The 122,256-nt window shown below is 38.3% G+C and overlaps 1 protein-coding gene across 9 annotated transcripts; it reads left to right on the forward strand.

Annotated features, from left to right (window-relative positions):
- Positions 1 to 4,952: 4,952 nt before the first annotated feature.
- On the forward strand, positions 4,953 to 117,766 carry ATXN7L1 (ataxin 7 like 1). Of its 9 annotated transcripts, none has more exons than XR_004239779.1 (12): positions 4,953 to 5,220; positions 5,709 to 5,777; positions 43,273 to 43,377; positions 85,355 to 85,577; positions 93,225 to 93,508; positions 98,228 to 98,310; positions 99,163 to 99,419; positions 102,010 to 102,202; positions 104,455 to 104,576; positions 107,166 to 108,117; positions 109,083 to 109,241; positions 112,000 to 112,071. XR_004239779.1 is itself a non-coding variant. In XM_032107207.1 (12 exons), exons 1-12 carry the CDS (start codon positions 5,106 to 5,108, stop codon positions 114,669 to 114,671), a joined length of 2,487 nt encoding a protein of 828 aa, XP_031963098.1. In that variant the 5' UTR covers positions 4,954 to 5,105; the 3' UTR covers positions 114,672 to 117,766. The 9 variants fall into 9 exon arrangements, 8 of the variants coding, with proteins under 8 accessions (XP_031963097.1, XP_031963098.1, XP_031963096.1 ...); XM_032107207.1 differs by lacking the exon at positions 109,083 to 109,241 and adding an exon at positions 114,663 to 117,766 and having other exon boundaries at positions 4,954 to 5,220; positions 112,000 to 112,074; XM_032107205.1 differs by lacking the exon at positions 109,083 to 109,241 and adding an exon at positions 115,112 to 117,766 and having other exon boundaries at positions 4,954 to 5,220; positions 112,000 to 112,074.
- Positions 117,767 to 122,256: the final 4,490 nt, after the last annotated feature.

The raw sequence follows: 122,256 nt of genomic DNA on the forward strand, positions 1-122,256 counted from the left end.
TAGCTCAAGTCATCTATTATGGTATTCACATAGTGTTTGAGACACCTTCTGAAATTACAAAGAGGTCAGAAATAGTACAGGGACTGCACTTTTTGCCAGAGAGGCTCTAGGGAGACTGGCTCATAGTGGCTTCTACATTTGGCTTGCTTGCTAACTGCTGAATACATCTTTTTGCAGAAACTTAGACACAGACTTTTTAAAAAGTATACAGTTTATTTACCGAATTCAGCAACTCTAATTATCACATAGCACAGTAGAATGTTACATTGTATTAAAAAAGTTTCAGAATCAGTTTGGATGGAGAAATGCAGGACTACCCATTTGGTGTATTTTGCACCGTCTCAAGACAAACTTTTCTGGTAACCTGAGGTGTTGCTGTAGTATTAAGTAGAAACTTCATTTATCCAGTGTGGAAAGAGAGACTGCAGATAGATAATCTACAGGTTTAAAATTAGCAAGGGTGTAAAAATCCACTATAAAAATCGTTTGCACACAAATCAACATACAAGTTAGTTCTGCACTCCTCAAAATGCTGAAGGAGGATTGAAATTTCCGTACCCCTGTGACTGACAGCCAGCTACTTTGCTGGTGCTTTTCTTATGCAATCTCCATCACTGACTATCTGTAAGAAAATCTTGTGATTCATTTACTGCTCCATTCCCACCAAAGTAGATACCTGGGTTCATAAAACTGTCTGCTAAGTAATAATTTCTGCTATATAAAACAAAACCACTACTGTGGTAAATCCATTGCAAAACAGGATCCTGGGAAGTACTAATGAATCTCCTGCCAAACTGCTTAAATCATGACTTTGTCACAAGCATCATATGTTTATAATCTTGTTATGATAGTGAAGCCTTATACAGCAGTTTCTCTATAATACTTTTGTAGCCAGTTTAAAGCCATGTGGTGCATGTATTTCCAGGTATACATTATTATGCTGTTGTTGTGGCTACACATGCACCCTCAGCACTCTCATGGTATTTTCTCAGTGTACAACAGTATACTTGAAGTTAAATCATGTCATAATTTATTTGTACATGGTGACTACATATGATGCTCCTGATAGCCACATGTGAGAATTCCGTTTTAGCTTGTTATGTCTTCACATTCAGATTCTGAGAATTATATAAAAATGGTGGATTGATCTCCAAATAAGCCAAAGATTGATATGCAGCTTTGGATCTCTGCTAATGTCATCATTTTTACTGTGCTTTTACAAAGCCCAAGTCTTTAACTATAATTCTAATAAGTAGGTATAGGAACACATGATTTTTATCTTCTGGTTACTTAGCAAAAAGCTTGCATTTGGAGATCATTTTATTAAAAGACCAATGATATATGTACTAAAAAGATTAGAGTTGAGGTTTTATCTGTATTTTGCCATTTATTAATTAAAGGCCATAATTTGCTTATGGTTTACCTTTTTAATACCATGTTATGATTGGATCACTGTAGTATTTAGAAGCTGCAAACAAAATCAAGGCTGCATTACCTTGAATTCTGAAAAACCACATAGTAAAAGGAAGCTTCTGTGTGGCAATTGAAATAAAAAATCCTCAGGGACCAGGGAGGGAAAGAAGGACCTTTCCTGACTGACTTAATTATTTTTCTGTGGCAGAGTGACTTGTTCAAGGTCATAGAAGAATTACATTTCTGTATTGGTGAGCAGGTGGGAAAAAAAACAGCGGATGTTTATTCTGCACTTTTATATGTAGGTTTTTTTACTTATTTCCTAAGGAAGTAAGTCTTCTGTGACCATGTTTGTGCCTTTCCCTCATTTTTTTTCCTCTCCACCCATAAGTTTTGTCCCAACTGATTAATAAAAACTAATTTGAAAGAGGAGTGAAAGTCTTAAATAGAATTGTCTTTCAATGAATTTTGTGGAAGCAGATGCCAGGAGGGAAGAAGAAATCATCTGAATGTTCTTGCTACAGTAAAGCGGCAGTTCAAGTTCACATTCACAAGACAGAACTACATATATTCCCAACAATGGGAAAACTTCTAAGATGTCAGATCAGTTCTCTTCCTATTTTGCTGTAAGGATCTGGAGCACAATGCACAGCTGTCCATGTAACATACACTAGTTTATTTGGCACCAATCTGGAGTGAAATAACAGGTGTTCCTGGTGCCGAAGTGAGGATACTTTTCTACAGCTTCAGGACTTGCACCCTACAAGCCAATGGAGACAAACCAATGGCTGGTTTGCTCAGGGATGGGGTTATTTCTTGGTGCAGATCATAGAGGCAGCACAGATGTAATCAAAGCTGAACTCACACTCTTTAAACAAAAGATGCTGCTCACAGGTAAGTCAGGCATATGTGTAGATGTGTCACTTAGGGACATGATTTAGTGATGGAATTAGGGTTAATGGTTGGACTCAATCTTAAAGGTCTTTTCCAACCTAAATGATCATATGATTCTGATTGTGGAACCATTTGTTTAACGGTAATGTTGTTCTTGAATACATATGGTAGGGAGGAGAAATTCCCTGGGGAGGGCTTTGGAAACCTTCCTCTTTAAGTCACTGGATTGTTTCTTTTTAGGAAGGAATTGGTACATCTTGAATCTTTGATTTTATATTAATTTTCCTTCATATGGTCTGATTCTGTTAAGAACCTAGACAGTAGCTCTGCAGTGTGTCATGGTAAACAGCATGTAGGTCGGTGCCATGTGTTAAAGCTGGAAAGTTTCTTCACTTTTTTTTTGCTTGTTTAGAGGCAGCTTGTATTAAACACTTTCCCCCTCCCCTTTTTTCTCAGTTGTATGGTTAGGAATTGCTTTACTACTTGTATATCCTGTGGTAGTGTTTAATACTAGTTAGACCTTTGGCCATCCATACTTCCCTGAAATCTAATGTTGGTTTTCATTGCTGGGGATTTCCTGGGTGCTCACATGCCTTTCTTTCATATCTTGTCTCCAGATTCACATCTTGGGCAATCACACCAGTGTTATGGTATAAGCTGTGCAGTTTAACTTCTCTAATTATGAGACTATTTGGCCACTGTCAAGACATTTGCTCAACTATCTTGCAGTGAATTCGAACACAAGTGCCAAACATGGTTAACTATTAACTTCATGTCATTATCGTTCCATCTAAGGAATTCCATCTTGCTATTCCTGACCAGAGTTTTTCAGTATAGTGGGCAGAGTTTTCAACCTCAACATAAGCAGTTTATGTCTATTCTTTATTTTTCTTCCTCATTATGATCATGTCCTTATAATTAAAAACAACAAAACATACTCACTACCAGCTGAATTTTGTTAGACTAAGTAAAACTCTTCTCATATGATAGAATCTTAATTCTTCTATCTTTCTGGTAACCCTTTCCACACTTTTATTTTGTAGGAAGAATAATTTAAACTGGTAGATAGAACTGTACTTAATATTCCTGAATAGATCTTGCCAGGGCTTTGTATTACACCACAACTACACTTCCTGCTTCTGGAAATTCCACATGCAGTGTATCTAAGGTCGTGCATCTTATATCTGCTTCATGATGGCTGCTAACAACCCTGTTGTGGTTGCCTGGTTTTATTTGAGGGGTATTTTGGTGAGCTTTCTGCTTCTTTGATAATGTTACTGAAGTTTCTTGTAGCTAACGTTAACTTGACTGGAGGCACTCCGGCTAGGCCATACAGAATGAAAGCTATTAGGCTCACCTCCGGGTATTAAGGATGGGACCTGTATACTGCAGCTACTTTTTGAAGAGGTGGAGCATGTTGACAGCATACATAAGGCAAAAAGTGTCCGTCCTTTGCCCTACACCTTTATCCATTTTAGCACTGTAAAGAGCCTAGTCTTAATGAAGCTGTGGGAAATTTACTTAAATCCATTCTAGACTGCAGCACCATACACCTTTCAATAGGCAGCAGTGCTTCAGCAACTCCTGTCCTTCCCCTCTGGCCACAGCTCCAACTCCTGAGCAGGCCTGAAATGTTGGTTTTTGAGTCCACATTAATTCCATGCTCTACTTCAGTATTGCCTCACAATGGTTTGAACTAGCAAAAAGTGAACGAGTGTCTGGGAAAAGATGCAGGACAGGAATGGGACCATGCAAAACTGATATCACCACTCTGAGACGTGTCTGTTGAACCATAAACTTCAGTCACCACCACCCCTAACGAGACTGCAGAGCTGTATGAAAGATGCTACATGTGGGATCTGTGAAGCTGCTTACATGAAACCAAGTCCTTCACCAGGAGTGTTTATGTTTGGCTTAAGAGGTGTGAGCTGAAGCAACAGGCTTATGCTGAAACTCCTAACCTAGATCAGGTATACTAAGCATAAAAATTTTCACAGTTATTTTCTATTTTTACCTCAATGGAGAAATAAGCAAAAATGACACTGTCCTAAACTAAAAGCTTGTACGTTCCCTAGGCTATGTAGAGCGAGATGAAAACCTCAGTATTGTTTAACAGTAGCAGGACCTGCGAGTTCAGAGCTGCTGTATCGTAGCCTAGAACACCAAAACGAGAAAAATCTCATTTGCAAACAGACGAAGCCTACTACAGATTAGGCGGTATTTGGACAACAAAATGGCTGTGGTTGTGGCTATAGGTGATCCACAGGAGCGCAGCTGGAAGTCGGGGAGCGGGGGAGCCCCAACCCAGCACTCCGGGTCCGATCCGCGGCCGCGCTGGGGCGCGGAGGGGCCGTGCCGCAGTTACCGAGAGCCCGTCCCAGGGACTTACTGCGGGGCGCTGCGAGACGCGGGGCGCGCAGCCCCGAGGCGCGCACGGCCGGCGGCTGCGCCTTCCCGGCGGGGCTCCTCGGCCGCCGGCCCCGCTCCGCCGGGCCGGGCCCGGCCGGTGCCGGAGGGGCAGCGCGGGATCTGCGCGGGTCCGGCGCCCCTCGGGGCGGGCGCGGGCCCGGTGCCGGCGGCGCGGGGCGCAGGCGCGGGGGGCGCGGGCATGCGCGCTGTGCGGCGGGGAGCCCGATCTGATAGGGAGCAGGGGCTGACACTACCCCCGTGTGGGCGGCGGAACGTCCCGAGGATGACGTGCGGCGTTCTCGAATCCCGTGTCTCGCTCGCTCGCTCGCCGCCGCCGCCGCCGAAGGAAACGGGAAAAGCAACAAGGAGGCAGGAGCAGGCGCGGCGCCATGGCGGCCCTGGAGCGGCCCGTGCCCAGTCCCGAGGCGTTCCTGGGCCAGCCCTGGGCCGCCTGGGTGCGGGAGGCCGCCCCCCCGCACACGCACGGCGCCGCCCCCCCGCACAGTAAGGGCAGGGACCGGCCGCGGTCCGGCTCCGCGCGCCGCTCCCCCCGGAGCGGGGCCGGGGTCCGGCCGGGCCGCCCCCCCTCCCCTCCCCTCCCTCCTCCCGCCGGGGCCGGGAGGTGCCGCCCCCCCGGGCGCTCAGCTGACGCTCGGCCGAGCCCCCGTGCCATGTGTGCGGGAGGCGCACGCCGCGCCGCGCCTGCCGTGCCGCTGCCCCGCGGCGCTGGGCCGGCGCCGCGGTGGGGGAAGGGGGCGAGGGGGAGGATGCGCGGAGGGGCCGGAGGATGCCGCGGGCGGGGAGGGGGGGGCGAGGGTGCTGCCGCGGGGGGCCCGGCGGTTCCGGTCCCTGGCAGATGCTCCGACCATTGTGCTTTTGCTGTTGCAAATAGAAACACTGCTCACCTCCTCACCTCTCCTCCTCCCCTCTCCAAACAATAAATGCACACCTCAGGGCCCTCGGCGCTTCCTGACTCTGCTTCTCTTCTGCAGGTGTAGATCTGGAAGAGACTGGAAAGGAGGGTGGAAAAAGCAGGGAGGTTATGAGGCTTAATAAAGAAGGTAAGTGGATAGTGCTGGCACACCTCTCTACCTGTCTGTCTCTTAGTGGTTGTGGATGACTGTGGTTTGGCCTTGACAGGGTGGTCTGAGAGCATATGGATCTCTCTGCCTTGAAGAACGTTTCAGGGCTGGATACACGCAAATGACTGTCACTGTGTCAACTTCTTTTGAAGTATGGGTATAGCAGGTGTATACATGCAACTGACAGACATGGTAGAAGATAAGACAGTTCTGAGTCAAAAGACAACTACACATCAGTGGCCATATTGGATTTTTTTGTGGACCCTGTCCCTTGGTGCAACGTTCCAGTTGCTCCAGTGTGAAGTAAGCATATCAACCTTAAACATTATATTATTATTAGCAACTTAGTGGAAACATTTTCACTTGCAGTGAGAAAGGGTTCGTTACAGTCTTCACTTTAGCTCAAATCGCATTTTATTCTTCGTTCTCACTGCTGAGTGTGACCTATAGTCAACTGAGCAGCTAGCATCAAATATTATCTTAGGTTACACTAACCCATGCATATTATGCAAAAACAAATAAAATGAGTCGTTTGGGTCATAAGTTCTTCTAGTACCATCAGTGTGAACAGGCAAATTCCAGGTTAGTGGCATTTGTTAATATGCCAGGCCTGACACAGTTCTGTCACCTGCAAGAGGAGAAACTTTAGTGGTGAGCATAGGCAAATCAAATTTACACATTTTGTTTGTGATGTGTGTCATTAACATCATGCTGAGGTAACACCTAATGCAACTAGTGAAATGGTTCAGGACGTTTTTTCAAGTAGCTTTGTGTTTGTTTCTGTTTCGTTAGGAAAGCACTTTATGTACACAACCTCTCTGTCTTGAGAGATGCTTCTTGGGAAGTCAGTTCGTGATGAACGATCCTATCATAGTGAAACTTTGGTGTGACTTACTTGTGCTGAGAGAAATCCTGCTATTACCTGTAATGTCATAATGTATCTTCTGAAATGATGTTAAGTTTCTCATTATATTATAGTTGTCATTGCACGTGCGTTCGATTTTGAGCATCTTGGCAGCTCAGAGGAATCTTATGTTTTCTAAACAAGCTCTTGATGAAAGAATTAATTAATCAGTAATGTCGATTTGTATGATAAACTATAAAATTGCATGGAGTACACATTAAAGTTATTTAAAATACCATAAAACTTCCTTTTTGAAAGACCTTTACAGAGATGCCAAGCTCGATTGTGTTCCTATCTTGATTCTTATGTGCCTGAACCTCTCTATTTTGTCAGCCCAAAGATAAGTTAGCAGCAGAACTGGGATTTTCATGTAGTTTATTTATAGGTAAAAGGTTCAAGGCTCTGTACATCTGTCAGTAATGTTGATTCAAAAATAATTGAACAAAAATTTTGCTACTTCAGCTGTGCCTTCATAAAGAGCTTAATTTGTTGAGATAAAATGTTTTATGCACAGAAGTCCTTGAACACAAATTCTTATTATAAGCTTGAGACATAAAGATTGAAGCATGTCTCTACTCCTTAGTCATACATAATATGCAAATTTTTTCCTAGAACGATTCAGTTTAAATTATCAGTTCTAATCTCGTTTGGTTTTTTGGGGGGTCAGAGACTCCATCAAAGGAGCTCTATTTAAACTCACTATCCAGAAAAATTACTTCCAAACAAAGTGTAATGTCGTTGCTGACATTATGATCGTGACAGGTGTGAAGCACTTACTGGCTTTTATAGTACTTATGTCATAATACTGTGTAAAAAAACCCCAAAATTGACTGTTATATTTAGAAAATAAAAAGCCTTTAGGGATGTTATTGCTTCCAAGTAGTAACTTGTATTAGATCACTTAGAAAGAACTTCCATGAAGTTTGAATAAATTAGTATGTGTTGAAGTATTTCTACTATATTCACTTAGGCAGTCTGTTAAGACAGGTGTTTTCATCACACCCATCTGTATGTCTAAACACCCACTGTAAATCTTCCTTGGATCTCACGATCTTTATTAATAAAGGTGGGGAAAAATATGAAGAGTTAGATTGGTCTGCAGGAAACATTTCTCATGTATTTGCAGAAATGCTTGTACTTTTACTCTGACCTTGCTCACATGTTGTGTGACATGTTGAATTTTTTTACCTGCTTTGTTCATAGGTAAGGGTTGTGGTTATGATAGGTCTGAATACAAAACACAACTCCTTTTTTTTACAATCTTACCAACTTGAGCACACCTTTTTTATGGCATCTGTGGTGCCAGGAGATTGCAAGTGGTGTCTTAGAAAAATCAAATGTTACTTGTAACTTATTTGTATCAAGTAACTGGGGGCAACAGACGGTCAGGATTTTAAGTATCAAAAATTACTTACCTGTTTGATAAAGATAGTGTAAAACCTGATCTCTCTGCACTTACTTCTTGACATATTTGTCTGCATTTCATCATCTTTAGTTGATATGACAGGTTTATATGGCCATTCCTTTGTAAGCAGTTAAGCAAGAAGGCTTTTTAGAGGAGTGAAACTGTGTGCGGAGCATGGTGGGAGCTAAGAAATGTGAAGACGTTGGTCTCCAGACCATGACAAGGTGTTTCACTTTGGTTTTGTAGAAAAACAATGGTGTTAGGTGGCAAAAAGTGCATCAAGTTAGCTTGATCCCTGCTTTGCTGCCTCCTTTCTGGTTGTGTACCATGCATGTTTAGAGCGGTGAGCTGCTCTTCCTCCTCACTTTGGCCTAGAAGGGGATGTGGGAGGCAGCATTTCCTGGAGATGGGGGGTAGGAACACTCCCTGCCTAATCCCTGCCTGCCCAAGGGGTTGATATTTGCATCCCTGGGCAGAGGGGTCACAGTCTGACTGCACTGTTCATTTCTGTAACGCAAAAGATGCACCGAGGCCATGTGCCCCCTGTGCCCCATCTTAAGGGTAAAAATAAAGACACAGAAGTAGTGCTCACTGCTTTCCTTTATTCTGCAGTGTATATGTAGGCAGCATAGAGGGAGAGAAATTTCCTGAATGTTTGTTCAGTTTTCTAGACAGAATTGCTTTTTGCATGCTGATACTTAGAGTAAGTTTTCCTATAGCAAGTGCAGTCTGTCCATGGTTGACTTTTACTGGTATGTGGGTTTGTAGAGAGGGGATTACAAGGTTCCAAGTGTTCACAGAAAATGAGAAATTTTATACATAAATGTTTGTGCCAGAAAAAAGAAACTTATCTGCTTATCTAATCAGGAAACAGAAACAGTATTGTGTAACTTATCTGACAAATCACTACCAAGCAACTGGCTTAGCTAAAAGACGGGTTATCAGAATTAGAGCAGCATTTAGAATTTATGTTGAATTTTAAAAGGTTGAATGGCATATTTGAAGAATTGAAGATTTTCTTGCAGATAGCAGGCATAGTAAAAGAAGTCTTTGAGAAATTGTGTTCTGTAAAACATCACAGTAACTGTGTGCCTGAGGCAGGTACAGTGTTCAGTTATTATCAGCCATAACCTGTAAATGATTATAGATTAATTTTGGAGGCACGTGTTCTACTTTATACAATATTTGAGAAAGTAATGGAAGAATGGGATTTTTTTGGTTTTGCATACAGAACTTGTATTATAATTGTTTTAGTAATTTGCAAGTATTGAGTGTTGTGAGTGTTTGTAGGTAGACACAGGCTGTAAAGGACTAAAAGATATCCTGTGTATCTTCGTGAATTACAGCAGAGTTAAATATGACCTGTGGGATTTAGGTCTGTGTCTGGGTACTTGGTGTCATAGTCAACTTCAGTTTCCCAGTTCAGTGGGTTTGTATTATTGAAGTTTCAATCTGATGATGTATGTGTTTTGTCATAGAGAATCTTTTCACTAACCATACTGATTCGTTATTGTTTGATGTTAAGAATGTTACGTAAAAAATTCTAATTGTTTTTCTGATTTTGTGTTAAAAGCAGAGATTTTTTTATCTTTATTCTTCCGCCTCAAACTTGACCATTTTACTTTATGATTACACATGCAAACTGGAGTTTTAATTCTATTGGATAATTGTTTACAATGTATTTTTTTCCTATTTTGACTTCCCACACAAATAGCTGATGGAAAGTTTTTTGATAAGTCCTTTGGCAACGTAAGAACAAAATTAAAGGGAGACTGATTAGTTTTGCTTTCAGTGTATTTTTAATTCTTCAGAAAAATATCTTGATGATTTTATTATTCTTCTTGGAAAAATAAGAAGTTAAGGAGGTTAGGTGGTGGTAGGAAACACTTCTATGGGGGTAAAAAGGATGTGACATACAGCGTTCTATTTTATGAAAAGCAAGAGGAAGAGAACTAAAATTATTTATGGGGAGATTGTGAAAGAAGAGAAGACAAAACCAGACGGTTAATGTAAGCATAGAGGTTGGAGTTGACTTTTATTTCATTTTTTTTTGTTGTTGTTGTTGTTTACTAGTGGTTTGCCCATGGTGCTATTTGTCTCCTTTAAAAACATACTAAACAAAAAAGAATAAAAACGTTCTTGTTTTTCTTACCTCCTTCCTCTTCCACCTTTTTGTGGTAGTAGGGAATGTTAGAAAGGGCTGCGAGGGAAAGACAATTACAACAAGGTTTTAAACACATACTCCGAAAGAAAGAAGTGAGGTTATTGAATTTAGACCACCATAGTTGGGGATTTGGGGTTGGTTTTGGTCTTGGTTTTGCAGTGGGCAAAAGAGAGGGTTGAATGTTGTCTAATTTTCTGTCTCTTCTCTGTAAGCCAATACAGTCTTCCAGAGATATTGATTCTTAAAGAGATGTAATATTCTGTGGTGCTCGATGAGTGAAAGAACTGAGGATTGGCAGGGCAGAATGTGGCTGTTTTCAAGAGAAACTTTTTCTTACCATTCTTATCTTTATGCTGGGAATAAGAACAGTAAGCAGAGGTCCCCATGGGGTCTTTGTTTAGGATAAGAAATGACAGTGGGATTGAATTCTGGTGTGCATTCTGGTGTGTTAAGTGACTTCTCAGTTCTGTATATGATATCTGGCTCTGATTTTTTTTTTTTCATATGGACAGCTTCTGCAGGGGGGTGGCATGTCTCCTGGTTATGGCTGTCACCTCATTTAATGTGTTTCAAGGAATGATGACAAAGGAAGAATGAAACATTTTGTATGATAGCGCCCAGAAAACTTAGTCAGGATTGTAGTTTATCTTCATAGTTACAGAGTTATTTTCTGAAACCTGTCCTTTAGTTCTTCATCCCACACACTGGATAAAAGGAGTGGAGTAAGGCTCTCTGATCAGACATTCTCTGTTTTAAGTCAAGATTTTGATGGTTTTGAACGTGTATCTAAAACTGTTCTGCTGTAAATGACTTCATTAAAAAATCTGGTTTTGTTAGGTGCCACATATCTTGATGAAGTTCAGTATTTGTGCAACAGTTGTTCTGAAGAGGTTAGATCTCCTGTAGTTTAAGGTACCTTTTTTGATTGTGTGTGGGGAAGCCATGTGTGATTCCCTGTCAACTGCCAGCAGTGTCTCTAAGGATCTGTCTCTGACATTCCTTCTACATGTTGTAATTTATAACCAGACTTGAGGAAGAGGGAAATTTATGTGTTTACTAGAGGGTACCCCAAGCCCTGCTGTCACTACAGAAGGTAAAAGACTTTGTCTACCTAATTTTGATTGAGGTATAAAAACGTGTGTGTTTTCTTCTTGATCTGCCTCTGTATGTAGTTAATAGTTTATTGATGGAATATAGATTTCAGTGTATAAAAAAAAGACTACACAAGAGCTGAACCATTTCCACTGTGAAATGGAGTAATTTCTTTGAAATAGGCCTTTTTTTCTAGTTAATTAAAAATTAGGACATTATCAGGTTTTGCTTTACCTTTGGGGCAAAAAAATACTAGCCATTTAAGCAAGGCTGATGTGTATGAATGAGATTAAAGCACTGGAAAATCCTATAGAAAACATTTCAAATTACATTTTATTTAAGCTGTGAATCACAGGAGTCCTGTAGGCAGAAAGCATAAGTTTCTGATAGTCAAAGTGAAAGTTTCTGGTAGTCACTGCATGCATTACTAAGATCACCTTCAGTAAAAATAGTATTGGTCCTATGGGTGTTTCTTAAAGAGTTAACTCCAATATAAGTTTACATGAATGCCATGATTATTTATTATTAAGAGTGATTTTGGAGTAACTAGCAAGAAAAATTTTTGCTTTATATGGGCATAGATTAAGTTACTGGATCCTTCTGTCTTCCAAGTTCAACTCAATGCAGAAGTTCTTCAGCTTGTCTTTGAAAAAGCTGGTTCAGGAGTTAATGGTGCAGGATGCCAGGTGAAACTGGTGTCTTTAGGTAATTAATATGCAAAAAAACCCCTTGGTAAATGCTGTCAGTAACTGCAAACAGTAAGGGTGTTTGACAGAGGTCTGTTAGCAAGTCTATAGCAAGAAATCTTTGATGGTTCTTTTGCTGGATGAGAAGGGTAGATGCTGTGAGAGTAAAAATGGCCCAGTTTTTTATCACAGTGCTATGCAGCTGACTAAGCTGACTCAAATTGAAGAACGAATGCAGCACAGTTACTTGCAACTGATACGGAACAGAGGAAAACCAACTATTGCATGCATAATTTCTCTTTTTCTTTTCTGTGTCCCTTTCTACGGTTGATTTTAAAGGACTAGTTTTGTCATAACTTTTTGTATGGCTTATTAAAAGTTATGCCTGAAAGCCACTGATGTTGCTGGAGAAGTGAGCTTTCTGATTTCTCTTGGTCTTGTACTCATAGAAATGTCTTCCTTATTTCTGAAATGTTTTGCTTATTATTCAGCAATTTCCTTTCATATTTTACTAAGCTCTGTTAATAATACAATGCTTAAGCCCAACACATATTCCTATCTGTCTGTTTTCTTGGCAGTAATTAGAATTTACAATTATTTGGTCTTCCAGCTTTTTGGTTTCTGCATTCATGTATTTACGAAGTGTGTGCTGTTTGGCAAAAGAGAAGGGGAGTTTTCCGAGATCAGAAAGAGCATCAGCCAGAAGTAGCAACGAACTTGGCAACAGAAGTTCTAGGTTCTACACAGTTCCGGTATCTGTCTAGTGCAGTTTCACTTAGTCCGTGGGCCCCTCCTGAATCATCTGTGAAACGGAAGCTGTTGTATTGTGACAGAGCTGTGCGTGGTACACAGGGGTAAGGCTGGCTTCCCTTTCCGTTCCCTGGGAGCAGGTGTTCAGCAGAAGAGACAGAAGGGTGACTGATGAAGTAGCATCAAGACATAAGAATGACTGGCAAAGGGCAAGAGTTCATGCGGTTTGGTTCTGTGTGATCTTCTATCTTCTCTATGTTCTTTATTTTGTTTATATTTTTTTCTCTTATACAGTGTTTTATGTTTTCTGTCCAGTCATTCTTTCTCTTCCTTTTCTTCCTGCAGGGGGCTATACATACAGGGCAGGCAGAGTCTGGGAATTTGAAATTATATTTGGATTAAACACTGCTAATGTCATATAAATAGTAGTTGTTGAGAAGTTTGCTGGATCAAAATTCTCTTCTCTAGCAAGACAAAAGAGGATGGGACTGGACCTTTCCAGTGACAGAATAAGGTGTTTGAGCTTGTCATCATTTTGAGCTGAAATGGTCAGAATGGAAGCTAAGATTTAAAGAAATGTAAATCATTATGTGTGTTCATTTTTTAATCTCTGATAGGTATCCTGTCCTCAGGTGGCCACTTGTGATTGTCTAGATGAGATAGATTATCAGGTGATAGCATATTCCGTTGTTTTTTAAGCTGCTCTTAGTTATGTCATATTGAGACAGGATGATACGATGACTTAAACCTGAAAAGTTTGTTGGACCCATGCCACCACAAGAAACACTGACAGAACCAAAACCTTGTTTGTTTGGGTCTGATAATGGAGATAGAGGATAATGCTCTGGAAGAATATAAGTAATTGGTCTCTTACTGCAGTGACTAGGGAGGCAGTATTATTATTTGCATGATCCTAATGCCTAGCAGCCCCATCAGACACTAGATGCTACTGTGCAGGGTACCAGCACAGGGAGGAAGGGTGTGTGCTTGTGTGTGTTGTGAAATTGTGCTGCAGAGAACTAATTTTTTAGTGTATGACAAAGCAGGAGTTTTAATATTGACGAACAAAAGGACTTAATTGCTCAATGTGATAGATAGTTGACTTTAGGCTAAACTGAAGTGGCTTTCTTAGAACTGTAGCAAGGAAAGCTTTAAGGTGATATTTGGAGGGCAGTGAAGTTATTTTGCAAGAGCTTGGAAGGTGTCCTTACTCAGGTGTAGAAATTTGCCTGAATGAAGATACAGACTGGTTGTTGAAAGCTTCGTAAATGGATACTGACATCATGAGCCAACTAGAAATGTGAGCAAATGGTGTGACAGCAAGTAGGATGTGGAGAGTATACTGTACACATGACAGAGGAACCTGGAAAGCAAAGATGAGTTGTTCCCAATATTTAAATTTGGACTGGAGGATTGTGCATAGAAGGATGCAGAGAGTAAAGCAGTATTACAATATAGAATAAGGAACTTTTGGAACAGTGTGAACAAGCAGGATAATGTTTGTCAGCATGAAAAAGAAGAAAATATAACTAATGTGAGGTGAAGGCCCAGACAAATCCTTAGCTTTTGAAGATGTTTAGAGCAGACTTTGTCCTAGGGATGCAAGACAGGAAAAATCATTTAGATATAGATGTAACCTGAATGAATGGATCAAGAGAGAAGTTACTGGCGAAGGTGACATAGTAGTTTATCATAGTATTTTATATCTGAATGATGGACAAGTTGATTATGCTGTCCAGGGTGATCAAGAGAGGAGGTGGAGAAGAGAGGGTAGGAGTGGTGAGATCTAAATTCTGTTCTATCTGTATCGAGCTGAAGCTAACAGCTACTCAGTGGCAAGAAGTGTCAGAAAGATAGAATGCAATTTTTTGTTTAGACATAAATCCACTGTATTTGAGACCTATTCTCAGGAACAGAATGTAAAATTCTCAGACATGAGAGTAGGAGCAAAAGATACAGCTCAATGGAGACCTGCTAAAAGACAAAGGAGGAATAAGGAGCTTGCCAGTGCTCTGTGAAGGGATTGGTACAGGAAGGATGGGCAGTAGGAGAGGGTACAGCCATGGAAGTCAGAAACAGAGAGTGAATGTTTCAAAAGGAGAAAGGCATTTAATTTTTATGAAGAATGCACAAGGGTTATGGGTGGTGGAAATAATTAATTTGTGATGTTGCAATAGTAAAAGGTTTTTAGACATTTTAGTGAGAATAGTTTCACTGTAGTGCAAGGGATAGATGAAGGAAACTCAGGCTGAAGTTAGAGACAAAAGTGTAATTTGTTATCAAGCAGAGCATAATAATGTTAAAGGTGAAAGAAAGAAAGAGTAGTGTAGTTAGAGAATGAAGAGGTCAGAAGTAGATTTCCAAACACAGAAAAGACTACCTGTCCTGCTGTTCTGTCAGAGCAGAAGAAAGGGGATGGGAGGTATGGGCTGATGTGAGTGAGGCAAGTGGAGAGTGGGACAGATGTGTTTTATATCTATTGTACAAGGAAGAAGGGAGAGCTATAAGGGAGAGAAAGAGAGTGGGAAGAGAGAATGTGAAATGGTTATTATGTTTTCCCTCTTTCTCTTGGAATAAATATTTGCATTCTATTGCAGAGAAAGAAATAGATACAAAAGAGAAGGTCTGAGGAGTGAGTCAAAAGTAGGAAGAAAAAAGGCTGAAATTGCAGGTGTGGGTTCAGCTCAACTGGAGGAATGGCACAGATTAGTAAGCAGCAGGAGAGAGAGAGAGAGAAAATGTACGATAACCTCATTTTCAGACCGGTTCTCTTTTCCGCTGCAAATTCTAGGACAGGCAGAATACAGTGAAGAAAATGGATGTTTAAGACGAGCATGAGTTCAGGATTGGTGGAGTTGGACCTAGTACTGGCAAGCAGAAGCAAAAACCATCACAAAAAAAAAAAGCCCTTCAAGGAGAGGGAAGAGTGTCTGGTCATATCTATAAGATCGCGTGATTGACATGAAAGTAGTAGTTCTGTTCCTTGCAGTGCATCATAAGTAGATAATATGTCTACATGGTCTGTCACATACTGATACTGACTTGTACTTCCTGCTTCCAGAGCTGAGACAAGGCCGTGGAATTGCATTGTCATGGACTGGGCCCGGGTAATGTCATATGCTCAGGGTGTATCGTGAGAGCTTGGGCGTGGTGCTGCAGTAACCATGGTTGTATGGCTTTTGCTTGTCTTGCAGGGCAAAGCAGCTTGTTCCTGTCTACACGCTACAGGCAGACATGCTTTATGATACAGCATTTTTTTTTTTTTCTCTGAGAAAGCAGGACATAATAATTTAGAGGGGTTACATGGAATGGCTGTCATTCATGTCATTCAGTGTTTAAGAAGTTAATCTCACGTTTTCACATCTTTTTAGTAGATCTAAACAACTGTTTAAAGAAGAGGAGAATACTGTGGGAGAGATTTGTTCCCTCATGCACAGAGCATTGAGCCGACCCTTTGACTTGGAAGGCTTTATTCATTACCTTGCCTGCCTTTCCCAAGCAACTTTCTGCATGTCCCTGTATGTTATCAATGTTCAGTCATCCCAGCAGCTTATACACGTCACCATGCAGAACTGCTGAGAAAAAAGGGAAAGCAAAAAAGTATTCAGATTTTCTCTTCAGGGTCTCTCAGGGTTTTTTTTGTGCACTATAATGAAGTTTTGTGGTTCTGATCTGTATTCATGCTTTTGCTGTATTTTTGGCTTTTTAGAAGACTTGGAGAACCTTGGGCAAATATACTAAGAAACTGAATGCATGGCAATGGAAAAACATGAGGAGAAATGGGAGGAAAAATGTTTCAGCTCTTGAAATTATGGTGAGCTGTGTGTATAGTGCTTTTAATAGAGTCTTCGAACATTCTGTGCTTGGTGTAAGTTTTCTTCAGTTTCTCTCATAACTCACAACACACTGGGTGTGAACATTACCAAGCCTTGTAGGTATTTAAATTTTGAAAGAGGTAATGCAGCTTTACATATTTTTGAGTTTCTTGCTCATCAGGAAAAATTATTCTTGAATGCATTGCTCAGGGAGAGAATGCTACGAGTTTTATTTTGTGGCATTTATTATTCTTTCCAGCTTTTCAAGATACCTGTCACTATTCTGACTGTTTGTTTTTCAAGCTCCTTGGCAAATCAAAGATATTGTAAACTTTTATCCCTTTCCTGGAAGGTAAGAGTTTATCCTCTGTGGGAGTTCTTGTAGGCTTTCCATTTGTTTTGAGTTTTTTTAACTTCCTTGTAATTAAGTATGTATTTGGAAAAGTTCTAAAGAGATGTGTCACATATGTGTTCAAATGATGTAATGTATGTAAGTGTTAGCTTTAAAACAGCAAGATATGGTCTATATTTCTGAGAGCTTCCAATACATTTCAGACAAAACCATAAGTAGTGTATGTTGTGAAGACAAAAATCAGTCTATGAATGTTGAAAAATTTCGTGCAGTAAGCTATTTTAAGGAGGAATTTGAAGGAGGTAGAGAATAATTAGTTGATGTGGAGGAAGGAGGCATCAAAGCTGATAGTATAGCACACAGGAAAGTAGCATACAGAACAGATTTCTAGTGAAAGCAGTTAATTTGTAAAAATAAACTCACCCTGTTCTGTTAATACTGTCTTACTGTCTTGGAGCTGGAAAGCAAAACCAATTGTAATTGCCAAACTGCAAAAATAACATAAATATTGAAAGATAAATCTTAATATTTCTTAACTCTGTTCCCTAAACATGCCCTCTGTTCTCCAAATACTTAAACATTCCCTTTTTTATTAGGCATCATCCGTTCTCTTTAATAGTGCCCTAGTTTTGCTACTAGGTAAAAAGTGAAGACAAACTAACGCATTGAGTATGCAACAACATTTGTCATTCTTTTACACTCTTTCTTCTGTATTAGTGCTTTTATTCCTATTTGTTTGTATATTACAGGATTGGAGGGTAAAGTGACATACAAAATTCTAAAGAGTTTTGACTCTTGTTCTAGAACATCAATCTTAAAATGAGCCTGTTGTGTCCAAATTCCTCTGAAGTTTAAATTTTTTTTTTCAAGAGAACCCCTTGAATGTGGGCTTTCCGTGGCAGATTTCAGACATGCCATGTGCAAGCATATTGTGCCATGAAAACAATACACAGAACAAGTGCTTTTAAAAGCCTGCTCATTTTAATACTGTGAGGTTGTGAGAGAGACTTTCCCTGTGTTCAAAATCATTACATTGAAGCTGCCTTGAGTAATAATCAGGACAGTGTGTATATATCCAGAGGAAGGGTATGACATATAATTCAAGTCAGTGTGAGGAGAGGCAGAGGGAATGAGTGGATGGGAAGAAGTCAGGAGAAGTAGGAAGTTGACTACTGATGTTTTTAGATCACCTCTCTTCATAAAGAGGCCCAAGGTGTCCTACCAGCTGTAGTGTGTAGAAATTAATCCTTTGTCACTGAAAGAGGACAGGCAAACATGGCTGCTGCTGCTGAAAGACCAATCATACCTGCACTGGAATTAACTGAAAGAACACCGAAAGCCTACTGTGTACTGATGGGGTGTAATCCAGTCCTCACTGAAGTATGTTACTGCATAACAATATTGAAAGGAAAGGAACAATGCCTTATTTCTAGATTACAAAGAGAATACAGTACATGGAATGTATATATTTACAGGGGGAAAGAGAAAAAGCAAAATACTAGAGCATATTACCTTTTCCTATGACAGGTTGTGGTAGGCTTTACTGACTAGCACTCTGTTTACTGTTTTTCAAAAGTTGATGCTGCCATTGACACCAAATTTTACTCATTAAAGTAAGGACTGACATATTTCAAAATACATTGCTGGGGTTTATCTTTCTTCCAAAGAACAGTTACCCAAACCACACTTATGACAATAGGTCAGTTCTTATTATGGCAAAAACCTGCAGTACTTCACTATATTTTAGCAAGTCACCACATATTCTAGTATGGTGCTTTTCAGTAATTTTTAAATTACTTAAAAGCAGAATTTGATGTTACTGGTCCAAAAGCTAGCTAGCTTGCTCCTTTTCTGTGCGAACATTACAGTCATTTTCTTTTGTGCACCTGCTCTACCAGTGAGAACCGTGTACACTTTACCAGATATGATAGGATATGATTTTATAATCTCTAATTGGATTTTTTGGGCAGTTTTCTTTTTGTTGTGTTGTGAAAATGGTCATCCTGGATACTTCATGATTTTATTCAGGTTTCTTTTTCATCCAGAATAGGAAGGGGAACTAGCTGATGATACAGTAATAATTGAAGATTGTAACTGGCAATTAATTTTCACTACATGGGTAGATTTATAACATTAGCAAATCCTCCATGACTAGCCTGCAGCTCTGCCTTTTGTCTGGATGAACACTGGCTTTAGCCTGAAGCAATTTTTCGTTGTGCCCACCGGATTTTGCTGAGAATAAAACCTGCTGTGACCACCCAGCACCTCAAGAGGTGAATATATAAGTAAGCATCAGAACACCATAGTGCAAAATAGGCTGGGAATGTTGCATTTATTGAATGAAATAGTGGTTTAAAGAGGGAGCTTTAAATTGGGTAACTATTGCATGATTGCAGTGTAATCTTTCTCTCTGCAGTTTTTCTCTTGTAAAATACAGACACCGAATTTATGTATTTCATCATACTTGGAGCTTATGCAATTGGGGTTAAAAATACATTATGTTTTTCTTTACAACAAACAGAAGTAAACTTGGTCATGGTCCATTCTGAATATTTTGTATTAGAAAGAACTTCTAGATACAATAAAAGTAGAGATGAAGGAATTGCTTTTGAGGGTTGGTTAATTTAAGTGTTGCTCCTTTTGCAAAGCACTCTTGAAGGAGGCTGAAAGTGCATGACTGGGAGAGTAGGGGGAGGTGAATACTGCTGCATTTTATACAGCTTTACTGAAATGTTGTATCCCAGTTCTCATGTCCACATCTGGTGTTGGAAAAACTGGAAGGAGTTCAGAAAAAATCTACATTAATTTGAGGCCTGGATAATCAGCTTTGGAATGGAAGATTTAAGAAGCTCAATCTATTTAGTTTATCAACAGACAGTAGAGGCTACCTGATAAGTCTATAAGTACTTAGACAGGGCAAAGGTATCTGACAGTTAGATGGTTCTTTCTCAGGTAGATTAAGGGGATTCTCATGGCTGAAAGCTGAAGCTAGATCAGTTCAGACTAGAAATAAGATGCAGTTTTCTAATGATACAACTAAATAGGAACAGCTTATCAAGGGATGTAGTAGACTTTCTGTTGCACAAAGTCCTTGCATAAGGCCCTGGTGCTTTCCCTGGAAGCACACAGTGCTTTAGCCATCCAGAAATCTTGGGTTCAAGGCTAAAATAATATGATGGAATTCTGTGGCCTCTTTTAGCATAGAAAGTCAGTACAGATCACAAGGAAGATTTTTGTTCTAACTCCCTAAAATTTCATACATAGTCGCTGCTTCTTTTGTTAAAAGAATAAGCTCATGTGAAAGATGAGGTGACAAAAGCAAAAAGAAGCTTTCTGATGTGGTGAGTGAGAAGGGACCATCCTTTAGTAGAAGGTAAAAGAGAAAGTAAAACTTTCCAATCTCGCTTTGTATTTTTCTGGTAAGCACTGGTAAAACCACTAATATCCCTCCAGTCATTAATTCTAAGGATAACATAATCATTTACCAGTGTAGCTGTTAGCCTTTTCAGAAGCATTCAGATCGTTTGTGCCTTCTCATTGTAAGGTCAGGTAATTGACAGCTGGACCCAAATGCCTTCTTCGACTTTGTTTGCAAAGCAAAGCAATCTTTGTCAGCATGTTTTCCCTGGTGCTGCCTTCTTGGCCATGGATTTATGAGGACATAGCAGGTCAATCTTTGTAAAGAGTAAAAGGCTCTGTAATTTCTAATGAATTGTGTGCGAACTGATTTTATCCTAGTTTTGCAAAAGAGACAGTAGGAGTTGTTTGAAGGATGTTACTACTTGCATCATTTAGTTTGCCTCTTTCTTGTAAAATCATCACCAGTATGACTGAAAGTGTCACGTTTTTTCTTGGTTATGCCAACAGCAAGACCAATCAGTGCTGATTTAAGGTAGATTCAACTTAGATGGGAAATATTGTGTATGTGGGGTTAGAAGAATCACGTAACTTGCTTTTAGAGGTTTTCTCAGCACCAATGGTCCTCTAACTCTTGTAAGCACTGTCTACAAAATAAGTGGAGAGCAAATGTGCTGCATCTCAAGTTAATAAATTCTTCACCCTCATCCCCTTACCAGTACTGCTGCCTCCAAAAACTTCTAAAAGAAGACAGCATGAATTGGTGTTATAAAAAAGAAAATAGTCAATATTGAACTTCTTTGTATTACATATTAGGGTTTGGGGCTTACAGATCCAACAAAAACTAAAGAATTTCAGTACTGCAGAATAGACTTTGTTGGTGGTGGTTTTGCTGCAGTTGGAAGGGCTAAAACAAATTGTGAATTGGACAATGAGGTTTGCTCCAAGTATGTGTTAGTGTGTGTTCTGTTGTAGAGCCATGTGAACTTTGAGCTTGGGCTTTTTCTGGTTGGGAGTATACAAGGTCACACGTATCCTGTGCTAGCTTGTAGTAGTACCATGAGGAGATTCTAAAGGCTCAGGAAATCTGAGTCTTCCTCAGTTCCTTGTTGTTGCCTGTGACAATGTTGCACAGCTTGGTAGGCATCTGATCCATCAGGTTTTGGCTGAGTAATTACAAAATATTTAGAAGTTTACATTTGGAGTCACCTTTAATGCTGCTTGTATAGTGAGCTGGACTGAATGTTTGGACTGTGTCCTTGTCATGGTCTCCTCAGTAGGTATATGCTGCTATCTAACAAATGTTGGATTAGGTCAGGATTTGCTGTAAGGCCTATATTCTCTGCAGAATACTAACAGCCATGCTAAGATCAATCAGATGATTGGTCTACTTAGCCTTCCCAGCATCATTTAATCCATACCTGCATTCAGGTAAATTGTGTTTGAGACTGTGGGAAATATGACAACAAAAGATGATATTTGCTTTGACATAAGGCGCTAAAAAGGGTAATTTCTAATATGATAGCAGGAGTTCAAGAAGGAGATGGAAACCCTGCAGGAGGGAAAGATTCATTAAAAATTGGAGGAAATAGTCAGATAAAGTTACTCTACTGGTGCAGCGTGCCTGGCCAAGGCAGTGGTTTGCTGGGGTGTGTATTAGGCAGATCTGTGTCACTATTGCTGTTGGATAAGGATCTCTAAAATGTATGGAAACTCTGTGGTACTGTAGAAAGCTCAAGGCTTCACCATCCTGTGAGGTACTGTTCCTCATGGCTGTCACTCAAGCTGGAGGTTAAGAGCACCAAAGTTCTTATATCTCATTTGCTTTCTACAGGAACAAAGTACATGTTGAAAAAATCATGCTCTACATTGTCATGCAACAGTCTCAAAGTTTAAATGGATTAGGATCATCATCTTACAAAAGTTGTGCTTGCTTCAGAAGAAATAAGATGCAGAGCTTCAGAACCTCATGTAGCACATGACTGCACCAAACCATTCAGGGTATTTTCTTGGCTTTTTGTCAGTGTCCTGCCTACCAAAAGGCAAGGCATCTTGAGCCGTGTGTTTCCATCTTATGCCAATTGATTACAAAAAACCCGTTCCTCTCTTCCCCACTCCACTTGCCAAAATGTAACCGCGTGCTTCTGCAAGAGACAAATGACAGCAGTCATACCAGAAGAGTTCCTGTCCTGAAATGTGCAGAAGCCTGCTAACTTTCTAAACACTATATTCTTGATATGGCACATAGGTCAAATGCTGGCTCCAGAAGAGAAGTATGTCTATCTCTGTGTGTCTGATGGAGCTGAAACTGTGCTTTCTTACTGCCAGTCACCTACTGAGAGAGAGCCACACTGACCTGTCAGGAGGAAAAAATGTTATTTTTACCATAGTGACTCCTCAGGATGCAACAGACAGGATAGGTTCTGCAGTGTGGACATGGAAATGTGGGATTGAAATACTTTGAGCTGATACAGGAGCTTAAGGACTCAGAGAGCTAGCACACAATCCTGACAGTTGCATCAGGCCATCTTTTAAATTGTGTGCTGGATACACTAGCAGCAAAGTGCAGCACAAATATACATTTGCAGTCTGAAAAAGATATAAAGCACATAACAAGGTTAGCTGGATTAAGATGAGGGATGGCACCGGAGCATTGCTATGTTTATATGCTGAAAATCTGCAGGCAGATTTCCTAAAAACGTATGCATATGTGTACACATATATTCATATATCTAGAAAATTGTCTGTAATCATGTTTGCTCTTGGGTTTCAAGATTTTTGTTAAGTATCTGTTGATTCAAAATGACCCTCTTTCAAGGTATCACTTATGTTCTTTGATCTAATGTTGCAGCCTTTATACAGTGTGCTGGGGCTCTTTTGCGTAAATGAAAACTGGTTTTAATCCATGATACATTTGAGATTGCTTGTCTTATTTGGCTATTCATATTTTAATAATTTAAAAAATTACAAGAAATCATACTGTTATTTGTTTCTCTTTTGAGTTTCTTATTTTGCTCCAGCTGCCCCTTTTAGCTGAGTTTAGCTATAAAAAGCATGTATTATATACTGTTAAGTGGAACTAATATTTGGGAGTTGGTCAATGTGTCTGTACCTTATATAGCTGGTATTTTAAGACAGTCCTTGTCCATTGTCAATATTTTAGGTGAACTGTTTTGCTTGCCAGAAATTGCTTCCTGAGAATTCTTTCAGTGATGTTGCAGTAAAAACAGCAACTGAAAAAGAGCAGAAGCCTATACCTTGAGTTTATATAGATACAAAACTTCCACAGGACATACTGGTTTGAAAGACGTCTAGGGCTTAAATATGTTTACTATCAGTATTTAGTATATTGTCTTGCAGGTGTTTGGAACAGTTTGCCCTTGTCTTTATTAGCATCCAAACTGTTTCCTGCCCTGATCAGGTGACCTTTAGTTGACATCTGCTGTCAGTTAAACATTGTTGGTTCCTTAGTAGAGGAACTCACTGTGGCCTGGGGGCAGTGAGTCTGGCTGGGCACGTGTCACTTTGATTTGGCATTACTGGTTTGTTTCTCTCTGCTTATCACCTCCTTTGGGAGTGTAACAGTAAATGGATGGAAAGGGGGGTCAGAAGAAAATCAGATGTCCCGATCTCCGAATGTAATAAAATACCTAAAGTCTGAAGGCTTTTTTTTCTACAAAGGCAAATACCGTAAACGTGATACTTCTGCATTTAAAAAGTGCAGCCACCTCTTAAGGATATTGTTGGTTTCATTTTGGTTTGGTTAATGATTTACCCTTTCGGAATCAACAAACAGTTTTAATGCTTTAGTAACACACTTCTCTAAAGCACTTGGCAGGCTGCTTAATAAATTAAGCCTCTCAAGCTTTCTGTGAAGCATCACAGATGGAGAAACGGAGAAACATGGAGAGGCCAAGTGACTAGCTCCAGACATAAAATAGATCTCTTGTTGTGTTGCTGGAGTGCTTTGGTTAAATGCACCTACCTTTGGAGATTGTGTGAGGCTGAGGTGAATAAAAATAAATAAATTGCTGCATATAATTGGAACACATGACATGTTTTAACAATATTCACCTTAGACATATATCTTGTTATCTACACAGCATAGCTTGTTGTATCTGCATAGAAGCTACATCCTCCTTACCGCTGATATTTTTATGAAAGGTAATGGAGGACCAGGTATATGTGTGGGAACTGGGAGACTGACCAGCCACAGCTTTACAATGCTGCTGTCAAGTTAAGTTTTAATTTTCCTTTATTTGAGGAGAGAAAAACTGCCTTTTGGTCTCTCCACAAAGTGCCTGTCTTAAGGGCTGTCTCATGGAAGAGATTTTGTCATCAGAATAAGTGTACTTTATTTCTTACTGTTCTTGTTTAATTGTTTTCAAAATTTGCTGTACTTGCAATCAACCAGATGTAGGTACTTAGCAAAATCCAGGTCTGTGAGACAGCACTGACAAAGCTTGCCTTGGAGTATAGAATGTGTACAGGAATATCTGTGGACTGCACTTCAGTAACCTGTGTACTGAAACCTTGGACAGCTTTGAAATGTGGGGTTCTTTTTCTTCAGAATTTGTGTTTAAATCAAAGGAGTTGGCAGAGTAGCAATTTGATGCTGCTGTGTATGTTCCGTAGCTTGAAGGAGGCTTTCCTTCTCTTTAGCAGGTATGAGTTAATTATTTTCAAGAGACCAAATTGGCTCAGAGTGTTCCTGTGGAGTTGGTTCATTCAGAGAGACGTGTTTCAGCAAGGAACTTATGTTGTATGTGTTAACTTCTTTTACATGGTTTTGAGTTGCTCCTGGCTTTTTTTTTTTTTTTGCCATAACTTTGTTTTTAATTAGAGAGGTTTGAGCAAGTAAAAGGATGGAGGGGGTTAGAGGTGAGAGGAAATTACCCTGGAGTAGGATAGGCAAGAGGAGCCGGGGGGAATTCATACCGTGGCAGGAACTGGGAATGTATCATCTGAAGTTTCAGGGGATGTGTCCTGCCTAGTAGTGTGACCTCTTGCCTAATTTGCTTTGTGCAAGTGCTTCAGATATGCCTAATGTGAAGACGATGGGAGCTTGCAAATCATCAGAATCTGTTTGAAGGAGTCAAGAAGTGTGGTAAATGATTAAGGTTTTGTTTGCTTAGAGTGTCCTGAGTTTTGATGTGTCTGGGCTACTGACTGCTTACAGTTCCTTTGGTATTGTGTGTTCAGCACTCTGCACAGGAAGATATAGGGCAAAGTTTTCATTAACAGCAGCACAACTCCCATTATGAATGATCTCACTCACCTTACATGTCCAAAATCTTTCTTAAAAGTTCAGAATATTGACTGTTTTGAAAATGAGAACATTTCTTCATGTAAGTCTGGAGGCTGTAAAATCTAGAAGTCTTCTGAATGTGACTGAGAGCCATGCAGTCAAATCCATGCATGTTGCCTAAGGAGATCTTTATATTCTCCTATGCAGATGTCGTGGTGGTATCAGTAATCCAGTCATTGAACGGTACTTTCGTTCTGTAACTTAATAAAGTGAAATGCAATTTCCAGTGTGTGAAATAGCAGTTGACAATAGAACTGGAAAAAATAGTGCTGTATTATTTGCATAATTATTAGTTTCTGGGGTTTTTTTGCAAAGAAAAATATTCACCTGGGAGGAATGCTTCCGATTTTGGAGGGGTTTTTTGTATAGCATATCCTTTTAGTGGAATTTTAGTAGAGATGATTTTATTCACAATTTCATCAGCAGTTTTGCAACAAGTTTGACATTTTGTAATGCTCTGTTTCCACAGAGGAGTAAGTCCTTGTAAAGTTATTGAAACATGCAGTTATAAAGCACTTGGAATGTAAACAGTGATTGTGAGCTAGCTGTGAGTATGTTATTTTAATAAGATTTGGGGCATGTTTTGATAATTAACTGGGCATGAATGATTACTAGTGATTTTTATGGTAGTATAATTTCTTTTTCATTATTGCTCTCTTTTTATTTTTTTTCTCCTTTCTTTGACAAGGGGAGTGGTCATCTGTTAATTTTTGGTAGCTATCCTGTTGATACTAAACCAAAATAAATTAATTGTGAATGGCCAAGTGGTCAGCTTCTGAACTGTAAGTGGTAAATAGTTGCAGTATTCTCCTTGCTGTAAAATATAACTCTGAGATGAAACTCAATTTTCCCACTTGATGTATGTGGAGACACAGACAAAAATTTTGAATCCAGCATTAAAACTTAGTTATGCCTGTGTTTTCTCTTGAAAATGTTAGTGTATTGCTATTGAGTTTAATAGCCATTGACTTTGCTAGTGTTAGCTGTAAAATTCAGCTGGTGCATGAAACAGAAAATGCTTTCACTCAAATGATAAAAGAATAGCAAAGTAGTAATTACCAAGTTCTAATTTGTGTTTATGAAGAGTTTAGGATGATACAGTCAGGGAGAAAAAAAACCTCTCTTTTTCACTAACATGAAGCTATGTTGAAAAAATGTAATATTATAAGATTTTTAGTAGTTAAAATGCTGATCCAAGTATCCTTCAGGTATTGCAAATATAGGTAGAGTGATAAAGTTATAAAACAATTTTTCAGATAGTAAAGAAACTTATTAAATTGGTAAAGAAATTTATGGGTAAGGTGTCCAAACTGCCTTAACTGTATTGTATCATCATGTAACTATGCAGTAACTAAGTACCCTAGTAACTTAAGAGGGTGTGCTTCTCTGTAGGTAGTGCTTTCTTTTTCACAGTTCTTGCAGGCTTTTTGCATTGCAGAAACATGTTGTTAAAATAAAAATTTTTTAAAAGAGTCCAGTTTTGTTAACTGGACTCTTTACTCTTAAATGCTTGTGATTGAGAGACAAGTTTTAAACAGAGTCAAAGAACCACATTTTAGGTACTGAATAATGTACTGCACTTGAACATGGAGACTTAAAATAACACATGTGGTATGAAACTAGTTTAGGAAGCTTTGAAGGTGCTTTGTATTTTAACACTCTGGAAGAAAGTGTATTTGGGACTTAAGAGTTTTCCTTAGGCGGAGGATTTCTATGATGAATGCTTGAAAAAAAATGGACTGTTCAACCTTTCTGCTCTGATGACTACAGAATATCCTTTCTGTTGGAAAGTTGTTGGAAAAAATAGTTGTTATCATCTTGGAAACAAGATGGTATTTAATTGCAGAGTAGTTGGACAGATCATTTACAGAAGCTTCATTAACAGGGAGTTTGCATTAACAAGTTGTGTCTGCCACTCAGATGCACAGTTCAACAAAACTCACGTCTGTCAAAGAGGAGATTGGGAAGAAGTGCACATCACTAACTTTGGAGGTTTTGTGAATGATACTCCAAAAATGCACTTTACAGATGTGTATGGTCATTCTTTGTGCTGTGCTGAGTGGTGTGTTAGTGCTAGTTGGTGTTAGTATTATTTTTTTCTATACTCAGGTATTTAGACTCCTTAACAGAGTTTCACAGACTCTTTTGATTAGACTAACAATTCTGTCTGGTGTTATACTACCCTTCATTACCTTTCATTAAATCCATGCACCGCATTAATCTCTCACCAACCGGCTGGCAAGATTCCTGAGGCTGGTGCCTTCCGCAGCTCTGGTGCTGCAACAGCATACACAGTGCAGTCCTGCGCTGAGATGTGTTGCATCCCTCAAAATGTGCATGTACCTGTTCACACTGAAGCAGTTCCAGAGTTTGCTTCTGATCTGCAAGTTGGAGAACATGCAAACAATTTTTAGTGGACAGATGTTCACTTGCATGGCTGCTGTACCATATTCAGGCTATTTTCTGTTGAGGTTTTTTTTCAGAAGCTGAATTTTGTTGAATTCAGTCTTTTGGAAAAGTAGTAATACCAGTGGGTTTTTTCCAGATGAAATGCTGTGATAGGAATTAGCTGTCACTTATGCCTTTGCAATTATCACATAAAGTTGCCGATGAGTTGTTAGCATTTATTCAAATGTGCATAAGAATGGATGTGCTTCTTTTCTTGTGTGATGCTTTTCGATAGTAAATTTGGAAGTGTTTAGTTATAAGTTACAAATGTACTTAACGCCTCTTGATATACAGGGAAAGACACTAAGAATTCAAGAAATTTGTCTAAAAGCTTTCCCCGTAGGGGATGAAGGAATGCAGGGTTTGACTACTTCTTTGTCCACTGTCCTGTCTGTTGGATTAAGCAGTAATTAGTAACAGCCCTCCAAGGATCTGTACTGTTAATGTAAATGGGGGTAAGGTTTGTTCCTAGTGATAATGTGGAGGATATTTTTGTTAAATGGAATTGGTGAAAAAATCTCTTAAGTGGTCTCTGTCCATGAATCTTGATGAATTTTTGTTGCTTTATGATGCTGGAGTGTACTTTAAATGCATGAGACAAGGCAGTGTATTTTTACTCCTCTATCTCCTTTTTCTTCTGTCAATTCAAGGCACTATCACTGCTGAAGCCAGATATGTGCCAGAGAGCTGTGTGTCTCTGAAAAGCTGTGTCGTGAACTTTATCTAGGAAACCTCTTGTTCCAATGAACCTACAATTAGATAAATCACGGAGTACTAGGGGGCACAGCAGACTTGAAGAAAAAAACGTGGACTCTAAACACATGAAGAATCAGTCTTTAAACAGAACTGATTTGTTGAATTTTTTTTTTTAGCTGTTGAAGAGCTAGCACAACACTCTTAATACTGGATGAAATAAATTAGCAACTGCTTCCCTACACCCCAATCCTCAGAAATAAATGAACAATTGCTTTGCACGCCCAAATCCTCAGAATAGTATAATGCTGGAAGGGAGATTGCTTCTAAGCAAAGTTGACAGGCATCAGACTGCAGCATAAGAAGTGTTAAGTGGTCTGTAGTCATGTATTTAAGATTAAAATTAGGAAAAACTGTTATCTTCCTATATTTCGAGTAGTTCATTTCACAAAAGCCGCCTTTTTCTCCTTTCCGGGAAGCAAAAAAACAGCTCCAGAGACATCTGAAGCTTTCCCAAGTCTCTGAGAACAAGAAAACAAAATCATTGCATTTTTTTTGTTTGTTAGGTAGTGAGTATTACATATGTGCAGGTGAGAATATGACTTGTGCAGTATTCAGTGTGGCAGAAATCGAAGCACAACAATAATGTGATTGAGCTGACAAACTGCTTCTTTCTTTTATTAAAAGCTTCCATTAATAGCATTTATTATATTAGTGTGTATGCCTTTGAGTGACAGTATTAAACCAATGATTTGTCTCAGGAGTAGGTGCTGTGCAACATAACAAGTTGATGACAGATACAAGTAATAAGTGTGTATTCCATTGCTTTTCATTTCTTTCTTTTGCTTCTTCCATACTACTAGATGGGCAGGTTACTTTAGGCTTGCCCTGTAAATTTTTTTAAAGTCTTCAGAACTGAAATATCTTGATATTTCTGAGGGAAAATACTTACAGTTTCTTCTGCTCATTCTTTAGTTGATAAAATCTCCTCAAGATTCTTAAGGCCTTTTTTTGCTTGACGTAGGAACAAAAAACTTAATTATTTTTACTCTCATTTAATGGCAGCAAATTTCATGCGCGTATCTTGCTAGTGGAGTTTGCTCCTTTATAAAGTGGTCACTTTAACTGCAAAGGTTTATTTTTTGATTGATCCTGTATGTTTGAGAAACTGTTAGTAGCACTTCTGGAGGAAGGAGGGAGGTGGAAGGAACAGAATACCTCTGAGTGGAGTGTGTATATATTCTTTAATATGTTCATTTAGTTCACTTTAGTGGCATACAGACTTGTATTGACCTGAGCCCTTCATCATCATGTTCTTTAAGGGTTGTGTCTGTTAGAGGTAAGAACACTCCCTGAGGTGTGCAGCAGGCTCTCGTCATGGACTCGGTTAGTCTAGCAAAACTGTGCTCTTGCCTCCTGGAATAAGGAAGAGACTACCGTACCAGCACAGAATGCTGCATTGCCTGACTTGTTTGTCTGTAGGCAACATGTTGAACCAGTAGGAGCATATTCCTATCCTGGGAAATGTTTGTGGTGTGAATGTAAGTGTACTATATAAATCTCAGTGTAAGAGCTGATGCAGTATATATGCTTTTTCAGACAGTACAAGTATTTGACTGATTGCACTTGCAAAGATAATTATTCCCTTGAGAGCAGAATTCTTAAAATGAGAGCTTTTTTCTGGAGTTGTATGTTAGTGGAACTATAGGCTGCTCTTCAATTTGTAGAAATTTTTTAACTGTTTTGTCTAAGTGTCCTTGGGGTAGACATTTTGAATGTTTGGACTTTGGTTAGAAAGTTTCTCATTCGTCTTTCTACATCTTGTTATCCATTAATATTTTTTCTCATATATTTTTCTTTGACATAAAGTCCTCTAACTGAAAAAACCCCACAGTTAAACACTTTGAGCAGTACCTTGATCTGTATGCCAACAAGAAAGAGAACTTAATCTATTTCATTTGGAGCTGTGTGAAGGAAAAAGATGATGTTATTGAAAGTCTATCTGAAAGTAACTTTCCAGAGAGTTGAGTGACATGAGAGGCAATATTCCTGAAAAGAGGTGCTGTTATAGGTAGGAGGCAATACAGAAAAAGCTCAGAGAATTGGCATAAGAATTATTTGTGTCCTTTTAGACAGTACATTTAGACAATACATTTCCATTTAATATCCAGCTGTTGATTAAAAATGAGCAGACACTCTCCATCTTGGGTGAGAAGAGAGTTATATTAAAATACTTGGCCTTGGATCTTGTTGTAGGGAGAAGGGAAAATCAAGGAAATACCTAGCATTTTGTAAAATTACATAGGTGAGATTAAAGATCTCATTTTTCTCAATGTTTATTTGCTTGTTTACTAATTGTTTTCCTTACTACAAAAATTAGTCATTGTCTGAGAAGTATTATTTTGATAATGCTATTTTCATTGTTAATTTTTAATAATAATAATAATAATGTTATTAAAGAGCTGGCCTAGAAAGCTGTGAACATTTCATTTTTATAAGGCTTTCTTTAACCCTTAATAACTCTGTTCTTAATCAAAAAAAACAGGATTTCTGTAAAGATTGTCACACACTGCTTCTAAAACATGCTGCAAGTTATCTTATTCGTTGCTTGTTCTATTGTCATAGTGAGGTCCCAGCCAAAATGAAGGGCCCCATTGTGGTCCCAGTGTATGGACAAATAGTAAGAGAATACTGAAAGGCTGCAATCTAAACAGGCAAGGCAGACAAAGAGCATATTATCCTGATTTTAGAGATGGGATACTGAGGCACAGAAAAATCTAATCAGGGTCATGCAAGAATGTTGTTTGGGAGCCAGGAATTAAGCCAGCTCTCTCCTTCAGTCCAGTTGTACTGCCTTAAACCAGAGTCGCTCTTCTGCAGAAGATAATGCAGCTTTGCAGGCGAATGCGTGAGTGCCAGTTGTGTCTTGCTGAGTGTTTATGAAGGAAACACCAGTTGGAGGATTAAAGTCTGTTTCATGGCAGTCTGCACAGAAGAAACAGGAATGAATGGGGTTTTTGCCCATGGGATTTTTCTCCATAGGACCATTTTACTGCATAGATAACTTTTTCTTAGTGTGCATTGACAAGAAAATGAAAGAAGAGAACCTGCTATCCTTGTAGTATTTCATTACTAGCACTCCAAATGTTGGAATTACTAAAAGTATTGCAAACTAATTGTATTTAAAACACTTCTGTCTTTTTGCTGCAAATTCGGTAGTCCCTAATATGACTATTAGTAGTCCTTAATATGACATATTCAACATTTCCTTAAAAAAAAAAAAAAACTAAAAGAAAATGTCAGTAAATATCAGAGAAGTTATTTTCCTTTCAGACTTTATTTTTCGGATCACTAATATTTGTTCACTCAATATAAGATCATTGAAGCCATGAGGGAAATGGGGAGAAATAAAGAAAAACCACTTTAGTACTCACTCTGACTCGCTCTAAAGATGATGTGTAGTAGAGGTACTGTTGTGAAGTTACAGATGGGTTATTAAATTATTTTGGTTCTTTTTCAACCAGCATTTGATATCTCCAAATCTTCATCACACTGCTTCTGCAGGACCAGTATGTTCATGATGTTTCCATACCTGTTTAGTTTATTTGGCTGTGTGTCAGAAAGCTTAATCATCTTCATGCAGAAAAATCAAAAGTTGAAGCATCGTGTATTTCTAAGTTATTGTAGTTAACTTGCAGATGACATCTCTTCCTGTGTCAAGGTGTGTTTTCCCAGCATAGAAGCTGTCAGAGTCTACCTGCTGCAGAAAGTATGGATGTGGTGCAACCCTCTAACTGTTGCTAAAGGTCAAACGTCTGATTCTGGAGAGCTATACATCAATCTGAGCTGAAATTTAGTGCCATCATCCATGAAGGGTACTACTTGTGTGACAAGTCTCATTTGCAGTGAGACTTCTCGATACATATTTGAGAAAGAAAGAATTGTTCTGTTGCTATATGGTGGTTTGTGGAGACTGCCTGGTCAAGGTGCATGACATTTGCTTTGAATAATGAGAGAAATGATTTCCAGCCATTCCTCTCGTTATGTTCCTCTCCATGCCTGTGGGATGTTAAGAAATCGGAATTCTAATGTAGAGACTGATGATTTTCCTGCACATTCCCTATCCTTTGTATGCACTCCTGTGTGCAGCCATGCTCACTCTCCCAGGTTTTTGATAGTGATATGCGGGATATGCCCAGCCCCTGCCCTGGAGAGAGGCCTGCTGAGATAAGGCGATTGCATAACCTCCCAGCAAGATCCCCTTGAAAAAGGCAGCACTTCGTGGTGAGGGTGAGAGAAAACAAGAACCATGATCCTCCGGGAGACCCTATGTAGATTCTTTGTAACCCATTGGCTTCTACCCTCTCACACCCACCCTTGTATCCCTGTAAGATTTACCCTTCTGCCCGTTTGAGTTTGGAGAGCTTGTCCCTAGCCTTGCCTTCACAGGGTGCGGACTAATAAAGCTGCTTCACACAGAATTGCTAAACAAGCCTCTCGTCTCTCTCCTCGTGGTCCAGCCTGGGGTTTGCCTCACAGAACAAAAGCTGGAGTCACTAAAGAGCTGACAGCCTGCTGAGACAGGCACCTTTCTGCGAAGGCATCCCCAGCGGCCGAGGGATTGCCGCAGACCTCTGGAAGACTGTCCCTTGCAGGACACTCTGTCTGGATCAGTCACGGCTTCCTGGCTCTGAGCCACAGACCCCAACCCGGCTGCGACTGCGATATATGTGAGATCTAAGAGAAATCCACTGTATCTGCAGGGTTAGAAAGTCCCGATCAGGTCTTTGCTGTGCTTTCCATACTCAGGAGTCTGGGGTCAGTTATGCTGTATTTTCTACAGATGGAACATCACCTCTTCTTCAGAATATGGAGTACATAGTCTGGATACTTATAAATAATGTGTCTTTTTTCCTTGCCCTCAGTTATTTAATTTTTGCTGTCATTGGATAATATTATTGCTGTCCTGAAGATTTCCAGATATAAGCAAGATGAAATTTGTAGCTGGAGGTGATATCTTTAATTAGACTGAGTATATCTGGTTGGGAAAATAGAGATATTTGGTGGCACACATCTTAAATCCCAAAAGCCAGATCTAAATGCTAACCTGTTGGTCTGTTTGAAGATACTGTTTACATTTACGTGACTCTGGTAGCTTGCTTTTGAACACATTAAAAGCCTGTTTCTTCCTTGTATTTTGCTCACCTAGATTTTTGAGGCATATTTGTGAAAAATTTTTTGTGATTTGTGGAAAATTTTTTTTTGTTTGAGGCTTTTTGTTTGGGTGTTGGGTTTGTTTTTTTTCATTTGTTTATATCTTTGGATCTTAATATACTTAACTGGGATCTATTTTACAATGTAGCAGGATTTTCTTCTGGGTATTGACTTTGTACAGTTTTATAATACTAACTTCATAAGCAATGGCTCTAGTTCCTGAAATATGTTGTTATATGTAAAATAGAAGGCAATTCAAAATCAAAGTTCCTGAGGAAAGAGCTCCTTTAGATAATTTCCCTTAAGTGCAATCTAATAATTAAAGAAAAGTGTAAAAACAGTTGACGATTTTGTAGATATTACTGGAGTTGTTAGAGTTGTCTGTTTTTCATATGTTACAATTACACTTAACCTTACTGAAAACTAGATCCTGTGTAATTGAGTGATGTCCATTTCAATTACAAACATGGGTTTTACTGACTTTCACCCTGCTAAATTGTATTTTGTCTTGCTTTGCAGCCTTGTTCCACTTTCCAAATTCTTCCACACAGACTTGCAAGAGAAGGGCCAGTGCAGAGCATTGCCAAGTTGGTGAATGGGCTGTCTTTACTCTAGCTGACCCTTTCCAGTGCCATCCTCTGTCACTCCGGCCCTGGAATGCAGTGTCCAATGCAAATGTTCACTACTATTTATAAATATATTTTAGCAACTTTTAATGTTATATTTGCCCTTAGTTTAAACTCTGATGGTAAAAAAAGTAAAATGAAAGTGTTAACCAAATTTCTCATAGTCATCCAAACAGACCTCAGTGGTTTATAACCTGCTCTCTTAAATGTACATTGGTCTCTGAGTACCTGCACCCTTTGTGTCTGCAAAGGGGAGGTTCCTTAACTGAAGGGCAGGCAGGAAAGTCACTGTGTGCAGAAACTGATAAGGTGAAAGTTACCCTTTCCGATTACTTTGCACAAAATAACTGAAAAGTTAAATGGCAAAATGGGAATCTGGTTTTAAAGATTAGTTCAGTAGTAGGAAGTGTTAGAAACAGATGGAATTACGTGAAGGTTGACTATATGCTTGTGGTGGTTGGACCCTAGTTGGACGCAGGTACCCACCAAAGCCACTCTATCACTACCCTCCTCAGCTGGACAGGGGAGAGAAAATATAGCCAAAGGCTCATGGGCTGAGATAAGGGCACAGAGAGGTCACTCACCAATTACTGTCACAGTCCAAGCAGACTTGACTTAGGGAAATTAGTTGAATTTATTACCAGTGAAAATCAGAGCAAGATAGTGAGAAGTAAAACAAATCCTAAAAACACCTTCCCCTGACTCCTCCCTACTTCCCAGGCTTTATTCCCGATTCTCTACCTCCTGTCCACCCAGCAGCACAGGGAGACAAGGAGGGGGGATTGTGATCAGTTCATTACATGTTGCTTCTGCCACTGCTCCAGTGTAGGGAGGGTCCCTCCCATTGGAGGCAGTCCTCTACAACCTTCTCCAACCTGAGTCCTTCCATTCTTCATGAGCTGCTCCAATGCGGGTCCCTTTCCACGGGGTGCAGTTCTTCAAGAACAGGATGCTCTAGTGTGGGTCCCCCAGGGGGTCACAAGTCCAGCCAGCGAACCTGGTCTAGCGTAGGCTCCTCTTTCTGTGGGGCCACAGATCCTGCCAGGAGCCTGCTGCAGCACAGGCTTTCCATGGGGTCACAGCCTCCTTTTGGGCATCTACCTGCTCCAGTGTGGGGTCCCCCATGAACCTCCGTGGTGAGACAGGCTGGTCTTCAACATGGGCTGCAGGGGAATCTCAACTCCAGTGCCTGGAGCACCTCCTCTCCCTCCTTCACTGACCCTGATGTCTGCAGGGCTATGTCTCTCACATATTCTCTACATCTCTATTCTCTGTCCACAATTATTTCTGCACAGAAACTTTTTTTCTTCTTGAATATGTTGTTATAGAGGCGTTAATATGCTGATGGTCTCAGCCTTGACCAGTGGCAGGTCTGTCTTGGAGCTGGCTGGCACTGGCTCTGTTGGACATGGAGGAAGATTTTGGCAGCTTCTCAGAGAAGTCACCTCTGTAGCTCCCCCCACTACCAAAACCTTGCCACACAAGCACAGTGAAATGTTTCTGAATCTTTTTATATGTTACAAATTAATAAATACATTTACTGCTGTTTTTAACTGATAGGCAAGTAGTTTTATAAAGCTTCTTTTGGAGCCAAGTGTCTTCCTTTAATATTGCACAGATAGCTGTGTGACGGATTTCAGAGTAATCTAGAGAGGCACCACTGCTCCACTGCAGTTTGAACTGATCTTGGTCCTGTTGGCCCTCCTGCTGTCCAGTTCTGGGCTCTGCATTTCATTCTCCTCATGCTGATGGTAGCAGTCATGAGGTTCTGCAGCAAGGCAGCTTATGGAATGAAAATGTCAGAAAACCTTTTCCTGTTTTGTTCTGTCCTTCATATTGCTTTCCTGCTGATTCAGAGTTGGCTTGAATTTGACTCCTTGTGTAATCAGTTAATTGATGGTACAAGCACAAGGGAGGGGCAGGAATATGAAGCTTGGAGTCCAGAAGGACCATACCAGAGCCGGACTTTGATCAGTTTAAATTCTGAGTTGTACAGGGAGTGAAATAAAGGTTCCATAAGCAGACAAGCTATATTCTGCCTACCCCAGGAGCTAAGGGGCCCTGTGCCTCCATATAGGGAAGTTTTAAAAAGTATGTTTTTCAAGGAGGAAAAACTTACATTAGGTGCTGTCTTATTCTCTAGATGGCTTAAGACATGAAAAACTGAGATTTCTTGGTGTCATAGGTATGCTGTATACTTTTTGACATGTGAGTTTTGGGTTTTCCAGTATTCTTGTGATATGTTAATTTGGTAGTCCAGGCAATTCTGGTTCTATATTGCCAAATTACCTTAGACTAGGATGGCAAATAGCCTACATAAATTACATAAAAGCCTTCAGAATTGTAGAACAACAGCATTGTTGCATTTTCCCATGCTTATTTCATTTTTCTCTTTATTGACATGTGGTGTCTCATGCAAAATAGTACTGTCAGTGTTGCATAGCTTACTTTATAATCCCTTCCAAACAAAGGTTGTTACAAAAGATATGCAGATATGGTTAATCCACAATATTTGTTTAGATCACTAGTTTCCAATTATGAACTTCTGTTTTTTCTTTTATTATGGGTCTTTGGGAATGGAAAGCACCACTTCTATCTTCAGTACCAATGCCTACCTAGATAAGGCAGTGGAGTACAAAGTCTTTCTGCGTCATTGGGGGTGGTATTTATTGTGTACACTATAATTAATGAACTATTCCCAGCATTCTTTAGGATTGCCACTGTCCTCGTGATTGCTCTAACCTGGGAGGCTGCATACCATCTGACCGTACTGGACTGGTTTAGAGGTGTCATGACCTTGACTCTTTACCACACTGACGCTTAAGTCTATTTGCTGCCTTTTCCCTGCATTTTTTTTTTCTTCCTCACAGTCATGTTTCATTTATTTTTGCTTTTGCTGAGAAGGCCAGTATTTTTGTTTTCTTCTCATTGATTTTCTTTCTCACTTGGCTTTTTAGCATGCAGAATCTTAAGTGTCTTGTATTAGCACCTGAAGGGCATCAGTCAGGACTTATGACAGTTGTGTTTGGTCCTACATTAGTTCTGTCATGAATATTTTAATTTTATTTTTTCCTCAACTTTATGATTACTTTAACCATGACTGCATTTTTCGATCAGAAAAGAAATGATCTTGAGGATTACTTCGTGGTGCTGACCCTGAAGTTAGCCACGATTTCAGCAGGATCTTGGAGTAAATGACATCCAGCAATCTCTTTCAGCTTAAATCATTCTGTGATTAATTTGCAACTGTGACTGACATTTTCAGCGGTAAAATGCAATTTATACTGGAGAACTAATTACTGAAGTGACTTACTGGTTTTTGTGTAAGAAAGGAAAACTGCACTCAGGGGAGAATAGACTCATGTTAAATGGAAAGGTGTGACATTTATTTCTGTGATAAGACCAGCCTGTCTATGCAAGCGTATTTAACTGCTTTCTGAATAATGCCCTGAAGATTGTCTTTTTATTGTTTCAGTTTCAAGTTTCAATTCATCATTCGAATGACTTAGTTTTTTAAGTAATCTTAAATGTAGAAGTAATCTACTGCACTGAAAGATTTTGTACGTTACTCCAGTTCTTGAATGATGTACAGATTTGTCACTTCTGTGGAACAAGAGGGAAATATTGGGCACATTTCTAGACACAGAGTTTAAAAATGTGTAACTCCAGGAGCCAGAAGAACCACATGTATTTGGTTTTGTCCATTGCCATTTTTGCCATTGCTTTTTTTTTTAGCTTTTCTTTGTTAATTTTAAACCAGTGTGCAGTGTGTCTTGAATAGTCTTTCTCTTCCTCTCCTCCCGCCCCTTCTCTCTCAGCACGTAAACATCACTAATGTTTTTCAAAGCAGGCTTTGTGGGTATATTTAGTGGAGCAACAGATATATAAGTGAATGCTTAGAGTGTATATAATTTATAGCAAAAGATCATCATTAAAAACTTGATTTCCCACGCAATACTGTGAGGTCTTACTGTTTGACAGCCTTAATTCTGCAGTGAAAGAATGTTTTAGATTATTTCTAGCTTGTGTTTTATTATACAGTGGGATGTAAATGATTATGAATTATATAATAATAGAGAAGGAACTTCATATAAGTCATCTGTCTTTGATTGTTACTAAAAATAATTCCTTTCTGTGTGTTATTGGAGAAGATAAAAAGTGGGATCTGACACCTGCCTTTTTATGTTTGTGCCACAATTTGCAGAAGCAACATTTTCTGTTGTTTCTATGGTATTTGTGTTTTTAATGCACATTTCACCAAATTTTCTTACAAAACTAAGTCATATGGCTACAGCTCTTTTTATTTGCAAATGTTAGTAATATAGAACCTACAGGCAGAAGTTGTATTCACTTTTCAAGTACCATAGCAAAGTATAGACAAAGTAATATTTTAAGATTTTAATCTATGAAAGTAATTTCAAACAGTCAGCATTTTCTGTCTCAGATTTCCACCTATACAGAATATCTTTCCCATGATATGGGCCACTTTTGCATCCTGTAAGTTCAGTAGCTCATTTTCAAGAAGGCTTTTGTCATTGATAGTATCAACGGGCACGGCTGTGTCAGCTGTGTTTCATTTTGAGTGGATGACGATTCAGAAGTGTAAGGAGAGAGGTATGTGTGGATGGACCTTCTGGAAAGTGTGTGGGTACTGAAAAATAAGTTACCACTTCTTTTTACCATCGACAGTCTACTTTGAATCTGCTGGAAGTATCTTCCAGTAAAATGAGGGGACTGTGATGGGGGCTGTGGAGTGCTTGTACCTTGCAGAAGGGCTGGGCAGCCCTTTGTGTCTCACATTTGTGTCTGTACTGACACACAGGGAACAAGCAGGTCACCATGCCAGTGTGCAGGGAGACATGCACACCGTGGTCACTTTGTTTCACTTTCAGGGGCTTGGCAGTTTTTGGTAGAAAATAAATACTCTTTGCAGTTGCTTTTCTGTCCCTCCTTGTTCTTTTTGTGCCTTGATAATTATTTCAGTACCATTTGATAGTCACTCACCTTATTCAATAATTACTGCCTGTCTTTTTCAGTGGTCTTTCCTCTTTCCATGAAGAAGTCTTTCCTGCGCTAGCTTTAGAGACATATTTTCTTCCCCAAAAGTAATCTTTTCTGAAAAGCTTATCACCATTGCTTCTGACTAAGCAGGCAGGGAGATGGGATTATTGCCTTTAGAAGAGTTTTTTGTTTGGAGAAGCTACTGTCTTTTTTTGTTGCACACAGAAGGTCCAAACAGTCAAATGGCTGCAATCTGATCTAAGAATGGTACCAGTGTCCAAAATAACCTTTCAGTCTTGGTTGCTTTGAGTAGGACATGGCAGCATTGAACTGTTCTTATTAAAAACAGAAAAACCTGTATGAAAATATGTATAGCTGTTTATATTTTCTACTTTCTTTTAAATTTCAAATGTTCCTTCCTTTATTCATTGTAAATTCTCTGATCTGGATTGCATTTTGTAATGTTATTACATCTAATAAAGTGTATCCCCAGTTGGAATTTGTAGCGAGCCAATATTAATATCTTGTGCAATTTCTGTTGAAAAGTAATTTATATATAATGTGTGTATGCTTACAAATCATGAGTTTAATCATGAAAAAAGATTTGTGCCAATTTTATTAACATGAATACACTAAGAGAGGTAGTTGAACCTGCTTGGACTTGATGAATTTTCCTCTTTTAAAAACTCTTGCATAGTGAGAGTTTTAAGGAATCTTAAAAGTCTGAAAGATAGTTTTTAATTTAAGTTTTTTATCTATTCTGATTCAATAATAACAGTATAGTTCTGTGCTGCGATTCTTATTTTCAACCTTCAGTCTTGTATCCTTGAGATTCTTGGATTATTTTAAGTGGACTTTTGAGAGGGGGCTAATAACTTCAGTTCATACAGAAAACTCACCTTTACAATGGACATTGGCCCCTCCACTGGGCTATTTCTAGGCATCTGCAAAATGAAAAAACTTCCAAAGTGCTGCTTCAGAATGTGACTTACTCTGCACCTGTGCATCCTTTTGATGCTGGTGTGTCTCTCAGCAGCATTTTGGTGTGTTCTCCTACGTGTCTGTGCAGTTTCTTTATGTATCAACCCATATGGAGTATGAAAAAAACCCTCAAATGGTGGTATTTACCTGTTAGGTGCAGTGGTGTTTGCCAGGGTAGTGGAGCAAGCTTGCGGGTACCAGGACTTTGCCTTCACTGCTCTCTCTCCTTGACAGTGCCTGGTGAAAAGGTAGATGGTTTTGTGATCCTGTGAACTAACCTGATTCCTTTTCCCACCTATGTCCTTGAATGGTTTTCACCAGTACTAATACCTTATGTTTTTTGTAATTTACTTCCTGTAGCAAGAAATCATAAAAATTCAGACTCAAACCCAGCCAAGCTTTAGATGCCTCAGAGCTGGACATGTTTTAAAGGTTAGGATACAGTCCTGTGAAGGTTAAATCAACTTAAAGAATTTCAACTGGAAAACAGTTGTAACTTTTGTGTTTGTGAAGGGCGAAGTCTATATGTTTTCATAAGAAGATTGTCACCGTACCTTTCAAACAACAGAAAAAGATATTTTGAAATGTTTTAACCATTTTTAAAATATTTAGTAACTGTACTTAAATGCATGTTTTTGAGCTGAGACTTTGTGTCAAATCATACCTAGAAGAAATACTCCTTTCTGTGGAACTCACAGTGCTGCTGTTGGAAATCCGTAGGTTCTGATCAAAACTATCCAGCTAAGAATTGCCAATGTAAAATAAATTTTAAGATTGCTGACTTACCATATTAAAACAATAAATAAAATAAAAAGCCCTGTTTTAGTGGCTGCTTAGGGTTTTGTTTATTTGTTTTACCAGTAAGGAAGATTTGATTTAACCAAACTTTGCACTTTTGGCTTTGCCACTACTAATACTAATTACACCAAGGGAGTTTATACCTCACCACTGGAGTTCTTTTAAATTTAGGCTGAATGTGTTGATTGCATTCATCTGGCTGTACTGCATTTAAAGGCTTGGTTAGTGCAAGACGAGCAGTGCAAAGGTGTCATGTCTGGTTAACCTTTCAACTGGATTTCATAGCCTTGTACAAGCAGTAAGAGAAAGGGGTTTGGTTTTCAGTGGATAAAGGAACAATTCACATCATATCATACTATGAAATGCCTGCAGGTTGATGAGGCTGGTTTGTGCCCAAGAATTCTTGAGTGAGCCTCTTTGGATCTATTTGTGGTACTGCCTGTATTCCCATGAGTGTGGTGTCCCGTTCCTCTGGGCTTTTTGGGAACTGAAGACATTATACACTTCATTGTGCCAAGTATTGGCATCATAAGCAGTGATGTTACCTACAGTGCCAGAGACCAGGGCAGAATTACTTGTGAAAGTAGTTCTAGGGCCAAAATAATTGCTTTGGTTAAGAACTAGTGAAATAAGGTACCTGCTTCAGTCAGTTTTTGAAAGAAATCGCTATTTTTTAGAAATGCGTGACTTACTGCAGAAGTAGGATTTAGTTTTTGATGTTTATCAATCACAGCTGCTGTTGTACGTTTGTCCTCTCAGTTTTCCTCCTGTTTAAAAGGCACCAGGTTAATATTTCAGTCTGCATTTGCAAGTTCTGTAATAGATTTCAGATGCTTCTGAATACCTCTGAAATTTACGACATCTTTATTTTTATAATCGGAGAGGTAGTGTGATCTGTGGGGCCAGTACTTGGCATGGGGTTACTAATGCAGCAGCACATTCATTAACAACACTGAGTATGGTGACATGATCCCACTGAAATGCATAAAAGCGACTGGAGTTTTGTCCTCTTAAGCTGAGCTGTGGTAGATGAGTATGTGTGCTTGTTCTTAAGTTATAGCAATGAAGAGTAGAACAGGTTACCTCACTTGTAATGTTGGAGTTCTGAGGTCTTCAGTTAGTAATTTAAGCCCATTTTACTCTGTCTGTAATGGCTTAAGAATTCATGTATTGCATTATGTGTTTCAGCTGAGAGGGACAAGTGCCTGTCATCATCTGACTGTACCTGTCTGTGGATTTCATTAAATTCCTCATACCATCCCCAAGAAATACCTCATTAACCAACTTTGTCTTTTCCCACAGTATTTGTTGGGGACAAACAGCAGGGTGTTGGAACTAGGGAAGGGCATTTGCACAGAATCAGAAATTTCATATGGCATGGCATCCTGGCTGTATTTTAAGCTGTAGGGTCTTTGACCTTGGTTACTATAACTAGCTTTTAAACAGGAGCCTTTCTCAAGCAACTTATAGTCAAGCTTGGAATATTATAACTTGGAGCATAACCTATGCAATGTGTTTTCTATAAGGATCTTTAGGCAGAGATTTTTAAAACAATATTCCTTTGTACAGTATTCTGTACAGACCAGTACAGAAATCCTTATTCCACTTCTTGGCAGTGAGTGTTAAGAAAAGGTGTTGCAGTCTGTGTTCTGACTCAGACTGAGGGATAAGACTGCAGCATTAGTACAGGACCTTGAAATCCAAAAGAGGGAAAAAACATCTCTTTAACATAGTAAGAAGCTCTTATGGAGCAATGCATACATTTGCTTTGTATAAATTAATATAACAGTAACGGCCCTACAGTATTTTCAATTTTTTTTCTTAATATATATTTAAAGCATAATTTCTAATTCTTGTATATATTTTTAACTTTCCCACAGATATGCACTTATTTGGCCATTATCCAGCTCATGATGATTTCTATCTTGTAGTGTGCAATATCTGCAATCAGGTAGTCAAGCCACAGGTTTTCCAGTCACACTGCGGTAAGTGAATGTTTTATTTCCTGAATTACAGTGCCAAACTGGCGTATGGCTCTCTTAAGAATCATTGCATACAATCATAACAGAGGCGTTGCAAATAGACTTTTCTGGTTATCTTGTGTTCTTTCCACAGAAAATACCAGCAGTGCCTTCAAATGAGCGTATTTCCTGTAGAGGAAGTTAAAGTAGTTGTTCTAGAAGCTGAGCTTTTCAAGTTGAACTTGTCATCATAAATTAACCTGTTACAATAGATAAATCCTGTTAGTTAGGGACTAGCTAGGCTAAAACTATTATGATCTAACACTGGATTGTCTTTTCTCAAAGCTCCAAAGTGAGGTCTATGATACTGATCTACATTAACTAGAAGTTGGATGTTATGGATTGTTTTCTGGTGGGATTCATGCATAACTATATATAGGGTATATTTTTATATTTATCATAATGTTTAATTTTTTACAAAATTGGCATTTTGAGACACATTTCTTAAATTAACATTTTTCAAGAGAATCTTGAGAAGCAGCAGACATATGCAGGTATTCATTTCTCAATTTAGTATGACAACAACGAGATGACGATTTTAATGTTGGCTCTTTGAAAGCAGAGTTACTCCAGTTAGAAATTTTTGGTATTGATTAACAAACTACTTTCAATTATTTCTGAAAAACTTAATCCCAAGGTCTGGTTTATTTATTACTTGTCTAGTTGTTTATTTGTTATTTGTTCAGTGATTTGTTTCTGTGGTGATTTTTTTTTTGTTCTTTTGTTTGGTTTTTTTAAGATGTACAAAGAGTGACTGGCATAGCTAGCTTTGTAGGAGGTTTAATAAAATTTAGTTAAATCAAAATAATTTGAAGGCGATTGCATAATAATGAAAGGCGGCTACTACTGATGATGGAATCAATTAAATACATTAAGAAAAAGAATAGCCCAGATTTTACTTGTCTAAATACAAGTAAACTTCACAAATCCTGTACCTCTTTTAGTCTTTTTGACAACAAAGCAACTCAATAATGGAAAAATGTAAGTGGGATGGACAGAAAAGTAGTTTATTTTCTTGAAAGATATTATTACCAGATTACTGGCTTGTGTTTGTATGGACGGGCTGCTAACAACCAACCAGGAGCAACTGCATTCATGTTGGGAGGCAGTTTTAAGACTTGCCCCAGCTTTGACCTAGATTGAAATAATTGTGAAAAAACGGTAATAGTGAAATACAGCTTTTCTATCCAGTGAATAAGAAAAGATCTGAAAGTATTTTCTAGGGTGAAAAGGGCTTATTAATTTAATGGTGGGGGCAGGTGTCGATTTTAGTGTGTTAACGAGCCATCCTGCTATTTCTTTTCAAAATTTGTTTCTTGCCCTTAGTCTTACATGGTTCATTTCTGCCGAGCTTCAGGTATCTTAGGATTCTTTCAGTGAGTAACAGAAAAGCTTCTCTGCATATGGTTGTAGGTACAGTGGGTACATAAACATTGAACTCGTGCATCAATAGAATGTGCTTCAGGACAGAGGAACCTGTGGGAGGCCTTGCTGTAGCCTTCCATAGCTGTGCTCTTTCCTGGGCATGAACCTGCTTTGGTGAGCAGTGTGAATGTTGGTCCTGTTTTCATGTAGCACGCATATAGAATGATGTTACTTCTAGGTGAGAGTAAATTACTCTGTGTTAGAAAGGATTTTTGAGCTCTTTGTAAGTAGTATGTTGCCATCAGTGTTAGTGTAGTGCATGTAAACTACAAAGATCCTGTCTGTTACTGTCTGGTTTTCTCTTTTCTCCATTACTCCATTATTTTTGCTATTCCATTTACTTCATCTTCATTATACCAATCCTTTTACACTGGTTGATTGAATGTTAAGTTCTGAATTGCTTGATTTAAGAGCCTAAGGCCAATAAAGACTTGGAAAAAAACTAGGTTGTGTTAAAAAACCCCCAGAGAATAGTTGACCAAAGGTCTTGAAGATTGTACTTAATCTAGTCAGACTTGTTTCAGGAAAGGTATACTGCAATATTGCTGAAAGGGGTGTGAAAGAGCTTTAAATATATAAATTATTTTGTTTTAAAGAAGAAACAGTAAAGGTATTATACTAAAACCATACAAAAGAAGTTTTAGAAGATAGAAGGTTTCTTCAGGGTCTCAAGAATTGTTGTAAAATAACTAATAATTTTCAAAAAATTAATCTGTTAAAAGTACACCATCTTGAGTATATGAAATGAATCTACTAATTTATAGTTGTTTTCATAAGAAATGAATAAGATTTAAAGAAGAGCTACACAGAGATGTTATTAATTGTTCTGAAGTTGCATTGTCTTCTTAGAAAATGATAAAAATCTCCCATTAGAAAACACATCAACTATTAACTGCTTGTGATTGAATAATTTTTTGCTGGATGTGTTATGGTTCCAGTAGTCCATTGAGAAGGTCTGGACAAGGCCTCATTTGCGACATAGATTCTGGCTGCACAGAACTTTTCTGTAAAGCAGGAATATTTGATTTTCTATTCTATTTAGAGTTTTGTCACCTTCAGACACATTCATTTTGGTGGATCAGTGTTTCTTTAATTAGAGGATGCAGCAGAATGCTTGTAAATTCAGTGATGCTGGGCATGTCTGTCAGTATACTTTGAGGTATTTTAGACTATCATATTTACCACAAAATGCATTATTATACATGTCTTGAATTGCAGCTTCAAAGTTATAACATGGACAATGGAATGAGAAAGCATTAGAAGGCACTACTGGTTTTTTGGCTCTTGTAGGTTGTATCATGGGGAGTCTTTATTGCTACTGACAAGGACTTGTAGAAATCTATTCCAGAATCTCCCACAAAGTGTGGTTTGTTGCTAATATCCCTGGTAAGATCCAATCCATATCCTCTCAGTAAGAAATTAGGTCCATGCCAGGCACATGCTTTATGTTTCTAGGTTCCCTGCATTGTAACTTGAAGGTCTTGGCTTCGGAGCAGCAATGGAATGTTTTAGTTTAGCAAAGGTTTTTGTAACACTTCTCTTGAGCCCTTGCTGGCATCTGCCTTTCTCCAGAGCATAAGAAGACCCACTGTTTCATTTGCCTCTCTTTTCAGACATGTGGCAGCCATCCTTGTTGATGGCTCTGGAAAGTTGTGAAAATTATAGAGGCAGATGTTGTTTAACTTTTAAGGGTTTGATTCCAGGAATATCAAGCAGAAAAAAAGAAAAATCTGGTTATGGTTCAAGCTATTTTTAATGGCAGGCAGTGCATCATAGAACCTTAGGCAGTAGAAATCAGGAAGGTAAAAGAAGAGATCTGGCTAATTAGAGGACTGACTTGCTGGGCTTGAGAGCATATATAGTGAACACAACATGAAGTTTGCTGTTTCAAGGTAACATATCTGTTCTAGCTCCTAAGTCAGAGAAATACTGAGCTATTTTTAAGAGCAGTTTCATATCCTTGCATCTGCAGGATAAACATATCCATTTGTAAGGATTAAACCATTCATTTATATATGATTTAAGCCCACCTGAAAGAGACTTGCTGTTATAGGCTGCTGGATAAACCATGTAAATCAAATAATTTCTTGAGGTTGTTCAGTATTATTGTGCTCTTAAAAAATAGTATGTCGTAATGTCATCAACAATAGGGTTGAAATAGTGGTGTTTACTTCTGAAGTAATTTTTTTTTGAGTAACATAGTGGTAGAGTATCTTTGATTTGCTTTTTTTTTTTTAATGTGCAAACATGTAGTTGTATTTATCCCTCCACAAAGTAGTTTGAAATGAGAAGTCAGTCTCAATATGCAGCTTGTAGCATTCCTAAGTGTACTTGGCATGTGAGGAACTGTAGTTTTGATTTTCAGAAAATTTTAATTCTTTCTCAAATGCCAACCTCAATGAAGATCACTTATTGGAACATCAGAATATTGTACCATAGTACAATACTGAAATAGGATAATGTTCTTGCTGTTTGTTTAGGAGACTTCTAGGCTGGCAATCTATGCTTAACTCTGTCCCTATGACTTCTGTTAACTCCAGTTCTGTGTCATTGTGAAATACTGGTGAAGATGGCACCCTGTGCCATTTCCCAGGAGACATTTTCATTTTTCTTAGTCCTCAGAAAGATTAAAGCTTCATATTCTTATACTGCATTGTCCTTTACTAGACTGAAGAGCATCAGATACAGTTCTGGTTATTTTTTTAAATGTTTTGTACAGTAATAGTCTCATTTCTTTAGTCTTTCCCATTTAAAAGGAAAATCTCTCATAAAAGGTAGCTGTGGCACAGTGAGGTTCAAGCAGTGTACACTTTTAGAGACCTTGTCAAGACATCTTGACTTTTGTTGGAGGAAACAAATTAATGATGGGAAAGTGTTAAAAAAAAAAAGTTGGGAGGAGGGAGGGAAGAGGTGAATTAGCCAAGCTAAATAGTGCTGCTTGGTAAAACAATAGGAGCAGTATAACCATCAAAGAACTCTTCCACACATGCTCTGGAGCAGTTTCCAAAGCTGTGGATGGTATCTTAATTAATTGAATAGTTAAGATCCCCATTTGATGAAGTTGTATCATACAACTCAGAGGAAACCAATTTTGCTTCATCAAGGAGAAATGACCACAAAGACCTCTATTTTGTGCTGATTTCTTTACTGGAGGCTCATTGATCCTGCCTGTCTGTAACGTTCTTCTAACAGGCTTCAAATTAAGAAGTAGAAATTCTTATTCCTTAAAAAAGTAAAAAAAACTATACTTGGTTTTCATTACTTGTGAGTTAGAAATCCTTGGATTAGTATCTTCATGTCATCCTGTAAGTTGCAAAGGGATATTTCTGTTTTATCCTTTCATTTGGCTGTGTGTCATTTAAAAGAAAAACAAACTAGAAAGTAATGGAGCACTGAAGAATATAAATAAATTATTTTCCCTTCTGTATCATAATTATTTTCCTGAGAGAGGTTATATATTTTGAATTACTCAGACTAGCTATTTTACATTGTGCTAGTTGTGTGTTACAATTTAATGAACCATGGTTAAAGACAAGAAGGGTGAACTTCAGTATGAATAAGAATTATTTGCTTTCTTAACACTAGCTTGAACATTACTAGTTAGCACCTTTCTTGCGTAGGGATTTTGGTAGAGGTGTCAGTGTCACATTTGACAGATTATTCTGGTTTTATATTCTCAATTATTCAATACCTTGTTTTTTATTAAATACAAATGTTTGGGGGTTTGTAATTGTTAATATTTTATTCACGGCACTTGACCTTTTGTCAGAGGCACTTTTGTGCCCTTAAAGGGCAATGACATTTTGAGTGATTCTCCTTCTGTTACTGCAATTTTCTTTTTTCATAGCCTTGTCAAAACTTGTTCTATGATATCATTATTGATTAAATAACTTTATACTTGTCACATGTTTAGGTTTCACTGCGTAAAAGAATTAAAATAATAAAAATTGGTCTTGTCCCTACAGCTTTTTTTTCCAAAATGGAAACAGTAGCAGCTAAACAGACAAGATTCCAAGTTTTTCTTTTGGTAGGGGTGGAGACAGAGGGAAGATGGAATTGAATGTTTTTTTGTATCTTATATGTACATTTTTATTTATGTGATGGCCTAGGATACTCTGATTTTGTCTGACACACTAATTTCCATTGCTCTAAATTGGAAATCCCTTGTTTCTGAAAAAAGTTTCAGTAGCTTTACAGTCTTTCTATCAGAAATCTTGTTCTCAAGACAAAAGCCAGCAGCATAAACCTCTGTCTTCTGCCAGTGATGAAAATCTAAGCTGTAGTTCCTGCAATGGTGCCTGTGCGTCTGTCATGTTCACATCCTTGTAAGATTTCCAAGTCCAGCATAATGGCAGACACTGTGAAACTGGGGTCACCAGCTATCTTTTGCACCATTCTTGGAGTAGTCCAATAGTACATTCCTGTATGGACCATCCAGGCTGAGTGACTATTACCCATTAAGAAGCAAAACTAAACCAGCACTCCTTTGAATTATCTTTTTCCTTACATATTCTTGTAGTGACATATTTTTAGGCGGTCAGCAATTCTTGAGACTCTGAATAGGTACAAAAACGCAAATTCTGCCTTTGTTTATTCTGTTACAAAATCTTGCTTTCTTTATATGCTAACTGCTAATAGAGTCTGGCCAGATGCAGAAAAGCACTTAGCTGCACAAAAGGCAATCAGCTGACATTTCAATACTTGATTCAAATGATACAATGAAGAAAAATCCCTCATAGATGCTTGTATGTGTGAGAGTGTTGGTCACCTCTGTATTGGCTACTGTGCTCATTCAGGACTGGAAACGGTCCTGGGCTTTTTTATATTTTCACTGAAAGATAGATTGACAAGATGATGTTCATTCAAGAAAAATAATGACAACAAAATCCTGTCTTCTCTGTACTTACTTGTCCAGGAAGCAAGAGATTTTTATTTAGTAACCTTACTACCTAGGAGCTATTCTCTCACCTTCCACCTCCTAAGAGAGGAAAACAGGCCCTCCATAACCCAGGCTAAAGCAAGACAGCATATGCTTTTTTGCAGCAGAGACGTATCAGACAAAGCGAACCTGAATGTAGAAAGTAACACCAAGATCAAAGGGACGGACTGTGATGGGACTGAAAAATGTGCATCTGATGTTCAGAACAACAGCAATGTAATATGTCTTCACCTTGCAGGTTGCTGAGACCTGCTCAAGGCTCGAAGGAGTTTGTTGTGCTTTCTTTACTTAGTCTAGCATGTGAATTAAAAGTGGAGCTGTGTTCAGACCTGCTGACCTGCTTCCTTAGAAGCAAGTAGCACAATATTGAACAGGGTTGGCTTTTTTTGGTATTTTCTGCTTTTTGGTATCATCCTGCTGCTTCAATTGCTTTCTTTCTTGTTACTAATTCATCGTCAGTGACAGAACCCAGAACAGCTAAGTTCAGATATGATACATGAAGAGTTACAAGGTCAAGAAGTGGTGTAAGTAGGAAGCTGACAACTTCCCACAGATAACTTGGCCTTGGGTTGATGTGTCAATAATTGAAAATTTCTTAATTCAAAAGATTCTTTGAATGACAAAGCAGGAACTCTTCAGCACTTTGAATTTCAAAGGGTTTTGCATTGGAGAGCAGTAAGTATTTAACGAGAGAATACATTCAGCAGTTAACAGAATGCCACTCGTATGCAGTTGCTATTCCGCATAATAACCTGCACACCCTCCCCCTGTTTCTGGTCCTGTGCATGAAATTGAAGTCTGGAAGTGAAACATCAATTAATTGTCTTTTCCCTTGATGTTTTCTATTAAGTTCTTTACAGTGCCTTGACTGTGCTGTAATTTTACAATGCTGATCTTAAATAAACCCACATAGGAAGGAGATTGAAAGAGTAATAATGACACTGGGCTTTTCAGTGCACTGGAAGTCTTATTATTCCAGTTTACATGTAATCCCTATCATTATAAATTAACTTATCTCTTTCACATTGTGTATTCATTGATAGTATTTGATTAGTGAACCTTTTTGTACTTTTTTACTTCGGATAAATTGTGGTAAAGGATGCAGTACAAACTTGAACTGGGTGTTGTCATGGCAGTGATGGGCGATATGTATCACATGTAATTTCTTTCAGTCAAGATTTTAATAGAGTTGTAGTTTTAAATAGTAACCAATAAGGATTTCTTTTAAGGAGTGTCCATTAATAGAACTCAGCTGTTGAAGGTTGACTGTAGCATTAGGCTTAAGTTTAATTTCCTACATACTATAATTTACAGGGCTGTGTTTAGTGCATCAGTCTTTCGGCTGCTTCATTGGTGGAGGGATGGGGGTTGTGATAGTGGGAGAGAGGAGAGAAGTGTAGTGAAAATTTTCTGTCATAATCTGTAAAAATCTGACAAAATTAAAATTTGGAGTATTCAGCTTGAAGTCTTCCATAATGTGTCTTACTGAGTAAGGTGGATGCTTTCTATCTTAGAGAAGGAGTGTTTTTAAAAATAATTTTTAAAAGACTTTATGGTCCTATTCCCAGACAAAGTCCAAAACAGAATTAAGAGCTTCTTGAAGTCACTGTTGGGAAGTGTTTTGGTGAGTAAAGGATAAGCAAGATGAAAATCCTTCTTATATCAAATTGTGGTGTACTCTAAAGAGAGAAAATTTGAAATGGAACCTAAATTTGCAAAAGACCCAAATAACAAGTCATTGCTTCTTCACTGCATTCAAAAGTATAGGAGTGTTAAGAGCCCGTCTTGTCTCTCTGTTATCTCTTTGTACTTCCTGCATGTGATTAGACAAAGAAGATGTGGTAGAGTTTTTTTGTGTGGGATGTAGGATTTTTTGGTAATAGTGTTTCACTTTGCATGTGTTACAGAAGGTAATTAACATTTGAATTAGCCACTACCAAATATTGTAAGCTCCATTTCAAGTCTGTAGAAGTCATGTCTGCATATAGCCCTCCCCACTTACCATGACTTTTAGTAGTTGTCTAAGTATTTTGGGTTTAGTTAATTTTCTGAACGTAGCAATTTCTACTGTGTTATCATTTAGCATTTTCTTTTAAAGCATATCACAAGTCTAGGAATTTCTTACTGTCCTTGTATTAAAATTTTTCTGTAAGCTGGCTCATAAAGTTGATTCCTATCTATTAACTATTGGGCTTTTCCTTGCATAAGGAGTAGCACTTTTTTGGGGTAGTGTCTCCTCTGGCAGCTGAACATCTCCTGTGCCATGAGTTGTGGTTGCTGAGCCTGCAAGTGAGGTGGCAGGTGGGGCTGGAGTTGCAACTCCTCTTGGGCGTACTTCAGAGCTGGAGAACTGGGCCTGGGAGGAGGTTGGATGACCCCAGAACACAGCTGTGGCACTCACAGCTGTCTTGTTATGCACACTGCTGAGTGGAAAGAAAACTGGAATGGCAGTTTATTAGGTTCTGGAAGTACTGCTTCTGAGAGGCTGAAGTGCTTCTTTCCAGCAATGTTTGTGTTGCCTTTCCTAACATCTGCGGGCCACTTAGGGTGTAGTGGGTAATACAAAAGTCCATTGGCACACAGGCAGATGGCAAGGTAGTCTTATGTCCTTGTTAATAGATGTGCAATGGACAGCAACTAAATTAAATACTGGGATGTATTTCAAGAACTTTTTTTTTTTTTTCAAGCTGGAATTAGTTACATTAAATACCTTTCATGAAGAAATTATTTTTTTATTCGGTGTTTAAAAAAATCTCTTATTTTTAGTACAGGGAAATCTCACCTGTGAGAAACTCACTAGTACAAGGTTTGCAAATTACTTTTCCCACAGTTTTCAGTAGTAATATTTATCCTAGACTTTGTATACCTGTTTAATTTTTAAAAATATTTATTCTTGCTTATTTTAATGGTTTTTTTTTCATCTAGTATGCAAACATGTTTGTCACAGCCCCATGTTTAAAATCTATTGAGTTCTGTTTATTTCATTGTAATAATAGTACACAGCCTCTTGGTACCTGACTAGTGCCAAATCTATTCAAAACATTTTATTTGTGGGCATACAATACTGTACTTAAAGTTCTCATCATTTCAAATATATCTGAAGCTCCTTGTGTTTCCCATTTCATACTGCTGTAGTGATTCATATAATTATCTTAATGGCTTATTGCTATTATCTTTAACTGGTGATATTAATGTAATAATTGTCACATTAAAATGTAAAATACTGAATTAGGCCTTATTCTAAAATGTGTTTTATTATTACAGGTAGGTTAGACACACTGTAGGCTTCAGTTTTCAAAATATTTTTTTTTTTGCATTCATTTAGATAGATTAAAAAATCATATTATTCATGATTCAGTGAGAGAACTGTTTAAAGTGTTATGCAAATAATGATGGACTACTGGTTCACCTTATTGAGTGTGTATTTTCATTATGGTTAATTTTCAAATACTTGATTTAGCTTCCTGCACCAAAACCTACCTATTGTTAAGATGTCTGAATAAAATTTAGAAGAGTTGCCTCACCAACTATTTGTGTTTGTGAGGTTAGTGATGCTGTTAACTAGGAACATTTTCTTTGACTAGTGTTCTGGGAAATAACATACTTTTCCACCCACTTTTTTTTTGGGCAGACTTCTTGTTTCTGTGAAATACTCTTTTATCATGCCTAGCATCTGCTCTGCAACCAGGGAAGTATAATGAATAGCATACTTACATAAAATATCAAGCATTACATGTGAGAAATGTGTTTAAGGCAAGCAATAATGTATCATTATTTCATACACTTGCTTTCAGTTCATTCCATCTGTCTTATAAGGTATTCTTTTCATGAGTATGTAATCAATGTTGTGCTTTATTAATTGGGTAACTAGAGAATTTTGATTTTTTAAAATTTTTTAAAAATTAAATGTAGTTTCAGGTTTTAAGTTTGAGATTGGTGATTGAAAATCTATTTCACTTTTTAATTCAGTTGGTTAGGATTGACAGGGAAGAGTCTCTTTTCAGTGCCACTTCTACCTTAAAATATTGAAGCAGGAATACATCTGTGCAAGCTGAAATTTGGACCAGTAATTGGCCAACAATACTATAAAGGTCTACACTGATTATAGGTGACTCAGACATATTTAGTTTGTGTGTCATGTTGACAGGACTGCAGGAACTGTGGAGACCAGTGCATCCTTGTGTGTTCTTTAAGCTTTCTCAATCTTGTGGAAGTACTGTGCATGTCCTAATGAGTCTGAAGACAAGTGTTTCTCATTCTGTGATTCTACATAGATGAAAACTGTAAGATATGAGTGGAAGTAATGCTTTTAAATCTGGCTAGGACAACAAAGGATTAGTTTGCAGTTTAAATAAATCTTTGTGTCACTGTCTAATACCGGATGTATGTAGCAAGAATGCTGAAGGAGCAGTAAAAGTTTCAGCATTTCTGCATGGGCAGGAAAGGCATAGTCAGGACCAGACAGATAAAGCTGTGAAGAAGAGCACAGTGCAGAACTGCACATTTAGTTAGATGAGTATCGAAATGGTGCAGCAAAAAAGGAAACCTTGAAAAGAAAAATCTGGTATTTGTCACTGTGCTGCTAAACAATTCTGTTGACACAGTGTGGGCTTTTTGAACCTAATGGAAACTTGAGAGCTATGGAGTCCCTTGGAAAGGATTCTTAAAACTTTAAAACTTAGCTGTACACTGTGTGAAGAAATACCTCATTTTTTGGTTTGTTTTTGAACCAGCAACAATCAATCATTTCCTGTCCATGTTCATAATAAATGTACACCATAACCCTCCTCTGTCATCACTCATCCAGTTTGACAAGTCTAAATTGGTCTAATTGTCACTTGTGGAAACTCCCGATGTCTTTCCTATGTGTTTTTATATCTTGCCTAACTCATCTAAACCATTTTGAAGGGAGGGAAGCAGTGGCATGATGTGCTGTATTCCTTGCCTAACGTTTGGTTTGCCTTTGTGACCACCACAGATCATTAAGATGATAGTGTCATAGAACTGTAACAAGACCAGTGTTTCATTACTGTGTAATAATAATTGAAAGACCATAATTTTATATATAAAGTGAAGATCATTTTCTTCTTCCATGTCTGTCACTTTACATTTCCCTACATTGATTTCATTTACTATTTTATTACACTGGTCAGTATTAGGTCTTTTTGCAATCTGTTGATTTTAGTCTTTAGTACTCTGAATAATTATATACCAAAAATCTTGTTCTCTCACTAACCACCACCTTTTTTCAATCATTTCTGGATATGTTGAATAGTTCAGGCACTAATACAGGCTCTTGCTGCATGCCATTGCTAAATTCTTTCTTTGAGGACCATTTTTGCCTTCTTTTCCTTGGCCTGTCAGTAGTTCTATAGCCTTTGGGTGAGGGTTGCAACCTTCTGTTCTGTCTCAACATCAGGTATCTTTACTTTAAGAGATGTGTATACACGGCCTCGTTTCACTTGGATGTTTAAGTAGACTGTGTCAGTTGGATTTCCCTTGTCCAAGCCACTAGTTCAGTTGGAAATGGGTTTTCCAAGTCCTTTGGGGCATCTGGACCATAAAGATAATTTTTGTCATGACTATAAACAAAGCAAAGTTTTATTTGTGCACAAGTTTCTATGTTTGTTTATGCATTTCTGTAGGTATTCACATATATTGCCTGACCTGTCCATTGCACCCCAAATGCAGTTGTAGCCTTAATTCTGAAATAACTACTAGGGAGTGGTTTATTGCCACTTCCTGGGTAGATGCAATTGGTAAAAGAACAGGATTTTTTTTCCTATAGCTTGCTGAAGAAGAAAACACAGAGGTTTTTCACATTAAAAAATGGCTTGAGCGTAACTGATTTTTCTCTCATTTTCTTACCAAAATAATTTCCATGCCCATAGAGGTGAACTGTTGCACTTGGCCTGAGGTAAAATCTCTTTTGAGAGAATGGAAAAAAAAAACCCAGAGGAAATGAAATTTTAAGTCTGCAAAATTATTTCTGTTCCTTTAGCCACTAGTGTGGTGATTAGAACAGTAAATGTGCAGTGTGGGACATTCTCTTTACACTTTTCTTCCCAAATCTGAGGGGAGTTGAATCAGGGCACCTTTAAGCAGGCTACCTGGTGTTGATAGGTGTTTTTTCTCCTTTCCGTAAAGAAATGCTAATGAAAATTGGGTATCTCATCTGCCAGGGAGTGGTGGAACAATTCTGCTTTCGAGGCTTTGCCTGCTTCTCCAGTTGCATGTTTTATATGGAAAAGGAATGCAAAGGATTGAGAGGAACAGAATCACCTGCAGACTGAGGGCTTCTGCTACTGGAAAACACAAGTTCCAGTCCACACTGATTTCTTCTTTCCTTTTGGTGATTTATTTTGCATAAAATTACAGCTGTTGAACAGAGTAACAGGGCAAATTCGTCCCTAACTTTGACGAGTAAGATACTTGGCATCCCTTGGCAGGGTAAGGTTAGAAATAAAGGCAGTTACAGAATTGTCAGAGAATCGTATATTGATATTTGACGGGGAAAAGCCGTATTATATCAGCTGCTTTGTTTGCTGGTCCAGTGATAACTACTGATGTGTTGTGCATATGAAGTAATTTTGAGGACAGTCCGAATGCTCAGGTAGCAGTTACTAGCAGTGAGTTGGTTGGCAAAGCCTGAGCATTCCCTTATAATTCCATTACATCATTCATGTCTAGGTGGTCCAGTAGAGAGCTATGGGCCATACATACACTGAGTTAAATATTCCCTAACATATGGCATCATAATAGTACAGGGTAAAAAACACAATAGTACAGGGTAAAAAAACAAACCACAATGAAAAATGAAGTACCCTTTATATTGTCTCCCAAAAGCAGCAGAAGGAGGTGCATACAGCTGTTACACATAATCCTAGTACCAGAGTTCACATGCTCTGGCTTGGAATCCTGGGAGTCATGAAAACTTCAAGTAGTGTTTGTAAGACAGACTGGGAAGTACTGGAGTATTTTGGCCTTTCTTCTCTTCCATGTCTCAGATCCCTACAGCTCCATAAGCATTATCTGGCAGACTGGAAATAAATTAGCTCAAAATTAGCCTGTCTTTGCGTTTGAAAAGGGACAAGAATGAAAGGTCAATGGCAATCCTGCAGCAAGGAACGAACTTAGCAGGGTTTGGGCGTTTTTTGTGGGAGCTAGGAAGAGAGGCAGATCAGGATATTTGCATATCCAGTCCATGTTACATTCACAGCTTTCACTCTAGTGTATTTTCATAAATTAGAGAAACGAAACCACATAGACTGGACTACCATGTCTCACAGACAATAGTAGTTTTGAGATCACTATAATATTTATTCAGCCATCCTCCAATTTAGGATTTCTTAGAAACAGACAGTTGAAAAGATTTTATCTTATGGTTAGCATGGGTCAAGGGAAGATACTTGCCTATGCATGCTCTTAGGTTGTTCCTCTTCAACACTTCGTGCCAGTATTTATCCCCATGCTTTCCTGCCTTCCCATGGTGATTCTGTTAGCGCTCAGAGCGAATAGCTGGAGGGAGGCGTAAGGGAACAAAGCTGAATTGTTGCTTCTGCCCTAATTTGAGGATCCCCAGTCATCTTGAACTTGTGAGTGGCCTGTTCTCGCTCTGTGTGATGAAAAGTCAAAGTACAAAGGCAGATTTTGGGAATGCAGGCAGGAAGGAGTGAATTGTCTTTCTTCTTTGCATGTTCAGATCTATGTCAGTGAAACCTGGCAAAGCTGACTTCAGCCTTTTGTGCTTTGCTTTCATCTGCAGAGGGATCCAAGTTACTCAGTATCCCCTGTGCTAGCACAGTTTTATTTCCAGGTGCTTATCATGTGATGCAGTTATATGAAGGAATTACAAAGTTGTTGTCAGCATTTGTACCAGAAGCACTCCCTAAGAAGATAACTCATGTTTAATTTTGTATTTTAACTCACGGGTTTAAAAGTGACAATTCTATCAAGATAGTATCACTGAGATGAAACAAAGTTCAAATAAAGGATACATAGAGCTTCAAGTACCACATTTTAAAAAGAGAGCTATAGAAACAAATTCATTCCACTGAGCACTTAAATCCAGCTAGTTTAATGGAAGACTTTAACTATTGTTCATTGACATTTTGCTCCATAGTTGCATTTTATAAAACAGAAATATTTTCAGTTTTTAAACTTAGTTTAATGTCATTTTATTAGAATTGCCTAATGTCTTGCTTTTGTTGTTTTAAACTTTGATGTTTAATGTAGGGTTAGACTGACCATTTTTTTCTTCCCTAAAACATACATATAACACAAAAAAGAAAATACAATGTTATTATTTTCTTTAACACTTAGAGAATTATCTCTCTGAAAATTCTGATTAATGGGAAGAGAATGTATGAATGCCAGTTGACTCTTGGCAGTCAGAGTTGCATAATATCAACTGCTAAACAGGTAAAGCAGGTGGTGTTTTTACGTGTGTATGATCTAACAGAACTACCTCCTCTGTTGCGGCAGCACATCGTACCTTCCCTTTGCAGCCTTTCCTTCTTTAGCTCTGGCAAATTGCAAACTATGCTCCACTCGGATCTATCCAGACAGGATTTTGAGGGGTCCACTCCTACTTTCATTTTTTGAAAAACTATTACAACCTTCATAGCTTCAATTAACATAATCATCTGAAACTTGTGTGTGTCTGTGTAAGAGTCAGCTAGCTGCAGATCTAACCTGGATATTTTACATCTATGAAGGAAATTAATGCATAAAGTGTAGCTTAACTCAGCATTATAAGGCGTACTTTGGAGTTGTATGAGATGCTAAGGTACCATTTGCTCCATGATCTTGTGTTTTTCTTGTAAATTTTATGGCAGTCATTTTGTTTTCTTAGGTTATTACAGGATCTGCGTAAAAAACTGAAGTTAATGTTTATTTATGAAGTCTAAGTTATGAGCTATTTCATCACAAGTAATGTTATGGAGCAGTTCAAGCAACAAACATCTGAAGATGCTCATTCAAATACATCTTTATCTCTTCTAGAACTGGATGTCATACAATATGGTGTCTTTTTTGATACATATGTGTCTGTGAAGCTGATAGAATTGATGTTTGTTTTACTGCCAGTAGAAAACATTAAGTAAGTGCGGAGAGTTGTGACACAGGAAGGGGTCAGACCCTTGCTTCATTCAAAGAGGAAGCTGCTTGCTCCTCAGTATTTGTGTTGCAAATTGTTCCAGGCTTTTAAAGGCTCTATTTCACCCTGCCTGACCCTTCTTTTTTTTTTTTCCTTTCTTTCCCTTTCAAGTAGGATTCTTTTTTTAGTGCAATTCACATAAGACATTTGCACTGGATGAAACAGCATCATTGTTGACCTAAGCTGGTTTTACTTGTTATGCTTTGCCTTTCCCATTTTCTGATATGTTTCACTTTAAAGCTCAGCTTCAGCTGACCCACACAGATCCATCCCAATTGGTTTTTTAAATATTCCATTTAACAGTTAGTTTTAGGAATGTCAGTTTGTTCTTAAATAATTGAACCCTCTAAGTGGAAGCAGAACCATGGTTATAGCACAAGCATGTTACATTGTGCAGGTAGTAGCTGACTTCTTTGAGATCACCTTGGTTAGCAGGATTTATACTGATCTTATGTGGGAGAAATGGCTTGGGGATTCTAAGTCTGCAAAGTTTCTGCCAAGAACCTCCATGTAACTTTTCTAAAATTTGAGAGGATAAAGTGTGGTCAATGTAACATTAGCTAATTCTACTTTTTATGCAATTAGAAACTGCAGTTGGGTATCTTAACTGTCTCATTCAGATCACCTGAAGATATTCCTGGGAATTTTGAAACATTGTCTGTTTTTATTGTTATTAAAAGAAAAAAGTATACATATTTAAAAGAATTTAAATTCTGCTTTTTAAACTAAGAACAAGAAGTTTCTTTAGATCATCTAGAAATATGCATGAGAGGTTTTGCTGGGTAAAGCTGTAATAATTAATAACTTGTTTAAATTGAAGAATGACAGCCACAGTAACTATAGGAAGCTGTACTATGGCTTAAAATATTTGATTTTCATGTAAAAAGGAAGAATGATGGAAGTTTGAGAATCAGTATTATTATAAAATTTAAGATTTTATCATGTGGGCTTTGCACATATTGTCATGTGGAATGGACATGGAGACCTGGGCTTAATATTCTTTAGATGAATACAGCATAGACATCTATGTGTAAGAAACTCATTCAGTATTAGCTTTACAAAAGGAAAGTAAAGGGAATTTTCATGAGATTACACTGACGTTTAGCAGTTTTTTTTAATTATATTAAAAAAATACTACAGGAGGAAAAGCTGAGCAACGTTATTTGTTTTACTGCCCTATTTCTTTCCCTGCAATACAAGAGTATCTGTTTCACGTTCCCTGCAAGTGTTCCCTGGTATGCAGTGCCTCCCCCACACTGTGGGACTGAGCTGGCCGAGCAGCGCCTCTCCCCATTAGTCATCACTGCCTTCCCTGGTGCTCTGTGCAAGAAAGTAATTCTTTAAAGCAGTTGCTCCTAGTTCATTTTTTTAAAGATTATTTCATAATGCATCATTGCTGTAGTACCTTCTTGTATGGACCAAATCTCTGTCACTAAGCACAGGCATTTTTATATGGAATGAAAAGATACACTGCAAATAAATCACTACTTATTTCCTTTAATCTAGTTTCCAAATTGTTTGACTTTTGCCATTCAAACACAGCTTCCATTCATGTGTTTGGGAAGCTTTTGAAAGCATATGAATGGTAATTTTCCCAGTTTTTCTGGAACTTTATGTAGTTCCAGCAATGTCTGCAGCTGGCTGCCTAATAAAAATGACTTGCATTCCTAGAAACATGGGGTTGTGCTGATGGATAAAATGACTAAACAGTTTTAAAATGTAACCCATTGCTGTTACATTAAAATATATTTTGGCTTAGTTGATATAAATCTAAAGTAAATTGTTACCTGCAGTGATGTTTAATAGTGGTTTTATTAATGTGGATTAGCCATTTACAGAAAAGGTCTCATCTTGTAGCAGTTTGCTTTTTTAACATTGATTGTAATCCATCTATTCTTACATTATTGAAAGGCTTCCACATGTCTCTTGCTTTAGTGATTTTTCTTTTCCTGATGTGTGGAATATTCATATAGTGTTGTACGAAATGCAGTAATCACTTTGCTTGTGCTGCAAATGAACATTACTAACAGTTTCACACTGTCTTTCACACTTTTTTTTCTTCTGATGGGCAACCTATGTTTTATTTATTCCATGTTGACTATTTTGGTATAGTGAAACTTTGTTTTAATGTAGAACTTCATTTTAATGTAGTGAGATTATTTTTCTTAATTCCTTTATTTTTATAATTATTTTAATGGAAAAATGAGGTTTGAGTAACTAAGTTGGTTTAAAACAGGTTTGGGAAAAAAATGGAAGTTTAAAACTAAGTTTTACTAAGTAAATACTGCAACTGTTGTATTTCTAGTTCATATTTTATTTGAAAACTTTGGGGCCAATTAAATGTGCAAAATGCTTTTATTTTTAAGTTTAGGATATAGAGAATTTTCATTGTCAGGATTAGATTTTTTTTTAATGAACTGTATTAGTCTCTCAAGGAAGATACTAATATTATAATAGTGTCAAGTCCCAAGTCGTGGAGAACCATTATGACAAATTCCTCATACTCTGTATTACTTCTCTAATAGTCTTTTCTTAGATATGCAGAAGTAAGTGATGAAGTAAGTCTGCAGTGTCCAGTAGGCTCAGCAACTCTAAGTGTTTTTGTGTTTTGTTCTTGAAAATGAAGTGTGCTTTTCCTTGGTGATGCACAAAGATAGTGAGTGAAGTTTTCTCTCGTTTTTTTATCCAGTTCTTTACAAACTCCTAATCACATTTCTCAAAATACTAGAGTTAGTTACTTATTCTTACTATATTTGTCACATCCTCTCTGCTGTCATAGCTGAAGGCAGATAGGTTAACTAAGACCAGTCAGTGTGGTACAAGTATCACGTGATTGGTGCCAGATTATCACACTTGCCATTGTTTTCCAGAATAACACTGTTTGAAGTAGCACAGTGGTCAGTGATGTTTTGTGAGAATAAACTTTTGAGCCTTGATTGATAAAGATTGGAAGAGGACAATATGGGTTGGAGAGTCAGCTATGAGAGCAGCCACAGGTCATGAGGTACAGCGGTGCTGTTTTACAGCAAGGACTGATAACCAAGTGGCAATCATGGTCCTTGTAAAATAAGCAAGAACCTGTTTCAACAGCAGCAAAACCTTCAGTAGCTTTAACACATTATCATCTCTCTGGGATGTTGGTGACATCTCACTCTGTTGGTGATATCAGTGCCCTTTCTACAGCTCTGTTGACTATCACTGTGGCAGGGTGTCCCAAATGGATCTGAAGGCATGCTGCTGTAGAGGGCAGAGCATGCTCTTCACACCTCACCCTTTCTACCCAGTCCAGGGATCCTCTTCCCCGCTGCTATTCAGTTTATTATCAAATAATAGAGGAAAGCTATTCACTGTTTGTGATTTAGCAACTTTTCACCCTTTCTTTGGTTAGTTTCCTGCTGGTTTAGCAAGCTAAGCTCATCCATCAGGGCAGCAGAGACAGTGCAAGGCAAAAGCAGGGAGAATACATGGTTCAGAGTAGCACTTGCACAGGGAACAGCAGCCACAATTAATTATTAATTCAGCTCTGCCTGTCTTCTCTAAACTACGCTCTTAAAAGCATCTTTTGAAAAGGACACCTGACCTTGAAGATGAAAGATTTACCATTTGAATTTATCTTAAAGTGGTCTTTTTCTGGGCTGTGCCTGTTCAGATTTGAGTTGGGTTTTTTTTTAAAGTTGGTACCTACGGACTGTTGACATCACTATATTGATATATTGGCAACCATATCCTCAGCTGCATCAATAGGAGTGTGGGCAGCAGTTTGAGGAAGGTGATTCTCCCCATCTACTCTGCTCTCAGAAGAACCCACCGAGAGTACTGCGTCTAGATCTGAGGCCCTCAATATAATGTGGACATAGACCTGTTGGGGCAAATCCAGAGGAGGGCCACAAAGAATGATCAGAAGGCTGAGGCACCTCTGCTGTGTAGACAGACTGAGAAAGCTGGGTTTGTTCAGCCTGGAGAAGAAAAGGTTCTGGCAACACCTTGGAGCATCTTCCAGTACAGAGGGGCTACAGGAAAGCTTTAGAGAGACTTTTTACAAGATCATGTAGTGACAGAACCGGGGGCAATGGCTTCAAACTGAAAGAGGGCAGGTTAAGAGTAGCTATTAAAAGAAATTCTTTAATGTAAGACACTGGCACAGGTTGCCCAGAGAAGCTGTGGCTGCCCCATTCCTGGAAATGTTCAAGGCCAGGTTGGATGGGGCTTTGAGCAACCTTATCTAGTGAAAGGTGTCACTGCCCATGGCAAGGGGGCTGGAACTGGATGACTTTAAGGGCGTCTCCATGCCAACCCAAACCATTCTGTGATTCTATGATCTAAGAATTGGTGGCAACATGATATTTTTTTTTGCCCAAAAGGGCTCTTCTCTAACAGAAATTCACAGCCCTAAGGAGGGATGTGGTGAAGAGTAGGTTTTAATGTGTGAAGTAAGCCTGTTAAAATTACCAGAAGACATAGAAAGTCTAGAAGACAACTCTAAAACTTCACACATTCTGACTGATTAGGATTAAAGTAAAAATTGTAAATTACAGAAAATGAGATTTAAGTGGGGAAAAAGTGGTGAGGACTGCTGGACTGCATGTCCGGAATATTGCCTTCTGCAGCGCTGAATTCAGGAGAGGAGGAACAGATTGAATACAAGTTTCTGCAAAAACTTTGTGAACTTTACAGATTGCTTACGGATTGCTTTTCTTGTATGTTATCTGAGCAAATGTATTTAATGAGTCTGCACAGATGTTACAGTTTTTCAAAGGCTGGGGATCAGAACAAAATAAGTAAGGAAATCTTTAATGTTTAAAACTTTTTACAATTATTTTTTAATTTTAGAAGTATTATTTTATAATATCCATTATACAGAGAAAAGAATTCTCTAAGTCTGAGGTGATACATGTGGTCATAGAGTAAATGATGGGCAAAAGCTGCAGTGTTTGATTCAGGAATTAAAAATGTAGCAATAAAACCTGTGTTTCTTCAATGCATGGAGATGACTAAAATGTGTTTTCTGCATGTACTTTTGTATGTTCAGATAAATCCACTCTGGACTATTTTTGAGGTACATGTCAGCAAGCAATTAAATACTGGTTTGACGGTTTCAATCAATTTCTGTGCAACTTGCAGCACATTCTTGCAGTACTGTCAAAACATGCATACCCACAGGACATGAAAATTATGTGAATTTAATTTAAATCTAAATCAGTGATTCTAATGTGAGACTAATTGAAATAAACCCTTTATTATCAGTTGAATTAAGTCAGTAAGATATACCAACTAGTACCTGTCATTGTGGAATTTCACAGCTAAGAAATACGATGTCGGGGTGCTTGTGAAGGTGTATGCAGCATTGCACACATCAAGCAACAGATTTGCTCTTGTTTGCTGTTAAGTAGTTAAAAGATACATCTGAGGCCCTGTAACACCTTAAGGAAGCAGCATGTATATGAAGACAAAAGCAATAAACTTCAGAAACCACTTCAATGTACAGCAGCATTGCTCCTGTAAGAAATGCTATTTTTGCATCATTTACTTGTGAATTCATTAACTCCTTGTGTATCATTTAGCATTATTAATTTACTAAATATCACACTAAATTATATTAGTAAATATTATTTTTAAATACTCAAAAACTTCTAGAGCCATAGAGCAGTGGAAAACGTTGTATGACAGAAGTACTAAAAGATCTGTTGTCTCCATGAGCTCACTTGAAGAATTGCAGGTTTTAAGTGTTGGAGGATGTTGCTGGGTTAGTTTCATTGGTTATCTTGGAAGTGCCTAAGCACGATGTGTACCTAAGTGAAGTACCTGAGCCACCTGCAGTGGTACTGCTGAACTCATGGTACTGGTGAGGTGCCCAAGTGTTTGAAATCATCATTTATAAGCAATTGAGAACAAAGACTGGGTTTTACATGGTTGTACAATATTAACTCTAGCTATTTTGGAAGGACTGTGGGATCACTTCTTGGTACTTCAACTTGCCTAGATAGTTTAGGTTAGAAGGTTTGCAGCAGGAAAGCTGTGTCCAACTCAAAATGGAAACAGAACTTTTTTCTTAATTTTGTTGTTATGATAGTCCAACTTTAATAAGACAAACTGGTCTTACCCCTAGGGAGCCTGACCAAGAAACAAGAAATCCTGTGCTAGACATTAAATAAACACTTTCTGAAAAGATGATGTTTTCCTAAGAAAGCAGAGGGTAGGTTGTCTTTTCTTATGCTGCTAGAAGCTGGTTTTAAAATGTGATTCGCTTACATTTTGACACCTAAATGGACAACACCTTCTTGGCCTGGATAGAGAATGCAAAGGGAGAGAACCCTGTTTGTCATAAATCTCTGTATGAGTAGGATGGAGCAAACTTCATGCAAGGACTGACTGAAATCAAGTGAAACAGACTGGAAGAGCTGTTCATTGCCTCAAATATGGACAAATTCTGATACATGGAGAGGATAAGCAGGGAAAAAAGGGACTATCTCAGGGTATGGATATACCTCAGTTCTTCTAGGATTTCCCAAAAATAATAGTCTAATTTATGGATTTAAGAGTGGATTGTGCAGTACTAAGGCACTCCTCAAGTAAACCAGCATTCCTAATTTTTCCAAGAGATTAAATATGAATCCAGAATCCCATGGGGTTTCTGGAGGAGCTGCTGTGAAAAGTTGGGATTGCTGAGGCATTAGTCTCATCTGTACAGTAACGTAAGCATAACTGAGTGTCTGTCAAGCACCACTTGTTAGTCAGAGCTTCCTCAGTACAACAGTTTGATTTGTTTATGAAGGTCTGTAATGCTTCAAGAGTAAAAGGATTGTCTTATAGGCCATAAACACAGCTTTGTAGAGTGTGTTTTGATCAGATGCTTGATCTGTTGGAGGAGTTGAGTCAGGATATTCGGAATTCATAGAAATCTGGGTCCCCTCTCTTCTGCTGCAGGTAAGATGTCTGCAGAAATGATCAGTTAGAGCTTCAGAGATTCTTCTGAAATAATCTCTACAGGCAAAATCAGTACAATTTTGGCTGTCCCAAGCACTCTGACTCGCATTTCTCTAACACCTCTCTTCTGTCCTTTGCTGCTGAAATATCCATGGTACTGAAACAAAAGAAACCTGATTTGGGGTTCAGAGTGAGATTAATGTACAGATACAGAAAAAGCCAAAACACTTCATACAGCTGCCACTCAAATATACATGCTGGTATTTTATTGGGTTAAAGTTTTTTGCCTGAAGTCTCTTCTGGTTTTGCTGGTGCTGAATTGCCGAAGCTGTAGCCTTGTTTCTAGGTGGGGAAAAAACCCTGCATGTTGACCTACCTAGCAGTACAACGAAACAAAATTAATTTTAGCACTATTTTAGGCCCGCACAGCTTTAGCAAGAAACATGTATACTCTCAACAGATTGGACTCTCGTTTCTGCATTTTAAAGTTTTAGTCCCAAAACACATTCCAGACTAGGTGGTTTCTGCGTGCCGGGTACTAAGAAATGTTGCTGGCTCAGGTAGCTTAAATGTGCAAGCTTGCCTGATAATGCCAGTGTCCATCAGGAAAGCACTTAATATTTAAATTTGGGGCCTCCTGTTGAAAATTCTATGGAAGTATTCTGATGCACAGCATAAGAGTCTCCATAAAGTGCTGCTTGCATATCACTTTTTTTTCTTCAATAGAGACAAACCCAATTTTGTCAGTCCAAAACTTACTTACAGAGATCAGATATTTTCTTTTCAAGATAGGCTTAAAAACACCCTGATATCCTAACTTCTTGCTGACATCAGGCAAGTTAATGTCTGTATCTAGGCTTTGCTAAGTAGGCAGTCTCATTAATGTTTTTTTATGTATTATTACTATAACTAGAAACACATTGATAGCCTGAAAACATCAGGTTACAAAAGAATCATTCTTAGCTACTCCTTATTTCATAGCCACTTAATTAAAGTTTGCAAGATGAGCAAAGAAAGTGATCCTTTACCAAAAAAAATCCTTTCCCCCATATCACCTGCAGTGAATAGTTCTTTTAACTATTGACTAGTTTTGTTCTTAGCCTTTTTGCAGATTGTAGGTTCTGTGCAAAAATTTCTGTATTAAGATTCTGGAGTTAGAAAATAATTATTTACTGTGCAGTTTTCTCAATATGATTGAATGTAGAACTTGTCTGTGAATTAGCACAAACTGTTAGTATCACACTGTATAAAGAAAACTGTTTACAGAAGTTAGTCTATAAAGTAACTGTGGTCTTCAGCTCAACTGTGGAAGGCCTTTCCTATTTAAATAAATGTCTTGATATTGTTGATAATTTCCCTTTTTAGATTGAAAACTAAAGTACTGGTTATCACTTCCTGAAATATTTGGTTTAGGTGATTTATTGATGGATCACTTGAGATGCCCAATATTAAGGTACAGAAACTGTCAATGTCCTGATTGTGCCTTAAACAAAAGCTAATATCATCCTTGGTTTTCAGATGAATTTTTATTTTCAGATAGTGAAAGCATCACTTTCAATTTACTTCTGCTAGATTGTTTGCATGATTACTATGCATATTCCCCACCCCCCCTCAAATACTGATGTGTTGTTTTGTTTCTTTGTAGAAGTTAACCTTTCCTTAACGTAACCATGGTATATTCTAAATATTCATGACCACTCAATGCTTTATGGCCATTCAAGACCTGTGATATGACCTTTATCACATGCTGACGTGAGGCAGCAATCAGCATTCACTTTGCAGCAGCCTTGCAGCCTTGTGGATCCCCAGGATTATGTGTTACAACATGCTTTGACAGCTGCTCCACAGGCATGAATCTGAGATGTACAAATAGGTATTAGTAGTGTGTAATGTCCTCGCCATAAAGTGATGGAGTTATACAACACTACCAGTAGTTTCTTTCAGCCTTCTGTTTCTCAGCTTAGCTGGAGCTTTTTACATATGTACATTTTTGCTGGGGTTTTTCTTCCAGTCAGCTTTAAACTTTTTACCTATTTGTCTTATTTATTTGCATGTTGATATTACTTGCCTATTATTTTTATACCTACTATTGTTTCTCTTCTGCTTATTTATACTTCCGTATTTTATTGTGTCTCATTATTCCTTGGCTTCAGTGGTTGCCTCTTCTGTGAGGCATTTATACCTGCAGTGAATGATTTCCTACACAGGAATCCCAGAAGCATTCAGGGCTATTTTATTTAGGTAGACTTATGTCTCAAACATACAGTGTTTTATTTTTTACTTCACCTCCCATGTTCAAGTTAAATTTAAAACAAAGCAAACAAACAAACAAAGCCACAAACCAACTTGTTATGCACCTTCAAAGATCTGTTGACTAAATTTCTGGGCTCCATTTTTGAGTCCAGTGGGTCAGGATGTCTTGAATCCAGTTCTCTTTCCTGTCCAATTGAAATCACTGCCAGAAGGACCCATACTGCCCTCTGAAGAGCTTACTTACTCTAACTAATCTTTGAGAATTTGGTTCTGTTTTCACATTCCCTGTTTTCTTCCAAGGCCTCAGGCAGAAGATTCTGTGATTAAGATAGAAACTTTAATAAATTGGGGCCATCCCTACTGCTGCCCCACTGGGATCCCTGCATAGTCAGGAGGGTGTGCAGCCAGGGAATGCAGCACTCCAGAGGACATCTTCCAGCTTAATTTCCTGAGGAACACCACTCCATGTATGTGTTCAAATATATGGAATTTAATCCTAAAACATTGTAAAATATCTTGCAGTGTGAGCTTGCATTTGTTGGTGTGTTTTGTGTTGGACACAGCTGCGAGAATAAATTTGCATTTAAACTGAGGTCCCATGCTGGTCTGCTGCAAATTGCTGGGTTTGGCTGGGTTCAGTGGACAATCCAACAACTACTTGGCTGCAAGAGGAGTTGCATGTATGTGAGAAGAGCTGAGTGGCTGCCCTTTTAAATATAATTGAAAAAAATTACTTGTAATGGTATCAGGTAAACATTAAACACACTGTCATTGCAAATCTTGAGAGTTATGCCAATGGAAGTATTTTTGGTAACGTGGAACCCACCATTTCCAGCAGCAGTCAGCTGGCTGAGGGTTTAGCACGGAGATGCTTTAACACGTAGAGCTGTGCCGCAGCAAAGCTCAGCTTGTTGATTGAACCTCTTATTTTGGGTGGTGGCACCATAGCTGTGATATCTGCATACTTGTGAGTATGAAGTACTTGTAAGAAGAAAAATAGGTGATAAAGACCTTGTGTTTATCCAGCAGCTGACTGTAACAGGATCTTAATCCTGGGTCCGCTTGTACTCCACTGTGTAAAAATCAAAGATAATCAGATCCTCAGAAGCTTAATTTTTTGTTACCAGTTACCATACATTACTGTGTGGAGTTCGGAACCTGAGTTTGGAGCTCACGTGGACAGCGTGTGTATCCTTGCCGGCAGCGGCTGAAGCTGTGGCAGTACTGGTCGAAGGACTGGCTCTCCCTAAGCCTTCCAAAAGTAAATTAGAAGTTTGACAAGTTTTCAGGAGAAAAACCGTGAGTTAAGTGAAACGAGTTTTGCATTTAACTCTGCTGATCCTGAGCTTTTCACTGTTGGGGCTTTTCCTGCTCGGCGCGTGAATAGGGACGGTACGGAGCAGAAAGACGGATGTCGGGAGCTGGCGGCGGTGGCGGGTCCGGGAGGGGGAGCTCCGGGCCCGCTGCTCTCCCCCTCCCGGCCTTCTGCTCGCTTCCTCCCGGCCCGCCGCTCTCCTCCTCCCGGCCCGCCGCTCCCGGCAGCCTCCCGGCCGCTGACGGCGCCTGCGGCCCGGCGGCCCCCGCCGAAGGACGGCCCGGAGCCCCGCAGGCGAAGCTGTCAGCGCGCCAGGGGAAGGTGCTGCTGGTGGGTTTTGCAGCGGGGGGCTGAATGTGAGTCAGGATGGCTACAGATCCTGCCTTGCTTTGTTGCTACTGTGATCGAGCGGCGTGAGAAACCTGGTGCAGGAGCCGCAGGAGGTTGTAGGACACAGCTGTTGCTGGAGAAAAACATCCCCAGCCTCACATACCTGCGCGGTGCGGAGGGAGGTGACACGTGTTTAAGGGCTGTCGGCAACACCTACGGTGTCCGAAGTAGCTAAGGCGTTCCAGGGTGCGAGGATGCCGTCCAACTCCCGCCCCGCTCCGGGAGGGTGCTCCTGGGCTGCGCCTTGTGCAGGAAGCCTGAGCACAGCCCTGGCCTGCGTGACTGATTGTGGCAATGCCTCTTGTGGACCGAAGACCTTTTAAAACTGGCCTAATGGTTCACAGTAATGTAAGTGAGCAAATCAGGTACAGATCTATGAAGGTGGGGAGAGAGTAGCAGCTCATTACTTTAGCAAAGAAGGACAAAATAGATTTAATTATGAGTATTTTAGACTCAGAACAGGAAGTGCCAATACTGAAACTTCATGCATAACCAGAACTTTGACCCTTGGTTATCTGTACTGTGATTATTTTTACTTTTTTTTCCCAACTATATCAGCATGCTGTTGTGCAGATATGATAGTTCATGTTGCTTACAGTCTTGGCATCTAATACAGTCTGTGATTTTTATTTTTATCTGCACAAATCTACACCAATTATTGCAAAGATTTTTAGCTTGAGAGCAGACACTAAGCTCTGTTTGCAGCAGTCTCAGACAGGTTAAAGAAAAATGGATGCAGGTAACTAGAAACTTAGCAAGACCCATATTTTCAAGAAGTCACCTTGATTTCTCCCTTAAGTATGTAATGTGTTTTTATGTTCTGGGTTTTGTTTTGCCTTTTTTTTGGTATATTTCACATGTGACAATGTGCTTTAAAAAATAATGCAAACTATGTCTGATTACATCGGTAATAGGTAGTGTTTTAGAAATATGTAATTCACGGGGTTTTTTTAAAAATTTGAGTAGTAACATGACAGTGGTACCAAAGTAGTTTAAACAAAACGTGCTACTATAGTGGGAAACTGCTGACTCTTGAATTGGCAGCTGTCAACTTTTTTATGCCCTCTTTTATATGTATTCCATAGAGCTTTTAAAATCATGAACAAGGCAGTTGCTGAGTGTTTGCTTTTGGAAGCCTCAATATGGCTCTAGATGTCTAGGCTTAATTTAAAAGAAAGTGACTACTTTCATGATACTGAATTATTCTTTAAATATATCTGATTTCTCTCAGTGTGGAGTTCTTGGAAAGAGAGGGATTACCTGCAAGCTTTAAGGGCTAAATAGTATCAGGTTTAATGTCGGCATTACCGCTTTACCTCTGCTGTGCTGTAGTATGAATTACAGCTGGATTACTTGCTGTGTGCATGGATTACAGCCTCCCTCTATTTGTTCTAATTAACTTAAAAGGAGAAAAATGTAAAGTTCTGTATCTCTGTTACATTTTTCTAAATGGTTATAAATCTAAGTGACACTAGAAAACTTCCTTAGAGTTTTCAGAGGGAAAAAAAAAACCCCTACTTGTTTACTTGAAACCAGTGTTATCTGATAGAGGTGTCTAAGTCTGTGAAATACTTGGCTGTTAAAGAGCTCTGATTTCTGTAAAGCGAGAAATGTCCCGAGGTATCTAACCAGTGTTGCTTTATATTTAATTAAAATACAAAACCGGCATAGAATGATTTGTTTAAAATTCACTGTGTACAGATTTTGACAGGTAATTACAAAGAGGTAGACAGAAGCCATACAAAATAATACAAAAGTAGTCCATGTAACTCTGGTGTTTAATAATTTTACAGTTAGCCAGGAAGGGGTGGGGGAGCATGTAATAAATAATTGTAACTCATAAATTGGCATAAAATTGCTAATGAGAGAGGTCCCTGGTACAGGATGAATCAAGATTCCTTGTGAAAGAGGGCTCAGCAGGCCTATTTCAGTATACTGAACCTATGAGGCTACATCTGGAGACAACAATACCCACTGTACTTGCAAGGTGAGAGCAGCCTATTCTAGGAAGCAATTGCTGAAAGACTCAAGGTTATGTTATACAATGTACCCGATCTCCATCCATACGCTGTAATTCAGCCATGGGTTAATACCAGGTTGAAGCCAAAGGTGTGCCAGGAATGTTTTTAAAGGGAAGAAGAGCAGAAAAAGGAATTGCATCTCTTTTTGATTCATGGTACGACTGCAGCTATAACATGCAATGCCCTGTGCCAGCTGCCACACTTTGTTCTGGGGCCTTCAGGCCATAAAAGTTCACTGTCCTTTTTTAAGTGCCACCTCTGATGTTCTCTGAAAGTGTTTCATAGTCTGTTGCTAATCAAGTTCTTGGCTAGAATTGATATCTTGGCGTGGGAGGAGCAGTAAGGGAGCAGAAAGTTTATGTAAGTGTGGTTCGCATGTATGTGCTTGACAGATGTGCAGCCAATTAGCTGGAAGTTACAGGCTGAAATTTACTGCGGCAGTAGCCCCTGATACTTAGGTATCTTTCCAATACTTTGAGCAGGGCATGGAGTTTTTTCAGTGAGTGAGTGAGTTAGTGCAGTGGTTTTTATTTCTATGATCTTCCCTGTTTTGATGGGGCTAAGAGACAGAGGGGAGTGTTGACCTAATCTTGTTACAGTAAACAAGTGGTAAAGACTTTTAAACCTGTTGATGTGATTGTTGAATGTTTAACAGTCTTTTGTTCCCAGTTGTTTACAGTAATTGAGTCTTTCCCCTTCTAGTGCTTGTGCTGCTGTCCTCAGTGTGTATTCTAAGATAAATAACATACATGAAACTTGCAAATATTGTACAGCAGACCTGTTCTCTGGTTTTGTTTGCTGAATGTTACACCTTTCAAAATATGTTAGTCCCTAATACTGAGACTAGACTTCATGTCCTTAGGTAAAACAGCAAAGACTGACAGCAGACCTTTTGTAACTGCCACTACTATCACCTTTTAGGCAGCAGGCATTTAGGAATCTGAAATGTAAGGAGAAATAAGAGCAACTAAAACTTCCAGAGTTCTCTACTAAGTAATATCTATCATAGTGAATTTGCTTTTGAGGCGTTTTTTTTCCTTGAATTACTTTTTTTTCAGACCTTAAGCGACTTGGAAAGTCAAGGCACTTTAGGACTAGGGAGCAGGAAAGGAGGGGAGTAATAAGGTCATCGATTTAGGACCTGCAGATTTCCTCAACTGTTACAATGATCTTCTGGCCTCTTCCTCTATCTCATACTGCACTCTGTGACCCTCCGTTTCTAGCTATCATTTGAAACTACTTGAGCTGTTCAGTGTAAATAAACCTTTTTCTCTCAGTATTTAGATACAGTAGACAAATCCCAGGGATGATAGCTCAGGCATGGTTAGTTTTGGTTCACTTGTTAGCCATTGCTGGTTAAATCTGCTGTACGGTCTAGCTAACAATTGGCAGACTCAGCAAAAAGCTTTAGAAAAGACTTGTTCTGTGATCCATTTGCCAAATACAGAGTTTAGTTCCTCCTCTGTAATCAAGCTGGACTCAGTTGATTATAGCTGAGATTCATCATGCCAGTATCCTGCTTGTTGTCCTTTCCCTGCCTCTTTGGTCAAGTGACTCCCGTTGCTGGAAAAAAATAAATTAAATCGCAAATTCCTCCAATTTAGAAGTATCTCTTGTTATCTCTAAACAGTAGGATTTCTTTCAACTATAGAACGTGAATTTGATGAGAAGGGACAACTTCCAGAAGATCATAGTCTTCTGGAGTCTCTTCTAGAGTTTGCTGTCTCCTGACAGATGGAGAAAGGTTTCAGTCCTTGAGCAAGAACACAGATAGTCTGATTCAGAGGAAGCAATTGGTAGGTAAGAAATGTAATGTTGGATTTTTTCCATTTCCTTCCTTTTTTTTTTATCTACCTTTGTATTTCACTGTCAATTACACTTTTGGCATTGTGGCCAGGAAAACAGCTTCAAGCTGGGTTAATATTGCTGTGGCCGTGTTTTTCTTGAAGTTAGAAAAGTACTTGTTTTAATTTTTCTCTTATTTAGAATACCTGGTTTAAATGACTTAACTTTAAACTGTAATCTCAAGTGATCTCACGGCTCAGTCCCTCTCCATGGAGGCCACCCCAGCTGTATTTGAGGTGCCTGCTGTTTGCCATGCTGGCTGGTGCCTGGCTCCTGCCTTGTCACAAGTATCTGGTGCTTGTCTGCACCCAGCTCCCTGGCGGAGGCTGCAGCCCTGACACAGAATGCAGGAATGCACACAGCCAGCTCAGGCTTGACGCTGTGCCTGAGTTAATAAAATTTCTTGGGACCCAGAGCATGGGGGTAACACTGCCAAGTGGTGGCTTCGTCTGAAGTCTTTGCCATTTTCCCCAGTGCTCTTGCCTTTGGAAATGCTATACAGAAACAACCAAAGTGACTCATTTAGATTGAAAAAAGGGCTTCAGCCTTATGCTGAAAAAAAAGATGCTGCGTAATTTTTGAACCCACAATGTCCCTGGAAGTGTAGGAACATTTGCACCGAGCTGCACCTCTGCTAATGAGCCCAGCTGGAGCTGATTTGTTTCTGCATCTCTGGTACAGATAATCTGACCATGGATAATTGAGTGTTGACTCTATAAATAACCCACTTTGAAATCCTTGTCTTAAAATTGTTCTCTTCTTCCTGTTAGCTTCCAAGCTTACTCTTTGTAGTCATTTTTGGCTGACCAAGGGTTGACAAACATATGTCCTATTCATTCTTCCCACCTGAAGTTAAATGTTACACCAAGCATGGATGAAACCAGGTTCTAGCACTATGAAAAGCCAGCTAAATCCGGGTAGGAAATAATCATCCTAATGTTTTACCTATGCTCCAATTGACTCTTGTGGTTTAAACTAAAAATTACTGACACACATGAAACATTTGATACCTTGGAAAGATACTTAATTGCATGCTGCTTCTCAGAGACATCCTGTTGCATTTATAATAGTTAAATGTCTTCAGGTAAAACTGGTTCATTTGTATGGACTTGCTTTAAGTTGGACTTCTAATCATCTTGGTTTGTTTGCTTACTGTCCATGTTAAAACTCACAAGAATTGTCCTGAGCTATGCCTTATTTTAATGAGATTTTTTTCCCCAATGAGCTTGTAGAAGTAATTATAGAGAGTAATTAGAATGCCTCATAAGAAAAATATCCTGTATCTTCAGCTGGTCAGCACCTACACTTTTTTTTTTTTTTAACCAAAAGTTTTTCTAAAATATGGTATGTGTATGCTTCTGAGAAGATGCATGGAAAGTTGGAACCACCCGCACTGGATGACAGGTTGTTCAAGGCACTGGAAGTGGGAGAAGGGAAAACAGAATTGCACAGCTGTGCTGTCACAGCAGTTCATGCACTTTGGTAGGTAGTTGGACTGGAAATCACCTGTGTCTTTCACCTGTGCCATTCCTGCCACATTAATCTATAACAGAGACAGCATCAGTGGGTGAATGAACTTGGAATGCTTTAATGTAAGATCTGCATTCTAATGGCTGTGTGGCCTTGGAAAATACCTTTCTTCACACAGCATCTGAAACACTGACCATGCTTCAACAAACTTGGGAAGCCTGAACTTGAAAAAACTGCACAAGTGCCTATCTGAGAAAAAATTATTTATATTTATATTTATATTTATATTGGTATAGCAGACATTTAATATTGTAGACATAAAAAACTCTCATTCCAAGCAATGATGGGAAATTTGTTAAATTATGAATGGAGAAATAGTTTACCCAAAATAAATAATTTGTAGTATGGGAAGTTCATTGCAGTGATGAATGGTCAAGAGGTGCATGCAGAGACAGAATATGAAGCAGTTGTCCCTTGTACTCTCAGAGGTTGATTTGCATTTATTTCATTCATGTGCAGTTATGTCTGAGTGTCTTTAGTTTGCACAGTTAGAAGTTATAAGTGATGCAAGTTAAAATGAAAACCAACTTTAGAACTGAAAAGCTGTATGCAAATATAGAACTAAAGAGTTTTTTAAAGGGAGAGGAACAGATTAAAAATGCCCTACAAACCCACTTTTGTATTTGGGTATGGTTTTCAGTGTTGTCTCTTGAGTTTTTTTCTGTAGAAGGTTTAGAGTTTAGTTTCTTGTTTGTAGGAGCTATTATATGTAATGAGGGAAACACGAACAAGTGACCTCTTCAGGATTTATTTTGCACATTCACTTTAGCGGCTGCATTTTAAGGGGTTATCACTTGTTGTTATTCATCCAGCATTCTAAATAATAGATTTTCTTACCTTTGGCAAATAACATGCCTGAAAGATGAGTGAACTGATTTATCTAGAATGTCTGGAATGAGGAAATACTCTGAACTGACAGTTATGCTGCTTTTGTAAAGCCAATTGAAACTTAAATGTAAGCTTATTCAATTTCCAAAACAAAATAGTGTCCTTAGTTGGGCAGATCTGTATGGTTACCTGGATTTTGAAAAGTTGTCAGAATGTTCCAAGGGAATAAATTTGATGCCTGGGAACACCCATGAGGAGTTGCAAACAGAGAAAAGCAAGTAAAAAAAAATCATACATAGATCTTAGCTTGGATTTCCTAAAATATTATAATTATTGTAATAATGCTACTAGTAATAAAAATAATAATAGCAATAAACCTTATGTGATTATTATCTATTTTGTCTGAGAATTTTTAGCTCTTTGCTAATTTGGTTCAAAAATCTGAAGTTTCAGCAGTCTTGTGAAAATCAGCAACTGTGAGGAGACACTTTAATAATGTGGCCCAGAGAAGACAGCTGGCACATGTCTACCTGCAGACCAAACAGAGCTTATCCTGTCTCTTTGGGGAGAGGGACAAAGAACTGTGGATACAGGATGAAACAATGAGGGTGCTGGGAGACAAAGAAGCTCGGGATAACAGAAATGGAGCAATTTAGCATTCAAACCTGCATATTTTTAGAAAAAAAAATTCCATTATTTCTGTGCTTAGAAAACAGCTTGTTAAGAAATACATTGATTCACTGGGTGCTGGTTTTGGATCCCAAGTAACAGAAAAAGCCAGAAGGTTTAAACAACAGATTATATGCAAGTCCTGCAAATCTATTATTCTGGGCTATACTGTTTCTCTTTAAGTTATTTGTAAGGAATGATAAAATGAAATAGTGATATGTGATCTTGATATTGAATAAAATCTGATGTCCTGTTTTGCACAAAGCCGGATTAAGAACATGTCACCTAAAAAGGATAGCCTGTTTTCTTGAAGTCATAGTACAGCATTGTTTTTTTCCGAACCAGCTCAGTAGTCCCATCTCACACTTTGATGGCTTATCTTTTCTTATCTGTAAAAAGAAATGCCATTATATATTTTTGGGTTAAGTAAAGCATTAAAGAAGTATCACTTTTCTGGTTTATGATAGATGAGGGGAAACAATTAGTTCTTAAAACAATAATGTACATAAATTACCTCTTTTTTTGTTATTGTTATGTAAATATAATTAAAGATGGGAATAGAGATACAGTGAAATATTCTACCTGATAAGTATAAGTAAATAAATAAAAATATATGTCATTAGATGACCTTGAATGTGAAAAATCTGCTTGAGGAAGCTTGTCTGTTACATGGTACAAAGCACGAGAGGATGACAATATTAAGTTTTCCTCTTTTTTGCAACCATCTCGAGTGTTATTATTTAAGTCGTGTTTGAATAAATGAATAGGTGAGTTGTTTGTAAATATGTACATTTAGCCAAATAAAAGATTTCTCTTCACATATGAAATCACCCACAAAATTCTGATTTGTTGGCAGTATTTACCTTTGAGAGTACCGTGGCTTGATTGCTAGAAATATTTTAGAATTTCACCTGATGTGTCTGACCTAAGTTTAGGGCTGATAATACATTTCCATCCTCTGAGTACAAAAATGATGGGAATGCTGGTCAGGGGTAGTAAGATGCTGGTGCAAAAGGATGGTGAGGGCTGTCCTTGTGTAAGCACTGGACATAAGGTTTGAGGTGCTATTTATCTCAAACTCTCGTTTCATGTTGGGCTTACCTGAGCATTGCCTCCAGCAGAACATGAAATTTCTGTGCATAAGCTTTCCTTGCTTTTCTTTGGTAGGCTGTCACTCAAAAAAGTGTGTAGCCAGGATTCACTTGCTCTGTTATTTCTTTTTTGCCTGGGGATTTTTGGCCTTGCTGAGCTGAAAAATATGTACGACTTAGAAAACTGTAATTTTTTCTGCAGTAGCAGTATGTCAGGTGGCAAGTGCTGGTTACACGTGTGGAATTGTGTCATTACAGGAGTGATGAATTCCTACTTAAGTCTTCAGTTCCTTTTTTTATCAAGTATAATACCCTAAATCATTAATATCCCCTTTTATAGCTGCAGAAACAGGCCTTGGCACTACAGTTAAACCCAGGTCTTCCTGCTCAATTACGTGAAGACTGACATTGTCACCAGGGCAGGGTATTCACACTTCTATTGTTTTCCTGTCTCTCCGATATTTCAGTGATACCTTGGAGCTTCATACTTATATCTCAAAATCCTTGTGAAAGAAGCAGGCAAGTACCCAGAAGCTTCAGTTTACATTTAGGATAATTAATGGCACTATTTGAAGCATTTTTTGACATGGTGGAGTTCCATTTGACCCTTCTTTCTTTTAATGCTTTTTACTCAAGAGGAATGAAAGTGTTCTGGGAAATGCTTGTGTGTGGCTCTTTATGGAATTTTGCCATTTTTAAGATACTTGGCCACATTAGTGTAAAATAGTGATATTCTAGGGATTATTTCTCATGTCTTTTATAATTACCCTGACAAATGCCAGGTTATCCCCCGAAATACAAAAACTTCCAGGAAAACATCAGGTTCATCCTACTGTGTTATAAAAAAACATTCTTCTTCTTTCCTGGATCAAGGAAGTAAAAATTCAGTGTCTTCCTCTAAATATACACTTATGGGTTTTGCTGCTTTTAATTTTGCACTTTGGTTCATTTCTGCAGTTACTTGAGTTGTATCAACAATTATAAAAAAAAAAGGAGAGAGAAAAAAAAATCCCCTGCAGCCGTTTTCAGCTCGTGTTGTTCTTGGCACAGGTTCAGTTCTGGTGTCCAACTGGTAGGACCGAAACTTGGTGCTTAACAAGTGCCTGTAGTCAAAACAGTTGGTGTGTGCGAGCACTGATCTGGTATTTGCTGCGGCAGGTCATCTGCCGGATTTTTCCCCGTGTGCAGAATACCTAATCACGTTGCTGTGTTTCTCTGACGGCATCTGTGGCAATGTGAATCGCTTCACGTTCCAAAAGTACATGTTTACAGTCGTCGTAGAATCAGATTAAGTTGGCAGCCTGCTCCTCTCTGTAAGTGGCTCAGTTTACATTTCTTCTTCTAGCAGGATGTTTTGCATAATTTTGCTGATCCTACTCACTTGTAGACTTTGTGAAATGGAGAATCGTTTTAGTGGGTTTCTGTCAGAAAGCGAAGCTTGTGTTTATTGTAAATAAACACCAGCAGAACGGTGGTTATTTTAGCACTTGATAATTTCCCAATTATGTCATTTGACCTGGAATGAAGCTTGTGATTGTTGAGCAGTGTTTTGTGCAGCGGATCAGTCGGGGGGTTGGAGCTGGCAGTTTATTTCCTTTGTCAGTTTACAAGAAGTATCAAAATGAAACCGACTGTGCTGTTTCCTTTCCAGTGCGCAGTGCAAGAAGGGTGGAACAGTTTGCGGATATTATTTCCAAACTTTTTCAGCTGGACTTGGAATAGTGTTTTGTCAAAAAAGCTGGTAATGTTATCCTTCAATCTAGCAACATTATGCTGTAGTTTGCTAACTTCAAATCCAATCCAATTTTATTTTTGTTTAACCTCACGTACCGGGTTTTGCTAGTGTTTTTTCAGACCGTGGCTGCAAAATGAAAGTGCTTACAAGGTGTTTATGAATTCTTGTTATGAACCAGCTGCCAGTTCCTGCAAAATGACACATTTCTGCAAGAGTCTAGGTTGTTCATTTTCTGGTTGCTGGCTGTTGCTTTTCGGGCATGTGTGGGGTTTTTTTCTGTTTTTGGTTTTATTAGGATTAATGCCAAGTACATTTGCAAACTTTGAACTGGGATCAGTACAAGGTGGTAGGTTTCATTTACTGTTTATTGAAATTGTAAGTATACATTGCTCAACTTTACACAGTGAAGGGCTGTGCAACAAAGCACCTCAGGATATAATGTAAATAGAAAAACTGTAATTTATGCATAGATGGTGTATGAGTTACCATGAGTAACATATTCATCAACAAGACTATGAGATACTAAATTTCATTACCATCTGCTTAAATATTGTAAATGGGGAGTAACAGTATTCATATTGTGTTAAGGGCAGTTGGATCAGTTACTTTATGCTATTTTAAGTAAAAGGGCTGTGAACTCAAGTGTTGTGATGAATGCAAGCTTAAAAAGGAGTTTTATTATTCTATAAATGTTTACTAGCAGCAAATAACTTTCTTACCTTTCTGAGTTTTAGCAATTATATTTTGTTTCTTCTTACCAAGTATAATACCAAACTATAATCCATAACACAGGGTCTCTGAGTTATTCATGGGTCAACCTAAAATTGGCTTTTGCTTTAGGCCTCTTGTACACAGGAAGTCAGATCATGCTAAACAAGAGTAATGTTTCAAAATGACTTGTGCTGACAAAGTTTTAGTATCTGTCTTCAGACAACATTAAGGGTTTTTTTTCTTGTTTTGTTTCAACTATCTGAAAAAAAAAAAAACACTGAAAGACGAAAAGCATCTCTTTCTCTATGCTCAAACTATATCATTACTTTTTTCCTCCACGATTGTCTGTCATATTGATGGAGAAGACACTAACTGGGCAAAAACCGTTCACTTGATCAATTTTGAGTAGCACATGTTGGGTGAGAATGTGGATGTGGGTGGGATATACTAAGAAATGGGGTTTTGTTTCTAGTCCAAATTAGAGATATCTGCAGTTTCAGGATCACATAAAGATCTTTTTTGGTAGGAAACTACTATGTTTGACATATTTTACTGGCAACATACTTGCTGTAGTGTCATTGTAAGGTTTGCTGTGAGCTAAGTGAGTGTTTGATCTTGTGTGAAAGAGTCGAGGCAAAAATCTGAAAAGAGACTTTCTGCTCAGAATGTGGTTTTGCCTCATTTTCCCACACACTGTGCTTGTGGCTCTGGAGCTCATGTTGCCCCTCTCTTGCTTTGCTTTTTTTGCTTATGATTAGAAGGAGATGTGGCGTTTCCTGCAAAACAGCTGCTAGTACTCCCTGGTGACCCATCAGAGAGGATCCAGTGGAATTACAGATTTAAAGGCAGACCTGGAGGACTTTGGCAGCTGCAGCAGAGATTTGGGGAAAGGTAGGGGGTTGTATTGTGCAGGATGCAGGAAGGAGGATTAAAAATGGAGTACCAGGGCATAGGAGAGAAGCTCTGGAGATTCAGGGACTGTTAGGTCTCTAACAACATAAGGACTTCACATCTACAAACAATTCAGGTTTGGCTGAGAAAGTTGGACTATATCCATGTTTCCATAGGACATGGAGAATCTCCTGGAATAGTTAAGGATCATTTGCAATGCCACTGATGCAGAGTTTGCAATGCACATTAGAATGTAGCGCTGGGCTTTTAGACTCTTGCCACTAAATAGAAAAAATAACAGATATTGATCTGAAATTGATTCTATAGAAAGTGAAATAATTCAGTGAGAGTGTTAAACTTTCCTCCGAGATTAATGCCATTAATACGTTAACTGTTTGACAGGATAAGTCAGATGTTGCTTGTCACTTGCCTACAGTGGCTGTGCTGAGACAGCTGAGAGGTTGCAGAAGGATTAATGTGGTAAAGAGGATTGTAACTTTGATTGTGCTCTTCTGCTCTTGGATTTGACAGCACCTGGTATTTAGAAACAAAACAGAATATGTGCTGTTATTTATGGGGAATGTAAGCATCCATTTAGAAGTATTTAAATGAATTCGAAAAGTTGTATTTTAAGCTGGAGCACACATTCATAGCATTGCTGAAAAGTGTGCAGAATTTAGGTTAGTATCTTATCAGTGATGGTTACTGGTTCTTTAGTTGCCTTGCAGTGTTTTATCATTTCTAGGGGCAAAAACTTTCATTCTTCTTTAGTTTCATCCATGTCCACTGCCTGTGTCACTGGTGTATGTGAACAGGGACAGCCATGTCCACAGCAGCGTGAATACGAGTTTACCTCCTCAACTAGCTCTAGTCTGTCTACATATGAACTGCAAATGAGCATAGAAACTGTTACACAGATAACTGATTATGTCCTGGATATGCTAGTATGTGAATATTTATTATTTAATATTTGATTAATCAAATATTTAATATTTGATTATTCACACATTAATTTATTGCATAGGCTGTATAATAGCAGATTTGTACATTGTGTGTCATTCCTTGTATATATGTAAAATAGGAGCAGACGAATTAGTGAGAAATTTTCAAAACAGATGTGACCACAAAAGTCAGTTTGATAGAGGATCCACCACCACCCTGGTATAAGCAGTTGATTCTGACAGCTGATGGTGTTCTTCTTTTGTCATATATTCCCATTACTTCTCTGAAACGTATTACCAGCATCTAAGGGTGATTCGCTACCACATACATTGTAAGGAAGGAAGAAGTGAGTGGCAACTTGATAGTTCTTGAGAAGGAATATACTAATATTTAGTTAAAATTTATGCCCTCACCATCAAGATTTGTCTGAGAATTCATACCTTTGTCAAATACAGCCTCTTGCAACCATGCTTGCCCAGCTCAAACATGTAGCCATGTTTTGGGGAAGAGGAGAAGTAGAAGGAAATGCTAATTATAGCAGTTGGTTCTGATCTCAGGAATGACCACCAATCTGACACACTCTGCTAAAATAAGTAATTTTTTCCTTCCCTATCTTTTAAGTAAACATCTGCTTAAAGTAGTGGGATGCACTTTATTATAGTGTCATATTACAACAGTGCCTCTTCCACCATATTCTATATTAGAGTAAAAAATCCAAGGTTAATGTACCGGTTTGCTCTTGGGAGCTAATAAATTGAGAAAGTTGCCTAGGGAAAAGCACCAAACATATAGCTTGACTAAAAATCCGGTACAAAAAGACTGTTAGAAAATAGCTTGCTATGGCATGTGATACTTAGATGACTTTAAAATATAAATTTAGATAATCAGTATCTTGAATGTTCATCTTTCCAGAAGATGAATTTTAATAACAGAGTAATATATTTCATTTCCAAACATATCCATAGGGCTGTTATCGATGACACAGTTTACTAGAAGGCAGTCAGGCTTGAGAAAACCAGTAACTGTGGTGAAAATTGGAGTAATTAATCCTAAGTTTATATAATATGTGTGTGGAAATCATGTTTTCTCCCAAGTTTAGCTTTATATATGGCTTGATTTTGCTGGTTGCATAGCAGTTCCTTTTCATCAGTCCTCAAGTAATTAATGGGAAAGTTGCAAATTAATCACTTAAAATTGATTGAATAGTTGCTGAGAAGATTGGTAAATCTTGAAACAGTAACTATTATTTAATAAAATAAATAGTCTGTGAATGGAACTGTGCATTTTAGAATCAGATGTGTAGCTTACACAGGTGTTACCACAAATGTGAGGTGAAATGAATGTGTCCTGTGAAGGACTGTTAAAGGCAGGGACTGCACAATGAAGTGTGTGGTGGGGTGGAAACTGACAAATGATAAGGGGACATTTTGGGAGTGAGGAGAGATAGTTTTGTATTTGAAAAAAATTGACACTGTTTTGTTCATCAGCTGCAGGAGAATCTGGAGGGAATTTCAGCATTGGTAATTAAAGCTGTGAATGTGAAGATATGGAAGTGCTTGATCTTAAATAGAAAAAGTCTCTGTTTAGTCTTTGGAGATCTAACAGAAACAGTTGGGAATATTCTTTTTTTTAAGCATTTCTCTTTGTTCTTGAGGTATTTGCCTATTGCAAGTTAATCATGGATGAATCCTTCTGCTACTGGCAAGTTTTTACTTGTGAGGATACCAGACATATTGTCGTGTTTTCATTCTCTGTGGGAAAATTTTTCTTAGTTGTCCTTGAAATATCAAACTTGCAAGTGCAGGGTTGGTGATGCAAATACAAAACCTTCCCATGTATTAGCAGGTCACTGGTGCTTCCTTAACCTGCTCTTGGCTGACTGGGTGATGCTGTTCAAGCTCAAAGAGTAGCGCACCCACTTGGATTCTTCAAGTGCTGAAGGCTTTAGACGAGGAAAAATGGCTGCATGTTGAACGAGAGACTCCAGCTTGTCTGAAGTTCTCGGTCTACGATTTCATTCCGCTTGCTGCATTTGGTTACCGTGTTGGTTGTGGGGGTACCTGGCTGATGCCTGCTATGGAGGCTCTTGGTGTTTGGGCACCAGCAAGCTGGAGTCAGTGCCAAAGAGCCAGGCCCTGCTGACTGGAAAATTCCTCTTCCTCCAGCCCGTCTACGCTGCCCGCTGCTGCCTTTGGCTAGGGAGCACCAGGGCTGGCTTGCTGCAGGGTCAGCAGGCTGGGGAAAGGGTGCTTCACAAATAGGGCTGACAGGACTGTTCAAGACCTATAGAACCCCTCAAAAATCTTATAGCAAAAGTCAGCTCCTTGTAGTATTTTGTAGTTGTGTTGAAGTTCTCAGCACAAGCCTGTTGCTTCCTGCACACTGATGCAGCCGGTTGGCCAAGCATTGGCACTTCTACTCTGGAGAAAGATATGATTTGTAAAGAATGGCCAAAACAGTCTTTCTACTTAACAATTAGAGTGATAGGACATTTATATTTTAAAAAATAATAATACCAACCAAACCAAACCAATTTCGCTGAGGCCTGTCTGTCTTGTGTGGGGTCACCCAGGCCTTGCTTTTTTGCAGTGCTTGAGAGGTCTCTGGTGCGAGCGAGAGCAGTGCTGACCTCCGGATGCCGCGTTTGTTACTGAGACATAAACTTCCTGGGGTTTTTTTTGCACGTGCCATTTGCTCTGTGTGGGAAAAAAACCCTTTTACCTTGAATGGTGCTTGGAGATAACCAAGTGAACAAGGCAGAGCCCACCTCTCTGGAAGGGCCGGGAACAGTAGACCTTTTGCTACTTTTCAGTCTTCCTGTCGTTTTCCTTATAGTTTCTCATTAAAATTGGAACAAGATAGTCATAAAGAAAACTGCCCAATAACCAGGTCACGTGAATTCATCTTGAACCATTATAGGAGCAATCTCATGTCTGTCACAGAGCATTTTACTGAGTTGTCTTAGCTGTTACATGCTCTTCTTTCTTCTTGGCATGAAGGAGCTGGGCCACCAAGTGCACCTCACACAGATTTTCTGGTAGATTATTGCCATTTATTTTACTATTTTTTACACTTTTTTCAGAGCACTTCATGGAACTGATTTTCTCTAATTATCATTTGGCTTGATTACATTCACAACAGTAATGAACTGGTGTTCTTTGGAGTGATGAAAATCATTGTAACTAGCATAGAGAAGAACAATTTCCTCTTTCCTGACTTACATTTTTAATTTTAGCCTATGACATGTTGTAAAATTGATTCATTTTCTGTTACAGAACGAAGACACGGTTCAATGTGTAAACCTTCCCCTTCTCCAGCTTCTCCAGCCTGTAATTCCAGGACATCCCTAGTACAGATGAAACCGAAATCCTGTATCAGCGGCCATAACCCTGTCAGCAGCAACTCAAAGCCATTCAAAACGCCCAAAGACAATCTACTTACCTCCAGTAGCAAACAGCACACAGTCTTTCCTTCAAAAGTGTCACGGGATAAACCATGGTAAGTACCAAAATAATAGTTGCCAAAGATGTTGGTGTTCAAAGCATCCCTATGTATATATCAGAATCATCAAAAAAATCCATATTCTCATTTTACCTGAGTTTACATTTTAAGCCTCTGTACTTCTAAGGGAGGAAACTGGGATATTTTTAAATGAAGAAAAAAATTATATCTAGGAAGAGCAAGAAGGACTGGATTACTTTTTCAATGTTCCATCAAATGCGTTTTTGTAAGATGCATATAGCAAGTGAGGTGTTGACCCAGTTTGCTATCTTTAAGGTCCATCTTCCATTACACTATCAGCCTTTAGAACTGATGCTTTTAAACAGTTTAACAGGATAATTTTTGCTGAGTTCTTAATGTTGGCTTAATTGATGTTCATGAAAACTTACTGGTTATAGTCAATTATCGTCAATAGCAGCTGCTGTTGGAGTTCATTCTGTATTTTGATAATGTTTGGTGCCTTATGACAAGAAAATTCTGGCTGCAAAAATCACTATTTTGGGGTGTCTTACATCATGTACTGTGATATATATACACATACAGGCTCCGAGACTGCCGTGCCCATCCTCCCGTGACTGTGATGATAGCAGCAGAGTTGCAAAAATATAAATGACAGCAGAACTGGGTCACTATTTTATCCCTTAAGAAACCGTTTTGTCTTTATTATCTACAGGAAAGATGCTTTGAGACTAGGCCATTAGGTTGGTGACTTGAGATCTGGGTTGAGTTCCTGGTTCTGTTATGCCTTGGTCTCTTCAGCTTCAGTTCTCTGTCTGTAAATTTGAGATAGTGAGACTTCCTTTTTCTTAAGATTTATCTACTTACTTTATACAGATCCTTCCCTTTTATATGTCATATCTAGCATAAGAGGGTCATGATTTAAGGTAGCGTTTCTGGACACAACTGCCTTAAAACAGTAAACCATTTAATGCAAACCATTCACTCATGAGACAAAGAATAAACTCAAATTATGTTAAAGGAATGGCTCATGCTTTCTGCCTGATACGTACACAAGTTGGCCTGATTTCAAAGACAACAGCCTCTGCCTAGCTGTAGAATTTACCTTGCACTGGAACAAACTTGATCAAAATATATTCTTCCTATAAATCTGAACCCACCATCTTTTTAAGCATGATGAGCATTGTGGGAAATTATGGTATAAAATTCTGAAAATAGAAAATCTGATTGTTTAGACTATGCACTCACACATTAACTAGAATAGCAGAATAGCCTCTGTCTCATCTGTAAGTGCCTCATTTACTACTTGAAACCAAATATTATTGACTGAATAGTGACTTTTTTTCTGAATGTTGGAGGGGAATTTTATACAATTTAATAAATTTTATAAAAGAGGATTCTTTTATAAGTCTAATTAAAAGAAAATCAGAAAGAACTTCAGAGTATTAACAGTATTGACTATAAACCTATTTCTCCTCCTGTTACAGACAGCAACTTACATATCCACATTTCAGCAGACTAACTGAATCTATAAACAATATCTTCCGTTCTGGCAACAGATGGCATTCTGGCAGTCAGTAAAAGCTGGAAGGGAACAAAATAACTGAGCATTTCCACCAATCCCTTTTCCCTCTATTGGGAACATCCTAAATATTTACTGATGATTAACAAGGTAGATTTAACCATTTAAAAGTGTTGTATTGCTCTGTTGCTTGTTTGGCAATGAATATGACAGTAGTTGTACCCAAGAATTGCCTAATTCTTGCAGCCCTGCTGGGAGATAGTACTGCAGTTTTGGTTTGTTTTTGGGGAAAAATGAGGCATGTAGTAGTTAAAGATACTGTAATTACCACATAGCAAATCACAAACAATCTGAAGTGAAGATCAATGAAATTGTCTTGCAAAATATAGTGTGAAGTGCCTTAGATTACATGGCTTGTTAAAGAATAAAATCTGTCTGATAATTATCACAGGTTATAGAGAGCTGACAGCTGTTACAGAAGAAAGTGTTTGTTCCAATTCCAGAGGATTATAATATTTATTTAGAATCTTAGCAAATATTCAGCAGATCTGATTTAAGGTGAAATTATTCATGAAATTTATTATTTTTTAAGATTCTGTCTTCCATTCAGCTGCCTGTACAAGCCATAGAATTTCCTGTCTTATCTTTTAGAAAGAAATTCTCAATTGACACAGAAACATTTGTCTCAAAAATGCAAATAGTATTCATGGTGTATCCAAGTGTGTTGTGGTTTATCATCCTCAGAAGCTTCCAGTTCTTCAATGCTTTTGTCTGTTACATTGTAATCTCATACCAAGCATTTATTTGACATAGGTTCTTCCAGACAATTGTCAAATTAGCTTATTTCAGGAATTATATCACTTTAATGATTGCTTTTCAGACCTGGAACAACCTTTGTTAGGTTTGCCTGATTCTTTCGTACAGCATCTCCTTTAAATTTTAGTTGTTGCAATTAGAATTTTCGGAATGGCCTCTGCAACAGCAAAGCCCGGTAGATCTATCTGTTGCTGTGCCTGCCTTCATATAGATCCAGCTTCTGTTGTTAAATTTGTTATAGTTTTGGTTGAGGCACCATCTTAGCCATTGACCAAGTAACTCTTTCTCTTGTTCATGTCCTGTGTTGTTCTAAGATGTGCTACAAGGATTCAGGTTGCTCCATGGCTAATGCTTTAAAAATAGTGATTGGGATGATCAGATAAAAGAGATCTGGAACTGTTTCATTTTTTAGCTGCTGTTTTAATACTTCCCTTATTGTAGTTGGAATATAAAGTATTACTGTGAATACATCATCCAGAAATATCTGTCAGTTCTGATTTTTTCCCCTGTATCTCTACCATCGTTGCTATTAATACAGCAGTGCTTAAAGATGGAGCAGAGCTGGAGCACCACTGCACTGTGCACAAGATAAATGCAAACCATCATTTTTTGTAGTTTGCAGTCAGGGTGGTAAGGGTATAGCAGAAGGGTAGAAAATGGGGAGAAAAATAATTAGTAGTAGTAACAATAATAATGAACAAATGATCATAATTAGTAAACATAGCTCAGATGCTTACCCTTTATAAAAAGCACTCCTGCAGCCAGGAGCTCTCTTCCTCATTGCTGACCTGCCTGAAGGATGCTGCTTCGCTTGTTGTGCCCTGGCACGCTTCTGGGTGCTGCCATGGAGGATTTAGGTGCTGTGATGCTACAGGATGTTCATTTCCACCTATCCGTAATCCTAAGGCAATATAAAATTAGAGTAAAGTGTTGAAGCAAGCTAGCCCTGAGATACCAGATGAAGCAGGTCTCCTTGGCCACCCTCCACAAAGTTTAGCCTGCCAGAAGTTCTGAAAATGAAAAAAATGAGATGGAAATGATGTGGTTTTCATCAACACAGAAAAAACTGACTCTTTCTGTAAACAGAAAAAGGATCCCAAAGGTATACCTGTGGGCAATCCTTTAAAATTTATATTGTCACTTCTCAAAGTATTTCTTAATTATCTCTTGGTCTTTATTTCTTTGTGTTAAAAAATAGCATTTTTCATACTGAGACTGAGAAAGAGAAGATAGTCATGATTTAAGGATATTCCTACTGCAGCATGGAAGCAAAACTCAGCAGAGTTAACTTGGACCATTTAATCTGACATTAAATCACAAACACTTTGTACATTGTAGAAGCAATCCCAGCAGTGCAAAATAGAGCAATGTTTTATGTTTTTCAATGTTTGTGAATTTCTTTTCTCACAAATTTGAAGAGTTGACCTAGAGGCTGAGCTTTTAGAATTAAAACAAATGATCAAAACATAAACCCTGAAAAATTGCATAACAGGAAGGAGAAATAATTTTTAAAGGCCAGGAGAAAGGAAGTAAAAGGAGCTGCAGGTATGAGAAGTGTTGTGACATACTACAATAATTTTTCTTGCTTGCTGAAAGGGACCTTCAATGATCATTTAGTCCAACTGCCTGACAAAGCATGAAAAAACAGAGGGAAATGTTACCTTATTTGAAAAAGAGAATGAGCTTCTAAAGCCTGTCATGATCATGCACTTTGTGTAGCCCTCATTTTTGAGCCTTTTTCTGGTTCCCTTCTAATTCATCAACATTGGCATTGTACCACTGGTCAGCAACACTGGAAGCCATATTCCAATATCAGTATAAACAGGGATGTGGGAAAACTATTTCTTACCTCCCATATCCCTTTTTTGTTTTAAGTACAACAATACAATAAAACCTCATATTGCTTATTCACTGTGACCACTAAGTATTTTTGTCACTATTTTCCAGTGTGTTGTTTCCCTGTATTTCGCTGCAGACTGAGCAGCTTGTTATTTCATGTGTAACTTTACATTCCATTGTATTAAAATGTCTCTTTGAGTTAATGAACTTTACCAAATACTCCATACTGCTTTTTATAACTGTCTCTTCATTATTTAATTCCCCTCAATCCTGATTCCATCAGCAAATGTTATCACCAGTAATCTTATCTTTATTTCTCAAGCCCGCTGAAGTTTTCATTCATGTCAAACTTGGTAATGATGGCTAAAAATGCCACTAGTAATGAATCATAAATCTCAGAAAAACTAGGTTTGAATTTGTTCTTCTTAAATTATTCTTATTTGTGTTTTATAATGCCTTTCAAAAACTGGAACATTTTCATAGTTATGTTTGTCAGCTAAATTGGTAATCTCATCAAAAAGTGAAACCATATTTCTTTGCCAGGATGTGATTCTCAGCAAAACCATGCCAACTTATTGTTTATCGGTTTATTTTTATTAGCTTTTCCATTATTTCTTCCGAGACACTTCAGTGTGGGTTTTCAGCATGGATGCAAGAACAGCACTCAGCTACCTTCTCCAAGATTCCAAGATTCAATAAGAAATTAATATGCTGAGACCCAATATCTCTCCAATTCTTTTGGAACCCATGGCCACATTATGCAGATTCCCTTATGTAAAAAGAAAAAAAGCAATCATTATTTTTCGGCTGGCACTTTGCACTTACTGAAAGAATCAAAAAGCATTTCTATCTGACTGGAGGGAGGTATCCTATTTCCTTCTTAGTACAGAAGAAATAAGGAATGTTTCTGATATGTTTGCTTTGGTGGTAACTGTTTCATTGTGTTTTAGGTAGATACTGCTATTCTTATTAGAGTTTCTTTTGTCAAAAAAAGTAAACTTGTCTGTAGTGAATACAGATTTTTTTCCTCACTTTTTATGTTTGTTGCATGTTGTTTTTCTAATTTTCCCTTTCAACAGCTGTCTTTAAAAACATCTAAACAAGCTTTTTGTTCAAAAATACCTTTTTAAATGTAGTAAATAAGACTAAAAACCTGATTTTTATTTTTCTAACGAACTTTTAAAATGAATCCTCAATTTTTACTGAAAAAAACTTTGCTTGGGAAAAGAATTCTTTCTAACCATCAGATATAGATACAAACATTGGTGATTTGTTTACTTTTTTAGACCTTAGTAGTTGACTATAGTCACTGGTCCTGTGCACCTTCCAATTTGCCATTTGGTTTTAAATTCATCTTTATGTTTTATGCTAAGATTAAACTAGAAACCATCACTGCTGAATGCAGCAAAAGAGAGATAGAAATTATCATCTGTAGCTTCTGAAATCATAAATAATTTACTATAGAGTGCCAGGAGTCCTATAGAATGTGTGTGTCCACAAGTACTGGAGTGTTTTTCTATTTTCTTCTACACTACAATGAAATGCATAATGAAGGTTGACTTGTTGATCTGTAACAAAATGAAGCAAAAAGGTTCACTCCCCTGGGCATTTTTCATTATCACAGTAATCCATCCATACATGCCCTATAATTTGAGATTCTGAACACTGCAAAACAGAGAAACCCTGTTCATTTTTATTAACCCTATTTCACTACTAGACCAGATAATACACTTGATTTTTTCATTGTGTATCAGCATTTTGAATTAAGATTGATCTTAGAAACTGGGCATGAGCGTTTGTTCATATGTTTTTGTATAGTTTATGTATAGTAGAACTACTTAATTTAGAATAAAATTCTCCTATTTTCAGAAAATGTAATTGCCATCTGTTTAAAGACAAAACCAATAATTCCTATGCTGAGATGTTACAATTTTTGCCTGCCGTTTAACTTAATAAATTCAAAGCAGTTTAAAAAAGGAGAGGATCAAATCCTCCCTTTCATAGCTACATGTTTGCATTCAATGAAATACTTAACGCAGTTCTGATTTTGTGAGCAAGGTACATTTTTTGCTTAGTTACTGGCCACTGCTCTACACTTTGCTGCCTCTATATCTGAGTAACTGACTGATATGTTTATGGTATCACAGGTGATAGAAGTTTTATATAATTTAATTCCACCTCCAGAAAATGTCTTGGTGTCTGAATCTTCTTTGTAGTTGTGTATACTTACTGTTTCTATCAAAATTTGTACATTTTCCTATGCTAAAATACCCTTAGAATAAGGTTTATCATCTTCAGCAGCTACAGAGAAACAGAGGTTTGTAGGAGCCCAGGAAAGTCAAGACTTGAGTTATTTTGGACCCTGCTTGATGTTTCCAAAGTGTGTCCTATGGAGAATGCCATCTCAAAGTCATCTTTTTCTGATTATGAAAACTCCACACCTGTTAAACATTCCTTTTGTAGGAAGGCGCAGCAAAGGTGCCATTTTTCAGACACAAAAGACTGAAATTATGTGTGAGTTGTGAATGGGGAGAAGTCCCTAACCATACATGTATTATGTAATATTTTTTATTTGGGTTTGTTTCAGTAGGGAGGGGTATATAATTTATATATTCACTGGTACTCACAAGACATCCAGTTTTGGAGCTGTTGAGTAGATAAAAAGCTATCATTGGATATTTCTTCATGCAATTGCCATGCAGATAGAACCCAGAAATGTTAAAATGCCGTTGCGACTTGTTGAAAATCACTTGTCTCAATCTTTTTTGTTGCCAAATTGAGACGGTAGCATTTGTTAGTGTCACAAATATGCAGTGGTGGTAGTTAAGTTAGAGGAAGTTAGTTACTGCAAACTTTACTCTGAAAAGAGCCAACTAATTTATAATAATTACAACTTAATAATTATATTGAGAATTTTTATTTTTAAGTCTCTAAGATTTTATTAAAATACACTGTAGTAATGCTCAAGTCATCAAAGATTTTAATACTTTTAAAGGGTCAGCTGTGAAGATTTCTGTGCTTAGAATCTCTTTTGTCCTTGTTTCCAGTACTTATATGTCATTCAGACACATCTGAGCAAATTAACTATTTTTGTGTTTGTTTAAAAATATTATTAGCAAACTGCTTCATTATCATGGTGAGTTTAGTACACCATACACATATCTGGTATGTGCTTGTGTTAAAGGCATGAGACCATATTTGTAAGGGCTATGTTTTGCTTAGTACCAAATACTGATTTTGCTTATGAATAGTAGGGGATTGGATCTTAAAAAAAATACAAAGGTTCATTTTCATAATTCTCTACATTGCCAGGATTTACAGATGCCTGACTTTGTAAACACCTGATTGAACAAAAATAGTCAATACTGGTACCAAGTATTTAATTTTAGCCTGGTCTTAACACACTATGTCACTTGCATCAAAATTTTTGTGTCTGTGGAAGGGGATTAAGTAACTGTAAATATTTGATACGGAAAATACCACTTGAATATTTTTCTTTGATCTTGCAGCGTTCCTGTTCCAGTAGTCAGTCTAGAGAAAATTCCTAACCTAGTGAAGGCAGATGGTGCCAATGTTAAAATGAATTCTGCAACCACTACCACCATCACCTCCTCCTCAGCTTCTTCATCCAGCATAACTGCTCCAACTTTGGTTAAATCTGGTTTGACATCCAAGTCAGTGCCACCATCGCCAGAAAAGATTCTGAACGGCAAAGGAATTGTCGCTCCATCAATAGACAAGAAACATCAAAATGGCACAAAAAGCAGTAACAAGCCTTACAAAAGACTTTCAGGTGAGTGATGTTGTAGTTCACCTTTTGTGGTAGTCTGTCTTTCTTTGTTAATGCTTCTATAGCTCAAAATGCAGCTAATAAAATTCTGGGTTTGGTTGGGTTTTTTTGCTGTAAGATGCTGGTTTGCACGTATGAAAATGAAAGCTTTCACATTCTTAGCATGTGTAAAGTATTTTCAAGGTACGCATTCTGTTTAGCTTGAAATTACTGGTAAACAGGCCAAATACAAATTTTTAAGGAAGTAAATTCATTAAAACACAAGGGCAGTAGACTTCTTCAAGCCATTATGGGATTTGGTTCTGTTTACAACAAAAGAAAATGTGCCTTGGTTGGGGGATTTTGGTTTGGTCATGATCAAGTTGAACAGTTGAACAGGTATAAGACATTGGTTTATCCTCCAAGACATGATTTTTTAAATAATCTTTTTTTTTTTTTTGGTTTTAGATACAAGAAAATTCTTAAGGAGATACAGGAAATGCTGGGGAAGTTTTAAAAGTCATAATTTCCCTTCACCCCTCTCCCCCTGCAACTCACATATGAGTGGCAATGTTTCTAGCATGAAGATCTTGATCTTTCTCAGGAAGACAGGACAGTGGAGTTGAGGAAATGGCATTAAATGGGAAATTCCCTGGATGGCCTTAGGCAGGGTAGTTTGGAGGATGCAGGTCCCTGTCTCAACCTGCCACCAAAGCACAGAATGCCACACTGTTGGAGGGCAGAGTGTCCATTAGAAAGGTTGCCATCCACTGGGAGGAAGAATTATTTTTTGTGGAGTTCCCCAGAGGTGACCCATGCCAGCTGCTTGGCAGTGAGGAGAGAATTTGCCCCCGAAAGCTGCAAACAGGTTTTTGCTCTGAAAGGAATGAAAGGAAACAAAGTGTTTTGAGGGATTTTATTTTATGTTTTTTTAAAAGCAAAAATAACTGACTCAAGTTTACGGCTGCAGAAGCTGTGCAGGGTCTATTCATCAGCTGGCAGTACTTTGTGACTCGGGCAGGAACTTCTTGTGTGTACTGAAAGGCTAATTTTGTTAATGGCAGCATGATCCACATTAGATCGTCACTTTGGCACAAAGTTAGTTCACATGATTTCTAAATGTGCACTAGTTATGAACCAGTATAAGTTGCACAAGATAAATGCTTTCATTTCCAGTTAATGAGTGTGTCCTATTTTTTGCCCGAATATCAGGTTTATTTTTTTCATTTTCTCAAATTTGGCAGTTAGCCTATGGTACTGCTACCCTGGCTGGATTTCAGACCAGTGTGAGGTGTTTGCTAGGGCTGTGTGGGGCATGGAACAATGCCATTGCCTGAAAGGATTCAGTACACTGATTGCTTTCTTAACTAGTTAAGGTGGCATATAGGAAAACAGTACTGTTGTTCATTTATAGCTTTTCACGAAATGAAAATTGTTACAAGAAAGTAGCTTAAGATTAGACTTTAACCCTTACATTTCACTTTTTAAGATCCAGTATATTATTCCATATTATTATTAATAAAAACCCTCTTTATTTTACAGTTAATTTAGAGTATTGCTTCCTTTTAACCTCTTATGTCCTGTAATGGTTTAGATGCTTAATTTAGCTAATCAATTCAGAATTCCTCCTTGAGAAATTGAAACTGTTAGTGGTTTTCCTCATGTCACCACTTACCACTGCAGGGCTGCAGGTGATACTTGTACATTTTTGCGCAAGTGCTTGCAGAAATGCATTCATAAAGGAGAATCAATTCTGTAGGGCATTCCTTCAGCTTGCTGGCTTTTTCTGGGGAGTTGACTCTAAGCTCTGAATTGCAGTGTCTTCCAGGCTAGGGAACTGAGACCTTTTTTTACTGCTCCTCTGTCATGATCAGATTTGTGATCTGTTCAGTCTTGCTACCATTGCCTTGAGTATTGATGCAGCAACACAGTAATTTAGGGATGATGCAAATCATCGAAGTCCTGAGAGCACTGGAGATGAATTGCCTGTAGATTGTTTGTCACTATGATGGATTCCTCTCCATTATTATACAGGACTGTGCAAAGGCTGAGAAAAAGATCTTGGAAGGTCAATGCGATGATTATTAGAGAGATCACGTAATTTCACTCATTTCACATGAAAAGGATGAAACTGCAGCTAAGGGGTTTAGGTTTCCCTCAGTCCACTGCCCTGGAGCTGTACAGATGTTAATTTTTGAAGCTCCATAATAAATTTGGCCCGTTTGTATCTGTTTCCTTCCCTTTTTAGCAACCTCTACTCTCTCTCACACCATTTCCCTGACTGTGACTGAGGTTTGTTTTTTTTCTTTGCTGAGAGCTTGTGGTTGTTTGGGTGATGAATGAACCTGCCCTCTTTTCAGGAGCACTGTCCTTGTTGAGAGAGAGGAAACAGCTTGCGGAACCACAAAAGACAGTCTGTAGCTGCCCAGCATAAGTGGATCAGTGTTTCCTAGTAGCAAACTGCAAAAAAATTATTTTTTTTCCTAAATCTCCCTTAGTTCTTGTTCTCTTTGGGATGACATTAAAGAATGCAGGTGCCCAGCTTACACCAAGAAAAACTGTTATGTTGAAAACAGGGGTTTGTCACAGCTCAGTTTTGGCCCTTGCTCTTCTCTAGGTAGGTTATAACAAATGCTCTTCACTTTGTCCACTGAACATGAAGAAGTGGAATCCATTCCAGAGAAACAGCTTTCTCAAGCTGTGCCTGTGCATAGGGATCTGGGGGTTCCCACACTCCACATTTCCTAACACAGTAGCCAAAAGCTGCATTTTGGTGTTGATAAGAAGGTGTTAAGTTTTATGTAGTGTGGTGCCCAAACCAGGCATGTCTGTAGCTGGCAATTAGATGTTCATGAATTCTCTGGAACAGCCACACACACTTCAGCCAGGAGAAGTGGTTCCCTGTTTGCTCAGTATTTTCTGTTTCTCAGGGAAAGCATGTTATTTTGTTGTTCAGTCAATGGCAGAGGCTTCTACTCTTTCCTCTTATAATTCCTTATGTTGATTTTATCTGTATATGTTTTCTTAATAACTGGCTTTGCTATAATCAGTCCTCTGGTTGGGCCTCTTACTGACGAGTACCAATCTGGAGTACTTTTGATTTTTGATGTTTCCCTGTTGGTCCAAAGCAGTCCTTGCTTGGTGTTCCATAGCCTTATAATTGCCCTCAGGACTTTTCATTTGAAGGCATATTAGTCCATATTGTCTCTTTAGTGTGGTTTTTTTTAATTTGCATTGAAGATTTTCAGTGGCTGATTCAGGAAACTGTAATAGGAACATCTTACACTCAAATCCCAGGAGTAACTAACTCCTTTAGTTTATGAACATGTGTTTTCATCTATTAAGTCGAAAAAAATAGTTATTCTATTAAGTCATACACAGCTACTTTTGTGTTTCTGTTGTGTTGTAAATGCCAAACCAACTACAACTGCCTATAACATATTTTAGTCCCTTTGTAGATTTCACCAAAAAAGCTGTGCCAGCTGATTTTCCCAAGCTCATTTTTTTGTATGGCTCTGCTAATAGGTTAATAATGTAACCATTTAATGTTTGCATAAGCATTTTAGGTCTATAGAGCAGAATACATAAAACTGCTAGTAACTGTGAACTCTGGAGGACAGTTGCTGTCTAACATAAGCTACTTGTCCTTACTTTTCTTCTTCCAGCTGTTCTGCTTGCTGTGATGCTGTCAAAACATTGTAACACAGCTGTGAATCACTGTCTCCCTCTTAGCTCCCACTTGTTTGTTTATAAACATTTTTTAAATCCTCTGATTAAATGTTGTATTTGAGTACAGGATGTTTATTATATCTGAATGTACCACCACTGTATGGTTAAAATAGGATTTGGCAAATAGTTTATATTTCCTTATCAAACAAAAGCAAACCAGTCTGCCAATTACACCATAATTTGTCAAGGTGTATGAAGGTAATGGTAGAGAGTTTTGATGGCGTAAAATGAAAAGTGTATATCCATTGTTTTGTTACAGCTCTTAGTGCAAACCGTAAAATTACATTAACATAACCTAAAGAAGGTGATGCTATCTGTGGTATAGAAATAGTAAAATATTAATGAAATTAAATACGCAAACATAACATATTAAATATTAATGCACTTTTAATGTTAATCATGAGTAGAACTCATGTAAATGCCTTTTTTCATAATCTCTGCAAACTTTAAATTCCATCCCTCCCTTCACTTAGGGAAATAAAAACTAACATACATGTTATTTTTATAAAGATTTAGGGGACAGATTTAGATAAATTTTATTTTAAAATGCCACCAGTAATCAACCATGGGTTGTTTTCTAGAGTTTGTAAGTATGTCAGAGAAATGTTGTTTGAAGCACTTGTGATACCATTTGAGTGTTAGCCCAGCTCAGGAGCCAGGTCTGCAAATGCTGTATTTCATGGCCTCAGAGGCAGCCAGAGTTAGAGAGGAAACTGAAGTCACAGGGGTTTGGCTTGGTCCTTTGTTTGGGCCACTCCACTGTAATCAGACTTACTTTCATGAAGTCTTTGGCTGAAATCCTGCTCTAAATGGCTTTAATCATGCAAGGACAAAAAAATGCACAACTGTATGAGTGATGCACATAGCACTGTTATGGGATGCTGGGGTTGGGATCAGTGGTTCAGGTTGAGCCTGATTAAATTAAGTTCTAACAGGCAAAAATTGTAAGCTACTCTGATTAAAACTTCTGTAATCATCTATTTTTTTCTCGTTTCTCATTCTCCCATCAAACAGAAAGAGAATTTGACCCAAATAAACACTGTGGAGTACTGGATCCTGAAACAAAGAAACCTTGCACAAGATCGCTCACCTGCAAGGTATTTTTCTTAGAAGATAACATATCAGATGCTTTGTTATAGTTTAAATCCTACCACAGTAGTTTGAGAGGTCATACCTGCTCCTGTCTTACAGACAATGGGTATGGTATTCAGGCGCTGTCTTCAGGTAATTCTTTTGTGTAATTCTGTTTATTTGAATCAGAGCATCTGCATTATTCCACTGATATTTCTAAAAAGATTTTTTTCTTGTCATTTTATGATGCAAAAAGCATTAACGTTTCATTTAGAAGCCCAAGTATTATTTTAAATGCTCCTTCTTTGGTTCATTTGTGCAACAATGTTGAAGTATAGTCAGTTTTTAGTAAAAAAAAAATTACCATATTTTTGTATAATAAATTACTTGGAGGCTGCCCTTGTGATAGTAATAACTCCCGTGTCAAAAAGTAGCTACAATGTGAGACATTTCTAATGAACATTTGTATGTGTATGTGCTGCCTGTCAGTAGAGATGATCAGCTAAATTTGCTTTAAAATGTATTCATGTTTTTCAATCCAATGAAATAAGTTTTTCATTGTAAGTTAAAAGCTACAATTATTTTCTTAATATCTTAAAATCACTGGAATTCTATTTTCCATCTTGGAAAAGGTAAGTCAATAGTCTCTATTATATAAAAATTGTTGCAAAAAGTAATTTTAGCCTTGACGTTGGCATTTCTTAAGAATGACTATAAATTATCAAAGATAATGTGGAATAGCAGCTTTATTTCCATAACTGTGGCTAAAGTTGTTTGAAGTAGATTTTATCTTTTAGAGTATTGGTGTATCAGAAGTGTAGAGGACTCATAAACAATGTCATGCACACACAAATGCTTTTTAACCACCCTATTTTTAGACTCATTCACTTAATCATCGACGAGCAGTTCCAGGCCGTAAAAAACAGTTTGACATCCTTCTAGCTGAACACAAAGCTCGATCCAGGGAAAAAGAAGTCGCAAAAGACAAAGAGCATCCACCATCTGCAAGGGAAAGCTATCAGAGCCAGCCCACACCAGCACAAGACTCTCTGTCAGGATCCTCAGTGAACTCTGGGCAAGAATCTAAAGTAACATCTCCTGCAAAATCTAGACCACCAAATTCTATACTTCCAAGGTAAGCAGTTCTCCATTGTGAAATGTTGCATTCTGAAGGTGCTGTAAGACATTTCTTAGTCTTTCTTACAACTCATTTTATAAGCATTTGGTACTTCTTTAGCCTATTGCACAATAAAACATACTAATATAAGAATTTCTGCTAGCTTATGTTAACCTAACTCTGTCCATGGTAGCCTGTGATCTGATTGGGAATGAGGAAAGGAATAGTGTGCACCTTTGGCTCAGAATCTCAGACTAACTGCATTTTTTGGCTAAAATTGTCGGTAATAATTAGGAAAGTTTATATTCAAGTCATTCGGTCACAGTTGAGAAGAAAAGTCTATTTACATGAATCAGTATAGGTATTAGTAGTAAAATTCTGCACATTAATGTAGAATTTTTCTCCAGAAATACTTTGCTAATTGCATCAATGGAATTGTTGTAAAAAAAGGTGTAATTTAGTGTTGATTTAAAACTATTGATATGAAACCATCCATAGCATGTCTTCCCTTGTTTTGAAGATTTTTCTTAGAAAGGACAAAAACAGTCTTCAGAAGGACAATGAAAACTTCTGAAGGCATCCTTTTGCAAAAAACGGTGTGAGGCGTTTGAGCTACTGAATTCTGATTATCCTTGGAAAACTTCCCATATGTTTTCTTTATTTGTGAGATTTTTTGGTACTAATTTTGGCTGGAGTGCATAGAGCTAAACCAGTTGGCTTTGTTCATATTTACATTTTTTCATCATTCATTTCTTGCAGAAACCTTGGTCAGGATTGGGTGCTCATTTTGGGACTTTCCTACCACAACAGTCCCTATTTCAAAGAGATATTTCTTGTATTTGCTGTCTCAGATCTTACAGAGACAGCTGTTTCCAATGTTTTCTGTGTGGCCACCAAGCCCTAATGAAGTTTTATTCCTTCAGTGACAGAGGTGGGCCTTGCAGGGTTTGAGTGAAAAGACAATGAAAGAATAGCCACAGATGAATTGTGCTTCTCTGCCTAATTCTTGTAAAAGAGGTGACCTTACACAGCCGTTCATAGAGAGGAGCACAGACAGAAAGGTACAGATTGGGTTTAGTAGGTGTTACAGTCAAAGTAGCAAAACTGGAATGCAATTCCATGAGAGTCAGCAGCAGAAATTACAGAGGTAGTAGTACTCGAGGAGGAGGATTTTAGCAGTCCTATGTTGTGTTTGTACAGCCTGCATTTCTGTTTCTGCTGCAGTGCCTCTGTTGGGTTGTCCTGCCTGGTTTCAGAGCAGCCGTGGCAGCTTTGCTGCCTCTCTGTGGGGGCCAGCAGGCCTGCGGCTCTGCTGCTGCGGGTGGCACAGCCCGCCGGGGGCACCGCGGGGCACTCACACATCCCGGCTGCAGCCCTAGTCCTGTGCTCACGCCATCCCTGAGCAGTCCCAGCGCAGGTCAGGAGAGGGCTCCTGTCCACAGGCTGGGGGGGGACTGCTCTGTCCTGAGAGCAGGAACTCATGGGATGGAAGAAGATCATCTGTAGATACAAAAACGCTGCTAGCAAGGATTTTCTTGCTATTTTCTAAGTCTGTGAGAGACTTTTCTCTCTCACAGAAGAGGTAGCAGAGTATGTAAACAACCAAGCCACCTGCAACCTTGAAAAGTCTTGTTTGTGGTATAGTAGAAAAATATTTTGACAATGGATGTTTTAGGATTTTAGCCAATCACCCCAAGGGGTGGCTGATCCTTTGTCCAATTAGACTATGAAGAAAAAAGTCTATAAAAGAGTTTGTAAAATAATTAAATAAATCAATCTTGCTGCACAGTTCCTGCCTGCTGGATCTTCTCTCCTCCTCCACCCTATGGCTGCGGGACACGGTGATACACCCTAGGGTCCAGGCCTGTGGTAATAGTCATTTGCAGAATTTGCCCAGTGTGGACATCTCCTCCAGCTTCAGAGCTCTCCATACAACCAGAGTCTTGGTTGTACAGACTGTAATTGAGAACCTTTTCCACCCCCACTTCTAATCTAATCTAATCTAATCTAATCTAACCTAATCTAATCTGTTTTCAAACTACTTTTGAAAGGCAAGGCACCATCACACCCTGTGGTGCAAAGACATTCCTAATTTGTTTTATTGCATTTTAGACAAAGGTAAAGAAAACCTACACACTGTGAGGAGTTCTCCCAGTTCCTTCACTCACTAATCTACCTGTAGAGAGTGTCAGCTAAACACTCTTATATTTAGTACATTAATTTTAGTAGGATTTTGGTATGAAATATAATTTCATAAGTGGACCCTTGGGATTAATCAAGTAGCTGAGTAATGGTTCCGTGTAAGAAGATTTTATACGCCTGGTTTTTATTTGTGTTTTAAATATACTTTGCCTCTTTCAAGATCTGAAATCCAACTTCATGACAAATTTAAAATTTCAGGCAATAGAAGGGTGCTTCTGCTAACATTAACTTGATGACAACCGCACAATATATTTCTGACAAGACCTAATGTCAGCTATTCAATGTCTTTTACTGTCCTTCTTTACATTGGTAATTTCTGGCATCATTTGCTTTGATGCTTGATGCCAGCAGGTAGGTTTATAGAGCCTTTTACTGCTGATGATTTAAATGTATATTCTCCTTCTAGACCTTCATCTGCAAATAGCATAAACAGCAACAGTTCTTCAAACCACAGTGGGTATGTACCAGAACTGCCACTGCCTTCCATGGGAGGAGATATCACGAGCAGATTGTCCAGTGATGAAGGAGAAGCGGATGGAGCTGAAGAATCCGATAAATTAGACTGTCATTTTTCTGGACACCATCCCAGACCTCTTGGGGTATGTGTCAGTCTCTGGCATGCCTTGTCATTGTTCTTGCATAATTAGAGAGGGGAGAACAAATAAGTAAATTTAGTAAGAATGAATAATAAGGAATGAAGACCTTACATTCTGAACACTGTTCTAAAGAGAAAAAATACATTTAACACAAAATGGTAAGGATGAGATAAGGTAGAAGGAGACCACTGGTCAGCACACACGATACATTGATGTAGGACAAGATGGGCAGCAGAAAATCAGAAGTTCTATTTTTAGATTGTCTTCTCAGTAGACCTCAAATTGGGTGTAGTTGTGCTAAACTGAGGAAAGTTGCATTGCTTTAAATGTGACATGAGCAGATATTCTCTTGGTTGTTGTCCTTCTTACGAAACTGTACCTTGCAGTTGGTGGCAAAAGGCAGTGCTCCGTTCATTTTTGTAGTCTGGTTTAAAGCAGTAATTAAATGTCATTTATGTGAGTGTGTGTGGACTTAGAAACTATTGCTTCATTCATGTCAAAATGGAAAGGCTCTGGTGGTGGCTTAAGTATGTGTTTAAGCACCTGGTTTTGTCTTTCTTCTGTGTTAGTGAGAAATTTCACTGTAAATAGCAAAAGCCGCTTTGTGATATTATCTCTGCAGTGTGAATTTATTTATGCTGTTCAAACCAAGAAGCAATGGAAGAACTCTTGAACTTCTTAGGAGTTGGTTCTCGTAAAAATTGAGCCAAGGAATACACTTACATGTTTTCCATATGATATGCAGAATAAAACAAACATTGTGATAGCTGGTAGCATTGTTTGTATTCCCTAGAGCAAAGGAGAACTTTTTACTGTCAGACACCAGGAAGAAGTATGGCCTGAACATAAAATGACTGTCAGATGAAATCCTGTATTTGGTTCTTACAGAGAAAATGAGAATTACTGTACTCCACACGATACTGTCATATGCAGGAACCTCCTGTTTCCTTGGTACTCTTGTATGCTACTTTGGTTTTGCTGACTGCTTCTCTATGAATTAAAAACTAAAGGTTCACTGCATGGGTGCCCACACAAAAAATAATCTAAGTGCAGCCAGTTCTTGCACACGCCTCAGCAGTGAGGCATGGCTGTCAATAGCCATTTTGGTTTAGGATCCTTGTTCTGTTTCAAGGCAAACCCACTGACTCATCTGTTCTTTGAAATCTTAGTATCACTCAACTGAAACAGTTACTGGTAGTGAAACTTCTTAGTCCATATCAGCGTGAAGACAGAAAAGATGGTGTAAATCACCTCCAGCTCAGTTCATGCTGAATTTCATATTCAACTAAACTGTTTTCCTTACGAAGTCCCTCTCCCGGCCAGGTGGTAATAATTGATCAGGGGGAAAGTCACTAGCTACTTTAATTACCTCTTGGTGGTACCTGATGTTAGTGTTAGCTCACTGGGAGATGAGGCGAGTTTGTCAACTTAGGTGGTGGTTTTAATTAACCTGTTTAACCTGGTCATGAAACAGATGGAGAATGAACAGTTGCAGTCACCATGCAGTCCCTCTTACGATGGAGAGTTGTATTGTTTTTTGAGGATGTTTTGTAACAGGTTTCTCTCCTACAAACAGGCATTGTAGCAGTTCTCTGCATCATGTAGATCAGTAAGACTGAGCTGAAGCAAGAACATGTTCCTGATTGTAACATCTCAGTGTTGTAGGACTTTTCAGGAAGCTCTCCAGAGGAAGTAGTGCAAGGACTCCTGAGCTCTGCAGAATTCTCAAAATATTTACTACTCCTCCAGTTGATTTTCATGCGCTGTGAAGAGTGTATCCCATGTTGTGTTGTAGCACAGATGCCATGGATGATAATATACTTTTTTACTGAAATGTCAGTGGTTTGTTTATTAAGTAGATACTAAAGATGTTCCTGTTGCACTTTTTTCCCTCTTCAGTTATATTTTTATTGCTGTCATGCAGTTATGAGATTTAAGATGCACAGAACAGTGTAACTTGTCTTTCTGAGGCAGTAAGAATTTTTTCTTTATAAGTACCTCAGCAGTTACATTCTTTCTCTGGCACTGATTCGTTAATGAAGTATGAAATATACTTTACACGAAGTTGAGATATTATGCACATATTTCATAATTCGTAAAAAAACTATTTTTGCTGCAGATAGTGAAAACCACATTTAAAAATAAGTTTTATGTGCATGATACAAATTACAACGGTTTTCCTTGATCTATCAATAAATATTTCATAATGTAGAAATACATTTTTATAAGCAACATTGAAATACCTTTTCTTTCAGTTCTGTTCATACGGCAGTCGTTTAATGGGAAGAGGGTACTATGTCTTTGACAGAAGATGGGACCATTTTCGATTCGCACTGAACTCCATGGTAGAAAAACACTTGAACTCACAGATGTGGAAGTAAGTGGGATTTTTACACTTGGTGGATCATTTAACATTTTTAATTCTGTAAAATTAAACACTCCATGGCCAGCGTTTGTAAAATTACCTCTGTACTAAGGTATAGCAGTAGCATGTACAAATTTTCTCTTCTCTATTAAGGTATATACAGCCCACCAGAACAATCTCCTAGTCTGATGTAAATTTCTGCCAGATTTAGGACTCTTTTTAGCCCCTAAGAATCCAGATTTTTGCTTAAACTTTTATCATGCCCCTGCATCACCCATTCAGGCTTCACTGTGTAAGGCTCATGAGTTGTAAGATAAGGAACTTGGTCCACATTTGTCTCTGCATAAGATGGAATATGATAGATTTTTAGTCCATAGTGCCCTTACTGCCTTTGGGATCTTAAAATTCTGATTATTAGTCACTCTTGAAGCACCTCTGTATCACATATGCGGGTTCCAAGCACCATAGGCTTTGACTACACAGCTCCATTAAAATGGACTGCACTTCTAAAATAAATGTTAATTCTTTAAAAAAAAAGTAACTGAAAGTTCATTACATCTGCAGATAGGATTGATTTTTTGGGGGTATTCTGCTACAGAATATGCATTCTTCTTCCAGTGTAATGACACTAAAGTGCAGTGTTTCATGTCACTGTTTATTATCAGGACTGTGTTATATTCATTGGATGCCAGCCATTAGATAAACAAGGTTTGATTTTTATTTAAATATATTTTTAAAGCACTAAAGCTTGGCTTGTCTGACTAACCTGGTATCTTAATGATGACAGTGCCACTGTGCTAGGAGATATAGTTTGGAAATGGTTGGTTCTGCCATAAAAGGGCCAGTTTCATGTCTGTTTAGAGACTGATCATGCTCGATCTGCTTTGTAAATTTATAAACTAGTGTCTGTCACCTTCCACAAATAAAAATATTTTAGTTTCCTTAAATAGGAAGATTAAAATTTGTTACCTATTGGCTTTGTTTGTCAGGAGAAAAGATGCTTGGGCATCTGACAAAACGTGTGCCACTACTAGTGCAAACTAGTACAGAAAACCAAAATAACCTCTACAGTAGTTAAATATTTGATACCAGAAGTAAACAGGCCTTGTCCTGCTCCCACTAAATCTGATTTCAAACGTTTTCCCAAATTCTAGCTGTTTATGTAATCTCTAATATTTTAATGAACTCCAGCCGTACTCACTTGCCTGTATAACACAGGGAGCTGACAGTGCCTAACCTCTGTTTTATTCCTCTGTTGTCCTCAACCCTCCTCTGGACTGACCTTTTCCTGTGCTCCCCAAGCAGGGCTGGGTGTGAGGCTGCTGTTCTATAGCTCTGCAGCTGTGGCCAGAGGTACAGGGGTGCAGGGCTGTGTTTTCAGAACTGTGACATTAACAAAGAACTTTTATCCCTAGTTCTCAAAGTACTTTGCAAAGGTGGGTGTGAATTGTTGGTCCTTCTTTAAAAGTAACCTGAGGAGCTGCTCTGATGGGCAGCTTTGTTTGCATTGCAAGTAGCAGGCAGTAGGACTTCTTCATTTCTGGCACCATGGACTGTATGTAATCCCTTATGTAACTGTGACATAAACAGTGTTCGGGCCAACAGTCTCCATAGGAGGAATACCTGGAGAGAACTCGTAATTAGGATTTGATATATGATAACACAGCACACCCAGGGCTGCTCTTTTACCATGCTATGTGAGGGCAAGAGTAAGCCTTTAAAAAGGGGAAAGGTGTCAGTAGGAAGGATAACAAGGACAGAGTTATGGGGCTGTACAGCTTCTTAGCAAAGAGAAATAGGATTAAACTGTGAATTAAATGTAAGTCTAAATAATGGGAAAAGCTCACATAATAGTTTTCCAAGAGACATTATGAAGGTCTGGTTCTTTGATAACACCACACTACATAAAATAATAGATGATGGCTGAATGGAAAGGAATTTGAATACATCCTACTAATTTCACAGGTAATATTATTAGATTTTCTTCTCAGAAGAGTATTCAGCTGTTTATAAAGCTTATCAAGCTCTGTTTAATATTTTGTCAATTTTTCAATATCAGTGAAAATTAATCAATCATTTCCCTGTTTAATCTCATCTAACCAGCTCTCAAATGAGCTGTTGGGAATAGCACTGCATTTGGAAAGGGATGATCTTTCCTCTTTAAACTCAATGATTAATTGCTTCACAATCCCCCAGACTGGCTCATTTACTACCTTATTGAAATCTAACCTATGAGTTTAGGTTGATATTGAAACTGTTCCGCAGCATGAACTTCGACGCAAAACATATGCAATTAATGAAACATAGTGACTAGGATACATATAGATGCCACTGTCAGGCATTTTAGTTGCATTTTTTAATTGTTTGGTAAAATAAGAGAGGGGGAAAGGAAATGAAATTTGTAATAATGTGTTTAAATTTTAATCCTGTGCACTTAATTGCTGTATGTGATTGGTAGAATAGAATAGGAATCAAAATTATAATGAACTAGGTTTGCCTTTTTGGCCTTCATGGAAATTATTTCCTATCTGCATTGTTTGGATGGAATATTTTATGTATCTAAATCTCTTCTTTTTTTTTCCCCTTTCCTTTTCTGTTTAGGAAAATTCCTCCTGCGGCAGACAGTCCCATGCCTTCTCCAGCAGCACATGTCTCCACTCCTTTTCCAGCATCAGTCTTACAGCCCTTCAGCAACCCCAGTGCGGTGTATATTCCTTCAACACCTATCAGTTCAAGAATCACTTCTTCTTACATAATGACATCAGCCATGTTATCAAATGCAGCCTTTGTGACAACGGCAGAGACGAATTCCATTATGTCACACACCACAGCTTTTCCTCACGTGGCTGCAAGCCTAAGTATCATGGACTCAACTTTTAAGGCGCCATCAGCTGTATCACCAGTGCCAGCAGTCATCCCTTCCCCATCCCACAAGCCATCCAAAACAAAAACCAGCAAATCCTCAAAAGTGAAAGACCTGTCATCACGGAGTGATGAGTCTTCAAGTAACAAAAAGAAAAAGCCGCAGTCGTCGTCTTCATCGTCATCATCGTCCTCATTATCTTTGCAGACATCTCCCTCGTCTTCATTTTCAGGGTCCCACAAAAAGAACTGTGTCCTGAACCCCAGTTCAACGTTGAACTCCTATCAGGCGACATCCTCCTATAACAGTGTGTCTGTGCACAATACCAATAATGGAACAAGCCCACTCAGTGCCAAATCGGAGCCCTCAGGACGGACTTCATTGTCAAGTAGTTCAACAGACTCAGTGAAACACATGAGCATGGTAGTGAGCAGTATTGACTCTTCTAATCTGTCTGTATCTTCTCTCGTGCACCACTCAGGGGACCACTCCCTGGGAGCACATAATGCAGTGTCTTCTCTTCCCCTTTCTTTTGACAAATCAGAAGGAAAAAAACGTAAAAACTCTAGTTCTAGTAGCAAAGCCTGTAAAATCACTAAAATGCCTGGTATGAATAGTGTTCATAGAAAGAGCACTGCCAACCTTATTTCTGCGGTGCCAGATCCTACAAGCAGCTCCATCTCTCGGCAGGTAAGGGACTCTTCCAGTTATTTTTTTGCAGATCATGTCTGACTTCCTTGAAATGTTTCATGCATTATGAAAAGAAAATACCGCATTTGCTTCAGATTGGTTTTCATCACACAACTTACTTTCTAGATTAATACAGAAACGTATTTGTATTTGTTTTGTACCAGTCATAGAAAGATGTTTTGAGAGTTTAAAAAACTATACATATATATATATACATACTTTCTCAAAATATTTTTATGAGATTTTTATTCAATTATTAAAGTAGCTATTTGTATATCTGAAAGTAAAATTGAATGTCCAGAATGGATAAATAATTTTTAGAAAAAATATTTTTTCTTAATTCTCATCTCTCTGAAATAAATTGTGTTATTGAAACAGGAAGATGAGAGTCAGAATTTCTGTTTATTTCTTTTCCCAAACTTGTTGCTGGTTCATTTCCTAATGTTTTGCAAGTCTCTTCATGTCTCTTCTGTAAGATACATCTGCCTTTCTCCTGGGGAGAGTCTGAGGTGCCTGAACTCAGATGTTATTTCCTGTTTGAAACTAGAAAAATTAAGAAATTAAGATCTTAACCAGATGACCTTTAGTGGACATTTGGTTATCTCTTTCAGTGTACATGTGTTCACAGAATACTGAAGTCAGTGCAGCAGATAAGGTTACACACGCTTGCTTCATTGACAGCAACAGAGCTTTGGCTTCTCTTTCAGTGGTGCCATATAAGGACAAAAGTATGTGTGAAGTAAGATCTGGTGGGAAAACTGCCAATATGATCTTTATAATGATCTACTGTTTCATTCTGCTACTGTGTCCAGTGCTGTGCAGTGCACACAAAACAATGCTTGGCCCCGGTGTCTGGAAGACAAAGCCATAGAAAATAGGATACCTCAGAGAATCTAAGGTAGTTTAGGAATTCTTTTTTTTTTTTTTTTTTTTTTTTTCTTCTTGTGAAACTCTCATTTCCTAAGGATATTGCACATACAAACAAGTGGAATTTGGAAAAGAAGATGGTAAGGGCAAAGCAATCCGTAAGTAATCTAGCAGAAATGGGAGAGGAAAAAAGGAATAAATGAACCCTAAAGCTGGTATAGGAGACAGAATGAAGGTCTCAAAGAATGGCCTAGCAGGTATATTTTCACTTTCCTACTTCTAGCAGAGGTGCAAACAGAGACTCGTTTGGCTTTTTAAGATGGGTAGTGGCATTGTCTTTCTATTGTAAGCCTCTTAAATGTGTCTTGCAATCAGAACTGATCTTCAAGTAACTGCAGTCAGCAGAGGATGCTGTAAATTCTTCCTTCTGTCACACAATCAGATTTTTGAAACGTGTGCCCAGAAAGATTAAATTGCCCTGAGATTTATGGTGTCAAATGGAAAGAAAAAGTAAGTACAAATTGGTGCTTTGGTACAGACATGGGTAATAAGAAATGGATTGTGTCATCTTTTCACAGGACATAGACTGTATCTGTAGCTAATGCAGTGTGAGGAATCTTATGGCTGCATGCAGGAGGTTCTGAGTTCAAATTCTGAGTCCCCTTGGGATCAAATCTGTTCCTGTGTGTCATTCCTGTTTCAGTTTATGTATTTCATCCTGTTGCACAGTAATAGAAGTAAATAAACCACAAGGAATCAATCAGAGGTCTTTGCTGAATATTTGTAAAAATGTTAAAAATTCATAACTAATATTTTTTTCTTAAGTAAGAGGTTAAATGTTTGTAATGAATGTTACCATATAAAGATACTTAAACGTATTTTATAGATATACATGTCCAGGTGCATACATATATATATATATATATGTATACATGCATATATGTGTATGTATATATGTAAACTCTCATCTTATACTGCTGGTTTTTGGAGCTACAGCAGTAGTCAAAATTAGGAGGTAAAATGGAGTTACTTGTATTTCGGAAGTCTGTCTGGCAGTTAATTGTCTTTGTGACAAGGATACTGTATGCAATACAAAATAAATGGAATTTGTACCCATTTAAGCATATGGGACAACTAATATGACATACTCGATGTGGGTTTATTAAAGCTCTGGAGAGTACATTACTTAAATTCCCTTTTAAGCTGTGCTGTTTGACTTGCTGGGTCCAAAAAATCCAGTTACAGTAAAAATCCCACCCCAAAAAATGTCATGGCTTATAATCTTGCTGCTGTTCCTTCATGTAATATGGCAAATTGAAGAGACTAAGAACTCAGCAACAGGTGATAGGCTCAGGTATAGTTTTCTTACTTAATTCAGCTCTGGACTGGATAGATAGTAACTGGAAGTGTTAACCATTGGGTTTTGAAGTACAGTTTATTTTTAAAAGAGACTGGGGAAAAAAAGAGGATTTGAGTTTTGGCCTCACACTAATACTTTTGAAATGGTGTTTCCCGTCATTAAAGACCCAAGACATCTTGGAACCTTTCTTTCGTTTCAGAGTGCTGTACCTGTTCAGCCTGTGTGACTATTTCTCCATTTAAAAGGAGGACATGTATTTATTATGAAGGGGTTTATGAATGCTGTAATAGTGTTTGTAGAGAAGAAAGGTTTGCAGGTGTATCCCAATATTCTGAATGGCTAGGAAAGATACAAGGTTGTGTAGATAAGATTTGTATGTTGAAGAATGTTATCTTCTAGAGAGCAGCTGTGGAAGGCAACAAGCTGAAGGGAGCAGGACCCATCCTTTTAATCTTTGTGCACCATGGGAGCACCTTCAAAACTGGCTGTAAATAAAAACTTTAAACATTTATTCCGGATAGAATGTGAACAGAGAACACTGTTTCAAAAAATCCCTGTCTGAGAAAGGGCAAATGTGGAGAGGAAGAGAGAAGCTACCTTTCACTCTATGTGAAATGGCAAAAAACGATGCGGAAGGGAAGGAGAAAGCTGCTCTTGTGAAGGCCCTGCCAGCCAATGCCACAGCCCCACCAAGTCAGTAAGAAACTGGCTGCTGCATTTCTCACTGTTTAGAAGACAGGTCCTTGCTACCTCTCTGTCAAAGGATTAAAGTGATGTTACTTGAAGTCAGTGACTTTGTAAACAAGTATTCATGCTGCAGTCATCTGCTGTTTGTAGACAGGTATCCATGGTTAATTTCTTGTAAAGTCTTGTAACCCCTGAGGAACTACTCCTCTGACTCAACAGCCGTGTCCCCTCTTGTATCGAAACAGAATTATCTACTCCATGTTTACAGGTCGTTGTGGAAAAACTTAAAACAGGCTGCTCTTGCAGAGTGCTGTAAACTCACTAACACTGAAACAAGCTGATTGAATATAGCAATATTATAACTAAGTACTTTTAGAATGTATCTATGTGTGCTACAATTTACACTCATTCCCAAAGAAATTCTCTGAAGCGGTAAATGAATACAGATGCAAATTTTAACCTCTGGAGTTTGGTTCTTGTGATTAATATTTGCTTTATTGAGCAGTGATATGTGGAAGAAAATGGAATAACTTAGGGCATGCTCTGGTGCTTGGCCACGTGGTTTAAGCTCCCCAGGAGTGGGGAAGGTCTCCTGGGAAGGATCCCATGACCTCAAACACCCTGTGCTCTCTGAATAGCTGCTCTAAGTGACTCCAGTAACTAGAGAAACCATTCTTTCACTCTAGAGAGGTGGAGGGTTACAGTTTATATTCCCTCAGCAACTGTTTTGTATGTTATTTTCTGACCTGTAACAGTATTTATGTACCTTTTAAGACTATTTAAAGTATACAGGCTCTGAGAGATAATGATGATTCTATCTGAAGCATATCTTTTGCAATAGCAAAATACTTGCGTTCCAAATGCAGCGTGATTAGTACCACGCTACATAGGAAAGGGAAGGCCATCACCAGCATCTGAATTCAACTGACAAATATGCCTCTCAATACTGCTCAATTAATGTTTTTCAGATTGGAAAAAATAGCAGTGTAGCTTTGTCACAATCCAGTCCTTCGAGTACATCAAACCCAGTACACAACAGACAAGTAAGTTGCTTTAAAAAAAAAGTGTACTTAAGTAGTCTGTAAGCAGTTTTGAAACATTTTGTACTATAAAACCTTAAAATACAATTTCTTTATAAATACAGTTCTTTATAGAAGCTGCCTTTCAGTGAACTAATACTAGATTTCTCCTTCCATGTAATTTTCTTCCAGCTATTTTCCCCTCCAGGAATTATGAATTACAAATTTTTTGCTTGTTTTTCACCCACCTGTATTACGGCTCAGGCTGGCTCATGTGCTGCTCACTGGCTGTTGCTTTGGTGATAGAGGCTCAGCAGCAGCAGCAGATCTCTGTTGGTCTTTTTATCCAACTTCTGCTGAGCAAGATGGCACAGCAGAGTCCCCAGACTGGCAGAGGAGGGACAGCATTTAAAAATAGGCCAGAAATGAAGCAGCAAAGGGAGAACAGAAACAGGATAGAGAAGATGAGGCACTTGACTGTTCAGAGAAACTAATCTAAAAGGATAACTAACCCATGTGTAATGCGAGTTCTTCTTAGTCTGCAAGTTGGATAATGATAAATGCTGTAACTCAGCTTTTTTGATCCAGCCCTCATCTGTCTGGAGGACTGATACACTAGTTTGTTTTAATATGGTGCCTACTATTTGACTCTCCAAGTTGAGTACTTTATCAAGAATTTAATATCAAGTTATTCCAAATGGTTGTGCCTGCTTAGTTCCTGCTGTGTAGACATGGGAAAAGAATGGTAATGATAACCCACTACTGTATGCCCATTCAAAATACTCTGAATCACTCATATCTTGAGATGAACTGCCAAACAGTAAATTTCTTTTTTTTCTCTCACTGCTGAATGCAAAGCAATATATGCATGGAAGAACTACTCTGAAGGGAAAAAAGTGGAAAGTTTCTTCATATTTCTAGGGAGTGGCATTTTCCTGTGTGAGACACTGTCATCCAACTGCCAGTGACAAACTGTTCTGAAGTGCAAAACTGTTTTTGTTGTAACATCTTGCTCCTGTGTTAGTATAACATACACACTACTCGAGGAGCAGAACTTGTTGGGATCTGTTGCCTAGATCCCACTGGAAAAACCTAAGGGTACAAAACATTAATTTTGTGTCAGGTCTATGTAAACTGAGAGTATTGCAGAGCTTTTCAGCTGCCTGTTTTCATAACTTTATCAAAAATAGAAGTGTTTGCTTGTTTTAAGCCCCACAAACTCTTTATTTAAAAAAAAAAATGTTTCTTTCAGTTTGGTAGTTGAACGTGGAGTTCAAAGTACAAATACAAAAAAAATCAAGTTGATACTAAGTTTTATTAAACTTTTTTTTTTAAACTTATGCAGGATTTTAGTATTTGGAACCATGAATAATGATTCCCTATTTAATAAATGCTTGTCACTGTCAAATCTGAGCTGCTTTGTTGGCAGCTTTCATCTCCAATCTAGCAATTGAGTAGTCTCTAAATAAAATTTCTGTCTTAAACTGTGCTGTAATATTTCATTATAAAGCTGTTAATAATTAGGTACCAATAAGTGGATCTACAAGTACATGCTGTGTCAGTAAAGATATTACTGTGGAAGCTGAGCTCTCTTGTTTTGAATGTTAGTGCTGCTATAACCACGATAATCAGGGAGTCCAAGTGAAGCAAGGTCTGTAGGCAGAGACAATCTCTGCTATACACCAGGGTTTATAGTTGGAAAAATCTGGCAAGTTTTCATGAATACATCACAACTACAGACTTCTAGCAATGCAGTTGGAAGCAGAGTTGCAGCTGCCAAGCTAAATGTGCATATGGAGCAGTTCCTCTGGACCGCCTCCGCTGTGTTCCCTGGCCAGGCAACCTGGTGAGGCTGTCTGCTGGTGCAGAGGGGGAGCCAAAGGGAAGAGAAGATTGTTGTTCTCAAGAGAAGGGAGAGAGGTCCGTAACTCATCACAAGGTTGAGTGGCTGGATGAGAAAGTGGCATTTGGAAAATTGTGTAACGCTGTAAACCCGGTCTTGTTTGCACCTGTGACCGCCCGGGCGCAGTCTGACTGGGAGAGCTTCCCGCCGGCCTTCCCAAAGCAGCCGGTCAGAGTGAGAGGACACACAGCAGTGCTGTGGAAGTCACCTGCCACCCATAACTGAGTGTTTCTCACTCAGTGATGAGTTGTGAGCTGAAGGTGGCCTGTAGTTGTTTTGATGTCACAGGAGTAGTTCCTTTTGGTCATTTGCTCCGTGTGTTGAAGTTCACTCAGGTACTTCTGTGGGACTGGTGGATCATGAGAATTGTTGTGGGCCTGTGAGTTCTCTCCCATTGCATTAAAATCCCATCAGGTTAAACTCCAACGGATTCTTCTCAATGAATGTTTAATATGAATATTGCTGCCTCTCTTTGAGGCCTGAACTAGGGATTGTATTCATAAAAACGTGCCTGTTTTTCCAACTATTTTTGCTTGAGTAAAAGAAATACTACTTTTCCCTATAAAAACTACTTGGTCTTTAACAAAAATTAATGGAACGGTTGTTTTATAGTGAAATTATTTGTGCCTGTATGTATTAAAAGTTTGTTTTCTCCAAATTTTATACTTGTTCTAGGTTTTTTACTAATCAAGTGTTTTTGTCTTCATAGTGCTTTTAGGTGCCTGGAAGTGTTAACACTTCAAGACCTCAGTATGCGGTGGTTTTTAAATACTGAGTAACTAGATCATTTTATTAAGGGAAGGTGACAACGTGTATGCTGTGTGAGGATTCCTTGTGCATGAAAACATGCTGTGTAGAGGAAAAGATTCTTCAGAGTTGTCGTCTAATTGCTGCTCTTTATTTGTAATGATAACCAAGTTAATGAACATGAGATTCACCAAAGCTTACTAAACTCAGACCGTCCCAAAAGGAAATATGCTGTTTATTCAAAGCAGTTCCTTTTCTTAAAGGTCTAATGTCAGTAAACAGGGAGGCAGTTTAGTTCAGGAACTTGAAATAAATTCCTGCTTTGAGTACTGTCAGCCACAGACTTTATTGAAGTGTTTTATACCAAAAAACATTGTGTGATTTTGAACCTGGCTCTGGTTTCTCTTTTAGAAGACATCAAACCGGACTGGTAGAATAAGGACTCTTCCATAACAAGGAAAAGGAACCAGCCTATAATCTCTAGCTCTCAGCAGCCCTACTCCACAGGGTTTTTCTTTTCTATGTCCTGCAGATGGATTTAATCTTTTATGAATTTGTGGTTTTAAAGAAAATTAAATTTACAGAAAACTGTAATAGTGATTTGTTTAGTTTTTCCACTTGTATTTGCCACTGATCTGTGCGTTCTGCTTGGTTATGTTTCATGCCTTTTAAAGCTGTTAGCATTGCAATGCTCCCTTTGTTTCCTTACCAGAACACAACGGACATTCCAAAAAAAAAAGAAAAAATCCAGATCATGATATGAATTTATTTAAAGGATCTCCAAATTTTTTCATTAAATAAAAATTACAGTAATTCTGTATTTAAGCTTGTCCTATGGATAAAAATTGAGTGCATTTCTTAGTAATTTACAAACAGCTGGGGCACTGTAACTTTAGGGACTAATCCTGATTGGTGCTCTGTACCTACAGCATTTAATAATTTCAGTGGGAATTCTTGAGTGTTCAGCCTCTTCCAGGATCAGACTCTTAAGGAATCTATACTTCAATCAATGCATAGCAGATTTTGCACCAAACTGTAATTACTGTTATCAGGGGCCCAATGTGTAAAATCCCCATATCTTGGGGGATTTCCAGACCCTTAAGAACACAGCACTTGATAATTTCAGTGAGCAGTTTGGGTTTGAGAGGACAGGAGTTGAGCAGATTGGCTTGCATTAATAGAATTGCACTGACAGTGTTTCTTATAGGATTACTGAATAATTTTTTAATAAAATATAGATTTTATAATCAGGAAGCCAATACTAGGTACTGAAACAACAGTACAGAGGAGTTAATTTTTATTTCTACAGTGTTAAAAGTGCACTTATATGCTGGTTTATTTACATCTTGGGGAAAGGCGAGAGACTGCAAATAGGGAGATTATTACTACTTTCTTTTTTAAAAAAAGAAGGCTTAAGGCAAATTTTAAGACTAAAAATGTTTAAGCAATTATAAACAAGGCTAGACCCTTTGAAAAAAGTTTAGAAATATTCTTAAAATAAATTTTTATAGTGTTAATTTTGTAATAATTTATGTTTTGCTATACTTCAGAGCTAACTGACCGGTATAGTTTCAGAAACAGTATGAAACTTAGGAAAGTTTAAGCAATGTTTATATTTTTAAAATGTTCTTTGAATTATGTTTTTATTGTACATTTCTTCAGACTGAAAAATGTGTACATATCTTTGTTATTTTTGCACAATTTTTGTCTTGTTGAGTTTTAGGAGCAGTACTATGTTGATTTTTTTTAATTTATTTTGAGTTATAAAACTGCAGGATTTTAAAAATCTCAGTAACAAAGTCATCCTCTGTAATCAATGAACTGCTATTTCTAGTTGTTGAGGGAAAACAGTGGTTGTGAGATTCAGTGGTTGCTTCTGAGAAATAATGCTAATCAGTGACTGAAGGAGCAATTTTGTAGTTTTAGGAAGCTTTAGCTGTTTCCATGCATCTTTTAATTGGAAAGCTGAATTATGGAACCTGTCCTTTGAATGCTGCTTAAATTTTGTTTTCAACTGGCTTACACCTGACAGCATTTCAGGAAAGTTAAGCACGAAGTAAAATCCCGTGGTGTTCTTTCATCATCAAAGAATCATTATTTGATTAAATGTATCGGAAATTTTAGCCTGCAAAATGAAATGGAAGTAAACATTTGGAAAAAAATGGATACAAACTGGACCAGCCTATAATGCATTCTTAGTGTAGCATTCACTCGTAGGTCTTTTTCTTCCCCATTTGCCTGAAAACCTTGTGATTTGTTTCCAGCAATAGAGGCTCAGAAGCTTTGGTTGTTACACATACGCAATGCATAGGCCCGTCAGCCATAAAAAGCAACTTGGATAACTTGTATGCCTTCTTTTGTATTGATGTAACAATTGTAAATAGTGCTGATCGACCTTTGTAGAGAATAGTTTATACAGCATATTCTATTATTGCTGATTCTCAGTGAACTATTGTTTTAAAAAAAAAGAAGAAAAAAAGAAATTTTTCTATTTACACCTTATATTTTGTTATGCTGTTGACCCATGGCACTTTAACAAAACTCTGTGGGTTTTGCATAGCTGGTCAGTCATGGGATATATTAAATAACTGTTGTTGCACAGAAATGAATTTGCACCTGCTATATTGTGCTTTCCTACTACAGATTTTAGAACCTTTTCCAGAAGACTTTTGAAGAAAGCATGTCCAATCATTCTAAGAAAAAAAAAATGCCATACTTGTACAGCCAATTTCTTTTCTACAATCCATATTTTGTAACACTAAGTATTTTCATTCTTTGTCCTGCACCTTTATGTATTAGCAGTATCAAATAGAATTCATTCCATGCTTGTGATAATTGTAAGCAGAATAAATGTCTAAAGTAGGTGTAAATAGTAAATTCTATGGCTTACAGTTTAAAAAAGGAAAACCAGAACAAACATGTATCTGATTGATACTGCCATGGTTCAACACCGGGCCTGGAGATATTCTCTAGTGAGCGATTGTATTTTTTGTTTTTTGCTTTATTATTATTTTTTTTTTTGTAACATGGCTTTGTAAATAAAATAATTTATATGTTTGTAAGAAATAGATGGGGTTTGTCATTATTTCTCTTTGCAAAGCAAAAATGGTGCGTATTGCAAGACTGCCCTTTCTCTTCCCAGAGACTGAAATACACTGTGTGGATACCCTGCACTGCGATTTCCACGGCAGTTCAAAAGATGTGCCCAGCTTTCTGCACAGGGCTGAATTGCTCCGGGATTATTTTTGGCATTCATGTTTAAAATATTTCTGTATTTACATGTCAAGACACGTGCAGCGATCAGCTACTGAGGTTTTTTGCACTGATAAACCATTTATAAACTCCTTTGCTTAGCTGAGTGCATTTTCTCATTCCTTGTCAGTGTAAGAATTAACTTTGTTACAGCTGCTAGATTTCGGAATTCTCACTTCAGTGGGCAGTACAGATTTATAACCAGTCTTTTTATCATCGTTAATGCTAAAAACGCAGCTCTTATCTAGGCATTAGGATTCTTGTTCTGTGTAAAGCCTGTTCAATTACAGATCAAATGAGACTTAAATTGTTCATTGGCTCGACAGCTCTGCAGAGAGGATTGCAATTTTTTTCTCTCACAGCCACCCTCTTCTGCAAATATGGGGAAGATGTACATTTTTATGCTCCTTTTATGAAGTATCTGGAAACTGCCTTGGAGATACTGTAGGGAAGATGCTCACAATTACAGTATCTTTTTTAAAAGGAAGCAATTTGGACTGCAGACTACATTTCTGTGTGCACACAGAACTGGCAGAGGAGGTAGGAAGCTGGGCTGCCTTGCAGGAGAAGGGAATTGAAGGAGGGATATTTTACATTCTAGGAACGGCTTGTTGTGTGATGTCTTGCACCTTCTGATGTCACAAAAGCTAATCCTGAATTTCGTCTTTACTGTCCAATTAATGCCTTGATCTGAGATACTCTGAGATACTTGTATTTTGAAAGCTTTTTTTTAATCTTTAGTTTATCTTTTCCAGTATAGAAAAAATAAACATCATGAAGTAGCAGTAGATGCTGAAGTTTCATCTGATACAAGTGGTCCCCATGTATGGCTAAAGAGTGACACTGTGTTTGTAAGATGCTTTGCTATTTCTAGCAGCCATTGGAAATTAAAACTACAGCCAAGAAAACAGAATATTGCTGATGTATTAGTTGCTTGCCATCATTGCCTGTGGCCAGCAAAGGTTGAAGATCACTGACTTTACTTCCCAAATATGAATCAGTCATGTTTTAGCTCCTGTGGGTTTGTTGGAATGATCTAAAAACTGTTCTCATATTTGGAGTTGGGTTTCCCCTCCTTTTCTTGGTTATGCACAAGTATTTTGCTCGTAGCACTCCTCTCCTGCTCATATTCTCTAACATGCTCTAAATACCATCAATTTTAGAGGGAAGCAGATCACACTGTAACTTCTTTATTCATTGCACTCTCGTTTTTATGCTTCTGTTTTTACCATGGAACTATTTATTTTAGAAGAAAGTCATTGCTGTGTGTAACCAGGATCTGTTTTATTTTTCCAAATTTGTCAGGATTCACAATTGGAAAAAATGCCAAATACTGATTCCAGATATATTTGGAAGAGAGTCATACAACAGATTCAGACTTCAGAACTCAAGAATGTTTATTTCATGCAAATTTTTCTATGCTGTTTTGCTCCTTGAATATTTCTTGAAAGCAACTACTCAAAACAAATGCAGATCTCTTTCTTTTAAAAGATACTTTCCTAAGTAGAAGAAAGCTAAAGCTGATAATTCAGTAGCAGGTCCCAGCCTGCCCTTTGACTGGAGCATCCATGGCAGATGGTACTGAGCTCTTGTTCTCATTTTCTAATGCACCAGAAATGACACAGGCTGGATTCTTTTGTGAGGGGGTTTTGTTGTCTGTGGCTGACCCAGAAATATTTAGCTTTAGTCTGTCCCTGCAGAAAGGAGAAGAGAAGCTTTAGGGGAAGTTTGCCAGCAATAATAAATAATCAGGATCCAGTAGAACTTGATTTGAGGGTAAGGACACCAGCAGGGATTTGAGATGGGGCACTATCTTCAGCTGTGCCCTTTGCAGATTTCCCAAACCTGACAGATTTACTTCTGAAATTCAGTCTGGGTTTGAGTAACTTGGAGCAGTTGCTAACATGGTTGATGTGACACCACAAGGGTAGTTTTTCAGAAAAGCTGTCTATCATGGACAAAATGCATTTACAGAATCCACAGGTGTGAAGGCCTTTTGGTGTAAGTACAAAGAATGGCCCGATGAACACAAGTGCAGCCCTGGGAGTCCCGTGTCTGTGTCAGCTCATTTCCAGCCTGGCCCTACTGAGGCAGCAGATGAAATGGTGATGGAGGAGACATCACTGCAGAAGAGAAGCCATCATCCCTTCCCAGTAGGCAACGTCCTCAGTGCTGATTTGGAGAGCTGTGGCACAGGTGAGTGAGATAGGTCACTACTGGCAAATGACTACACAGGCTCAACCTCTTTGCCTTTCCCACCAAGGGTGCAGAATGTATATACATATGTATGTGTATATATATATGTATATATATATATATATATCACCTTAGTTCTAAGACGTTCTCAACAGTCTACACAAGGAACTTTCTTCTCTGCTCAGCTTTGCTCTTAAATTGCAATTATTTGCCTTCCTTAGTTTTCTCTTATTTTGACCCATAATCAGTTGAGGGGTTTTGTGGTGTGGTTGCTTGGGCATTTTGGGTTTTTGTTGTTTGTATAATCTTGCCTTGAGCTACTCCTTCTGTGTTGCTTTTCTTTAGGATTTGTGTTACATGAATACATAATCTGAGCAGTAACACCAACAAGGGCTCTTACTGGTAACTCTGCTTTTACAAAGTACTGTCCTTGTGACTACTGTTTGAGTGGATGTGTGGATTTGCATTCAAGTACAGGAGAAGACTGGGGTTACTCTTTAGAAACACAAACCTTTGGAGATGCATAATCCATACTTACCTCTGCTTCCTAACTGCATGGCCACTTTTTTGTTGCTCAAAATGTCTGTTTGGACTGTGTGGTGTCAGAGACACTGCGGCGATGGAGATGGATCTCTGATCTCCCCCACCCTGTGTAGTGTGAACTCATTCTACAGATACTGCTAGAATAAAAGCATCTGTGCTTTGAAGAGCGGTGGGCTCAGAGCCACACTTAAACAGATAAATATACTGTATATTTCAAAAAATGCAGGCTCCTGCTCAAGTAACTTCTTTTTTCCCCTTTGCCTTCAGCAGGAGTCCAACCATAGTCCCAGGAAATCAGTTTTGTGGCTTTTCAGCCAACTGAGAAGTGGACAGTTCTGTAAGACAGCAAAGTCTCCTGATATCAAACTAGCCTTTTTGTGACAGATTCTTACTTCTCCTTGACTCAGAAATGTAATTCCTGATTTATTTTTTTCCCAGTACATGATTTCTGATGGTAGGTTTAGCCTTTATTTCGCAGCTGACTGGTTGCAAGAAAAAGCCAACATTCGCAGCTTAGACTGATGACTACAGGCTCTCGTTCTTGTGGAGAGGACTGGGATGGCACAAGTGCTGATCCAGCTACTTCTGTAGTACATCAAGGACAATTTTTTGACAGAAGGGCTCAACAAGCCGAGTGGGGCTATGCTAGACATGCTGCTCACACATAAGGAAGGGCTGCTGGGAGCACTGACACTGGTGGCAGCCTTGGCAGCAGCAACTACAGGATAGCAAAGCTTAAGCTTCTGAGGGAAGTGAGGAAGATAAATAGTTGAATTACAACCCTGGAATTCAGGAGAGCAAGCTTTGTCTCCTGCAGACATTTTGCTGGCAGAACCCCACAGAAGACTGCCCTGATGGGCCCAGGAGAGCTAGCTGAAGCACAGGAACAGTCCATTCTGATCCGCTGGAAGCTGAGCAGACATGGGAGAAGGCCAGCATGGCTGAATGGAAAGCTCCTGACTAAGTCAGAGGCAAAAGGCAAGTACACAGACTGTGGAAGGAGGGGTGGGCTACCCTAGAGGAATAAAGACTGCCTAGGCATGCTGAAACAGAAGCAGGAAAGCCAAAGCTTAGCTGGAGTTGGAATTAGTGAGGGATGTGAAAGACACTTTCAGTACATTAACATGGAAGGAAAAGTAAGTAAAATGTGGGCCCCACTACATGGGGTAGGTGACCTGGTGACAGAGGACAGAGGGAAGTGGTGGAGGTATACTCATTGCTGCCTTTGCTTCAGGTTTTAACTGGAGAGGTCTGTGCTCAGAGCTTTGGACACAGTCTGGACAGTGAGGTACTATCCCCAGGCTGTCTAGGGAAAGACTGCTTATCCTGCATTTATAGAAGCCTGTGGGAAAAGATGGGCTTGATTCAAGGATGCAGGCTGATACCATTACCATGTAGCTGAGCACTGGAACACAGACCAAATGATGTTGTGGAATCTCCATTCTGGAGACAACAAAAACTTGACAAGGCTGTGAACAACCTGAGCTGGTCTTTGAAATTAACCCAGTTTGAGGAGGAAAGGGAGTTGACCACATGATCTCCAGAGGACCATTCCAACTTAATTA

Source organism: Corvus moneduloides, chromosome 4 (assembly GCF_009650955.1).
Source record: "Corvus moneduloides isolate bCorMon1 chromosome 4, bCorMon1.pri, whole genome shotgun sequence".
In the NCBI taxonomy this organism is placed as follows: Eukaryota; Metazoa; Chordata; class Aves; order Passeriformes; family Corvidae; genus Corvus; species Corvus moneduloides.

Excerpts from the sequence above, each read along its gene's own strand:
- ATXN7L1 (XM_032107205.1), top strand. The coding sequence starts at position 5,106 with ATGGCGGCCCTGGAGCGGCCCGTGCCCAGTCCCGAGGCGTTCCTGGGC. Across the intron at positions 5,778-43,272 it reads TATGAGGCTTAATAAAGAAG|ATATGCACTTATTTGGCCAT; the intron begins GTAAGTGGATAG and ends ACTTTCCCACAG. Across the intron at positions 85,578-93,224 it reads GTGTCACGGGATAAACCATG|CGTTCCTGTTCCAGTAGTCA; the intron begins GTAAGTACCAAA and ends TTGATCTTGCAG.